Here is a 144,179-nt window from a genome sequence, read left to right as displayed (position 1 = left end):
TTCCTTCTTCTTCCCCCCGTGTATATGCTGAGCATGACGCCGTATGGTATGGAATATCCCTGTGGCCAGCCTAGGTCAGCTGTCCTGGCTGTGTCCCCTCCCAGCTCCCCGGGCACCCCCAGTTTCTCGCGGGCAGGGCAGAGCGTGAGAAGCTGGACTGTCCTTGACTGCTGAGCAACAACTCAAAACATCAGCACGTTATCAACAGTTTTTTCATCCCAAATGCAAAACACAGCCTCATACTAGTTTCTGTGAAGAAAATTAACTCTATCCCAGCTGAAACCAGGACAGTATCCATGGCATGCATCAGCTGTCTTCTCTATTGAACGGGGGTAACTGACGGGTTCGCAAGGGCTGTTCAAGGCTAACTTACGAAGTTAAGTTTGTAAAGTAATTAACTACTTTGGGAAAAAATATTTACTGCTGTGTCTTTAAGAGATGGGAATGTATTCTTTATCAGGGCCTTTATTCAAGGAGCAACACAGAAAAATACTGTGAAGATGTGTGTTCTACCTTTTTCAAGAAGTTGTATCTTATGTAATTACAGCAGATACTGTGAAGCAAGCCAGAAATTAGGTCACTCATGCTATTTTTCAAGTTAAATTCTACCAGAAATAAATTCAATTCTAACACTTTTAAGCACCTGGAACTTGATTGTTCATTGCCTTTCTCTTGAGTAAGGGTATTTTTTTGATATGCAGTTTGTACAAGTTAATGACCTTGCAAAATATGATCATGTAAAGAGTTCAGGTATTGCATCCTAAAGTTTTGAATCCGAAAGTCTCTTTATCTATAAGCAAATTTATGTCCCAGAAAATTCAGAGAGGGCATAAATAATATTAAACAGGCACTAGACAGAATAACTTACAGATAAAAATGGTACTGCTGATACTTGTTTGAGGAAAGAAAAAAAATATTGATGGAACGTATCAGTTGATGTTAGTTGCATCACCAAATTGAAGAGTATATCCTTACAACTGAAACTGTTAAAAACTTTGCTGGGATCCAGGAAAACATTAAACATCCTGGGACCTCGTTCTGTACAGAACTTCTTCATACTTCACTTGCCGAAAAATAGTTTCTGAAGAGAAACATCTAGACAGTGCGCCATTGTAAGCTGCAGATCCTCTGAAAAGGCATGGTGCACTGAATATTAACACCATTTCACACATTCCCAAGATGTATGCAATTACCTCAGGGAGAGGAGCTGGGAATGTGAGGTCTCAAGGGCTTAGATAATGACATAAAATAAATTGCAACGATTACCCATGTATTTTTCCAAGAGACATATTATTTAAAACCTGTCTAGGCTTTCGAGAATGAAAGACAGAGGAATGTCCACTTTATGAAATTGCTATTAATGTGTGACCTAGAGTTGAAGACAAGGTTAATTATGGGTTTTTAACAGAAGTATCATTCTGGTTTAATATCAGTACCTAGGCTTTAAATATTGAAGTAAGTCACATTTTTCAGGGACAATTGCCTTTGAATGAAGAATGGCGGGTCTCTGATCTTTGCTGACCCTACTGGCTCCCACTGTGTAATCCATAGCAACAGCGTTGCTACAGCAACCAGGGAACACGTCGTAAAATAGGATAAGACCATGAAATCTGATGTCATACTTCCATGAGATGCAAAATTGCAAATAGCTTCCCAAAGCAAATTTATTAAATAATTGATATATTGTATACAGATTACATGGGATCAATCTGAAACGAGCAGGGATCGTCATGCTGTGACACCATCAAAATAACTGGAAGCAAGGCAATCTTGCTGGGCACATTAATGTTCTGGTCAAATGTTCGGCGCTTAAGACAATTATCTTCAAATCGTGTGCATCTTTCCTTAATGTTTTTGTTCTCTCGAGATTTTTTCTCTCACCTGGACGTAGTAGGCAATCAGGTAAACTTGATCTAATCTCTTACAGTTATTTCTAAATTAAATGGAGAAGAAGATACAACCGTAATCAGTGCTGTGTGAACAAGAGGGAATTATTTAGGAAATTGTATACAGAGTTTCATTTTGCCAGTATACAAGCTGATTTTTCCTTGGGTTAGTGTACAGCCAGCCAGCCAGCATGTAATTTACACGGATGTTCACAGTACAACAGATAAACTGGTAACATTAAATTACTCTTTCTGACAAAGAAAAATTATTTTTAACCACAATATGCTTCAGAACAAAAGCAGAAATGGCATGTTATAACTTTTAACCATAAATATAAAAAAACCTAAGCAATAATATATAACATCGCAGAGGCTGAACTATCAGGCTATGTTTTATCAAGAGCACAACAAAACAACCTGAGAACAAAAGTCCTATTCATTAGAAAAAAGTTCTTGCCGCTCAACCCTCACCACATTTGTTAATTAATATAACTTTGCAGTAAGCCTGTCTCACTGAATGGATGGATTGTGCTATACATATTATAATAGGCTCAGTAGCTACATAGCACAATGCAGGAATTTTTTTTGAAGGATCAGAAGGACTTACACTAATCAATTTCATACTGTTTTTTTCCCTGTGTTTAACAATAGTCAGAGCTGGATATTTTACAAGACGCTGTAAAACCCTTACATTGTATGCAACCGTAAATTTCTATACCATAAAGCTAAATTTTTGCCAAAGCACAGATGGTGATCTACCTATTTCCCCAAGCACAAGGTTTGATGGCTCCTGTAATTTGATTCTCTTCTGTTAGTACAGCTACTCGATGGGGAGTGTCTTTCTCTGAAAGTTTTGCCTGTATCTTAATAGCTTGTGAGGCTATGCTCTACTGCACATATTATGCAGTAGACATTCTGCCTCCATAGGAGTTTTTAAAACTATGTTGGTCCAAAATATTAACCTTACTGACATCTGCATCTTTAAAGATGACTTTTTGATACAGAAAGTTCAAAGAGTTCTTGCAATGTCTCAGGGCATAAAAAGGTATGAGTTGATATATGCTCTTTGAATGCCTATGTAGATGGTCACTGCAAACCAAGAATATTATTTTTCAATTTTGTTTTTTGACATTTTAAGGTTGTTATGTGAAAAAATATTTCTTTTCTTTAAAATTATTCACTTTTTCACTAAACGTGAAAATCGATCATGAACTTCTAGAAGTATTTTTGCTTTTAATCAACTAATGTTCATATTTATGGATCCTAAAAAGAAAAAAAAAAGGTCTTTTCTTTTTCAATTAAAAGCTAAAAGCCCCCTAGTACTTTATTTGAAAAAATCATTTCTACTCAACCAACTCAAATATTCCTGTAGTTATCTGCCACAGAAGTTTTGTCGGAAACACATGATTATCTTTGTAAAGTAATTGAAATAAGTCAGGAAGAGAATTTTGTTTTATTTTATGGCTGAAAATCTAATGGTGACACCAGATTTAAACTGTTTGTGAAATCTGGCTGCAAATTCAGGGGCATAGAATTGAATTTTTTTTTTTTAATTATTATTAAAGGTGAGATATTCACAGCCTTGGTCTCCCAACTGAATTATACAATTATGTCCACCAGCCAGTAATATAGGAAAATCTTCTGGGAGATTTGTTTACAGAAAAAAAAAAATTCCATGTCCATTACCTGTAATCACAACAATACTTCTTTCAGTGGGGTCAGGTTCAGAGTTAAAATAGAAACTCCCTCAACAACCTCTTTCCTTCACTTTCAGTCTATATTTCTCTAGGGTCTGGAGCCCTTTTAGCCAGGTAAAAAACTGTATTAAACTGAAATTATGACATTATTGGAAAAGCAGGAAATTTCTTTTAGGTTTGCATTGGGGATGGGTGTGGGGTTTTTTTAATAGTGCATCATTTTTTAGTACCCCCTTCCATTTTGCAGTAGAAAGAACAGTGAGTGAGTCCTGTGTCTCATTTGTGAAGGACGTCACTGAAGAAAGTGTTGATGTGCCTAGCAGCCCGTAACAGCTGTTCTGGCCCTTGGGGCAGGTGTGATCTGAAGGGTGGTCCCTAATTCCAGGTGGCTACCAACCCCTGACTCCAGGACTGGCACTCTCCATGGTGCACCCTATAGAGAAGGTCCCCGACCACCCAAACTGGGGGACCTACTGGTGTGTGTGTGTGTCAGCACCTTCCCTGCTCACGTGCCTTAGTTCCTTCAAAGGGAAGGACACCTCTAACCAAAACAGCGATACAACCAGGGTGATTTAACCACTTGCCTAGATCCTTTCTTGTATGGATTTCCAGTTCAAGAAAGCATTTAGCTTTCTTGTTTCCTCAACTGAGATGATCTGAGATAGTCCTGAACAGCCTTCATTTCCCTATATAGCATATAAGATCAGGATTTCAGTCTTCCAAGCTCAGCCATCTGCCATTTATTTCAATTATCTCCCCATACTTCAGATTTTCCTGCCAGTCTGATGGGAATCACTCATTCATTTTGCTTTCCCATATCCCTGGACACACACACACGAACATGAATACTCAGGCAGGAGGTCAAGAACAGACTCTTGTACTGGGGATCTACAGGCAGCAGGAACACCTAAATTAAGAAATACATCCCACCTCTGCTCCTTTTCAATACAGGGCAGGGTCCAAAGATCTACTACGTCAGGCTGCTGATTCATACAGTCTGCAACCAGTAACTCATAAGCTTTATTTTCTTTACCTGAAATAAAATTACTCACAAAACGTCCCATGAGGGTCAAACTATTTTCAGTGGATATAGTTTATTTTATGGACTTTTTATCTATAGGAGTTCCTCCATTTTCACAGAGGTTCCCTTCCCTGTTATGCATAGTATGCTGTGTGAAAAGCAAGCAAAACTAATTGTTATGTCTGTTCTCCTTATGTTTCCTGCTCCACTGGCATCAAGAGGAACTTTGCCATTAAGCTCAGAGGATGTTGGATCCAGCCCCAAAGTGGCTCATGTACTGCAGTAACATCGTTTCCTCTTGTTTTCAATGGCATACCTTGTTCTTTCTATTAATGTCCATCCAACACATCAAAGACTGATTGAGTCAAGGCAGGTTATAGCTAAAAAGAACACAACCCCCACCAGCAAAGTTTAAGGCTGAGGCTATGACCTATTTTAGCTAATAAACAAAACGAGCTTCACAGGTGTCAGAATTCCACTGCAATCAACCACTAATCTTTGTTTTGCATGAGTGAAATAACAACAAAAGCAATTTATCTGTAAAATGACAAGTCAACTCTTGCCAGTTTTGTGTTAAAACAAGAGACTTCTGTAGGTATTTTTGAATAGATTTTTAATAATGAACTTTTAATTCTTCATATATGTAAGGTAGGGAGGGAATATTTATTTTATTTGATTGTTTTATCTACTTTCCAGGCTCAGTTATTTTATCAGCTGAAAAGCTGGAAAATATTCTTGTGACTACATAACTTCATGTTTATCATTAATTTTATTTTTTTTAGCCAGTCCCCGTGGTACCCTTCTAATTCTGATAATATTGATAGAAGGAGCTGGAAACATTTACATTAAGTTATCTAATAATTCTATTCATTCAAAGACATTGTCAAATATATAAACCACTTGCCAATAAACTGGCATGATAAATATACCTCATACTGCATAGTTCTTTTGCACAGATAGATCCTAATCTTTTTTTTTACATGTTTTATATTTTCATAGGTTTATATATAGCTTAGTTTTGTATGTAAGCATTGGTTCTGGGAAGAACAAATCATAAATAAATCAGATTCCTATTAAACTGTAAGATCTTTAGAGCTGACATTCTTGGTTTAATCTGTGAGGGAGGACATACAAGAACGCTAGTGCTGGTACACCCATAATAAATAATTATAATCTTCAGTTTCCTTGCATTTTCCCAGTTTTGTAACCTGTTGTTATCAAATAGGCTTACAGAATCAGAGTGTGTCTTTATCTTGCAGGCTATGTACTTTGATTTTTTGCACGCAATTTTTGTGGCAATTAAATTTTGATGGTCTGTCAAACATGTGTAGCCAGTAGCATAATTGGCCCCAATTTAAAAAAAGTCATTTTTGCTGTACAAGTAGCCAAAGAAAACAAAGAAAGGGGACAAAGGGTTAAAATCTGAGCCAACTGCCTTTCCTCAGGAAAAGCCTGTAGTTGAGACAAGGGGAAATCATATATGAGAATCATTCTCTCAGTCTATATATAAACAAAAAGAAACTTTATGGTGAAAATATTAGCCATGAGGTTGTTGCTGACAGATGCCCTTATATCTTGATTCCATCACAGTCCAATGTAATGTTTCTGAACCCTACCTCATTTCAATACCCTACCTCATTTCAATATATCTTTACTCAGAGAGAGGGGAGAACGAAAGCAAAATGTAATATTCAGAATTTTTATTATAATTTTAGAGTACAGAGTATACAGATGGCCATCACCCAAATCATTACCCAATAGTGCTGGGCAAGTAGCAATCACGAGATTTAATATGTGCACAAATGTTTCACATTAAAATCTGATAGACTGTATAGTACCTCCCAGTAAAAAGAAAAGGAGGGGAAAAGAATAATAAAAAGATGTGGAGGGAGCTCTAAATTGTTATGCCTTTGTTTGCTCTTGATTACCCCTTTATATTCATAAGAACTCTGTCCCTCTTCAAGAGGCTGCTATTTTTTGTGACAGTGTGTGGCAGAAGAGACGGTCACAGCTCCTACACAAGGCGACTGGATTTTTGTTCTTCCAGGTTTCTTTGTTCTGCGTTTATATGGTTTCACTTTAGGTTTAGCACCCTGAAACAGGAATAGGGAAGCATTTCTCTTCACAACATGTATGTACACAGTGTACACGAGCCCCTCTGCTCCTCAGCTTAGTGCCGCCCTTTGGACCTGGTTCCAGGTGAATGAGCTTTGATAGGTTTTAGTTATGCCCGTTGGAGTTTGCACTGAAAAATATGTGTTTCAATTAACACAGGTCAGCACGACTCCTAAAACATTTTACCACTTGCCTCACTTCAAAAAATCAAGAGCTCTCCACGTTTCCCTGTCACACGTGGGTCTCGGGGCAAGAGCTGGTTTGTGTCTCACAGCTGAAGCTCCTGCCTGTTCAGGAGACCCTCATCGGCTGTGGTCTGGGGCAGTGCTTCAACAGGAGCCGATGCTGCTGGCCTTTCTCATCTTCTCCATCTCTGCAACACCTTGGAGCCAAGATCAACAGCTACTGTGTGAAGAGGGTTTCGGAAATTTCCTACTGAAGTCTTACCTCCACCAAAAAGAAACCTCTCCACCCCACTACAGAGGGCCCAGAATTTACCTTTACCTTCTCAGGCTCCATAGGTTCAATGATTGCACTCTTCATCTTTTCATCTCTGCTGTTCCTTTAATAGCAGGATACAGATGAAAACCCTCAAATACGTGTTTTCAAAATAGTCTGAGCAGATCGTCCTCACAGCTTTTTTTTCTTTTTGTTTATTTTTAATGAAGCTAATAATACAACTGTAAGTGTGATGTTTAAAGGAGAAAAAATCCTGCTGTGAGGAAAAAGGAGGGGAAAAAAGTTAGAAGAGTATCCTATTGTTTGTTCCAGAAAGATCTCGTGGAGATGACCAACTTCATCTAACATTGGCAGAGTCAGGTTAATTATTTTTTTAAAAAGTAAAAAGTAAATCTGGTTCACAGTCAGCTCCATATGCTGTTTATGAAAATCCTGTCCCACTCATCAGAAACTCATTGTTTAAAAGCTGTGAAACAGAGCTTAAAGAAACATCACTGATCAATATGGTCCAGACTGATACAACAATCTCCATTTGCTTTAAGCATTCACTGATCATTATTTCACATATTCAATAGGGGTCTGGAAGAGACACAACGAAGAGGTGCTGAAGATCCAGATTTATAACTCTAGGGATTCCTTGGACACCCCATTAAGTTTTCTGAGATGCACAGAAAGGAAAAATAATTTTTTTCCCACCCTCCCAAGCACAATAATCAGAAGAGGATCTCATGACCAGAAGTTGAAAATGAAGTTACTATTGAGGTTTGGTTACCCAAAGGGACTTGCAAAACATCCAAGAAAATAGAAACGTTTTTGTCATCCTCACAATGAAGGAAGTCAGAAAAGCCACTGTTAATCAGGAGGCAATGTAATTCCAAACACGCCTTTTAGAATACTTAAACTACCACTGTGCTTAACAGTGATGTATGATTTTGATTGCCCTGACTTCGTGTAACCATCCTGAGTTTAAAAGGCTTGATTTTTAGAGGATGGAGCCAAGGCATTTGAAACCATTAATTCAAAAATCTCAATTTTCTGGCATATACAGCAATACCGTAAAAAAGTGAAGTTCTGCCATCAGTTAGCTGAGACTGCTTCCTAATTATCTCCCTGTTCCGAGGATATGGCTGCTCAGAAGTGAGTTCCCTGAAGCACAGAGCTATCTGGACTAACTTAACCTAGTTAGCTCAGACATCATTACCACTCCAGTGGCAGCAGTCCGAGCTAATTTCTCCTCCTCAGCACAGCAAATTGCTCTAACTTCGGCAGAGATAGTCTTAGAATAAGAAATTGTCAGTTTCTGTAGACATGGTGTGCAACGTCTTCTCAAAGTTAGCTTTTAATGTGGGCACAGTAAATCACCATTAGCATTTGTGTTAATATACTGGGGATTTTTCAAGTGGTGACAGATTTTCAGGTATGCAATAAAACTTCTTTTTGCCTGTGAAGGGATGAAATGGTGAAGCAAAACTGAACATTTACAACTGTTATCATTCACGGTACTGAAAGATCAAGTAGCAGAACTAAAGAGACAAGCAGATGCACTTAGAAAAAAATCAATGCATATGAGATATTTCTTTGATGACACATGCCTAGTTTTAAACTCCAAAGAGGTGATAGGAGAGGGAGGCCAGCTGCAGGGATGGAAAAGATGAGTGAAACAGAGATAAGACACAAGAGAAACAGGATAATATAAAAGATAATGATTGAGTAATTGTGAAGACAGATATTAAGAGAGGAAGGAAGCATGGCAAAAAGAGTGAGCACAGTAACAGTGTCTAATGTATCAAGTATTGGATATCATAAATGGTAAATCAGGAGTTTTAATACAGCACTTGAAAATAAATAAGAAAAGAACTGACAAAACAATGTAATCGACGCTGGAACATTTTTCTCTAGTGGCAAAATGAAAGCATAGAAGGGAACACTGAGAAAGAGAGGCATTTCAAAGAATAAAGAATATGGAAGCAAAAACATTGTGCATTTTTTCCTTTAATAAAAGTTCATCTTTATTCTTTTGTGTCAGTTTCTGCTTACTACTGAATTTTATTTTCTTTAGCATTAGTATTAGTATTAAGCTGTGTTCAGTTAATAGCTGCTTCTATTTTGCAGGCATGTTACTGCTCAGAAGCATTTCATAAATACTACTTTTGTTTGAGGTACCCTCAGTACCAAATTTATCCCTCAGCTATTGGCCTCCTGTAGCTGGGTAGGACTGCACAACCCCAGCGAGGCACAAGTCCAACCAGGTAATCACTCCACCATGTGACACACAATTCCCATCAAGACATGAGGACATTGGGCAGACCTTTATGGCAGATTTGTGCCACTGAAAGCGGAAGGAGAGGTACTCAAGAGGAGTAAGTAGAAGACAACGTCATGGAGGAGGGCCTGTTCCACAAAGCCATAGCCAGTGAACATGTCTTCTAGTGGGAATCCTTTTCACATGGAGCCTGATGAGAAAACACACTGCATCTGTATTTGCACCCAACATCACTGACCCTCAATGCCTCCCAAACGACAGCACAACTGCTGTGGTATTGCATCAGCTTCTAATTGCAGAGCGTGATTGAACAGTTTGCTCAAAACACGAGATGTGAAAGGTGTACTGACTTTTTTTTCTATTATACATCTTAGTGAACTTCCAAGAATAAAAAACAGTATGATCTTTATGGATGTGAATGGCCTCGCATTGCAAGGGAAGGAGGGTGGCCCACAAGAAAAGTTCTACTTCCAGCTTAAGGGCTAATACAAGACCTGGTCTCCAGCACAGATCCTGACTTTATCATTATGCAAAAAGCTGTAATTAAATGAATCAGAAACCATGGACCTCTAAACAGCATTAAATGAAAAGTATCATATCATCCATGAATCAATCTTATTGAATCTTTGACTAAGATATAGAACAGAAAATGCCAACATGTGCTATGAGAATGTTTGGTTTTCCAACAAAGTTATTGATGGTTGGTTGAAAGTAAAAAGAAATATTAGACTTATGTAAGTTTTTTGTCTTACCTTTTTCCCTTCCTCTCTAAAGTAAAACAAGGAACAAAATTTTAAAAATAAAAGTATTTTCTTGATCTGATTTAAACTAGATCTAGTATAGGACTATTAATCTACAAAAATAAGGCGGCAAGTAGTGAAATCAGCTCATTCTTTTTTATATCATTATTATAATTGCTTTCTCGGTAGCTGCTTCTCATAGTTAATTCTATGTAGAATAATAATACCAAGATGCAGGTGTCAGTTGATTTTTCTGAAATTTCTAAATGTTTTCATTGTATCTCTCATACTGAAACTACTGGATAATTTGGTCCCCCACACCATTCTGAAACTCTGTAACAGCCGTTGTTTGTCATCCATACAAAGGAAGCTTAAGCATCACATTACCATGGGCTTCACTCACTGCAAGTTGCGTTTATAGTAAAGGAGACTGAAAGTTTAAATTGTTTGAAAGTACAGACAAAGCTGCAAGTTCTTCTAGCTGAAGAGAACTTTATCTTAATAGTTAAAACTCACACCTGCTCAGAGGACCACACCAGGTCCTTAAAATGAATTTAAGTCCTCATAATATTGCAATAAATTTAAGCAACAACTTATCACACGAGCCTTAATCTGGCTCTAGACCCAGGAATGAATTTCACCTGTGGGGGGTGTTGTGTGAAGGGAAAAAAATGTATGAGAAAGATTCCACAGAACTAAGCAAGCTGATAAGTTAAACAAGAGGATTGGCAGAGAGCCTGCTATGATTGGTCATATTGGATAAACAATGTGAGAAAAGTGATCTGAGATACTTTGAAAGCCATTCTAAATCCTTACCTAGAAACAAAGGAGAGATATACTACACTTTCTTTGTGTTAGCCAAGAAGAAGGAGTGAGGATATCATTCTTCCATTCATGCCTTTGTTGCTGCTCTGAATTTTCAAACATACTGAATTAAAGCCGGAGGAAAATCTGAGCTCTAGAGATACAAAACAAACTGGTGATAAAGGAAAAGACTGTTCAATAGGATAATTATTAAATACTATTTTCCACCAATTAATATCATAACAGATACAGTTCTAATATGATTAGAAAAATATAGTTTGACATGGTATCCCTGTGATATAGAGCACAATAAACAAGGGCTATAGCTGAAGGAAACTGAAAATGTTGAGTTTTACGAGCCAACCAAATAGATTAATAACTATCAAAGCAACAAATATTTAATGCAGGCAGCAAAAATTTAGTGGCAGATATCTAAAACCAACCTTAAAAGTCTTCATTGATCTAGTATTCAAACGGCAAGGCTGCTATTTCACACCTTGTCTGGGCCGCCAACTTCTTCAGGGATTTATCTGCTTATATGACACAAGTACTTCACGTCTTCATGCGCCTGATCACACAAACTACACATCCAAATGCAAGTTGTACATTCATCTTCAAGCTTTTACATGTGATTTGGTGCCTGCAACAAACAAGTGGATTTGAAGTAAAGGTTAAACGAATTATCATATTTACCTGGGCCTCTGAGCTGCTACCAGGCCTTCCACAGGATAGCACTGCACTTAGAAACGCATATTTCAAAGTAAAAGGTTAAGGGTTTTATAGAGAAAGAAATAGTCAAGTAATCAACCAGTTCACTTGCTAAGTCAGGTGATAAAGACACTTTGTCCTTAAAAATCAGGGTAGAGCTAATGTGGTTTGTAAAATCCTTTATGAAACTCAGTAATGTTGCGGGTTTTCTTTAAAACTTCATCTTTCAGTGGGAAATGCAATTTAACTTAACAAGGTAATATATATGCTTTTGAATGACCTTCCTTTTGTTTTACAGTGACATCAGATGTTCTGACATAAGACTAGAGCCAAGCAGAATAGAAAGCAGACAGGAACTCTTGGTAGAAAATCAACAGATTTTGGAATTAGATTCACATTTGCAGGTACTCAAATATGGATTTCACTTCAGGATATACATACAGCAACAATTACAATATAACTGTCCAAACATTACTCCTGTATGGCAACTGTATTTCATTCCCCTATTATGCATGATTTCTGAAATTAGTTTCAAAGCTGTACTCTAGAAATGGCTTCATTCCAAGTCATTGTGTGTTGGATATTACTGAATATAATAAAGCCCAGTTATTGCTTAACATGAAATGTCTGTGATTCATGTATTTGCTGTGCTAGTGACAAACTTGCCCTAAATTTGTGGTTAACCAAAGCAAAACTCCCTGTGTGATGCAAGAATAACCTGAGCTAATTAATTTTCTAGGGCTTGTATACTATCAACAGTGATAATAAAATGCCTTTATTCACACTTAGAAAACCTCCATCTTATTGCTTACATTAAAAGCAGTATTTTGAGGGTGTAATTGTAGCAGTGTTCATTAGAGTCATCCTTCATCCTGCTGTACTTGAGCAAAGCTTGGAAAAATGAGCTCTAACTAGAAATAAAGTGTTGCAACCTGTCAGAGTCTAAGTGTACAGAACTTCTGCGGAGTGTGAATGCATAACATGAAAAAATTATAATAGGCTACCTGTTTTTACTTGTTTTTAAATATTCTGCATGCTTTTTATAAATGGCTATTGTTTTGAAAAGGAGCAGTTGTGACATAGTGTCCTCCTTTTTTTCCCCAAGTATTAATTTAATAAGTTTTAATTAAATAGAAGCATATGAAAATCACAGGAGCATGGACATGAAAGCACATACTGCTGCACATACATGTGTACTCATTATTTTTAGAAGAGGCTGTGAGTACACCTGCAAGTGAATGATAAGGTCTAATTTGAGGGTTCTAATTTCCATCTAATTTGAAGCTAAACCAATAAATAAATGAAACATAAGTAGAGGTAAAATTAAGTACACACTTCCTGGACCTAGCTGTCTTTTCCTCTCCAGCAAACCGTAATGCTCCACAGGGATAACAGTAGTTAACTATTTCAGCCATATGCAATGGATAAAAATGGCTGAACCAATATTTCTGAATGTTAGTGTTTAGCTTGATTTCACCATATGCCACAGGGGCTTATTTGATTTAGTTATGGCTTTGCATGAGAAAAATTAAAGATTTTAAATCTTCCAAGTAAAACTTTCCCGATTACTCGTAAGGGAATCCCATGGTCATTATTACTGGTTTTTGACAGGCCCACTGTGTGAAACAGACTTATCATTTCATTATTCCAGGACATTAAATTGCTCAGCAGAGTGAGTGCTTTCCCCTCTCAGTGTGTTGAGTCATGCAGCGTCTACGCAGGGTTTGCAAAATTCCTTTATCTCCAGCAACCTCTGTGACCCAGCCCCGTGACTGACTGGCACCTTCGCCGTGTGGGGTTAGGATACCTCCAAGCTTTCACTTGAAGGAGCTTTTGTAAACTGTTCTTTTAAAAGCTGAACAAGGCCTTCACAATTATGAAACAATCCAGGAACCTTTTCTGCCTTTCTAAATTCTTGCACAAGAGCCTAGTGTCTGTCAGTGAACCCATGTGCCTAAATGAGCTCTGTTACAAAAAGAGATAAAGATTACAGCTGTAGTGTTTAAGCTGACCTGTGATTATTTGAATTGCATCTGACACAGATACGCTCCCTGTTAAAAGTTGCAGTGGTCACTGACAGATTACTAAACCCTGGCAACCCAACAAACATTTTTCATTTTAATTGTATCAAAATGATGACCCAGTTCAAATCTTCCCTTTTCCATCATCTGGGTTGGAAACATCGGCTGATAATGTTGTCAGTAAAATCAGCTGTCCTAGCCACAAAACCGATAGCCCTGGGCAATGGTGGCTTCCTTCAATTAGTGCTTTGCCTCGCAAAGTTGGCCCATGCGTAAATTGGCACGAACGCTCTGAGCTAAATCAAATGAGACTGAGCAGCCAAACACGTTCGAAGAGATGGTATTTATCCTCACCAACCTGCAAAAAGAAACTGAAAAAAATGTTGGGTTTTTTTTTTAATAAAGCAGTAGTAGAACAATCTGCCTAATAATTCTGCCTCAGGGAATGGGTATATGCACAAAGGTGTGGACTTGATGAGCTTGGACTTGATTGTTTGAAATAAATGTTCAAATACAAACCTAAAGAGGCAAAAATGATATACCATCATCTAATTTTTGGCTACCCGTGAAAGATGCAAGTTTAAAGTATGAGACAAACATGAAGTTGCTTATTTTTCAATCCGTTCATTCACGTATATACTTCTGAAATTACACAATATTTTACAGTGTGAGCACACTTAACAAATGAAGAGGCAAAGGGAAGACAGTGGTTCTGTGCCTATCCGCAACAGTTGCATATTGCCTTAAGAAAAATAAGCGAGATTGCACAAAACAAATTAACGAAGAACAGCAGCCACAATCCTGCCGTAAGAGCAAGGTAGTGTAAGCCCACAGCCACAAAGAACTGAAGGGCTTCTGAATCACATGATTAGTCTTGTGGTAACGTATACGTGTTTCCCTGAAAAAAGGTGGCACTAATATATAGTACTGTGACATTTTTGGTACCAAAAAAAAGAAAATATTTTTGAAAAATATAGTAAGAGAAATGTAATGGAATAACAAGAAAATGAAATATTGATCTGTTCTATACCAGGTGTACATGCTGCTACAAAATGAGTAAGGAATTAAATACAGCCCATAGAATAGGACTACTTTCCACCTTGCCAGTGCCCTGGATCTTAGTGGTCAAAAGGTTCAGGATATTTCCGGTTAACCGAAACGAGGTATTAGTATCTCCGTGCCCCATCCTGTGAACAGCCACAAGCTGCTGCACCGGGAATAAGGACCTCAGAGGACATGAAGCGGATTTCTATAGAGCATTGCTCCCTGCCTACCAGCGTCCCCCTCTGCACTTGTCCTGCTGGATCTCACTTACCGAATCCACCCCACCCTGCACCCCAGTCTCCCTGCCCATCCTTCTCCAGGAATACCTCCCCTCTGCCCTCCCAGTTCTTCAAACTCCGAATCTCCCGACGGAGGTGTTCCTTGCCGCAGCTCTGCGCTATGATAACTGATGTTGAAACAGTTGTCAGGCGTGGCTGGTTTTTGGGATTCTGTTTCCTTTCCTGAGGCCAGCATTGGTGGAAAAATCACAGCGATTGTCATGACATTTCTTATTACCTCCAAATACAAATTTTTCAGGTCTAAGGTGAATGTAAATTTATATGATTTCACTGCAAAAGAGGATTTTTAGGTTTGGTGATTTTGTTGTGGTTTGGGGTCTTTTTCAAGTGGCCAGCAAAAGGGAACTTAGAACATGGACAACCTCCTTAGCTACTCAGTAGCATTTTGTGTTGGTATTTCCAAGATACATTTACACTTAAAATGGCACAGTGCTTCTCCTTATTTTGTTAGTCATTATACTCCTGGCATTTTCCTTCTGAACTTTCTTTTCTAAAAGTTTCCTCAAAGGCAGCCGAGAATGCAAGTCCCCTTTTAATTCTTAATTCCAAAAGGGAATGTGGTAAGTGCCTGCTCTGCTTTTTATTAATGCATAGTTTACAGTGGAGATAATCCACATGATCCAAGGAACAAAAACACCCACTTCATGCAGGTGTGTGGGCATGGCTGAGTTTCACTGCGCTGCCAGAAATCTAACACAGGCCTTGAGATTTATGGTCACTGGATAAATCCTTCAAATGATTTTTCATCCAATATATCACTAATTTATAAAAGTAAATAAATAAACAAAAAGCTGGCACTTGACACTTAGTACAATCTTTGAAAAGCCTTGGCACAATAATGATTTATCTTGCTTAACAAGGGAGAAATAATGCCTAGTACACAGTTGTTAGCACTTCTTACAAACCTCTAAAACAATCTTTTTTTGCTCAGTGACAGGAGAAGTCTTCACAGGTTTTTGCACAAAATCGCTAAGCAGCGAGCCAGGATCTGCAGGCTTTTTCCTCCAGCGTTCTTCCTCCTTCTGTTTGCTATTCTACTTGGCTCTGCTCTTATGTGTTAATATGAGGTGCTATTCTAAAACAAAAAGTTTAATCAAAAGCATATAAATTTGCTGATGAGACGTTATATCATACATAACGGCTGCTAGAGCAGGCGTTAACGAAAAGCCACAATATTCTGTAATACCTCAAGCATATACTGCACTGGAGGATGTGCATGCTTAGTTACTGCATCTCGGAAAAAAATTCTCCATAACTTGACATAACGAGAGAATAAAAATGGAAAAAAAAATTACAACCCATGAGTAATAATTGCTTGTTTCCTGATCCGACCTGGCTCCTGCATGTACTGTCTCCCCACCTACTCCTGGGCACCCACTGCGCTGGGTGCAGCGGTGCGTGAACACAAGGAACCAGCTCAGGCCACAGGGTACTGGGGCTTTTTTTCACCTGGATCTGTGATCTACCTAGTGAGCCCTCTTATAACGAGAAATAATACTAGAATTTAACCTGGGTAAAGGTTGTTCAGCTTTATTGTTTCTGGACAATGGCTCCGACTACTCATGCCACACGATACCTGATCTAAGTATGGCCAGATCTACGTTGCTTCTGTGGAGTCATACCTGGCTTTACATCACGGCTGTAGCCATGTTTGACTGTACCTCCTGAGGTCTCAAACCAAGGTTTCCTTTCGGCTCACCTCGTGTGTGCATGGCACATGGGAAGAAGGAGAGACTGTTGATTGCCAACACCCAGTATTGTTAATAGAAACCTTATCTCCTGATTCACAAAGCAGCATAGTAGGCTTTTGACACTGCTCATCTTCACATGAAAGTGTTGGAAAGACAACTTCTACCCGTGCATTTTAATACGTTTTAATCTGGTGCCTTACTTTGCCACATTTATTTAAACTTACTCCACAAGTCCTCCCATTGGTGTTATTAAAATGTCAGCATACAGTGATCAGGCTACTTTGAAGATCCTTCCTGAAAAAAGATGGAGCAATTTTATCTCTATAAATTTTATCATCTCCTACAGATAAAAAGCCTCTTCAAACAAATGCCCAACAGAACAGGCATCGTAAGAAAGTATGTGGGCAGATAATTATGTTAATAAATTATCACTATTGCCGTTTCCTATTTCTAAACTGTTGCCTATCGAGACAGACAAATAATTTCCCCTTTAACAATTCTCAAATAATCTTCTCGTTAATAGATTTCTAAAATAGAGGTTCTCACAAAAGAAGCAGCATTGCAAACGAGGCATGACTGCATGTTTGGGCTCACAACAGAAGTGAGCGTCCGGATGCCACAAGGAGCACCTGCGGAGCACGGAGCGATGTGTGGGGACACCCCGCACAACCGGGGAAAGGTTATTTACGTAAGGCATGTATGTAGCAGTATATAACTGCGTAATGGTTTTGGTAACTCTCCGCCATCTTCTGTTGTTTACAGTTTTCCATTGCTATATCACGTGTCTCCTCAGACCGCTATACTTCTGAGGCAGGGCTGGTGTCTCGCTGATCTGTCTCTAAGGTATCTAAGATACTCCAGGGGTGTCATAACTACATATTTTTAATCCTTTCTTCTCCCTAGTCACATTCTCATCGCTGTTTATTAACTGCCACTCTTTAGAAATCCTGGTCTTGAAGATTTGCCACTTCCCTGTTTCTCTGTGGTGTTATATGCTGCCTCCAATTCAAGCAACTAAATTAAGTCAATAGCACCCAGCTTCTCTCTCCAGGCTTTCACCTGCTGCTTCAAGGCAGAAAAAAGAGCAGTTCTCCCCAGTCTGCAGCTGTAGGCTAATTATCTCTGGTCTGTCAGCAGAAAATTTAAAGAAATACACACTTTTACTCTTTTTTTTTTTTTCCTTTTAAGTAAACCACGGGCCAAGTGTTCTCTGTTTAATTTTCAATTTAACCCCACTGACTTCAGAGCCTGTACATAATAGCTGAATTTAGTTGGGTAGATAATGATTCACCTAGTTCTTCTCCCCAGGCACTAGATGGGGAATTCATGCACCGCATTTGGGTCTCTGCATTCCACTACAGAAGTCACACACCTAAAATTTAGGTTTCAACATTGCCATGCCTACAGCTCGCTCTGTATCTGGGGCACGGAGACCTACCTCAGCTGTGCCTAAGGCTGCTTTTCCCTCCCACACCCCTTCAGACTGAGGTTTCCTGCCCCACCTTAGCAAATACACGGATGAAGGGCATTAAAGACACAGTCTCTCTCTCCCTCTTTCAGTTTATAAATGTTTTAGATGGTGCCTGTGATTTTAAGGGAAATTCAGCCTCATTTCTAGGGATACAGAGTTTTTCTAAAAACAGGAGTTTGATAAGTCTAGATGTATTAGAAACATAAGAAGTTTATTATTCCTCTTCACAGCAGCAGGAAGGAATTAAAAAAACAATTAGTTCAATAGATGACACATTCCTTTAACGGCCCAATTAAATACAAAATGATAAGGTGACCCAAAGTTTACACCTGTACTACTTGAACACCACTAAAAGAAGCATATGGAGCAATGCTGAATTCTCTGTTGATCTAGCAGTAATTTTATTCGTGTTACCATGGGGAATACACTGCTCATTAATTAGTTTACTCATACTTAATATTTTTTTGCATTAGCTTGTAAATAGACATTTCTAGGTTAAATCAATCATTTGTCAAGGATCTGATGGGTCGGCCATGTCCTTGTCAGAGAAAATGGTTAACACTGCATTAAGCAGAAAAAAATTGTCATCTCTGTTAATGGAAGAGAGATAGGAATCTGTCCAAATCTCATGGAACTAATTCTAAAATAACAAGACAAACCAGGGAGGCTTTCATACACTTCTTTTCACCTTCTAGTGGAGAACTGAAAGCAGCTGTAGACACCTAAGCAACTGAAGCCCATGGAAAAGACATATGGCTTAGGATACGTCATGTGATTGCCTGGATGCAAAATACTGAAGACAGCTGAAAATGTCATCTGTGAATCTTGACTGTTGGTGGGAACACCTCTCACCCAGAGCTAAGCTTTTTGAAGTGCAAGGCCTCAGCTGTTTCCTCGGCACTTCCCGCTGACATCCTTGTCTTTGATGCCAGCACCAGCTCTGCCTCTTTTAGGATAAAGTGTGTCTTTAACATGAGGATAGATTTTATTTATTGAACCTTAAATACTGTTTTCCTCTTGCTCTGTTTTTCTAACTGTTTGTAATGTCATTTGGTTTAATAAATTTGGGGTTGTGACTTATAAAATAAGTTCCCCATATGCTCCAGTGGGATGGTACTTTCTTCAGTTATTGTACACTTTGCAAAATTGTCCCTGCTGCCTGACCACTCAGTATAAGCCAGCTCATTCTGGCTCTTAGTGGTAGAAAATGCACAAGTAAGTTGAATTCATAAGGTACGTTAACAATAGTCTTTCTTGCTGAGAAAAAGGCGGCTATTGATTTCTTATTATTTATTTTCCACTGTTCTAATTTTAAACCCTTTGTATAGTTATGTGAACCTCAGGGGATCTAAAACCACAGTGATGAAGGGGTTAAGCAGGTTTTTAAGCAAAGAAAATATGTGTCACGGCTTGTTGAAGCTTCTAAAATGCCATCTAAAAATCAGTATACAGGAGTCAGCACCAGCTCGGCCACTGAACGTAGAGAGCAGTACTTTGAAAAGAGCGCTTTATTGTTCAAATACTCTAAAAGTGTATTTTTAAACATCTGGAGCTGGGAAAGCTGTATGGCTGAGACTGTTCATTACGGGAGGAGGCAGGGGATGGCAAACAGCCGTGGGACCGACGACGTAACGCCTGGTTTCAGAGCTAAAGTGACTAAGAAACGGAAGATCTCATCATTGGCAGCCACGGCTCCCCTGCAACATGATCTCTCTTCTGATATATTTGTCTAATGCTCTTTTTAGGCCTCCTGTAGGCTCTTGCTCCAGAAAACAATCCCTCTGAGTTCTTTCTTTCCTTGTAGAAACTGGCAGAGAGATGAGAAACAGAGTATGAAAGACGGCAAATGGATCTTGGCGGGGGGAGCCCCTTTCCCTTTACAATGACCAGCCAGCGTGCCTGTTGCTCCAAAGCAGAAATTCAAGTTTTGTCTTTAAAATCACCGGGTGTCTCCTAGACCTGATGGATTCCCCAATTTTTCCTCCATTTCCACATTACAGCATTCGTGCTTCCTGCTCCCGGGGTCTAACCGCATCAAATATTTCTCAGTCTGCCGGAAGGATTGGTTACAAGCACCTTACTTTTGTTTCAGTCCCACGCACTCCCGTACATTTTTTGGTGCAGATGTGTACAAAGTCAGTGGGAATTACGCCTGCGTACGCCAGAGCTGAATATGGCCCTAGATTTACTGTGTCATCCAGTATTTGTAACACAACAGCGTTTGTCAGTGCCAGTGTGAAGTGCAAGTGGATTTCAAACAGCTGTAGTGCTGCCATATGCTGCCCTTTAGTTAAGCCATGACTTTAAGTTCATCTTCCCATTTAGAGCAAAAATGGACAGATTTCATCTTTTTCGGATCTTCAGAAGCAGTCAGGCTCTTCACTGTGCCTTTTGTCATCTAAATCCTTCAGATGGGTGCTGCTGACACCCCCCCCCCCGACATTGGACCCAGTGGGTGCCTTGATTTCTGAAAAAAAAATACAACCTCCTGGTGGAGTTCACTGTCCACCATTAATGAAGTGTGTGGGATCTCAGCCCAAGCCAAAAGCTCAGAGGAGAGCTTACACATCGCCAGTAAGACCCGATCTCCCACTTTGGACACGAGCCGAATCAGGACAATGTAAGGGTCAGAGCCCTCGGACGAGATTTAGGCTGTGTAGAGGGGCTTGCAGCCTCTTCTGCAACATGAGCCATGCCTGCTGTATTAAAGGGGAATCCCCTAAATGTCAGGTTTTGGGATACCCTTGATCCGCACCTCTTATCGAACACCGGCAGGTTAATGCCACTGCACGTAGCTGGCGAGGCTGGACGAGCAGGGTTAGAGCCTGACTCCCTCGACCGCTGGCTCATGAATTTCAGTGCGTTAGAGGCTCTTCCGAGCAGTGGCTGTTCAGCTGCTAAAAGCGATAAGACTCCAACAGAAAAGAGCGACAGACTCAAAACACCTGGCAGGGCATTAACCTGAAATCGTACACCCATCGCCGTTGTGAGTCACGCTGGCCACGCGTTTAAACCCAGGACTCCTACACCCCTGGTGGGTGACCTAAGCTGGAAGGAAAAATCATGTTTTAAGAGGTGATGGAGATGGTGACCGCCTGGCTGCTAGGAGGGACCCTTAGTATGTGGGAAAGGACCCAGCCTTTTCTCCAAGTGTGGTCTGTCCACAAAGGATGGGTCGAGAAATAAGGCAAATTGTTAGTACCGGGGTGATTCATGTGGTTTGTGAGGAAAAAAATTGATTAAGAGGCCTATCTGAAAATGGACCAGGTTGGAAGATACAAAAACAGAGTATTCAGAGAAAGATTTCCTGTTAACGTATTACAAAGGAAACATCCTGATTTTGCTCTAGAGAAACATAGGTAGAAACCTCTTAAGCTTTGTGACTGCAGCCAAAAATATAATCCTCTCTTTCTGGATAGGATGCTTAAGAGCTGCTGAGCATTTTCAAATCCTACTACTATTAATGCAAGCTTAAAGTGCTTATCACCACCCAAGATGTTTCACAGGCACAGTTTCCCGCAACGCTGTGGACACAATAATTGGCCATGATGGCATCCAAACTGTTTCATATGCAGTTCCTCCTCAGCTCTTCTAAGATTACACTATGGGAAAAAGCCATGCAATCTCAACCAGCAAACTATATATATCCTCTCTCTCTTTGTTTTTAAAGGATAAAGCAGAACTAAGGGAGAGTTCAAAGTACAGTGAAAAAATGGGGCATGGAAAATTCACTAAATGGAAATAGACTGAGGAGCATGGGCACCGTCAGAATGAGAATGACAATAAGATGACTGATTTATTTTTTTGTAAAGGTAGAAATATGCTAAGAAGTGATAGAACTTAGGAGTTGATTTCTCTGTCTCAGAAGAAATGAAGAGAGAGAGTTTCAAAGGTGGAAAGCTAAAAATTGATCAAAGAAAACACTTTTATATTATGTGTGACTGAACTATAAAGCTCACCTCCACAGAAAGCCACTCAGGCCTAAAATTTAGGAAGATTAAAAAATCAGAATTTGAACATCGATTAAGAGTTCTCAGAATTCTGATTTTCACTGTTTTTAAAGAAAAAGAACTTGGTACATTCAACGGTTATATTCATCTTAAAATAGCTGGCAACGAGTAGGATTTTTGCAAGAGCCATGGAAATGTTGCAAGAGGCTTGGAAATGTTACTAAACGGCTTTTACATTTTACAGAGATTTAATTGCCACCTGATTCATGGCTGTCAGTTGGTTAGTAATCAAGGGCCAAATTCTTCAGGGCACTGAAATCAGTCAACTGCATCAACAAAAAACTCCATGTTTAAGAAGTCACCTTTGGGTCAAAAGCTGTTCTGGGAGCCGGCAGCAACGTTAAGTGGAGCCGCCACAAAATAAATAGGGAGTGTAAGCTTTCCCAGATCTCCTTCTGCGACCCAGAAACAGCCTCTCCTGCGAAGCCGGTGCCCACCTCCGGGTCTGCAGAAGATGCCGCTGTGATAGTTGCAGCTGTTTCTCCCGGCCCCCGGGATCCTCGCCACCCGCGCAGCTTCCGAGGGTTTAATGAAGCCAGACCCTCCTCATTGTTCCCTCTCTCAGAGCCCGCTGGCGGAGCGCTCGGCAGCGGTACAGCAGATGAGCTTCGGCGTGCCAAACGCCCTGGCTCAGCCCCCACGTGCCTTCCTTACGCGACCGGTCCACTTCCAAGACATCTTTCGATTCCCAAACGGCGGCTGCCACAGCCGCGTGCGGGGAGCCGGATGACCGAGCACATCGCCCGGCGCTTCGCCCCTGCCTTTATCACGCGCCCGGTGCCGCGGCGGGGGCCGTGCGAAACTCCCGTCCTGTGCGACACGGAGCAGCTCTTCCCTTTGAGAAGGAACGATCAAAGCGCCGGGGACGGAGGCTTCGCCGCCTCCTCCCGCCTCCCTGCAGCAGCCTGAACCGCCCAGAGTAATCCCTCACTGCCGGTGACTGAAGGAGAGAAAATAAAACCAGCGCCTGTAACTTTTGGGAGCAGGGGTGAGGCCTTTCTGGAGCGAGGTGTCCTGGTGTTTCGATCTGTCAGTAATGTGACACAACTAAAATGCGAGGGTAGGATATCTCTCAAAAAAAGGATGCAAAAATAAATCTCCCAGGTCTCATCTGGATGTTCGTAGGCACTGGTCTATTAAAGGTGTCTTGAGCGAGGAGATGCTGTGGAAACGTTGCAAGCAGCCAGCTACACAGGAAAAAAAATATTGTTGTGTAACTTGATAAATATAGTTCTGATGCTATCTTTGAAATATTTAGGCTGGGTGAAAAATCCAAAGGAAAGATGTCTGCTGTTTTAAAAAGCAGCACTAGACAGGGGTGGAGGGGAGCTGGCAAAAGGGATTTATGTTTCTTCTGTAGGAACAATGTCTTAGCATAAATCCCTTGTATTGTGTGTAATCACATAGGTTACACCTACCGGTGGCCAAAGCATCCAGACTTTAGTTTTATCACTACTAGTTGTAAGAGACCGGAAGGACAAAGCTACGTAAATAAGCCCCAAGCTGGCTGCCACTGGGCTGGTGCACCGACGGTAAAACCAACAGCACTTTCTGCTTCTCAGTATTGAGCTGACTTAAGGAAGCAAAACAAACCCAAATATTGGTTATTGCCAAAAGTCATTCTGTCTTTCAAATATGCTCACTTTATTTTGAGCTGCACACCAATCACTCTTTCTTAATTCTGCTCAAATGATGCCTTCCAAAGTGAACTGACTTACATTTTTCTGGAAAGAGATTTTAATAGATTTTTTTTTAAGTTACAAGAAACAAAACAAAATAATCTGAGATATTTTTAGCTTAATGTATTGATGAATGGAGATGTTAAACCAACCAGAGTGAAATGGGCTATATTTAAATTGCATTTAGGAATGTTACTGCATGCTGTTTTCCTTCAGATGCAATTGAATAAATACAAAAGGAAGAGATAAATCCACATAAAAATTCAAACTAAAGCTGATTGGAAAATAAGGAGTTTAGAAGAAAGCATACTCGGTACAAGGACTGTTCCTGTGTTCCATCAGAACATTTTTTTCTTCACAAAAAAGTTGTCACCAGCTGAAATCCAGAGCCAGCCATATAAAAGCAGAAAAGCCTAGGGCAGCATTTGAAAAGAAACTTTCAGGGTGAGAAACAAGAGCTTTGTCCAGAAGTGAAACTTTATCTGGGAGGGTAGGAAGCCCCGGACGGGGCTTTGGGACTGACAGGGCTGGCGCACCGAGCGGGTGATCAGGGCACGGCATCTGGGTATGTGATAAGCTGACGGGCTGAAGGAAAGCAGACACCATCTTCTCAATCGTGGAAATTCGAGAGAAGACCTACAGAACCAGCAGTATGAATCTTTACTGCTTGAACGCTGTTTTGAGGCCTGGAAAATTCGCGTGTGCTTTGCTGGTTGTGTACAGAAAGAAAACACGGCACATAAAGGAAAGAGTGTGAAGCAAAAGCAGCAAGTACAACTCTTTTTAACTCTTGCATCATCATTTGGGTTTCCCCTAATCTCAAGATTTTTCAGAGTGACACACAGAGTTCTTTTGCATCTTCTTCTGCCTTCTGGCCTCACATCCTCCAGCATTCCTTGTGGTGATGAAGGCTAAAATGCTATTGCTCTGAATAATTGCTAAATTGTTCACGTGATCATACACTTCCAACAGCTGAGTTTAAAGGAAGCCAACATTCGGTATTTTGATGGAATTATGAGGTTTGGAAGCACTGGGAACGTGGTGTGTGTGGATGAACAGACAATGCAATAACAGTGGACAGCTGACCTGCCAGTCATGCATATGGAATAGAGCTGAATGCAGGAGTAGGAAGGAATGAGTTCAAATATTAGAAGAGAGGACAAAAAGACACATTAAAATGTGAACATTTTTTATTATACATTTGCTAGTAATTCAACCAACTTCTAATGAACAGATAGAGCAAATTGCTGAAGACGTTCAATAAAATACAGATTACAATTTTTATGGCATTTAATAGCAGTCTCTTATAAAAGCATGTCATTGTTGGTATGTTTTTGAGTACAGTCTTTATATTATTCAGGCCAACACTCTTATACGGTACTTTCTCATAGCTAAGAGGTATAATAAAATCTGTATGAGTATTGCTTATGCATGTGCAGTTCTGAACTGTGATAAGTAGGATCAGCTATCGAACTGAGTCAGGCTAATTTATATCCACTGAAGGTCTGATCTAGAAGCAACCATTCCCCCACCCTCAATGGATTCCCCATATCATTAAATTAATTGCACTTCTTCAGCAGCCTGAGCACGAGGCTCTGCCAATCCGCTGACAAAAACACAATCCCTGTTCCAGCGGTTACGACAGCTAATGCACAAGGTTCTCTGCTCTTTGGACTTTTAATAGTTCCTACAGTTATTCAGCCCTTTCAGATCTTTGATCTCTTTTTCAGAAGATCCCAGCTTGCAGAAAACACCGAGTTCTGGTCTCAGTTCCCCATCCCATGTAGGCTCTTTCTCCTCCCAGTGTCTAGCAGAACAGCCTGGCCTGATCTCCTCACCTCTCGAAACAACAGCCAACACTTACCAAATGCTACGCTTATTTGCCTTGCATCTGTCAGCATTTTTCTCTGCTTGCTCTTACCTGTTTTCCACCGAAGCCTTTAACCAGAGCTGCAAAGACTCCGTCTCTCTACCTCCCTCCACAGCTGGGCCTCTCATCTTGGTCTGATTTCTCCCCAGAATTTTGTCATTACAGGTGTCCCCAAGCCTCCTCTTCCTTCCTTCCTTCCTTCCTTCCTTCCTTCCTTCCTTCCTTCCTTCCTTCCTTCCTTCCTTCCTTCCTTCCTTCCTTCCTTCCTTCCTTCCTTCCTTCCTTCCTTCCTTCCTTCCTTCCTTCCTTCCAAGCCTTGGGAAGTCACTGCCCTCTCAGACACCTTCCCTCTCCAGTCCTCCTCCCTCTGCTCCACGGGCCTTTCTCCAGGAGCAGCCTGGAGCTGCCCCTCCTCATCCTCACCACGCATGGGCAGGCTCTTGCCCCTGTTTTGCAAGAGTCGCCAGCCCCCGTTTGCCAGCACCTCACCCTTCGTCGGCAGATCCGGGCACAGGCAAAGATACCATCTGCATGCTCCTGCCAACAGGAACGCCAGTTCCACCATCAGCCCCAGGATTTTATCTGCAGGGTGACTCCTATGGGTTGCATTATGCCTTAATTAAGCATCAAAGTATTTCCGTGAGCCATGTGAAAGACAGATATTGTTTTATTTCATAGATGATAGCTCAGTCAGCTGAATCCAGCACCGTTCGGATTACGAACGGCACAAACATGAATACACTGTGGTACATCCTCCAACCCTCATCTTTTTCCAAAACAAATATTACCTGATTTCTGATCTGATGCTTCATGTAATGATGTGCCAACTGTATAATGAGTATGCCTGGTGGTTTTAAACCCTGGACTTTCTCCCCACCAAAATTTCTATTCTGTCTGTGAAGATGGAGAGTGACTCTTAGAAAGACTGAGTTTTCGTTTTCCTTTATTTTGCTATCCACTACACAATTTTAAGCTTTTCTGCAAAAAGAAAATTTACAGCGCCCACAGAATCAAAACGAGCATGCTGCTGACTGAGGGAGCATTTGATCAATGCATCACAGCAAAGCTAAAGAGAAAGGCTAAAGAAAGAGGTATAACGTTTTAAACCTAGGCAGTAATATTGTTAGCTTACTTTGTGAGGCACTGTTTCATGTAACAGATCCTTATTCCATTCTAGATGGATAACAACTGTGAATTATAATTTTATTTTCCACTTAGCAGAGCCTATTGATTTGGACTAGTTCTTGCCAGGGAACCAGTTCCGTAATAAAGGCAGTAAATTCTGATTTTGTGCTTGTTTGATAATTAATAGTGCAGTGTCAGCAGCAGTGCAAAATGCAAGTATGATCTTTTTTTTTTTCCTTTGCAAGTTATAAAAGACGGGTTGTAATCAACGACTTTATGCTGAGTGTCTAAGGCACATATCATCTACTAAAATGAGTTTAGCAGATTCAGTGGAGGTTCCGCTATGTTTGTGAAGGTATGCGTGCACGGCCCTCCCGTTAGCCCAGCATCCTTGTCCCCAAGTGTAACTGTACAGATACAGTTACATGGCAACCATTCCCCTCCCCACTGGAGACACCGTTTATAGCAACACCGCTTTTCCCTTATTGCTAAAACAATGACAAAAATAGGGGTGTGTGGGTGTCAGTATACATGCTAGTTATAACATATATAATTCTAGAATAAAATATTTTTATCATAGGTGGAAAAAAAAGGCACAGAAATTAAAATGCCATGTAAACTTGACACTCTTTAATTATTTTTCTGATTGCCATCTTCCAGCATTTACCAAGGCCTAAAATAAAAACAATAGCCTTAGCCTTAAATAAGCTAGAGTCACAGCTCTAACAGATGGTTGCACCAGACAAGCTTTTAGCGCAGATCAGACCCGAGCACCTCACAGCCCTCACGAGAACCAAGTTGAGCAAGTGAGATCCCCCGAGTCCAAGCACGAAGCAGGGAGTGAAGTCTCAATCCTTCCAAGCATGCGTGTGCCTCCGAGTACGCAGGACTACCTCCTTTGAAGTGGCTCACAGATGAAAATGCAAGATTAGGTCCAAGTGATTTACCTGAGAAGTCAGAGGATGCTCGCACGCTCCACCATGGGCACTTATGCCTTCTGCTGGACCAAGCAACTCTCCCAAGGACATCTGCAGCGGAGTCAGGAGGTGAACCTAAGTGCCACTGTGTGACTTTCCCTCTAAGGTCAACTTCCATGACAGATCCTGTAAACTGGACCTACAAAATGAGCTCTCAGCAAGAAGCCATGCTCGCCCAATCGTTCAACAGTCTCTAGGGCTTTCTCCAAGTCTGATTTCAGTATACTTGTGCCATTGCAACACATAATGCCTTTGCCATATAGTAATTTTTTCCCTTATTATTCAGAAAAAATAACCTGACGAATGGGAATTGCGTGACCAATGCTATGAATAACTAGCTGCCTTTCCGCAATGAAAACTCTATGACAAATTGGCATCTGTTGTTAAAGTGACAAATGCAACTTTCCCCTCTGTAGACCTTCCCACCTGTTACTCCATGGATGATGACACCATTTATGCGCTGCTAACAAACTGAAAGGTGCTTCGCTTTCAAGATGACTGGGCTTTGTTGAGAAATGTAGTATTTATAGAATGAGAGAATTGGTTATCCTAGTGAACATCAGAGCAACGGAAGCACAGATCCTGTAGGAAGGCTTGCGTCACCTGCACGTGTTGGACCCCATCTCCCTTAACTTAAGGCACAGTAAACGATGCATGGCCCCAGTGAAAGAACCACGCAGGTGTTTTAACATTGCAGCACTTCTAATCCTTCGCCATTCTCCCAACACCTTCCATCTCCTGCCACTCCTCGCTCAGCCCTGCCACCCCAGGCTTGCCTCTCCCCCTCCTCAGGAGCAGCAGCAACTGCGGTGCCCAGAGGGCTTCAGGTGTGGTTTTTTCCCTGGCTCTGCCCTCAGTATAAATGCACTCCACAATGTCTAGGAACTATTTGTGTGGTTGTCATCTCACCTCCCAGATCATCCAGGCAACCTGGCTGCTGCACCTGACGGATGCTCACTGACTTCCAAGGGCAGAAGACCCTCATGTGTTTTTTAAAATCTGCTGAGATACATAAGAGAAAGTCTGGGAAAGAAGTAGGTTAACAGAAGTCAGTGTGTTATAAAGAGCTTTCTTTCCCATAAACCACTAGCAATCAGGGTGGTGAGACGGGGGGAGGAGAGAGGGACAGAAAGGTGGGAGGGAGGGGCTGAAGGAGGCAGGCTTGGTGGCTTGCTTATTTATTTTCATCTTTTAAAAAAGAAAAAAAAGGCAAAACAAAAGAAGAAAATACTTAGAAGGCAAGGTTTCCATAGGAAAAAAATATTTTATTTTTTTAAGAACAAATTCAGTTTGAAACAGAGGTGGAATGTGATTTTTCATAATTTTCATTTTCTGGGAACTAATTGCAATGTGGAACTAAAGCATATTTCAAACTTATGACCGGCTAGTTTTAAAACAGAACAAAACAAACAAACAGAAAACAACAACAGAAAACAACCAAAAAAAAAAAAAAGGAAAGAAGAAATTATTTATAACTCAAGCATAATACTGTGTTACTTACAAACTGGACAAAGAAATTCTTAAATAAATATCCATGGTACACATTTCAGCACAAATATGCGGCAATTTGGCAACCTTTTATACCTTTTTTTTCCTCAATACAGTGCAAAGGGGAATGACACTGCCTTTAAACAAGCTGTAGCTAAATACATTGCAAAATTCAAATTTTATACAAAACATCTTGCTCGGACTTTATAAAAAACCAACATTGCTCTATATACACAATCTGGTTAAGAAAAGCCATTTTTGTCTTGTTTTCATATTTGTTTTTTTTATTATTTAAAAAGGTGAATAAGGCTACTGTAACACCCCAAATCCATATACAGTAAATCTGAACTTATTTACAGCATCTTCACTTAGACATGATGGTGCAAATTCCAAGTCGGGTGACTGGGGATGATCATACAAGCAAGGCATTTACAGTAACTTTTCAAAGCTGGACCAACGTCAAATAAAGGAACAGTTGGTAGATTGTCATAATTCTGCACCAGACACAAAACAGACGCACAGTACATTTTTTTTTTTCAATTGGTTGCAGGTTGCTCAAGAGCAATTCGTCTGATTTTTTTTTCACAGTTTAGTACATATCTAGAATGTAGCCAACTGATGAAGCATAGATTTGATTTAATAAAAATCGGTATCAGTAAACCCCTCTTTTCCCTTCCTCCCCCTCCCCCAAAATAAAATCTTAATGACTTACAAGAGAACCTTGTATGGATGGATTCACAGAAAGGAAGGGTTGTTGAAAAGAATTACATATGTACTGTAGTTAGTCACCATGGTAACCTTCCACAGAACCATGGGTTGAGATTTTTTTGTTTTGTTTCTCTCTTTTGGACCAACATCCCAACATCATTTTCAGGTTCAGGAAACAGAGAGAGTGATCATATCTGTGACAGTTTTTTCTTTTTTTTTTTTTTTTTTTCCTTGCAGGTGCTCACCAGAGGTCTGAGAACCCCAAAATGCTTTTGCTACATTTTCTTTCCAAATCAGAAAGCAAAGTGTTACCATAGTAACATGACTGTGTTAGAAACGTCTATTTGCATAGCACATATAAAAGTAGAGTTTTTTTATTTCCTCCCCACGGTGGGAGCTTTAGGGGAATAGCCATGCTAAAGAGAAAACTTTAACCTGAAAACCCCCCTCTACGAACCTCAATGAAATCTACAGAACACATCAGCCCATAAGGCAAGGGAAAACACAACACAGAAAATAAATGCCGGCACACCTTGTCATTGTTAAACACGTGAGGGCAGTAACATTGATTTCCTGATATTTTGGGCCTTTATTTCCTAGTTTTCTCTTATGAGATTATTTGGATTTTTTTTTTTTTTTAAATGCTCTCACTGTTATTTTTTGATGGATGATGTTTTTCCCAGAAACAGGGTTTTTTAATGTTTATATATATATGCATATATAAACATATATACGTGTGTATATACATATATACACACACATACATATATGTAAAACGATGACAAGTTAAGACTATTTAATTGTCGCAAATTAATTTCACATCTTCTGGTGTAGATTCTGTGCAATCTCAAAATATATATTAGTAAAAAAAGCAAACCAAAACAAAAAAGTAAGAAAGAACGAACGAAAGAAAAACTCTTACTTTATATCCCTTGTGTTCTATACACCTATTATAAATAAGACATAGCTTCCTTCTCCATCTCAGTGTCATAATTTATTTTATTCTTACGGACTGCAAGAGGTTTGCCATATGTGCTTTAGCTTTGCAACAGAGCACCAATGAACTGCTGTGTCAGTCACAGTACCGACACTCACTGTGCAGGGACAGCGCTACAATAAACCAAAGTGTCAAAAGGCTCAGTCAGAAAGAATTTCTGTCTTACTTTTAGAGATGAGAAACGGTGGTTTGGTTTGGGTTTTGGTTTTTTTTTTTTTCCACAACTTTACCAGTGATAGAATTACAGCTCATTTGACCCATCAGTTTATAATCATCTTGGTCAGATTTGGCTCTGCTATTTTCTTAAATGCTTTCCCTGTGTTTAGTAAAATGTGATAGTATAGCAGCTGCGTCTGCTTAAAAGTCACCCAAAGCAGACTACGTTTTTGCTACAGCTCCAAAGCTGTATATTTTATTGCCAGTACCACAACAGCCCTGCCCTAATACATCCTCAGCGGCCTGCTATTGTCTTGTCCTCTCCAAGCTTCTTCATTTACTAACAACACCCCTTTGTTCTATTGTATTGAAGGTACTATTTTTTTCTGCACACTGGTATTTGATAACCATGAATTCCTTCAAATGCAGCCCTTATCCACTGCAAGTGTTATTGTGTCTCCTACTTGCCTCTTAGAACTTAGCATACCAAAGTGCTGTGCTACCTAAATGTTTCTGGTTTTTTTTTTTCCTTTTTTCTTCCCAGCTTCTATTTTTGAGGCAGCAGTGTTCAATTGCAACTGCAGTCAGCCCTTCCCTCCACCACCCAGTCCTCCTCTTGACTTTGTTGACAGCCTAACTTTTTGGCTGGAAGGCTCCTTACTATCAAACACAATTTCTATAAATGCATTACCCATTCGAGTGAGGCTGCTGTAGCAGATGGATGGAGCGTGGATCTCCAAACATTAATGTTCCATTAGTGATTCAGGAGGTGGAGTGAAAGGAAATCTTATGTGAAGGATGGCAGAGCCCCGGATAACAGAAACAAATGGAACAGTGAACGGACTAAAAGCAAGAGAACTTTAACAAGTCTTACTTAGACACCAAGGTCTGTGTGACAAATCCAGTACGCACTGAGAGAGACACACAAAAGTCAGAAGATTGCATTTCAAGCTTGATATATCCTAGAGCACCTTCCCAGGATGCCTAGAGCTATTAACATCCATGGATCACTCCATCTTCCCTTGGCTTTTGTACATGCCTGAACGCCCACAGCACATGGCTTTGAGGATGATGAATGTAACAAGAGTACAGCAATCAGAATGGGCATCTTCTACACAAAAGTCTTCCAGCTTTTAGTGAATACTTATTCACCGAGATAGGAATTCTACAGACTAGGTAAGCTGTCCAGCTCGCGTTCGGCTCCTGGAGAAAGAGCTGTCGCCTTCTCCCCCCCGTGCTTGAGTCAATGCTAGTGCACCAGGCGTCATCACAAACCCCAACAGAAAGCATTTGACCAGTGAGTTTCCTCTATGACTCAACTGTACCACAGAGTTGGCTGTGTGTTTTCTCAGACCTTGTAATAAATGTTTGCTGGACTCTGAGGAGGCATCTCTTGAACTATGTACACTGGATGTCCATAGTCACCGCTGACCTTTTCATAGTGGGGGCAAAAGACACTGTCTGCAGTCCTTAGAGGAATGATAATGTCACTGGGCTCAGAACCATTGTTGTTGCCACTGCGCTTTGGGGTGGCTAACGTACTAAGTGAGAGCGTTGTCGTGTGTTGCGGGGAATGCTTCCTGTGTCTTCTCCGGTACTTCAACAAAAGAACCACCAAAGTGATGATGATGACGATGAAAATGATGCACCCTGATGCAATCCCTGCAAATAAGGCCACCTCTGAACCCAGTATACTGGAATGCCCAGCCTTACTGCCATCTGTGCTAGATCCTGGAAAGAACGGAAATACAACAGACAAAAGTTATTGCCATTCTGCAACCCGTTTACGCTGCTTAAAAATGTGTAGAGTAAGCAAGACTGGAAGAATTAACTGACAGCTAAACTTTGACAAACCGATTACCCTGTTAGATAGCTAAATGCAAACAGCCGAAGTCAGCAATCAATATTAAACAAGACTTTGTGTCTGTTGGTCTCACTTTTGTGCAGCTCCCAAACCACCCTGTTTCATACATCATCATCCATCAGCAGCGAGGACTGGCACTGACAAGGCAGCCTTTGATGCACACCGCATCTGTTAAGAGATGTCGGTCAGCCCCGGGCAGCGGAGAGGGGTGGGATAGGACTGCGAGGGGAAAATAACACAGGGAAACGACAATTCTCAGGACAACTGGTACTGTGCAGTGTCACACCATTCTGCTATTTTATCTTTCGCGCGTTGTTTTAAGCTAAGCTGCCCTTAGTGCTTCTTTATGTGGACTGCTCTTGCTTGCACATGAAACACAGGAGCCTGAGGCAGTGCAGGAGATAAGACAGGCAAAATGGCTGTGGCATGTATCTGTATTAACTTACATTTACTTAAAAGAAAACACCACCATGTATTTGGTAGTCAGGAAAAACTCACGTGCTGAACAGCCTGTTGAATATTTGCTGCCGCCACCACACTGTCATATTATTTGTTGCAAAAATTAAATGAGTGCTCACTTGACACTTTCTCACTTGAAAATTTGAACTGACTTTCCCTCTCTTGATGCTCACTCAGAGGTGCAAGAATGCTGCCGATGCTGTGTCCATGTAACTGTGAACTTTTCCTACTGGAACCTCTGTAGGAAACGGCTGAAGCCTGAGCAGCAACCGCCATATCGAAGATTCATTAGCCCAGTAACTAATGACAGAGCTAGCAAGGGAAACTTGCAGCCATTTCAGGAACCTCAGAATCAACTGTCAGCAAGTTTTGCTTTCTAGCATTCCCAGTTCGCAGAATTTTCTTCCAGAGATGTTGGGTCTTAAAAGTTGAGTTTTTTTTCTTGTTCACCTGATGTCTGAAACACATCCTGAAGATATTTGTTTGGAACCATCTGTTTATCTTGTTTAGATAATTATTAAAAAAAAAATCTCTAAATTTAGTGAAAGACAGCCATTCATGTGTAGACTTTAAATGGTCAGTTAAAAGATCAGGACATTAATTATAGATGCCTTGAAATAAACTTTATAAATGGCTGTCGAGAACCACTTGATAATGTATTATACGGGAAGAGAAAGACAGAAAGACTCGTTCATCTGCCAGAGTACTAAATGTAAGGCAGCATTTACCATCGTAAAGCTGCTTAGAGAATGTCCTATCCAAAAACTTTCCTGTAAAATGAGTGATATTCTCACAAGATGTAATTAACTTCTACTGCAAAATGGAAGAGGAGAGAGAGCATCCGTTGCCAAAACTTGCAGCTCCCAGACACTATCCGCCAGAGCATCAGAACTGGCTTTTGCTTCATCTCAGTACAAAAACATTTGTTTTTCTGGCACTTTAATGGTAAAATAAAATGCGTTAGGGACAAAGGAGGAGACTCCGACAGAGCCCCATCCCAGGCGTGAGCCCCGCTGCACCTACCTGAGTGGTCCTTCACAAAGGGGCTGGTGGTGGAACTCTTCCCGTTGGTGCCAGCTTCCTGCTCGGGGCGCTTGGTGGGATCTGTGTACCGGGGCAGCCCCGCCGAGTTGGGATCTGGGAGAGAGAAAGACAACTCATGCAGCTTTGGCGCTTGATGGTACGGAGCCATATAAGCCGGCTCTAGGTACCTCGTGAGACACGAAATGGCTTTGAACAGAAGAATCTTTATGCAAAGGTCTGGGAGATATAAGTACATAGTTTTCTTTTTAAACCAAAATGGTTATATTAGTTATTTCAGAGGTCTAAATTGTGAGACCATCTGCAGAAACTATGGGGACTCCTGTGAGAGGCAAGAAAAGCTTTGCAGATGACATTTCAGTTTGACTGAGGAAGTTGATTGACTACTAAACCAACTTCTGCTTAGAAGAATAATTCTTTCTTCCTGCACAATAGGTTATCTATATGTGAAAGGAGACAATGAACAAAAACCTCTCTGTAATCAGAATTTGTAATAAGCAAACTATAGAAATACTAGCTTCCCTCCTTTCATGTATTTTAAATAATTTTGAACAGCGGAGTTGTGGCTTTTGTTTTTAAAATAAAAATAAAAATGACTGAAACACACTACTCCCAGGTGACCTTTCCTTCTAGGGATCTCTCCAATGAAGAGATCTTATTACACTAACACTCCTCCTGTAGAAATCTGTCAGTAGCTGAAGAAGAGAAAATAGCCTTTGCTTTCAGAATACAAGGGAGGAATGACCACACTAGACTTGGCTGGCTCTCTGCTCTACGCTGCTAAAAGAAGGATGAAACCTAAAAGGACACTGAGACTAATCAAAGTGATTTCATGAAACAGCAGATGGTCTTTACCTTGTCCAACTTTCATGAGGATCTTCATGGTTTTTGTCTGGCACACCCCTCCCTCCTGGTTATCCAGGCCCTCCAAAGACCCATTTGATGTTGCTGATTAAAAATAACAGAAAAATAAAAGAAAAACAAAAACAAATAAAAATCAGGAAATCAACAGGCAAAGTGATGTGAACATGAGCGTCTGAAAGCAGAAATCCTTCCAACTACCAGGACCTGTTCTTGTTGCTGGGGCTGACCTATGGAAAGTTGTGAAATGTTGAAAGCCAAAGGAATGAATACATTGGTAAGGTGTACAAGATAGACAAATGGAGGAACGCAGTATCGAGGTTGCAGATTTACCCACAACCATTTCTTCTATGCACAATTGACTAACTGACTGACTTGGATGAAAACACAGCACCTTGCTAGAAGGTGATGGAGTCAGCTGAAAAGGAAGCCCTGGCAGGCTCAGCGGAGCAATGAAAATTCACCCTCCCCCCCTCCCCAACAATATCTTTATAATCACCACGTTACACCTGCTTCCTCTATTACAAATCTCCTGCTGGAAGAAGTGAACGCATACAAAAGACCCAGGTGAAAGCAGAGATTCTGCAGTGATTGGAAAACCATTTAATATTTTAAAGTACAATCTCACTTTTCTCAGCATTGAGGAGCCTCCGTGGGGGCAGGCGGCAGGGGGGAATATGTTCTATTCTCACGGAAACCTTTTAGCTCGTACAAACAACCGGCTGCTTTCCCCTGTGTTTATACGGTTCTCGCGTATCTAGGTGCCGGCTGGAACCGCGCGCGCCAGCGCAACCCCGCCGCAAGCTGACGCTGCGATGTGATTTGAGCGCAATGCACAACTCCCTTGGAGGATCCAAAACGTTGAGTCACGCTCTAGGGGTGCGCCACCGCTGCCGCCCGAGCCAGCTGTTGGTTGCAAACCCCCAACAGCTGCTGGAAAATTATTTGGCAGCTCCCCAGCTGCGGGCACCAGCGCCACGCCGCGCCAGGCACCGGCCGCGTCGGCGTGCGTGCTGGTGTCCCGGCCGCGGTGGCAAAGCAGGCACGTCCGTCGACGGGGAGTCTGGCTTCGCTATTTAGGGAGCGTGGGTTTTCCCACCCCGGTTGTCCCAGGGGTGGAAATTTCACCATCATTTCTTGGACCTGCTTCTCCGCGGCCCAAAAAGCATGTACGAGCGGGTGCATGCAGGCGCGCCGGCACCCGGCCACCAGCTGGAGAAAACAAACATCAAATCGGAGATAACGGAGCTCGCTGCTCGCCCCGATGGTGGTGAACTGCTTAAGCAGCACTTTCCTGCCTCTGCCCCTCTCCTTTCAGCTCGGGATCTAATTCAGCCAGGGCTTCACACTGTTCGGATCTTTGTTTTTAATTCTCGCTCCTTCTCTGTTGCCTTCCTTGGGGATTTTCTTTCAAATGCAGCCTATGTATATTTCCTTTTTCCTTCACAATGTCTTTTTAGCCCCATGGCAGTATTTTTCTTGCTCTAATCTTCTCTCTAGCCGTAAAGATATAAACCCCATACCGCTGAACCCTGCTTCCTAGCCTTTGATCTACGTCTTGGTTTTGTTCCACTTCTGCCTCTTTTGTGACTAACTCGAATTACAGCCACCATACCAACTTCCCAAATTGTCCTTTCTTTCCCTAAAATTCCCTTGTTCTCATGCGTGGTCCCTCTCAGTTCTTCCTCTTGTTCCCTCATCCCTGTAAAAACATGACAATGGCCGTACGTGCAACTACTTCTTTTTTTTCTAACTTGCAAAAAGACTTTTTAAAATATAGAAGAGCACAATGAGTAATTTAAGATAAAAGCCGATCTGAAATGTGCCACTGCATTGCCAGGCTCAGAAAATAATGGAGACATATAGTTTTGTTTTCTTTTGTTTTTTTTCCACAGGGAAAAAAAAATCAATACTAAGAACCCGTTCTCGACATAAATCAAATGTGTCTTTGCTGAAAGTGTTTTTTATGACCTGTTTGCCAATGTACCAGCAGAAGGACAAGGAAAAAAGAAGCAGTAAAACCGAAATACCAAAGCTGAGCATCAACTCAAAGTGCAACTAATAAACACTGATTTTGTCTTGTGTTTTTCTGCTGCTCTTCGTTTGTTTTTTAATCGAGGCAATAGGGGCTCACATCTCCTTAAACACCTTCTACTTGATTTTAATTGAATCGAGTGCTGCTGCTTCTGAACATCAATGCCTTTTTATACTTTAAAGGCCTATCCATTTAACCCACAGAGCAGGAGACCTCAATAAGATGCAGAGGATGCAGTTTGACCTCAGTACAGAATCAGAAAGTAAGACGGCAAAAAGAATGCAAAATTACTTCAAATACAGTCTCCAAATGGGAAGGCCCAGCTGTACAATGAGTCTGGTTGTGTGCCTATGCGAGCGCAATCTGCCTCGCTTGCTTGCTAAAAGAATGCTTTCATAGCTTTGATGTCAGATGAATGAATTTGCAGAAGTATTCACTTTTTCCACAGTTCTTCAAGGGGTTTTCGGAAAGCCTACGATATAGCTCAGAGTACGGGCTGCTACGTCCTGAGGAACGGGGAAATTTTCAAAGAGGAGCATTTCAGTGACAAAGCAAAGTTTCCATCTCGGCTTCTCCCTGTAATTAAACTGACAATTACCCAAGGCCACGGGAGGAAATTATTTTTCAAAATTCATTAAGACTATCGAAATATAACCTCACATATCCCTAGTGTACCAGGAAGAAAGTGGGTAGTTTTAAACACATCGTTTCAAGCTTTGAAAAGCTGCATGGAGAAAAAGAAGTAATCTGAGACATCAGAGAAAACAGTGTTTCATACAGCTAATGCCCCTTGACAGTTCAGCGTGCAGAAGTCAAACACGGGAGTGAGTACAAAATACTCCTCAAACACTTGCCGCTGCCTTTCTATATTGATCTCCAAATTAAAATTATACCTGCTATCATGTAAGCTCCACCATTGCACTCACACTTCTGGAGGCCAGTGACCCTGTGCCTGGAGCTCTGCCCACACTGAAAGGATGTTTCAAAAAAAAAAAAAAAAAAAAAAAGCATCTCTGATAGGAGCTTTGGGTATAAACATAGAAACATAACACAAGTTTCTTGTGTCTAAAATGGAAATGTTACTCTACGGTGTGCTTATACGATCAAGTTTTAGGCCTTCCAGACAGTTTATTTTTATACACATATATGTAAAAAAGAACAGGTTTGGGGTTTTTTTTATATTTAGGTCTAAATATGAATATTTTTTACAGGCAATTACTCACACATGAACTACCATACATGGCGCTGTGCTGAGAAGACTAGATAGTACTTAAATATTAATATTAATAAACATAATTGATGAATAATATAAAGTTTCTCATGAGTATTTAATGTTCCCAGGATCCCACACTTCCCTTTGTATTAATACAGCAACACACAGGAAACTAAAAGTAAGTACGATGTTGCCAAACAGGTAGCAAAATACTTTTAAATCTTTTGATGGGTAGGTACCTCTGATTTTCTGAGACCTGTCCTACTCCACTGGTGTCAATTGCAAAACTAATAATTGCAGTCAAAAGCGCACTAAATTGTTCAGTCAACAGTTTATCCACACCTACAAATAAACATGTATAACTGCCCTAAAATCTCTATTACTTCGAAGATTTTCTGACAAAATCATGGTAATTTATAGGCAATGTTTACAGCAGTCAGTCAAAAATGATGTTTGAGCGCTGTATACACACTGTGTGTCTGCATTGCTTGAATACAACAGCAGCTGCCATTTTATAAGGAATATAAGTTTGGGGTTTCAACTTTCAGAAAAAAAATGACTTGTTGTGAAATTATGGCTAGGAGTCTGCTGATACATACTTACTTTGGAGAAGCTGGTATACATTTCTTCTCCTATGCACAAGAGGAAATGAAATTATTCAGACCAAAGCATTTCCTTTCAGCTCTGCCTTCCCTTCGTCAAAATACATACATTATTTAAAAAAACTAAAAAAACAAACAAACAAACAAAAAAACCCCCCACCCCACCCCCCCCAAAAAAACCCTGTAACTCATGTAAATAAATGTATGATGTTTTGCATTTATTTGCTTTTAAAACCTCACAAGAGTTGTTTATTGTATGGAAGGCATTAGTCATAAATGCAGAGGCAGGGAATCAGTGAGCGAAACAGAGTCAGCTGACAAGAATAGTTCCTGGCTATGATTCTTATACAGTCCCCATGGAGAGGAAGTAATATTACATTTTAATATGTCTTCATTTGATTGTTATTACCCTGCCTCCCAGGAGGCTAAGCCACTGCATGGATCTTGGCTGTTTTCAACCTATCAGGTTGGTAACATTGCTCTAATCAGATGGAGAATTAAGCCGCTGGATTTGTGCCTGCCTATAGCTTTTCATTCACAAAGAGATTAGAAATGAAGGCACAGTCACAAAAACTCAACTTCCTTCACTCCTAAAAACACACATTACAAAATGAAAAAATGCCATCACAATTACTTAAAAGAAAACACCAGCAGACAAAAATCTCAGCCTCTTAATTCTGCCACAATTATTACCCATACTTTCATGTTTTAGGATTATGAAAAACATTACCTACTTGCAAATTAAATGTCATATCCTTTGAACCAACACAGCTTTGTAACACATTTCTTTCTAGAGCTTGAATATGAAATGGACTACATAGCTGAAGAGAGAAATTATGATCGTTGTACTTAATTTTCCAGTGAAAACTAAATGGACCTTAAACCACAGACTATAGGAATGAATGAGCAATGTCAACTGGTGGGTGAGGGCAAAAGTGGTTTTGTCTCCCTTTGGTGTGCTGGATGATACAAGCCATTTGGCAATGTATCAAAGGTACGTCATTGACACGGTCATCAAAAATTAATTGGTGCTGGTGTGGATCTGTTAATTGAAAAATGAAAATTGCAGCTTTCTTTGGGGTAGATCAGTACTGTCCAAGAGTAGTGTTTTTCACAATTTTTTTCTTAAATACTGCTTGAATTCAGCATCAGAAAATAGGTTTCTCAAAATCAGAGCTAAATAAAATCAAATAACGCTACTCATCTCTACTTCTCCCCAGCTGTGCTTAGAAATGGAATGGAAAAGCCTTAACAGCAGCAAAGATCCATGAAAACTTTAGACCCAACAGTAGTAAGAAGTTCTTCTTAAAGCAAAGCTGCACTTGATCTCTCATGCACTCACAGGATTACTAAGCGCATGTAAAGCTTTTGAGGGTTTTTTATTTTATTAAGTAATAGAACACTATTTTGGCCAGGCACCGTGTGTTTGTGCTCTGACTGCTTTCATCTGCTTTTGGTCCTTTTAATGACTCTCTTAGTAAAGCACCGAATAAATAATTCTTCTTTCCCATAAATTATCTAAATTTATGGGACAGGTTTAAGAACACCAGAAATCACACACTGTGAAACCACAAATCGCAGATCACACATGGAGGTTGTTTTTAGACCAGCCAGGGATGAAGAACAAGGCAGCTGAGGTAATAGAAAGAGTGTTTTAATTAAATGAAATTAAATTCTTTTCTTTTGTCTCCACTTAGTAGCAATGCCAGATCTGCATGGAGATCTGAAACAACCAAAAAAAACTGTTCAGGCCACTCACCAAAGAACAGGTAGCTTGGCAAACACTACATTGGGTGAGCTGCAGAAAAGTTCAGAGAGAATATACTAATTTCAACTACTAGCAACTAACGGTTTAACCTTGCTTGTAGTGACAAAAAATGACACTCACACTGAAACTTTCACTTTAAAAAAAAAATTAAATTGTCTTCCAAAAAGTAACTATCAGCGGTCCCAAACCTGGACCACAAGTGCTAAAACTTAAATGCATTATGAGTAGTTGCAAAAAGTACTGTCAACATGTTGTCTGTGTTTCTATCTACAGACTGGAGATCTCCTCTGTTTAACTCTTTGTGATTCGACAATAAAATCACATCCTAACTTTTCTACTGATCTTATAGAGACAAAGGAAGGATCTTTAATAAAGATAAAAAACTTGCTGAATTTGCTCAATTAATACAATATAAGACACCAAGACAGTAACAAAAAATGTACAAAAATGGTTTACCAATATTTTTGCATTTTTCTAACAACATGTCTGTTTTTTATTTGTCCTACTTGCAAAGTCGAAGTGGCAGCAGAATTTTGAGGAGTTTCTCAAGCTACAGACCATTCAGAAACTCTCATTCCCTCAATCTTATTCCACACATTTCTTCAAATTAATTTTTTTTTTCTTAAACTAAACACTACAGAGCATTTATAAATACTCTTGAAGCCAGCCTTTTTTCCCTCTATCCACACACAAGGTAAAACTTCTGTGTGAGGGAGAGAAACAGAATTCTCCCTTCTTCTTTTCCACTTCTCATCCTTCTTGTTTTTTTAATTAAGTCCTATGTTGTATGTCTCAGGATTTATATCTAAACAGGATCCACAAATTATATTCTGCACAGCAAGTAAGCAGCAATGCCCTCCCCAGTCAAGCTAAAACTAGAACAAAATGAAGTAAAATAAAAAACAGGCCTCTTCTTGCCTGGAAGAAGGCAAAGGCTCTGCAGTGAAACTTCGTGATTCACTTTTCTAACCACTGCTCTAACTAAAATGTATCTTGTCCAAATGTGAACGCCGTGACTTGTGGTACTTAGATGACACTCATGATATAGTGGTCTTTATGCAATTCCCCATGAAATTCTCCACTTGTTTTCATATGTCAAGAAAGTGACAGATTTTATTACTGTTTCTTTTTTTTCGGGGGGGTGCAATGTGGAGGACACAAGCAAGACAGGGCCAATCAGTTCTGTACTGCAATATACCTTGGTATATACCAAGTGTTTAATTCCAGGCGCACCTCTGGAAATCCGTACTCTCCTTCCTGCATCTCGTGTCATCCAACTGAGAAGGACCACCCAAGTATTACACACAAACTAGGAGGAGAGTTCTTGTAAAGTTTCCCCCTTTCCTATATTCAAAATGATTCTCTTAATTCCAGGGACACGTGGCATCATACAAGAATACAGGTGGTAAAAAAAAAAAAGCCCTTTATGTCAACAAAGGCTTTCTATAAAGGGAAAAAGAGACAGTGAGCAAGATAGAGTTGGAAAGTATCAAAAAAGCTGTGAGCCCCAACTGGCTTCTGCTACCTATCGTTTCAAAAACAGCACCACTTTATCTCTCGGTTAAGGAATGCCACAGCTGAAGTGCACTAAACAGTAAACTATTTGCCGAGTTATTATCCATTACAGAAGGTCACAGCATCTACCCACCCACAATAAAATCCTACTTGCTTCACTACTGTTAAGTGTGCCTTTTCAAAATCCTCTTGGAATGATTCAGAGATCATAAAAAAAAAAAATTAAAAAAGGCACCACAATACTGTATCACTATGAATGACAATTTAAGTCTTTCATTACAGTTAAGCATTTCTAAAAGTATTTCAGTTCTATATTTCACATACTTTGCTAAATGTTGTCAGATAATGATCTACTGCACACATGGTTGCTTCTAGTTTACATAAACAAATTATATATTTGTGAGCGTTGAAGTAACTGTGGCAGATGTAAGCCCACTAATTATGATGTATTCAGCGTCTATCAGAAAGTATGCATCTAAAACAGATTACTAGTTAGTTAACTTCACCAACCACAAACAAGTGTTTTACGTAAGTTCATCCTTCCTCCCGGCACACTACTGGCAAAAGCCTCTCACGGATGGGGACAAATATTTCGCCGCTACCACAGCAAGCTTTGCTTAACAGTTCAGCTGAACAGAACTAATAGAATTAGTTAGTGTTCAGGTTACACTGATTGCTGCTAATGACAAGCAGGCTTGCTGGAAACAAAAGCAGAAGATTTAACATTAAATGAGGACCTATTTTCAGTATCATACAAACTCAACACCACTCTTCAAGGATGTTCATCTGCCTTGAAAATCTGGTTTCTGTCTGTAGCACTTGGATAAGAAAGGGTTATAGTGAAAGTTCATATTAAATAAATAACAAACCTCTTACTCATTCCACTGTCACTAATTGCATGCAATGATATTAATGACCCAGTAATTGCTATACGACTAGCACTGAAGTGGAAAACATCATTTTGAGGAAGAGTTCATCTCTAGGTGGTAGGACTTCACCAGTGACTGAGTTAATGCTTAGTGACAGTTTAGAATATAACACTATAGATGAGAAAATGTGCCACTCTCATGGTTGTAACGGTTTGGATGGACATGACGTTATTCGCTTTGACCACACAGAGTCCAGGAGTAACCCCAATAAAATGCCACAGTCAGAGCTTGCCCTATAGATGAACCACATTCCTTTCGGGGGAGATGCTCTGTACTATAACAATCTAGAGCAATTTTCCACATGTTTGCTTCAATAAAAGAATACCTTCATCTCCCGCTTTTACATCAAGCACAACAAAAGTCTGCTTTATTGCAAAACACAAAAAGCTATTTACATCATCTAACTATCCTTCAGCAACACAGAGTTTGGCACCTTAGTACTGAGATCAATTATGATACTACTGGATGACTGTGCACTTGGCAAAGATGATCAGAAGTTAAGCACTGTTTTGATTGCAGTGTTGTATTTAGAACTTTAAAATACCCACGGAGTAAAACTTAACACGGGAACATTGCTGAAATAAAGCAATCTGAATTTCCAAAGTGCTACAGGACCTCTAGTTCAAATACTTGCCATAAGGAATTAAGGGGTTTAGCTTCTTTAGAAATTACCACATAGGCACATCTCAGTCCATTTTAAGAAACTCTGATGGGACGGGTATGTTAATCCTCCAGTGTCTGGAATTTTGAAAAGTCATAACTAGACAAGAGTACTGATACTTTCAATGATGACATTACATACAGTCTGTAATATTTCAATAGTGTTTTAATAGTAGAACATTATTAAGTTGTTTTGCTTTTTCTTTTGCAACACAAATTATTTAATTAATGCCTTGATTCTGCTACTAAATCTGCTGTGGCAGCCTCTGAACAGCAGGTGGAATGGAGCTTCAGCACAGGCTGAGGCCAAACACCTGGAAAGCAGCTTTGCAGAAATGGCACTGGGGGTCCTGGTGGACACCACGTTGACGATGAGCCAGCAACACACCTTTGCGCAAAGGCGGCCAACAGCCTCCTGGGCTGCATTTGTCAGGGCACTGTCAGCAGGCAGAGAGAGGTGATCCTTCTCCTCTACTCAGCCCTGGTGAGGCCACGGCTGGAGTGCTGGGTGCAGTCATGGGCTCCTTAACACAAGACACACATGGACTTACTTACAGGAGCAAGTCCAGTAAATGCTCATGGAGACGATGAAGGAACTGGAGCATCTGTGTCAGAGAAGTGGCTGAGGACCTGGGAAGAGAAGGTTCAGGGGGATCTTATCCATGTGTATGAATACTTGGGGCAGGGCAGGGGCTTGAGAGGGGACTAGACCACCTCCAGAGGTGCCATCCAAACTGAACCGTTCTGTGTTCTGCCATCAGCTGCACTGTTGTGGTCTAATGCATTTACGTGCTAACGTGAAATACTTGAAAAACAAATTAAGTCTCCAATTCCCTGGCAGGATTTGGATCAGACTTCTGTTTCTCTTAACAGCAGCTCACTCAGTGAGCGCATCAGGACAAGTCTGCTGCTGCAGTTTAGTTATTTTTGCCGTCTTCATCTACTGAACAGAAAACAGAAAAATCACGCTAACAAAGATCCGAACATGCTTTTTAAAACCAGCCTTATCAGCTAAATAGAGAATCTTCTCCGAGAACTGCTGAGGACTACCTTAAGCCTAATCCTGCTTTTACTCACAGAAATATTTGCATGATTTCCTTGAGACTGAAAAAAAGCAACTGGAAGACTGCCCATTAGAGCTTAGTTCTGTAGTCTGATTTATCAGAAATAAATCCTGAAATATTCTTCCTCCAAAGTTTCCAGGATGGACTAAAGTCAGGAAAGAAAGTCCAAACTGACATTTAACCCTGCTTTTCAACCATTTCAACCCTGTGTTTTAGCTAATGCAGTTCTCACACAAAAGTACATTTCCCTCCAGTCCAGATATGTAAAAACTTTAACAAGGCAAACAATTTCAAGTATTTAAAATCAATTTCATTAAAGCCTTTATAAAGGCTTATGCAGTTCCTGGGCTTTTATTTTAGGAGTTAAAATACTGTAATATGTAACAGATACAATACAAGCAACTGTATAAAATAAAGACTTACATCATCCCACTTGACGAGGTAAATGCTCATCACCAAACAGGTACAAAATAGAAGTTAAGTGTGTTTCAGCATCAGTTTAGACAGATACTTTCCTTATAGCGTGGCATGTCTCCTCAATACACAGCCCCTTGATTTAAACAGTTACTCATACCATATAAAGCATAAAATACACACTCAACCCAACCCTCTTCTGCATGTAGTTCTATTAAGGATGTATGTGTAAATCTAAGAAGATATACAACTTGTAGAAGATCAGGGTTTAAGCTGTTTTTTGCAAAGCACTTCAATTGTCCCTTATTGTTGATATGTATACTATATATATAAAGACTTCTAAGTGAGAATATTGTATCTTTCTTTGTGAATGTATCGTATTTCCAGTATTTACAAATTGTTTATGAGGAACTAAAAAAATGAGAAAAATAAATACTGACTAAAAATATTAAACAGCTTCCTTTGAAATTTTAAAACCAGTTTCATTCATGAGTATTTCCTGAATAATTCTTTCTTCCAGTCTGAATAATTATTCTTCATTTTCATCTGATTCCATACCGATTTCAAATACTTGGGGGGTGTGGGGGAGGATTTTTTCACAAGGTGCCATCAATTAACAAACTGAGCATTCCTATCTTTCATTTCCTTCCCTTAGGAATAGAGAAATAATAACATTTCCTGCTGAACTATCTCTGTCTACTTTAAAGGAGATAAACGGTCAGTATTGCCTAGGTAATGGCACCGAATATGAACAAAGTCCATCAATCTTAAAATCGCCTTATTCTCTTACAAGACCTGTGTGGTCTGGGACAAAACCCCAAAGGACCATGACTCCATTAATCCTGTAGGTCTTAGACTCTGTTAGAAATCTGAAGCTGCACAGACAGTCATTTTTTTCTCCAATAATATTTGTATGAGCTGTATTTACATTTAATTCAACAAGAGCTAAGTGGTATGCTGATATATCCCTTAAAAGACTCTCAGCAAAGTCAGAGACTGACCTCTGGATATCATTTTACACTAAGAAGAAATTATTTATCTAATTTTCTGAGGACGAAGGAGGAGAAAGGAAAGAAAAAAATGTCATCTTGGTACAACTGGAATCGGGGTGGCTATTATCACATAGGCTTTCATTGGCACCACCGCCACCGAAAAACAAGCAACAATAAATTCCTGGACCATAGAGTCTTTAACAGAAAGCATGGAAAAGGCTTTGTTGAAAAAAGAAAAAAACAAACAAACAAAATATTGAAATTCTGATACAGTTTTCGCCCCGGTTTTGGCTAGTTCAGAATCAACCTCCAACCAAAGGAAAACCTACTCTTTCCTTTCGGGTAGCTCTCGCTGGGCGTTTGGGAGGTTGCAGGGGACCGCAGACTGAAATCTGCCTCAGAGAGGTGTCAGAGTGCCCAGCCAGCCAGATTTGCCAGCACTCAAACTGTTTGGTCAGAATACTAACATAACATTTTAATGTAAATCTATGTGGCCACGCAAAGAGATTTATTCTTCCCAGCCGGGACGTATTTCAGGGCACAATCTATATTGCCCTTTAATGTGTTCTTCCTCAGACGGTTATTGCCCTTTAATTGTAACCGAATGACAAAGTGAAAACATAAAAGCCTTGTGATTTTTTCAAACCCAGCTAATGCTGAAGTTTCAGAATTACTGTTTCGATTTTAAAAGCCACAGTACTATTAAAGCAGTTATCCAAAATGTGGTGCTACTAGCCAGTATAAACCTTTAAATCAGTCAGGGATCAAATATATATATGTATGTTTTTTAATTTAAGCCAGAGGCCAATTATGTAAGTGGGTCACTTGAAAAAAGTTGACAAAAAACATTTAAGGAAGGCTGCGTATTCCATTTTGCCAATGTCAAAGCCAATGAGCATCATTGGCTTGGCAAGCTTGGCTAATGAGGTCGCAGGCAGAGCAAGCATTTTAGAGGAACTTTTTTCTAGGACCATTCTGTAGCCTCCCCCAAGTCTCAAGTATTTTTCACTGACAAAAAGCCATTCTTTTACAAATTTCAAACAGGTGAGGACTTCATTGCAGGTGGCTTATTTTTTAATGCTGATGATGCCAGCCCATAATCTTCATTTCACTTATGCAAAAGAAGAGGTGAAGCGAGCAGAGTACGTGCGTGCTTGGCCAAGCTATCTCAGGAGCGTGACGGCGGCCCGAAGGCAAGCAGCGCTGCTCCCTTCCCCCCGGCATAGCCTCCCACAGGCCTCCCCGGGGCGCTCCCTCAGCGCAAACCCAGGGAACCGCAGTGCTCTCCGTGCCCTCTGACTGAAGGCCAAGTTTGCTGGGAAGGGTTCAAGGCAACTCCTGTTCACCAAAAGTAAACATCTTTGTCATGTTATATACGCTCGTACTACGCTAACGTGTCTTCCTCCCATGCAAGCATCTGGGAGAAGCACTGAAGCAGCTACACCACAACCCAGGTACCTGCTGATCAGTCCCCTAATATTGAGAAGAGAGTCATTGCTCATTCTGAGCAATCCGCGACAGCATAAAATTATACTTTATTCCCTAAGCATGTGAAGACTTTTTCATGCAAACATCAGAGTTGCAAATCTGCACACCCTTGTTCTGCTTAACTTCGCCCTTTGCACAGGTATTTTTGTTGTTGGGCATGATGTATCTTCCTTCATGCATCTGATTAAGGATTTCCTTAGAGACTTACGATATGTTAGCTGAATGGTCACATATTTTAGGATAATCTAACATTAATACTTCTGAGATCTCAAGTACATTTGACCTTCTCTAGTTCTGCTGAAAAGAAATCAGGTAACTGTAGGAAAATTAATCTATTAATTTCCCAGGAAACAAAAATTGATGATAGCACAGAAGAAAAAAGCAAGGACATTCTGTTACATCATTTATTCACTTTCACAATACCATTCAGTATCATCTTTCCAAGTACTGCTGTTCACAGAATTAACTCTTGGGATCCTGATACTCATGTTGAGGAATATCTTGCCATGAAATGGATTATTTTTGGATTAGCATACCATTAAATGTGAAAAGAGGTATCAGAAACTCACGTACATTTTTACCTTTTTAAAAAATTGTGACTTGTGGAATGAAAAAAGTTGCATATGCTTAGACCTAGGGAAGTAGTGAGCAGAAAAGATCTCCTTCTGCTATAGCTATCATGAATACATCTGGATGATATAAAAACTATGGCTTGAAGAATTCCTGTACAATCACATTTCCCTAAAGGTACACAAGGGTTCAGGAAGCTGCTTCATCCTGTGTTAGAACTCCTCATCCCAAAATGACTAAGCCCCTAATCTGAATAGAGATTTTACTGTTTAATGCAGCTCCACAAACCACATATTATTACCTTAGAAAAACAAACTGTGTTTTCAAATAATGGCAAGATGATAAAGCTACATGACGACGCACAAAACATTTAAAGGGCTAACAACAGCCTGTCAGCATAAACAGCATGAGATCAAGCTGCAGACACAGCCGCGGCGAGCACTGCGAAGATGCTGGGCTCAGTGTACTCTCGTCTCAGGTTTGTTTGATGCCCCTTAGTCGAGGGCATACGAGATCCCAAAATATTTCAAAATCAAAAGCTGCCATGTAAGATGCATGGTTGCCTTCACTTCATAGCACTCCCGCCCCCCAAAATACCCCAACAAATCAAGATGAAACTCAAAACTCACAAAAAAATAGAAAAGAGAGGAAGGAAGGGAGGAAGAAAGGGTGAGAGGGGAAAAAGGGAAGGAGGGAGGGAGGGAGAGAGAAAGAGAGAGAAAGAGAGAAAAAGAGAGAGAGAGAGAAAGGTAAGAAAGAGAGAGAAAGAGAAAGTGAGAGGAAGAGAAAGAAAGACTGAGAGAAAGAGAGAGAGAGAAAGCAAGAGAAAGAGAGCGAGAAAGAGAGAAGGGGGGGGAGAGAACAAGAGAGAGTGAGAACGAGAGAACGAAAGAAAGAACAAAAGAAAGATCGAAAGAACGAAAGAAAGAGCAATCAGTACCAGAGTCAGTGGGAGACCCAGTGCATTGCCCTTTCAGGCCCAAGCACACCTGTTAAATTACAGGTCTGGGAACAGGGATGCACTACGCAAATGACTTACGGCCTGATCTGCATACATGATTAAGGTGTGTTAGTTTACTTACAAAAATGACAGTAAATGTCCTGACTACCAGAACTTGCATCTGACAAGGCTGTGTCAGATCAGGAGCTTTTGAACACAAACTGTTAAAATCCTATCTAGCTCCAGTATCTCTGTAAAATGGTGTCCTAGCTGAGCCCTGGCCTAGTTTTCTACCCCTCTTAGTGTTTCTGAGACCGACCTCCCTGAGTTCATTGTTTTCTCCCTGAATGATAGAAAAGCAAGAGTTTTAGCTTCAGGATGGCTGGGTTTTCAGGTTGTTGTGGGTTTTTTTTGTCCAACCTATTAAAATGTATGGGTACTGCTGCTGCAGCTTGGTTGGTATGCTAGCAATACAGTGATAAATTAGCCATTTGTTTATGCCAGAACGAGCAGGGAAAGTAATATCCTAAGGCACTCCAGTATTACTGCAAGGCTAGTGTGATTTTTGAGGCATTAGGCTGAACGCTGAGCGAGTTCTTTCAACCAAACTATACTCTAATCCTCCAGGAAATGTAACGTCTATTATGTCTTATTGCTATAATGAAATAATTATACAAAACTAATGAAAAGGAGACATACTTAATAATTCTCTGGGTAAATCCATGACATACATGTGACAGAACTGACAGGGTATCGGAAAGCTCCATTTGTGGCCATAATTTTCAAGTAGTAATTGTAAAAGTGCCATTTGTTCCACTACAGCTGGTCTGCTGTGGATGTTTTTAAAAGCAGCACTAAATACTGAACATATTTCATCATTAAAGCCAACTATTTGAGGATGGGCATTTTTATGCTACACATTTTCACTGGATTTACAGACAACTACCTCTCAAGATCTAATCTTGGCGCTTTTACCCTGGTACTGGGTTTCAGTGGGAAGTTTGTTAAAGTTAAATGCTGTGTAAGTGGGATCAGGTTTTTATATATCCCCTGAGTAAATACAGAAAGCACCTACATTAAGCTATCTTTTTGTCAAACCTTAAAAACCAATAAATGGTATTTTGTATCTCCCACAACTGTTATTTAATAAGTTATATATTTAATATTTAATACAGTGAATTCTTAACTCAGTTTCTGTGATATACAACCTGTTTTATACATAATGACAGCATGTACCATTATGGATATAACTGGGAAGTGAGCATAAATTTATATTAAAAGCATTTCCATTTCCATTTTAAAAATGCTTGCTTAGAGCACTTGTAAAATTACCAAATTTTTAACTAAGAAATTAAGAAATATTTAGAATGGCAGACATTACATGAAATAGATATCAGCCCTCCAATTTCAAGAAGGTGCAAGAAATAAGACACACAGGTATCTAACTCCCTTGTAACCGCAGAAAAGCCAATGCATAGAATTTGTCCATCTCCTACTAACTGGTGATCCTTGCTCAAGACTTAAAAAGTCCCCATGGGGCTAAATGAGATCTGCAGGCCATAGTATTACAATGACAAAACCTAAACTAATGTAAATTGTTGTACTGCTGAGGTCTCAGCTTATGCTAACTCCTGATTCACATCATTAACTTTACACATCATAAGTAATTTGAATCACTAAACACAGTGGTTACCTCCAGACTCGCTTTCAGCCATTAAGTCCCTGATCAGACTACAACTCATGCAAAGTTTACACTGTTGGACACAGGCCAGTGTCACGCACATTCTTTTGACAAGTCCAGGACCATGAAAAAGGAGCAAACTTGAGATCATGCTAGTCCAGGTTTTGCCCAAGAACCCTCCTAGCTACTGTATGGACACCATAGGTACGTATTACAGCTAGGCACGCTCAACTAGAGCCCATCAGTAACCCTGGTGGGGAAATGACACTGCCAAAGTTGGCACCAAAGTAGCCACAAGGTCACTGTGAGAATCCCTGGACCACTCGGAGCAACGGCCAGCCATCTCATGTAGGATGCCTCAGCTCAGAATGGCCGGACCACCCTACTCCCCACTCCCCACTCCTGGCGTAAGGACACCTGAGAGCAAGGCCAATAGCATGGCACATCAGCAGAGCTGTGAGCAGGAAACACGTCACGGTTTAGCTGCACACAACTTCCCTTGTGAATACAGGACATGACATTATGCACAAAAGGAGAAGCCTTTTACAGGCATACAAATAACCATCTAATTTGGTTTACACAAACCGAGGAGAAAAGAGACAGAGGCCCCATGGAAGTCAGGAATAATGTCAAAAATATGATGGCAAGAAAATATTGTCAGAGAAAAAAATACAAACCCCTTCCACATTCTTCTTAGATTTTCACATTTTCTTATAACGTACAAGACAACATACAAAAGAACGAACAATTATATTTAAAAGAATGAACAACTGATAGTTGGAACTTACATATGACGTAATAATCTTTGTTCTTCTGGAATTCCAGGCCCCAGAGATTAGGACTGAACTCTTGAAACTTGATGGTAAACTTAACGTCTTGATCTGGCTTGGCACAGTTGAGTAGAGGTGTATTGTCCTTTTTAATAGCACAGCTATCTGCTTGGTCTTTATCAACCATGTAGACCTTATAATATTCATACTGGCCAACAGTTTTAGAGTCCACCTTTGGGCATATAATGTCCAGTTTGTCTCCTATCTGTGGATATAGTACCAATCCTTGTCCAGGAAGGAATCTAAAAAAAGAAAGAAAGAAAAGAGGAGAGAAGGAGAAAGAAAAAAGGGAAAATGTGAGACACTTGATAAAATCTCATCCAGAAAAGTAGCAATTGCAATGGACAGAAAGGAACAAACACACAGTTTCCAAAACCAAAATGACAGACTGAGCAAACCAGATCTTAATAGTTTGGGCCTGACACAATTTAATATCAACAAGATGTTTATTTAGATCTTGGAAATTACAGATGGATTGAGTTTTATAGTCTTCATCCCAGTTTGGGGAACTCTAGAAGGTTTTACGTCTCTGGCAGGCACTGCCATTTCTTCCACATTTGGCCATTTACAGCAGCTAGTACAATGTCTGATGGGCCACAATCCTGTTTTTCAGCTTTGGTAACATTTCCACTATTCTTGTACATATTTTGCTAATTTTGGACATGGGAGAATCACAAGGATAAATCTTTCAAACCCCCTGAGCAGCCATGTGTGAAAGGAAACAGCTTAGACTTTAAGAGTTAACAACATATTAAGATGCTGATTGATGTTACTAGTATAACAGAAAGGAACATCAGTCACTCGCCAGGACCATGCTTACAGACCTGGAGAGGGCAGAGATCTACCTGACCCAAGGACCACGCATGCTTCTGATAAAACACTTTTCCAAGACAGTGTGACCGCTACACTACAGTGATTTCTTCTCTTCATAAACTCCACCATTACTGTCATTACTTTAGCTTTTTTTTTCTTGTGATACAAGTGAAACATGGGTGTGCTTTTTTTTTTTTCATTGAAGACTTCTTACACAAACTGGCAGTGATGTTTGGGGTTAGACTCGGTATTTTAGTTTTCCTACTTGTATTGATTAATAGGCAAACTTCACCATTTCTTCACAAAAGAAAAATATAAATAGTTACTTATAGTACTGATTCATCCACGAAACGAGGACCCTTATTCTCACAAGGACAAAAGCCACAGCGGGTTTGTTTGTTTCTTTCTCTGCAAGATGTATTTGTTCCAATTAAGGCAAAGTGCGTGTTTTAGAGCTACAGCCAACACCACAACATCCTCGAATGCACAGACCGAAAAGCCTGACTTTCTTTCCTCTTTCTCCTGCCTGCCAAGCTTTTCCACAGATCTTCCTTAATGGAGAATTGGCCTGAAAAACCAACTGAAACAACTGCCGCTTAATGAACACCCTTCTCCAAGTGCGAGCACTTAAACAGCAACACGTAGTGGATCTAGCTTATTCACAGGCAACCTTCCTGGAAACTTTAAATTCGAGTATTAAGGCCCAAGCAGAACAAAGCTCTAGGCATCGGTGACCTCCAGCCTCTGGCTTGGCTAAAGGAGCCCACCAGCACGTAGAGGTACCGGGGGAGCACTTACTACATTAGAGAAAAGGATGATGCGACACCCCAAAATTCGAATCCATCGTTTACAACCACTTGCTCCCACGCAATGCAAGTTTATGATCTCTGCTAACTGACTGGGATTATTTTCACTCACAAAGCCTGTGTAAGAATTGTATTTGTTGTGAAGCAAGCACGTAGCAGGACAAAGACATGTAATTACAGATTTAGGGGAAAAGAACAATGAAGTGTTATGGCAAGAAGAGCGACTGTTGACGTACAAATCACTGCGCTCTTTTGTGTCGTGCAGTCTAATGATCCCCAGACTACAGAAACTAGGCTTGGCCACGGCTGTTCCAACCGGAATGCACTGGGGACAGGGCGAAGCCGCGCTTCCCCCGCTGGTTTTCGGACATGCCGAAGGAATGCAGTGACTACCACCTCCCAAGAGCCAAAATGGTGAAAGAAATGGAAAGGAGGAAATGCATTCTCCTCGGAACCACTGGCGCGGTGCGGGACGACCGCGCGAGAGGCCCGCGCAGCAAGGGCGTCGGGGGAGCGGCGGGAGGAGGGAAGGGCCCACCCAGCGACCGTTCCCAGGGAGCAGCACGGGCCCTGGCTCAGGCTCTCCGCGGGGATCAACTCCGACCGGGCAAAAGCAGGAGCTCCTGAGGCGACCTCGGTCACCTGTGAGTGACTTTATCACTTTCTCTGGCCACAGCCCTGTTTTGCTTTGCTCCTGGGCAGCGGTGTCATACCAGAAAGATGAAAATTCCTCGTACTCCCCCGTTTGCACACCAGGACAAAGGCTGGTCACTGCACGATCCCGCCGCTGCAAATATTACTCCTTGCCAGTAACGCTTCCTCCCGTAACAGGAATGGGTAACATGGAACACGTGAGATCACTGAGGACTGGATCTTTGCTTTTACTTTAATCCATGTAGATTCCCAGGTTAGGAACACGCACCTATCCGGCATTATCAATAATATGACCTAACAGCCGCCCTGAACACCAAAAAACGCCGGCTCCAGCCTTAGGCTTTGCGTACATACACGTGTGCGTGATGAAGCAGCAGCGGTATACGTTCTCCACGCAAGCTCCGCGCGCAAACAGGACGGCTTGCGGGACGGCCTGCCAGGCAGCCCGCAGGAGCGGCTACCGTTGCGTGCGCGCGGCTCAGGGAGTTAATCAGCCAGGAATTGCCCCATAAAAGGTGGAGGACAGAACCACCCCCAACAGACAGCTAAAACACATTTTACAAGAGCTCTAAAACGATGCACTCGTTAGACTTTACGGCACGGACATATTCTTGCTATGGCTCTGAAGTCTGTGCAGGTTTGAGAACTAAACTTGGTAAATCTCCTTCCACTCGAGTTTCTGAACTTGCGGGATCTAATGCTGATGGGATTAGGAAAGAAAAAAGGCTGAAAATGAAAGGATTAATCTGAGAACTTGATTGTATTGAAATGTTTTCCACGGTTTGCAGTTTTGACCGTGACCTTTCGAGAAAGACATTTTTCCAATTTACTTTCCTTATTTTCGTACAACAATGAAGCACAAATATGGATGGAGAGAATAAAAAAAGTTTCACCTCATGCATTTCAGTTCGACCACAAAATTTACAGTGGCCTGTTAGTAGTAGGCATGATTATTATCCCTGCATTTGTGTAATACTTGTGCTACTGTACTTTCATAAAGGTTTTAAATAAATCACTTGCTGGCTACTAAGCATTTTCTGAAGCTATTTATTAAATGTCAGGAGGATTAAGACTACTGTTTTATGATCCTTTTCCTGAAAACCTTGTATCTGGGAAAAAAAAGGGACAATGTACATTCAGCCTTGGTAGAGGTTAGCAAAAAATCCTGAATCTTTATTTCTGAAAGTGCTGATGTAGCCTTAAGCATTCTGGGGTAGCATCAACGCTTATGAAATGCGTGCAGGAAGGCATCTGTAAAAATAAACGTTAATGAACTGGCTTTAAAAGTCTGAGCAGAATGTGCCTTAAACTAATTAAAAAAACTTTTTTCCTCCCCAAACAGCAATATAATATAAATGGAGGAAAAGGCTTCCAGAATCTTGTGACTGACCCCAAGGAGGCTGCGTTACTCCAACGGTTGCTTGGGACACTGACAGGCTCTTTGAGCAGTCGGGATAGCGGCAGCACTGGAACCATTGCTTTCTATAAAAAGCTAGCTTCCTAACTTTCTGCCTTTCAGCTCCAAATGTTCTTTACTGGGAAAGCTACGTACCAGTATAAGCCCCTGGACCCCAACAGAAACTTAGGAGAAAAGTTTAGCAAGTTTTACAACTCGTTTCTGTTAGCAAGATTCTTCGCATGCTCTAGTCTCACTTACCAAATAGCAGCAACATGCAGAGTTCCCAAACCTTTTTAAAAGTAAGTATTCTATTAGACCAAAAATTCACAAAATTTGCCTGACACATGAACAGGAAATAGCAACAGAGTAGTCCGTTCCCGACTCCCACCAAAGTTACAATAATTTTCCGTACCATGCTTATTTTAAGGGCCAGCAGTTCCTGGCACTAATGTACTCTTACTGGTCAAAGTCCTAGAGAAGTTAAATTCGATTTTGAAATTCTACAAAAAATAAAATTTATATTATGCACAGTTTCTTTGCAATAGTAAATTATCCAAAAAAGTCAGCAATCTTTTTGATTGAGAATATTCTACTACTCCTTACTACACAGACATACCTGAAACTCTAAAATTATCAACAGATAAAATTCTTAGAAAAATAAATTCTTAAAGAGATTTTGTTAATCCATATTGACTGATGTAACAAATGTGTTGTCATGCTTTTCCCAACTTGCAAAACTGTATATATACACACATAACATAAATATATGTATGCACACTTAGCTTTAAATATATCCTAGTAATTATAAAATAAATGCTATTTTAGAAAGCATCTTAGTACTTCTTGCGAGCCTTGTATATTTAGCCGGGGAAACAGTGCCAAATTTCTGTGCTTTAATACCTCACCTGAACTAATTGGTGTAGGCAGTTAGCTTTAAATTAATGTAACAAAAATAACCCTAAAAATGTGAACAATCAAGACATTTCTTAAAATGCAGCCTGAAACCTTCTGTTGGGGAATCCTACTCACTTAACTTTATGAAGTTTAACTACCATTCTGACTATAAAGTTATTCATTGAAAAGTTTTATTAAGGAAATGTCATGAATACTAATAACACAGTATGTTAGTCCGTTACTTGTACAAGTGCAAACTGAAACAGAATACAGAATAGCATTCTACGTACAAGTCCTTACTGTTTAAAAAGAATGGTTATTAAATAGCACATGTATTCATCATCTAGCTTTTGAGAAAATAACAACATTCATATTTTGAATATCATTTCGTCCACAGGAGAAATATTTAAACAAGCTAAAAGTCTAACCAGCTTGATGCAAAGCAAGTAAAAAGTTCCAGGAAAAGGTCCTAGGGATTTCAGGGAAGTAGCAGTGGGCTAATCACAGACTCCTGAATGACATGAAGCCCAGTTTACTGATTCCCAAAGACTCTGAACTGAATAACATCCAAAAACATAGACCAGAGCTCTCTGTAAGAGTGAGTCCTTTGCTCCATATAGAGCTTTCACATTAGTTTCTGTCATATTCAACATCCTGTACAAAGATAAGCCATGTGGGTATAAGGTATATACCCAGCCGTAAACCTGAATTCCTTTTTTTGCAGAAGCAGTTATTTTGTAGGACTGGTCTCACTCCAGTTTAAATGGATTAAGTGAACGTGAATTCAATGAGAAGAGGATTGGTAACTGCTCTGGAACAGACAGAAAAACAAGCTTCATCAAAAAAGATTAATGTGGCGTCTCCACCCCAAAATGGGTACAGAATTTGGTTAAAAAGAAAGGCACTACTCTTACGTGAAGTCTCTGCAAGAAAAATTACCATCATTTGACACAGCAAGACAACAGACTGGCTTTATACACAGACTAGCAAATGAAACTTTGAAAACAAAAGTAGTACGCATTTCATATTATTAAAATTCTTTTAAGTGACTTTTAGAAGCTACTTTTCTTTGCCAGTGCAGTATTATTAGATTATTTTAATACTATATCAAAGTTTTACAGAACATGCTAAATAGGCATGTTTTTGATTTAAAATAAAATTTAAGAAGTTTAATCTGCTGACCTTTATTTACGTGTAACATTTCTCCACGCAGTTAATGAAACTATTCATGCAAGCAATGGTTACTTGCATTAATAGGACTTGCAGGCTAGAAACTAAATGGAATTCAAACAAATAAATAAACAAATATATTCAGGCTCATCCCTTAAGATCTTTAATGGTAAGTAAGTACCACATTATTCAAAGCCAGATTATAAAATACCATAACACAAGTTTCTAAAGCTGCAGCTCTTGTATTTCTCACTTCCACTGGAAGGGATGAATCTCTTTTCGGGGCTTGGGCTCTCTGGTAGTAAAACCCACAGCAAGACCTTAACGGCTTTGAAACAGTCCCCTGAACCAGTAGCTCATCTCCATCCTGGGGTTTATGGTACCTCCTTGTCCTCCCCCTTCCTCAACTCCAAAGGAGCCCATCTTCTTTCCAACTACCTGGGGGAAAGGCTTGCAGCGCACCGAAAAAGGGAATGGTCCAGGGTTATTGTCCAGGGTCAAGGTGTGTCCACCACCCTGGACACAAAATGGTAGTGGTGCCACCATTTTGTGTGCCTCAAGTAGCCATGCAAATGGAAGCCATTCTTGGTGCCTCTTCCTGAACCTGCTCTTACTGAAACCAGGTGCAAAACTTCCACTGACTGCAGTAAGGCAAGACAATGCAGTATGTATGTTCACAGCTGAAATCTTTATAAATTACACAAGAATGATTCTGCAGCAGTATTAAGTTGTCTCAAAATTTTAAGGAGACAGGGAAAAAGGGGCGTGTATTAAATTTTAGCTGTTTTGTTTAGCAATTCAATACGTTACCTTTTGCAAAATACTAGAGGAAAGTGTTTAAAATACAACAAAGGATTGTTAATAGGTGTAAAGTAAGGATGGGCTGAGAGCGCATACTCTTCTCCCCAAAGAAAACATTTTTTTGCATGGACCTGCAGGATTTGACAGTCAAATTGTACCATCGCATAACAACCCTAAAGGCACAGAGCTTCCACTGTACCCACAGACACTATGCCTCTCCAAACATGTCAGAAAATGCCCTGACCGGTCTCCTAGAAAGATGTCTCATGAGTTTCCTGCACCAAATAACTTGTGTGACGATTGCTGCCGCAGAGATACTGACACTTCTTCGCTCCATTCAGCTTAGGACTGTCACAAGTCTAAAGGTGCCTCGCACGTGAGAGAGCGCAGGACCCGCCGCCGAGACGTGGTATTTGGCAAGAACCGTACCCCTTTTACCCTTTGTATATACAAAAGGAGGTCACCCACGAGCCGGCACCACGCACATCTTACTGGAGACACACTCTGTAAGAGAAAAACCCGGTTCCTTAAAAGCTGCGATGCACGAGGTTACGGATGTGATCTCATCCCATGGAAAAAGTAAGTAAAGCCACAGGAGGTGCCGCAGACCCTCCTCCAGGGCTACCCCAGTCCTGGGCTTGGGCAGAGGTAGCTGACTCTGCAATTCCCACCCAGGGGATCGTGGCAACCCGGGGTGACCCATGGACACAGGGGCGCCGGGAGCCCCCTCTCCCCAGCCCCATGGCACGCAGGCTTTGGGTGTAAGACGGCGTATCTGTTTGAAACGGACGCCATCTCCGCCTGCAAGAGATGGTTTAGTTTTGCTGGAAAGCTGCCCTTTCCCTCGCTTGGCTCTCACTCGCAGAGGAAAGGAAAAAACCCCACTTACATAACTAAAACCTTCAGACCAACTTGTGCTTACCCCTCCATCCCCAACATAAATCCAGGCTGCAAAAATGGATGCGCGGTTTTCCTCCCGTAAAAGGGAAGCAGGTTTTCCTCTGCCTTAAATAAAAACCCTCCGAGAGCAAGCACCTATCTGTTTGCTTTTTCCTCTACAATGGGAAACAAGATCTGGGCTTTTTGCACAAGAACATGCAGCCTGGCTTAGAACCCTACCATATGGGTAAGGCTTGAAATGCTGAAAAGATGTACAAATTGATTTTTTACCAAGGTTTACAAAGGAATTGTTTTTTAAATATAGATTTTATATTCAGTTTTCATACATGACCTCCACATAAAGTACTATTAATAGCAATTAACTTTTTGTATTATTGTGCAGAAAGCAATTACTGCTCTGCTGAAAGTACTTAAAGCACTAGAGAATTCTGATCCATTTACAAAATCAATTCTGGTTACCACAAAAGAACCGCTAATGTGCTTCAGGACAGTTCCTAACTAAGGCGGGGGGGAAAAAAGGTTGGATATGACCAATGTTCTATTTTAAAGTGTATTATATTAACATTTCATCAGTATTTACAGAAATATGAACCCTCATGACAGTGCTGGACTCACTCAGCTTCAGCAAATGGGGAGTCACTCCTCAAATCATTGCTTGCTCTCTCACGCACAAGCATGGAAACACACACAGGGACATTCTCCTTTTTATCGCATTTCAGCAGAAACATGCTTTCTACACAGAATTTAAAAACTGCAAGTGGCTGCAGTGGAGAGTAGCGGCCAATCTGTATAAATGGCCTATTCTGAGGAATTTCTGAAAGAGAAAACACTCAGTAGGTGCATTGTAGTTAGTTGCTCTTTCTAGTTACCTCTTAACAAATGATGCATGTGGGTCTGGAAGAGAGCCCAACTCTTGACCCATGCCACCACTACACACTTTAGTACTTCAAGCATAAACCCCTAGCCTCAGCATTCTCTTCATTTTGTTTTTCCAGAAACATGGTGCTGGTAATGCACAACATGAGAACCAGACATGATTAGCAAAGTTGGAATTCTTTCAGAAGTGCTTTGTATAGCTACATCCTAAATATATCTGAGAAAAGCTTCCTGCCTTCAATTCCTTCCAAATATGTAGCATGTTTCAGGGCTGGGTTAAAGGACAGAACATGGAAATACACACAGCAAACGTTCCCACAATGCTTAACGATATGCTTTGGTGACATCTGTAAGCCTTTCAAACAGAAGATATTCATGTGATCATTGTTTTAAATAAGGGAGATTATAAGCCTATTGTGAAATGCAACTTTTGCCACAAAAAATACCCTTAAAACCCAACCATTTTTTGGATAGCACTTTACTGCCCCCTTTTGCACTTTTAACATTAGAACAGGTTCCAACACGAACATATGTCTGAGAAACACCGTGAAGATACGGGGTAAGAAGACAGAGCACCATGTTTACACACTAGTAGACTACCAGGCACTGCTTTGGGGACATCTTCCATTTGCCTGCACTGTAAACAAATGAGACATCTAGCTTTCATTGCCCCTAATCTTCCATGGAAGAGATCAGTAATGGATGGTTTAAATTACCATTTCCCATTTTAATCTGCATGTACATGGGCAGCTGGGAAAGAAGGGGATATTGCTCACTAATGCTAGTTGTCTCTCTAGCACAATCTTCTAAAGCAAAGATCATCTGCAACTTGAGTTTGGTTTTATTCATCAGGAAGAAAAGAATGACAAAGGGCTTTCCAGTCTGAGGCCATGCATGTGTTAGCAATCCCTTAACTGAAAGGATGGGTGTATCCTTCAGAAGAAAACTTCACAAACTGGCAGGCAAGAGTATTTTCTTGAAAGGTGAAGACAAGAAGCCTAGACATTCAAATACCCTGCGAGCCTACAGGCACAAACCCGTTCTGCAACTCAGCACTGCAATTACAGTCAGTACAGAATCCATGTATGTCTCCGTGTGTCCACATATATCTACAAAAGGTAATAAATCTATAGTCTAGTGGCCAGTTATTTACAAAATACTAATTCATTATGACAGAGCCAGAAGGGGACCTGTCCTGCCCCAACCCTCAGCTTCCATTTGACGAAGTCCATGTGCTGCTGTGTACACTTGTATTTAAACTTAATCCATTTTCCTCTGTCATCCTACAATTACAATACAAGTCACAATAATATTAAATTTCACTGCCTACAGCATTGCACAATTGAACCATTACTGTAATGAAAACTGACTCCCTTTGATATTAACACTGGTGTTTTCTCTCATTTGCTAGCCATGAAATACAGGAAGAGACCAATGCTGTTTTAATTAAAGAATTGTTGTTCAAAATATGCTACTGGGAATATTAAAGTAGTTCTTTGCTCTCACAGCAAAGATAATCAGGTATTTATATGGTTTGGATTTTTGAAGAAAATAAAAAAAAAATCTGTGCAATGCACTCAGCGTAACACAAAACCACTGCTCTACTTGACTTGTGCTCATAGAGACAGGGTGTGCCAAACCCAAGAAAGATGCCGCTTTCTTGAAAAGATGCAGAGCAGTAGTCAGCATGGAACAGAAAGTCAAACCAAACCATGTGTGCTTCTTACACAAGTCACTAAAGTCTCTGCTTTTAGAAAGCTAACAGAGAGCAGCTGGCATTTGCCAAAGAACTACTTTTCAACAAGGGCACTATAAATCACAAGAAAGAAACAGTAAAACCAGATTGTTCCATTACCATGCTATTCTGTGTTCTTCTCCACTGTTCCTAATACAGAAACAAATCTTATGTCAGCCACAATACAAGGATACCAACTGAAGTTTGCAGTCTTCCTTCTCCTAACTACAATTTGTTCGCACCTGTACAGTCTTGTTCCAAGACATGCTCCAAGCAAAGTCTATAAAAGAGGGCGGGGACTGTCTTGTTACTTGATGAGACATTAATAATCGGTGATTGTATCTCAAACTCAAAGAAAAAATTTCAGCTGCTTTGCAGTTGTTAGAAAATACATTATTGCATACCATTTGCCTGCATAAGTAAACACTGGAAGTAGAACAAGTTAACTCACAACTTTCAGGAAAAGTTATGCCAAATCAGTAACAGCATTGTATGACAAACCAAACCTATTCTGGCAAATCATCGTTATGCAAAAGATTTTCAGAATCCAGTTACAACTCTCTATCACTCCTATACCGCATCCTTCTTCTCTTTATACTAAAAAGAGGGTTCTCAGGTGGGAGAAAATGACATAGAGCAAAAATCCAAATGGGAGATCTACAGTCAGTCTGCACTTGCATCTCACATTAACCCCAAGATTCAGACACTCGCAAGAGTGGAGCTCCTGCATTCTTATATTAAATACAAACTTTTCCAAAGTTCGACTGACTTTCAGAAGCAGAATACAACCGAGCGGCCACTGCCAGCTCCAAGGCACTAGTAATATCTGACCTACCACGAACCAGATTTTGGCCCGCTGAAGGTCTGAGCCTCTCAAATTAAGCTAAACTGACAATGGAGCAGTTTAAAAACTCCTGTAAAGGTCCAGAAGTGCATTCATCACTAGATCGGACATCCCTGCCCCAGGTGGAAGAGTCCATCGGAGGGGTTCAGCAGATGGCCGGGGACAGCGGGAGCTCCAGCCACTCCATTTTAAGTCGCTGACTACTGGCAAGCTACACAGAAATTAAGACTCATTCCAAGTGCAGGCAGGGCTGTAGCTCCTGACATAATTTTCTGATATCAAAAAAAAAAAAAAAAAAGTAACAAAGCATCAGAGAGATCTGTATTTGTCCAACCCCCAAAAAACTTTTCACTCTGGCCTTGGTTCAAGACAGCTCATGCTCAAATTCGTCCCGCTTCAGCAAAAATATTCAGCATTCAGTGCATGCTTAACATGAGCTTTTCTGAACAAGGCTGGTTTCCCGAGTCAGGCCCTAAGAGCACAGAGCAATCTTGCTCACCTTTGCTGTCACACACCACTCCACAGAACAGAAAAGACTACAATAAGCAATAAATTATGGCGGTTTGGCTTTTGTTTTTCTTCAAAATGTGTCTGAAAACGGGCTGATAAAAAGTAGAAGCAGCAATGACTACTACTAAAAATTGTCTCTTTTAAAATATTTATCACACAGGCTAGTAATCTTGCCTGCCAACATGACCTTCCCTGTTTAGCTAATCTATAGAGCTCGGAAGTACCTTGGAAAAAGAAAACCCAAAAAAACCCTAAAGGTCAAGTGTTGTGCAGTGATTAAGCGAGACTGTTTCTGAACTAAACTGAAATTAATTAAACATGAAGAAAGCAACTGAAGTGCGGACCGTGAATGCTATGGGATTGCAAATCCTCAAAAGGAGTCAAGATGTTCCCAGCTCCGAATTTACACTTTTATCCAGTCAGGTATAGAAACCAACTGCTGCTCAGGCAGTAGGTAAGCAGATGGCAAGCACCAGCAAAAATGCAAACGCGAAAGGATGCACCACTTGAGGAGTCAGAAGCGCGGTTATGTGTGCTTTCACCAGTGCTCACTGCATAGGTTCCTTAAACAAACTGCTTCAAACTTGCAGAACATCAAAAGCCAGATGGGCCTTCCTGAATGAATCCACAGGCAAGGAGCCAGGATTCCCGTTTGCTGCAGAAATAGGCCTGGACTTGATTTGAGTCTTCTCAGCTCTGACAGGCTGGAGTCTGGCAGAACTCCCAATCCAAAATAAAACAGCGTCCAATTGCGACTGGGCCTTAACTAATAATAATAAAAAATTTTAAATCCCACTTACTAGCTTTAACATGCACTTCCCTTCGCAGTGCATTGTTCACCTTTCCCACCGCTGTTGTTTGGTTTGGGTACCTAAGTAGATGCACTACTCAAACAAAAGCTGCAAGTGGGCAGCAACTTGCACCATCACAGATTTTTCAGTGTAACATTATCGTTCCACCATCTAACCTATCCTCCCGTGTAAGATGAGCTGAATAGTTTCTCATTTTCTGTTGGCACGTGTAAAACTTGATCACGCTTTAAAGTGTGCACAGCTTTGAATCCTACTAAATAAAGTTTTGCAAATCCTATTTTAGCCATTAACCATGAGATGTTCAAAAAGAACACTATCGGTAGAAAACCCATCGTACAGTTATGTATATGCCATACATCAGGAATGATTCACCTAGAAACACAATCCTCTACCAGCCTTCATCTTTTCTGGCTTGGAACCTACATTTAAAACCAGAAGAAAGCATAGACTATTACATCAAAGTTTAAATCAGCTGCATTATAATTACCATGCTGATACCGCAATAAACATGGGGTGTTGGCTGGCCAGGATTGCCAAAAAAGATAGAGGTTCTGCCCTTATTCGCTGTCTTTGACAATGCATATAATCACATCAAAGGAAACTTCTCTGCATCACAGTTAACAGGAAAAAAAAATAACATCTGGATGTTCTTTCTCCTCAAGTTAAATGATAGATTTTGTTCATTACAAGAAAATTAAAATTTTGCCTTTAATGAAAAAACAATTATAATGTAAAGCCCTTGCAGGCTAATGTAATATTGAAATCACTGGAGGTATTGTCATGGAGTTGAACAGGAGCTAGACAGAAGCCTTAAACATGTTTATCTACTTGCAACTGGAAAGTGGCAGACTGGAAATACTAAAGGAGATTTTTGAATATGGAACTTAAAATTTTCTATTGTAATTCTGCATTTAAGACTGCTCAAAGACTTTTGAAACTCAGGCGAAGATCAAACATGAATTTACAAGCACAAAAAAACAACAACAAAAAATTCAAAATGACACTGAAGACACTTCGAGTTTAAGGAACTTGCCTGTGTATGCTTTACAGCTCCAGTTTTGAAGATCTACCCGTCCTTGAGGGCGCAGGAGCAAGGACAAAAACTGTTGGTTTTGGTTGGCAAAATGGCAAAACCCTTTTTTCTTCTGCCATTTTGTTTTCCCACTTGGCTTTCAGAAACCCGCCAAGTGCAATACGCCTGTTTTCTCAAAGCCTCTCCACCATCTTCCGTCTGGGTTTGGGGTTTTGGTGTTGTTTGGGTTTTTTTCCCCCCCAATTAGGGAACAGAAGTGCAAACTGCAAAACGTCTGTGTTTTAAGCACAGCTTCGAGTTAATGTTATGTCAGTGAAAACTTACTGCAGGAGAGGGGAACCTGCAGGGCTCTGTAGGGGAACTGGTAGACCTGGCGTGCGCTGCCCAGGGTGCGCGCCATGAAGGATCGCCCACTCCTTCCGTGCCCTGCCAAACCCACCCAGCCTTATCTGGGACATTTCTGAAATGGGGCATGACAGGCAGGTTCGAAAGCTAAATGTTGGATAATGGTGGGCAAACAAAGGACATCGGTTTTTGCATTATTTCTTTAATTACTTTAACCCTTGTTCGAACAGAAAGCGTAAGGCCACAGTAATTCAGCTTCTCTCTTTGTCATTTGCCTGCCATAAATATGCACCAGTCTGCATTTGAAAAGCTGAAGGAGGCCGCAAGCTTGCTGGACATTTATCATGCTCTGTTCCCTGTTAACAAGCAAATACTTTAGTTGAATGGCCCATTAGCAATCATTGTCAAATGCAGAATGCAAGGTGCTTGGATGTGACTGGCCTGTAAATTAGACGAGGGTGCCCCCGCGCTTTGGAGAATTTCAGCAAATGAATTGGATCTTTTGATATAGGTTTGTGAAGGTTAAGCTGCAAGAGAGGAAAGGTATCCGAGCCCTTCAGGCCGCCTATATTCTGCCAATCTGTTCAGCTCCCTACATGCACTTGTTTATTTTTCATTTGTTAAACCACATCAGCATCAGCAGCTTGACAGTTTTGGTTCTTGAGTTCCCTTTTCAGTCAGGATTGTGAAGCTTTCCAGCTTACTATGGGATAAGAATGATAAATTCAAGCATGTCATTAACATCTTTATAAAAAAATCCAGCAAATGGGAAAAAAAACCACAAACAAAAACCAAAACCCAAAAACCTTAAAAAGTGTCCGAGCCACTGCCAAATAAACAGCATGAATTCCATTTTGCCAAGCTCATCCCAGGCTCATTCCCACTAAAGACACAACTGTTATTGTAGGCTTCAGTGTTTTTTTCCCCTTATGTCTAGACTCTGCCTAACAAATGCAGAGTGCTTTCTTCCCCCCCTTAGCGGACAAATGAGCAGGCAATAAAGTAAATATTTCTCGTTTGAATCGTACCCCTGATTTGCAATGTAATGCCGGCTTTAAGTTGTGGGTGTTTACGGTTGTCAGTTGGGCAGAAAAGCACGTCTTAACTATTTAGAAGGCTCTTTAAGAGAAAAGGCAAGAAGAAAAAAATCCAAGTAGCTGCACCAGGAGAGATATTTTACTACCTCTACAGCTGCAGATCGCTTTAAATAAGTGACAAAACAATGGCTAAATTGTCTGCCGGCTGAACTCAAGGGGCTGACAGCAAGCTCATCCCAGTGATTCTAAGTTGGGGCGGAGGCAGGGGGGATAGGCAGGTGCTTATCTCATCCATCTCTAGATTTCCGCCTGCCTTTCGGAAATAAATACCGCCTAGAGACCAAGCTAGATCAATTTGGTTATCTATCTGCAGCTTTACTGGCAAATAGGAATGGATGCTGGCTGGTTTGTTTTTAGTTTAGTTTTGTTTTGTTTTTTTTTCTATTTTTGCAGGACGGGAAACACAAGAGGTGCTGAAGCATCACCTGGCCAAGGCACGGGCAACGCAGCACCTTTCTCTCTGCTGTGCCCATGGCGTGCGTAGACGGAGGCCACATCTGTAACCAAAAGGTCTCCGTCTCCTTCCCAGATAACCCCCGTTCTGCCCGCCCGCTCCGCCCGGCCAGCAGGCCCCTGCCCGCGGCCCACGCAGACTGAGGCCGCAGGCCCCGAGCGCAGCTCGCTCTTCAGGCCGGCTGCTGCTCAGGCGGGAGTTGCAAAGGAAAGCCTTCCACGCCGAACGATCGCAGCCATCCCGAGTTTTAATCGGTCCCCATCTGGGCAGAACGCAGCAAATGAAATGTGCCTTCACCGTATTATACGCCACCAGCGAGGAAGAACTGAGCAGCTTTTCTTCACTGCTTCAACCACCCCAAGCCACAAGCAGGCCTTTCATACTTCCTAATCCCGGCCCCCAAGTTTTGTGCGGTTCTCACATAATACCTTACAGCCCGGAGCAAGGCCCTTAGTTACTAACACCCCTTTTCAGAGACATGTCATTTCTAACATCAAGCTAATCTATATGTTGCCATGGCATCACCCTTTATCTGCCTTTACATCTTATGAACTGCATGGATTTACCACATTATTTTTACCTGAAAGACAGAAAATGGTGGTTTTATTGCCATACAATCAGATTACTGCTGCTAGTTTCTCTATGCCTTTTTACCATACTTCAATCAAAAGGGATCAGTTTCTTTATACTCTGCCCTTGATTTACATTACATCTGTAAAGACCTAGTCTGGGTTGTAATCCCCTTATTAACTATGACCAGGGTTGATTTGCCTAAAAATAAAAGCAAATTGTGTCAGACCTTTTCACTTTGTTTTTGATTCGGAACTACAAAATGGATTACTAAAGAAATCTTCAGAGTTCACACGGCTGGTATAGTACTGAATTTAAAATGAGAATTAAACAAGTTAAACATGGGAGCTGTGTCAACGGTTTACATTTTCCATCATGGGAGAAAGGCTGAACTGCGTTTGTCTTTGTGTTCTCTGGCTTTAAAGAGACAATGAAGCCACAGGAGTTTTTCCAAGCTCTTCTAACACTGTCCATTTGCCATCCTCCCTTCCTCTGTCTTTCATGCAACTCCCCCCCCAAAACTCTTCTCCCTTGCTGCTCCCCACCCTTGCCCGCCCCCCCGTGCCCCCCCCCAAGAAAAATCCAAACAACCCTTCCCCTCACTCAAGACAACACTGTTCTGGTTAAAAGTCTATGTTCTGTGGCACTGCATATTTTAATCAAAATATTTCAGGCAGTTTAACATTCCGATTTAAGTTTCCACAACGCCTCACAAAGAATGAGCTCATAAGCAAATCCATGTAGATGTATGATAAATGACCAGAAAAACAGGTTTCTTTATGTCAGCAGCCAAGGCAGGCAGACATTAGGCACACATGAATAACATTTTAATCACTATTTTTTTTCTCAGAAGAACACTTTCTTCTCATTTGCAACATGCAATTTCAAGTACTGCAGGTTGCATGACACATGAAGACCAGATCCTCAAAAAAAAAACCACCAAACTAAAACCACCAAACCAGAAAACAAAAGCCCCAAAAGCAACCCTGGCTCTGGCTGCTGCGCCCATCACCACTGCAGTCACCTCGGGTCCTTGGGTGATTTCTCACTACAGGGAACCTTGGCCGAATTTGAGACGATCCCGAGTGTGTCACACCTAAAGCAATGTGATTGCCTTATAATAAAACAAGGAAGGGAGGGGAAAAAAAAAGGGGGGGGGAAAAGAGAGGGAGGCATTCCTGTGTGTGGGAAGAGGGAGAACTTAAGTGATTTTAGCTTGACTTTTAGTCACTGCCTTTCTAAAGGCAATTACTCCATTAAACAAAGTGAAATAACGTAGCACAGCTTACAGATAACATGCTTTAAGGTAATTACTATAAATAATATAGCAATTATACGCCACGTAGAAGAGGCGGGGGAAAATAACCAGCTGAAGAATTCGGCCTTCAGTTTGTTCTGAATTCATGTTGCTAATTCACTTGTGCTTCGGAGACCTGGCTACGCGTGCCAGAAACACCAAACGGACTGGGAGCCACCACGTATTAGCGTGCCAAGTGTCCGCAGCTATGTTTTGGGTACGATTTAGGAGCATGTGTTTAAATCATTTTAACCTTCCACTCCCTGTTTCTTCAGCTTGGAGCTGTAATGGCTGAGGTTAGACAGTGCGGTCCCACGACACAGGGCTCCCAAATAAATTCCCATCTTGCGGAGAGGGCTCCCAAACACGTTGTGCGATATCGGTTTAGCAAGCTCTTTGTGCTCCGGCTGGCTCGCCTGTCCTGTGAAACAACGGCTGTCCATTACCTACAGTTTATCATCCTGACAAAACGTGAGGAATGTGGATGTGAAAGCACTAACAATTCCACCCCTGGTGCTTTCTCCTTTTTTCCTCTCTATATTAAAACCGACAAGATTAACCCAAATGCAAACTGCAGAGCATAGTTCAAGGGGCTATTCAATCAGTAGTGAATGTGCATTTGTTTACCTACAAAAATAAGAATTTCAGATACAATGAAAAGCAGGCTAGGCTATGTGCTACTGAATAGACCATTTAACAGGGTCATCAATTGTAGTTTATTTTATCAGTTTCTGACATGTTAGCGTTCCTTCAGAGACGGACTATGAAATATTCCATATACAACCGGTTATCTGAGGCAGAGAGAAAAAAAAAAACCACAAAACAGCTATATAATCTAATTCAATCAGCGTCAACCGCCCCGCTTGCGAGGGTAACCTTCCACATGTCACCAAGGGGAATGAGCCGGTTTGCCCACCGGCCTATATAGCACGCAGGGACTAGCGACACTTTCAGACATAAGCAGTGGGGGTTTTTTTGGCTATTTCTCTGCCCTTTGATGAAAAGGTGCCCCATCACACTACGTGCTGTCCTGCGTGTCAAAGGCAGCGCTGAGCCCTTCTGAGGTGAAACTGAGGTGACCCATGCTATCTATACATGTTGTTTGCCTTGGCAGAAACAACACAGGCAGCAAGTCCCCCATTAAAAAGTGTCAACAGGAGTTAAGTCTACACAGTAATTTTTCTCTGTGTTTTCAAGATCATGAGGTTCTTCAGATGAGAAGTCTGTAAAGTCTACCAAAACCATCTGCAACCATGACGTTTAACCTCTCAAGCAATAAAGTCTCAGGTATAATTATTTTCCATATGTCACTTAAAACACACCTCTTGCATTTGGTCGAGGCAATAAAAGCAGATCTCTAACAAGGGAGAGAGGGGTGAGCAGGGGAGGGAGCTGTGTCTTCAAACAGCTACTGCATGTGCTCCATCCCAGCCACCTGCTAGAAATTATAACCTCTAAACTTCGGCACAAAACCAATTCAGTTTATGCACTCACCTTAACCTAAAATTTATTATTTCATACTTTGTATTAACTTGACTAACAACTTCTCCCAGCATTTAATTGCCTACCTGTGCGGCTGATTTATGTCTTGAGGCTTTCAATAGAGTTAAATGCACAGCTTCCCTGAATAAATTAACTGGCACCGAAGATAATAGCTATTATTTCAAACCTAAAAAGGAGCTTTATTATTATTATACTATGCCAAGATCCATTCAGCAGTTTACTTCTCGGGCTTGAATTCATCTTGAATCCAGAGCGAGGACAACCTCGTCTAAGGAGAAATTATTCCGTATCCTTCAGGGCAAACAGTTGTGACAAGAATTAGTAAGAAATCCTGCTCGGAGAAGTGGAGCTGTCTCACCGGCAGCAATATCGGTAATGCATTTGCAAGCTTCCTCAAACTACGGGCCTGCAAGTGGCCTATAAATCACTAGCCCCAGCAATTGAAGAGACTAATTTTAATAGTGTACTTCTTCACTGTGGTGATTAAGCCTCAATGAATCACTCAAGAAAACTCAATTACATCAACAGCACAGCCTATTTTTAAGCGTGCCTTTAAGTTGAAAAAGTAATTAGATATTATCATTAGATCTACCATTAACAACATTGAAACCTTTTTTTTTTTTTGTAGTCAAAGAGTTTAGAATTAGCCAAATGGAAACACAACTTGTATTTGATAAAGGAAGCCTATCCCCAGGCACTGTTAGGTGGGTGGAATTCAGCTGCTCGGATACTTTCATTTCACCGATGGCTCATAAAAGCTATCAAGGTAAGTTAAAAAGAAAGCGAAGGCAGGTCGGAGCCGGCAGAGGAGCGGCCAAAGCAGAGGGCTGCTTCTGCATTGGAAGAGTGACCTCTGTAGGCATAAACCCACCGAGAAGCCTTCCCCTTCCCTCCAAGGCTGGCCCGAGCCCCTTTTCCACCAGCCCAGCAGGCCCACTACAGGCAGTGCAAGCCCGGCTGGTAGCCGTTGGCTTTCGAGAACGCCGAGAGCATGCTAAAGCCCGCTTTATAACCGGGCAGGTCGTCGTATTCTCAGATGTCATGCCGTACCTCTCAAGCCAAAGAAAAGCTTTAGCTACGCAGTATCGTAAAAGCGCAGAGCCAGAGACTGGAGCTAAACTTCCTTTTTTTTTTTTTAACTGGTCTCCCACCTGGTGCATATATAAAATGATCATTTGTCACGCAATGCTAAGGATAAAACCACGGAACTGAGCAGCTTGCAGCATTAACTGTCCGTTTCCTCTTTTTTTTTTTTGTTCTTAAGAAAGATCAGAAAACTTCTCTGTAAAGAAATCTTGCAGAGATACAGCAAATATGTCCATTATTGAAAAATACTGCCAGAAATCTGCAGCGAGTTTCACCTTCAGTGGGAACAACAGTAGGTAATGACGACTGTAATGCAAGACTACTTGATAAACCTGAGCTGCTACTCCTAATTAAAACTTTGAAATCTTCACCAAAGTCCTGGAGATCCTGCCACCTACGCAAAATTAATCCCCGATCGAGGAAATACTCCATTCTTGTCTCATCACCACCTAACATTTCCTCTAAAAAGTCCCCCGGGAAAACAAGACGTGTACTTACTGGACTTAATGGGAAATTCTAAATTCAATTAACACGATGCATATGGTTTGCTTTTAAATGTACATAACTGAATATGTAGGATGAGTTAAAAAAAAAAATTAACCCATTTCTGGTGTAAAACTTCAATTCATGACAGACTGTTTCTTCCTATGGTGACTTCTGTTTTCTAAAAATAGGTGGTTTTAATCACCAAAGTTCAAGGGATTTCACAACTGAACAAAGCCAACTTATTTTGCACGTTCAAAAATGAAAGGGCACAAAAAAAGAGAAGAAACAGTTTTTCACCACCGACTCAAATTTCTTTAGAAAGACGGCCCACTTCCCAAACAGTTCCCCTCCCCAATAAGCGATAATTTCGTATGTTTAAGTAAAGACGGTTTTTAAAGGATAAACTTCTATTTTAAGAGTGTGCTTTGATAGTGAAGCCCTGGGAACGCATGTGCTTTTTTGCCTGGGTTTGTTAATGAAGAATGACACTAAATGGTTGTGTGATGGGTAATGCTTAGTTCATTACTCACTGACATGTGCCTCGATACCATCAACTCCACAACCAAATTTAGCCCTGTTATAAGCAGATGTAACTTCGCTGGACTCAATGGGATGAGTTTGCATCTGCAGACGGAGAAGTTGAAGAGTATCACCCCCGCCTGGCAGCGCGGCGCGGCCCGGCGCCCTCCGCCGCTGCTCCCGCCCCGGGGAGGCGGCGGCTCCGCGGCAGCGGAGCCCGGACCCCGCCCGCAGGTTTCAGCCTGGTGCCACAGCCCCGCTCCCGCTCCGTCCCGTCCCGCCTCGGCCCTCTCCCCCCCCCGCCCCCGCCTCTCCCAGGACCCTGCCGCCGGCGGCGGCTCCGCCGTGAGACGGACACCCGCCCCGGGGGGAGGGCCGGCTCTTGCTGCCAGCCCGGGCTGAAGTCCCCGGCAGCCGCCGCCCGCAGTGCCCGTCCCGCCCCGCCCCGCCCCGTCCCGTCCCGTCCCGTCCCCTTGGCTCCCGGCGGCCGCGGCACCACCGTCCCCCCGCGCAACCGCCACGGAGGGCAGCGCCGGCCCCCCCGGGGGAGGCGGCGGGCGGGAGCGGGATAGAAACTTACTTGGGGTTGGAGGAATTCCAATATATGGGGTCTAAAACGATGGACCTGGCCAGGGCAGTTCTGCATAAAACCATCGCGACTCCCCAGCAGTACTTCCAGGCGGAGGCGTCTCGCCTCCGCGCTGCCATGGTCGCAGGCGGCACCGAGTCCCTCCCCGGAGCCTCGCAAACTCCGCCGCACCTGGGCAGCGGCGACAGCAGGGTAGGTGCCCGATATCCCAACAGCCGGGGCGAGCGGTAGGGAAGGCAGAATTTAAAAAAAAAAAAAAAAAAAAATCACACGCGAAGGGTCGACGATGCACTTGGTGAGAGCTGCAAGCAGATCTACTGAGTCATGTATGCCACTCGCACGTAGGAAATTCTCCTGCGAGGTAAGATCCAAGCTACCTCCGAAGTAACAACAGTAATAAACAAAAAAAAAAAAGGCGAACGCCTCAGTCCTTCCTCTTACTGGGGGTCTCCCGGCTGCCTTCGAAGATGCCACTCAAACTGCCAACTCCCATTTGGATCCAGTGCGCCATACACGTTCACAGTGCCTAAGGTTCGCGTGAAAAGGAGTTAAAAAAAAAAAAGGTAAAATAAAAGAAATGGTGGTGGGAGAGATAAAAGGGTTGGGGGAAAGGGACACAGCCTCGGCGGGAGGCTCCTCCTGTGTGTCTCTCACTGCTCCCTGCAGTTCGCAATCCGCGCAAGCACCAGCCCGGGCTGTTTCGGGCAGCTCGGAAGCAACCGCGAGTCAGTAAATCCACTCCGAGAGTCAGCTCCCCCGGTCCCGAGGAGGCGCATCCGCAGGGCTCCGGCTTCCCCGGGGGGCACTGCTGTCCTTGTCGCCGGCAGAGCAGCACAAGAAAGGGGGGGGAGATTTAAATAAAATAAAAAATAACAGGAGGGGGGGTCGCAGCGTCAAAACGTCCCTCTCTCTCCCCTGGCGAGATCCGCAGTGCGCGCCGCGGCGGCCACTGGAAAGCCGGGCGTGGGACTTGCGCGGCCGCACAGCCCAGCGCGGAGGAGAAGGATGGAGAAGAGAGGCCAGCCGCGGCCGTTCCCACCGCGGTGCCTTCAACCCGCGGCGATGATGATGATGATGATGATGGTAGTGGTGGTGACGATGATACCGCGGCCGCCGCTCCGCTGTTCCTGCTGCTGCCACCGCCGCGGCGAGTCCCCGGCGCAGGAGCGCGGCCGGCGGCAGCGCGCCGCCGTAGCCATATAAGCGCGGCCCCGCCGCCCCGCCGCCGCCGCTCATAGGGCCGCCGCCGGGCCGCCGCGCTGGTTGGGCGCCGCGCGTGTCACTTACCGCCGTCGCCGCCGCGGCGGGCGGGGCCGCGCTGAGCCCGGCCGAGCAGGGCCGGCAGGTAACACCCCCCGGGCCCGGCCGCGCCGCGCTGCCGCCGGCCGCCGGGGCGAGGGGAGAGCCCTCTCGCTCTTAGTCACGCCGGGTCTGGGCGAGAGGCGGGCTGGCTCACGCGGGGCGAAATCGGGGGAAAGAAATAAAATTAAATAAAATACCCCCCCCAATGTATTTCCTAAAACTGAGCGTTTTTTTCAAGTAGGCTGCTGTTTAAAGAGTGGCGAGGAGCGGCAGGGCCGGGGCGCGCGGGGCTCTCCCGCACCCTCCCCGCTGCCTGCCGCGGAGCTCAGCGCCCACGGGGAGCAGGGCTGTCGGCGCCCCGCGGCAGCGGCTGTCTCCGCGGAAGGGCCGGGGCCGGGTCTCCGCTGGCGCGGAGCTCCCCGCGCAACTTTCTGAGGGTGCCCCGCCGGGACAGGGGGTGCAGGAGGCTCTCCCACGCCCGACCCTGGTCTGGCCCTTCCCACGGCGTCTCTTGAGTTTCCAAAGTTTACTTTGTCACGCGACAATTAGCCACGGACCGTCCCGAAATGAACAGGGTTTGGATCCGCGGAGCCCCCGCAAAGGGGTGCGGGGCGACGGGTGCTGAGGGGCGCCGAGGGGGGGTCCCCTCGCCCGGCCCCGGCGATGGGTCAGCGCCTCTTCCCCTCCCGCGCTTTAGGCGCGAGGGCGGGGGGGGGCGGAATTTTTCGGATCCAGTTCTTTTTCCGTCCCCGCGTGTCTCGCCGGCACTCGGTCCTTTTACTGCATTTTATTTTATTTAATAATTTCTGACCAGTGGGAGCTACCTGCGGGCAGCGCAGCCCGGGAGTGCCCCGGGGGGGTGCGGAGGGCGCCGGGAGAGGGGTCGCCGCGGCCCCCGCGGGTGCGCCCGCCGCCGCGCTCGAGGCCCGGCGCGCCGCCGCTCCCACGGCAGTTCCACAGGGCCACAGCTCCCACTAGCGGCCAGCGCCAGCCCTCCGCGGGGCGCGGGGTGGGGTGGTGGAGATGGGGAGAGCGGTTCCCCTCGGCTTGTCCCCCGTCCGCCGCTCCCTCGCGTCGTGTCCCGCCCGGCGCCCACGCGATTCCCACGCGAAAGAAGCCGGCCGGTACCGCTGCCCCGGGTGGTGGGACCGGGCGGGAGCGGCGGCACAGGCGGACGGTCCGTGCCAAGAGCTGTGCCGTGGCTAAATGCTGGTTGTGTCACGTCATAGTCGTTTCTGTGGAACGAAGAGAGTTACCGAATTTCTTCCAGTCGGGATTTCTTGCCAAAGTAGTATCTGCAGAAGGGATTAAAAGTCAAATCCCAGGAAATCACTGCGCTCTTTCTGTCATTTCCCTACCTTTTAGTTAAGGCATGCAAAGAACATGCTACAAAAGACCGTAATAAAGAGCCAATTTAGCTTAATTTTATTCCCAAAGAAATATGGGCATTTACTTAAAAATCGGGTTAGTGCTGGTGCTCGTTCGGCTTTTAGCCTAACGCGAAGAAGCCCTTATAAGGAAAACGACTGTAATTTAGTTCCCTGATCAATTTGGAATAAAATGATCGTTTACCGCCCCCCCGCTCCCCTTTTTTAACTAAACTGGTTTTTCAGCCCTCGCCGCCCTGCCTGGCAGAGCGCGCTCCCCTCGAAGGAAAAGGAGATTTGGGGCACGCTCGATGCCCCACAGATCTTGTGTTAATTGTGTTTGGTAGTTCTCTAATGAAATCTACCACTCAAGGAAACAAGGAAATCAGTTTGCTTTTTCACACAAAACATCGAATACATTTTAAGTAAACTGCTTAATTAAATTTAAATTGCAGTGAGGAAGGAATTGCAGATCCGGCGACGCAATTTGGTGGAAAAGGCTCCGATTCCCGGGACGGAAACTTAGCGCTCGAGTGGGAGACAGAGATTGGGTATCTATGCACATCGAGGGGCATCAAAGGAGAGCTTCGCCAGCGAGGGGAGGAAAGTACTTAATTATTAAACTTTTAAACAAATGTGTGGTGTGTATCCAGTCGTGAGCCAATGTAAACACTGAGCCTGATAACTGCTTCTAGCAACAGAGACGTGTAAAATAGGTTTACCTCAATTTCGTGAAGCTGCTGCTGCTTCTGTTTGTTTTGAAGCAAAAGGTTACGAGCAGTGTTTTGTAAAAGCTGTGAGTAAACTGTGACCTCTAGCTCTCCGTATCCTTGTTTTAAGTAAACTAGAGGAAATGAAGAGCCCTGGTATTGTCTGAAAATATCCTCCTGGAGCTAAATATATCATTCGGCTTCTATTGTCCAGCGGCTAATCATTTTGCGTAAATACAGCTGTTTTACTCTACTCTCCAGCATCATCCTATTGATGTACGATGTAGGGCTATAAAAATCCACGTTAATAAAAACACTTTTAAATAAGAACCTAGAGAAGTCCGGGAACTTTATTTCCGAGGTAACCCACGCAGCGGAGGTTAAAGACATCCAAAGACGCGCGGGCTCGGGGCTTACTCCGCTCAGGTCCCCCTTTTGCCCGAGGGCCTGATCCTTCTGCCCGTGGGGCTGGGGTCGAGGGCGGGGGGGGACATTTTCTGCGCCTCCGAGCGGGGCCGGGCCGGGAGGCGGGGACCGGGCTGGGCCGGGTTCCGGGGCCGGGCGGGAGCGCGACGGGCGGCGGGGCCGGGGAGACCCTCGGGCAGCCGCGGTGCGGCCGCGCTCCCTCCCCGTCCCCCCGCTGCATCGGCTTCCAACTTCCCCGTCTGGCTTCCGAGGAGCAGCAGGAATCGCCTCGGACACGGAGGAAACGTGAGAGTACGGGGTGGGGGGGGGGGGGGGGCAGTTAAAAGCCAAAAAGAAAAAAACCCACAAACATCAGGAACTTGGCAAAATCGGCTTCGGCCGCAGCACCGGCTTCTCTGGGGGCGGTTTCAGCAGGAGGTGCCGGCGGGTATTTCGGGTTTCGCGGGGAACGCGGTTTCCTGGCAGACAAACCGGCAGGGGACAGGTTTCTGGGGGGAGGAAATCCTGCCGCGGCCGTGGGAGCGGCACCGCGGTCCCCCCGCGCCCGCGCGGCCCGGCGGGCGGTGGAGGGTGCGTGGAGGATGGGTGGACGGGTGGATGGATGAGCGGGGTCAGCGAGCAGGTGAGACCTGCCTTTCCCTCCACCCTCAGGGAAAAACCGTGTCTCTGCCATTCGCACCACTTACACCTTTATTTCCCGTACCCCAGCCGGCCTTACAGCGAAAATCGCTGTAATAACCACTTTCGGCTTCTTTCCGACAGCAATATGGGCAGTAATTACATAGATATTGGCTCCGATCCTACGCAATCTGTAACAAAAAAGGCAGCTAATCTTAACGAGATCAGGATTGGGCCCACAATCCCTGATCCTCTCTTAAACATCAGTCTAAACATCGTCCATAAGAATACATGGGGCATGAATTTTTTTTTTATTAAGTGGGAAAGCACACTATCATTCATCATGACTTGAAAATTCACCCATTTTAACAGTCAAAAAGAGGTAACTCAATAAATACAATTACTGCTAAATTTCATAAAGACAAATGATCCCGTGACTGACGCTTACTGATTTAAATAACTGTTTATCGTTTGTACAAAAGGCCAAGTGTACCAGATACTTGAAACTGCTCCTAAAGTACCATTCACACCATAACAATGCATTTTCTGCACTTATGGTAGAGTGAGTATATAACTAGATGTTAATTTGTCTTTATGTCCATTTTATAACCGCAATTTTGGTTAACCATAGCTTCTTAGAAAATGAGGTCCTCTCCTCTGAAATACACTCATAAATTCAAGCAGCCTTGTAATAAAAATCAGAAAAGAAGTTGGTACGTCCTAACCATGCATTTTAATTCTCCGTTTGACTTATTTTTATACCGATTCTCCGTATCGCTCTGTGAAAACAAAAATTCTTACATTATTTTGCGGCCTGCCACCAGATGCCTGGGGTGGAAAACAAGACCAGAGATTGAACTTCTGCTACACGACCAGCCTTTTACAAGGGTTTACATCCCCTTGTGCAGAGCTGACCACTCTGACCACTCGCTGAGCCAGCGTAACCCTTGGCTCTACGCGTCAGTCTAGGAAAGATGATGGGAAGTATTAGACTGTTCTGTATGGAAACATAAGGCTCGGCACGCTTCAGTTGGCTAACGAAAGAGTGGGATGGGGAGAAGGGGATAACTCTGAAACACACGTTGGGTGGTACGAGCATGAAATCGGAAGGGAGATGCGTGGAAGTCATCGTTCAGCTCCAGCTGGACTGGCCTGTTGGTCTGAAATTTTACCAGCCTGGGCACTTCCACCATATCCTCCCACCTTGGAATGAGCCTTAGGCACATAGGCAGTTTCGCAGCTCTCTCCTGACATAAATCACCTCTGCAATGGCAAACTGAAAAGCGTTTATCAACTTGAAATTCACCTGAACTTGCTCTGAGTTGAGGCCCTACGGTAACAAGAGCTAATAATTTTCCTCCTGCTTGCCAAAGGAACATCACATCCCCAAATATTCTGAAAATGTTTAATTAGTCACTTCATGCAGTTAAGAGTGAATCACAACCACCATCTTGGTATTTTGGTGTACATGCAGACAAATGGCACAGAAACTCAAAAAATTGCTAAGAGTGCACACTGATAACATCAGAAAGCAGGGTTTATGATCTTCAAGTCGGCAAGGGCAAGAGAAAGGGTGAGGTGTATGAGGTGGCACAACACTTGAGAAGAGGAGATGCAATGAAGATAGAGCCTTCTTCTTCCAAGACAAGATAGGAGCAGATGAAGTATTGATACTTTAGTAAGAGAATACTGACATATCTGTCTATATGTAGGTATGCAGTTGCTTGGCAGCTTAGAGGTCTCGCCAACTTAATTGTCTCTGCTTCGTGAAGCTTCAAGGACACCAGCTCTCCCATACATTTCACAGCAGTCAGCTTCCCGCTTGCGCTTGGAAAAATGACGATAATGAACAGGGGAAGTTCAAAGTGCAGCTTAACAGATCTCCAAAGTAACAGTACACTGCTAGGATACTGCTGTAATGCCCTCCACTCTCTCCTGCCTCTGCCAGATAGATGCATTGTTCAGTATTAAAATAATTCTCCAGGTCATTTATGAACAGGGGTTGGGAAAACTAAGATCTCTTCTGTCATCATATAAGGGAAATGAATACTGCTCAGTCTAAGTGGCAACAAAAAATGAACAAAAAATGCCTCCTGGGGGTGTGTGTGTGGCACACACAGAAAAACAGAATCAGAAATTGTCTAACCAAAATTTGAAGTTGAAATTTCAAACTGTAATGAAATAAAAATTAAACACCCAACACAATTTCTAACAGCAATTTCTCTAGGCAGGTTAAAAACCTCACATAGACACCACCCCCCTCCCCCCGCTCCGGCACGCTCAGTTTAATCACTACATAAGTGTCCATCTATGTTCTAACCTCCTTTGCATTAGAAGGGTATCAAGTTTTAAGGCAATGTAAGAACATCTTGAGTTCTCATTGTCAAATGTCAACTTACGCCCCTCCCAAACTGTGCACACCTCTATTTTCCTAGAAATCAATGTCTCTGAAGTCCTACAGTAATTTTAGAAAAGGAAGAAAACCCCAGAATAATGCAAGTGTGACATCCACCCATACCAGGTCTACAAAAAGCAACCTAAGAAATACAGAATGCTTTAGGACAGTAAAGAGACAGTGGTTTTTACGAACTGAACTTCTGTCCCAACAAAAAAAGAAATATGCAACTGCTTTTCTTTTTTTGAGGGCAGGGGGAAGGAAACACAGACAAGGAGGTCTGAAATGGCACAACGGGTGATCTAATCGTGATTGGACATCCAGTAGTCCCAAAGGTGTGATTGAAAATAACCTCTCAAAGTCTAAGCCTACACAATGTTAAGTGTAGAGAACAAATGCCATTTAGCAGCAGATCGGTGATGTAGGACAAAATGCTTGACCACAGCTGCATGTATGAGAACTTAGCTTCTTGCTTTTAGAGGAGGAGAGGAAACAAAAATGCATAGGTCTGTTTTGAGTATTGACTTTTAATAGCTTGTTTCTCATAAGGGAACAGGGGATGTTTTCTGTTTTAGAAATACAGGTATGTGTTGAGCTTTAAATACAGCCTGCTCCTGCCAACAGGTCATGTACATGATTTATTTAGCTCCAGTTTTTGTTTTTACGCATTAAGCAACCTTCAACCTTCTTTTGTAATACAATATATAGACAAATTTAAGTACAGTAATAGTGTAGGTATTTTACTGTCTTCACATTTTTCTTGACATACTGGACAAAGCAATACACATCAGTCTGCCCCCAAGCCCAGGTTTCATACAAAGCACGTTGAGTACTGCTTTCAGAGGCACACTCAACTTGCACCCACATTTAATTTGTCAAATCTACAGAATCTGGCAAATTAATATCCTTTGGGAATATCAGGAATTATTTCCAACTTTGTCCAGTGACATTCAAATGCTCAGGCAACTACTTATAACCTCCGTTTTATGCCTCCTACAGATGTTGCATACCGACAGGAAAAAGAAAGTTTTAGAACTGGACAAGCTATAGTAATCCAGGTTTTGTTAGAAGAATTATATACAAAAAGGGGACTTTAGATATATAGTTTTCAATCTGTAGTTTCATTTTCCAAAATAAAACCTGTATATATAAATGGATAACATTCAAGATCTGTATATGACTAACAGTTGCTTTCTGACTAGAACAATATATTTAGACAGAATCTCACTTTCTGTTTTTCACTTCAAGTATGCTAGCCGGTCCAGTCCTTTGGGAAAAAAATTTCCATTTTTCAATCCTTTAGGATCCATCAGATTCATTATATGGTAATGACCTTAACTTATACAATATACTATATTATGAGGTAAACTGAAGGGGATTAGATATGGAAGTATTGGTCTGAGTGCAGTAAGCCAAACAGCTGTTTAAACATGATACTACAGCTGAAATAAGTCTCTGTCAAAATAAAAACCAACATTCATGAAAACAGCAGCAGCCATCAAAAACATTCACAACTGCAGGGATTTTTTACTGTGTGTAATTTTGCATTATAAGTAGGAGAAGCCACAATAGTTTAAAGCAAAATTAAAAAAAAAATACCACTATAGTCTTGAATTTAATAATGTGAATTGTCACTCTTATAGCTGTTTTATAGAAGTGTACTAAAAAAATTTACTTAAACATATGAATTTAAGACTTTCACTTTATTCAGCAAATTGGTTTATTTACACAATGGGGAACGCTGGTTGAATGCTGTCAATGTAATAAAAACAAATCTAACAGAGACAATACTGAACTCTCTCTATGTATTCATAGCAGAAATGACAAACTATTTCCTTACCTGTATCAGGAACATCAAGCGCAACAATGGGACAGTATCACAGGACACTGATTTAACAATAAACCACAGAGGTCCAGTAATACTATGGCAATTTACTCATGTATTTACTGACTTTAAAAAAAAAAAAATTTAAAAGTCAGCAATACCCAGTATAAAGTTCTGTCAATTATCAGAGTGAAACTCTGATGAGTAGGTCAGTAAAACCTTATCAGATTATCCACAATTCATGAAGTGACCTGATCTGCGTCAGACCACCAATACAGAAACAAAATTGATGAGAACAGATTACCCTCTAAAAGGCAACAATGATCTGATAAGGGTTTAACTTAATGGAAGTTTAAAAAAAAAATTAGGAATTGCAGAGCACAGCCCCTATTAGAACAAGCTAACTTTCCAGACTTTCAAAAAAGACCAAAAAAAAAAAAAAAAAAAATTGAGAAAAAAAACCACTTCAACATGAAGCTACCATACAAAGTTTTTTTTGTTTTTCTCTTATGTTGTTAATTTTTTGTTTGTTTCTTTTTTTTTTTTTTCCTTTAAGAGTTCAGAGTTGCAATTTAATCCTGGCTTTTTAGTGAGAAGGACAGTTTTGGCCTAGACTTTCCTTTGCCCAGGATAATTTTTTGCTCTTCCTTTTGCTGACGTTGTCTCTCTTGTTCTAGTTTCATCCTCTCCTCGTGAATCTTTCTTTGTTCTTCAACAATTTTCAATTGTTCTTCAGCCTATATATGAAAATGGTAGAATTTAGGCCAGCATATTTTGTAGTCATAAAAGCAATTTACAAGTCCATATTAACTTCCAAACAGGTCCAATCCTGCACAGGTATGCAAGCACTTCTACCTGAGCTAGATGCCATAGTAGGTTTCAGTGAAACTACTTATAAAATGGTTATTTGAACTGAGTTTAGAAGAAACACTGAAAACTTTCTACAGTTAATGTACTGAAATCTTGAGTGCTTACATGCAGCATTTTTCAGTATTACTTTGCAAACACCACATAACATTTTAATTAAGGAAGTCACTGTCTATATAGATAAATTCCCCTGACACCTGTCATGTGTCAGATATACACATAATATAATGAATACATACAATATAATGAAGTAACAGACCTTCACACAGGTGTTCCAACTCCAAAACTCATCTAAAACCCCCTCCTAATTCAAAATCATCTTTACTTGATTTATAACAAGTCAATCCTTAGGCTGACTTAGAGTTCTTACAGCTCTTCCAGTGGTCTTCTAACGGCGCTTGTTTTGTTCATTACATCAGTTAATACTTTAAATCTTTTATTTGTCACATTTCCACCATATTTACACGAAAGGGTAAAACAGAAAGAGATCTAAAGCAGATGTAGTTCAAGCACACAGTTTTAAGAAGCGTCATCTTAACCTGGAAAAGGTGTAATTACTCCAGTAATTGAAACCGACAGAGTTCAATGAGGATTCAGAAGCACCTAGTTTGGCTTATTAATTGATTAGAATCAGCTAAATCATATTGAATGTTCTCACAAGGCAGGCACCTGCTTAAGTAGGCTTGGAGACCAACATAAGCTAGACTTTCATAACTTAGACATCTTAAGCTTATGCTGAAAGTCCCTTTCAGCACTTGTACATCACCATTATACTAGTCTCAAATCCAGTTCATACTTGTCCTTCTCAACAAATTAGTCACTTTTGCTCTAGAAACCAAACATGTTTGCAAACTTACTTCAACCTTCCCTGTGAGATATAGTTAAAAATGTACTTTTTAAATTCTGAAAGCAGCTATCTTCCTCTAAATTAACTGCACCTGAACTATTTTTTCAGACTAGCGTTACTGCTAAGGATCTGGTCTCTTACGCTCAAGTGAAGGAGAGCAATGCTACTGACATAACCGGCAACAGACAAGTTAAACTCTAGAAAGGGTCAATTTGTTTATTTTAATTGTGTTGCAAATCAGGCAGAGGGACCTGTATTCCCTTACAGAACGGTTAACTACATCTTCACGTACCAGTTTAGCTTGTGCTTCTGCAATTTTTCGATTATTCTCTTCTAGTATTCGCTCTAGTTCCTCACGCTTTGCACGCTCTTCTTCCTAAAGGGGAGGACAGGGCAAGATGTTAGTAAAGTAAAATATTCATTTCTGCATGTTCACTAATCTTTCTCAGAATTCTTTTGTGAACTGACTTAAAGTGGCAGCTTTACAGCCACCTATTTTGTCTCACAACGGTAAATTGTGCAGCCACTAAAACTGGTTTCTAGTACTCAATTTAAATCATCCCGCCCAGTCCAAACAGCAACCAACTAAACCCTCCCTAATCATAGAATCCTGACAATTTATTACTAGAATTTTAATATCACACAAATCAACAAGGACAACTACAAAAACTGGATAGTATTTACCAAATTAAAAAGTAATATAGAAAATATAAATAAAGTGAATAGTTTGTCTCACCAATTAAGTATACCTACGTATTCTTTACCTATACTCCTTTAATCAGCATTAAAAGTTGAATATTTACTGTCTTGTCCAGTGTCCTGCAGAGTGTGCTCCTCGGCTGCCATACGCGCCAGCTTCCTCTTTAAAATGATTTGTACTGTTAGCTTGGCAATACCTGCATCAGCAGCTCAACCATTTATAAAGAAACAACATACAAGGAAGGCTGAGCTGAGGAATGCAGATGTTTATGATAAGAAGGAACAAAAATATGTAAATCATTCCTAAGGCAAACAATTAATAAGAAAAATACATTTACTGTTAGTGAAAAATACAAATGGTAATCCATACTTCATGGAGCTATGGGCTTCTTTCATGGGGAGAATGGACTTAACATTCAATATTTTGACAATTTTAAGACAGGTGAAACTGTCATTTGCAGTCTGAACTTGGAATTCAGGAGTCCAGGGAAGGCAAGATCAGGACATAAAGCCTTGTAATTGTTGTTTTCTTGGTGAATTTTATGGAACTCTGTTATGCAACTCAAATATGAAGACTGCGTGATAGTTTTTGAGGAGTTTCAGTTCACGCAATATATATCCGAATTATTTTAATATTTGGAAGATTTAAAGTTAGCCAGAGGTTTGTGTCTGTGTAAGAAAAAAAAGTTAACACGAACAAAGCAAGCATATGAAGAGAAAACTTCTTACTATGACTAGTAATCAGCTACTAGCTAGCACACTTCACTCCAGGCATGGAAGTTTATTTTAAGTTATTAAGAACTGATGGGACTTCTCCACATCATATTGACAACAGCAAAAAATACTTTAAAAAAAAAAAAAAGTCATCCATCTGATCAAACAAAAACCTCTATATATGAAGCATTTACTGACTACAGACATCTAAACTCAACTTAAATTCTTTCATAGTAAGGTCTGAATTTGCAAAACAAGTGTAATTTAATATTCTTAATATTTGTTGTAACTCAGTGTTACTTTTTTTTTGTTTTTAATTTAAAGATATTATGTGACAGACAAGTCACATTTAGTATGAAGGGGAAAGCTTCATTACTACTGTCTTTCCTTTTGTAAGCCAATCAAAATATTAATTTAAAATAAACTGTGTAGGAGGTACAGACTGAAAAAGGCATTTGAGACTTACGACTATTTGGCACAAATTCCATTTACAGTTTTAAGTTTGCCTTGAAATTTCTGGATCCTGGAATGATTGGTGCAGGCAGGCATCAAAGCCTTTAGTAGCAAATTACTGTCTCACAGAAAGACATTTTCAGCTTCTGCTCCAGCTGCTGATTAAAAAAAAACAAAAAACCCCAAAAAAACCAAAAACCCAAGTCACATGTTCAGCTTGACTTCAGACAAGGGCAACCTGCTCTTTTATAACTTCTAGGGAAAAAAAAAGTTGTTAGTAGTTATTAAAAATGGATATAATGATTTGGACATAGATCCTTCGTGAAGACGTGGATGGGCTTATGCTCGAAGTCCCAGAATTAGTCCAATGTATGCTCAAAGAAAATGTTCATTTTAAATGAAGAGTAAGAAACCTATTTGTTAAAGACAGGTACTGCAGCTCACTGCTGGACCCTGCTTTTTGCCTGACTGAAGGCAAAAGCCTCTTACAGTCTAAGTAAACAAAATGAAACAAATGAAGAATACATAATTACAGATTTTCAATACCCTTCCCCAAAAATGAAAGGACCGCTGATAAATCCTGCAGCCATGGCAAAAGTTTCAAACAATTCTGAAATATGTAGGTCAGTTCCATTAAAAATCAAGTATCCTTGTTCAGTTTTTAGGAGAATAACTGTTTAAGTATCAGTGAGCTCCTCTGAATAGGCTAGAAATTAAGTTTCGCAGCAATGCAAGTTTATACGAGAAGGGAATTAGATTTGCTGTATTCCATCTCTTTCTGAACCGAACAGGAGGCACAAACCGACACTGAAAGTTTTGCCATGGACTGTCTCTACTTTCCAAACGACCGAGCGTTACCTCTCTGGCTTTTTGTGCTGCAAGTTCAGCTTGTCGCTGTCGCTCGAGTTCTTCGAGCAACTGTTTTTCCATGATGCGCTTAGCCTCCTCCACCCTGCGGAGAACCTCTCGCTCAATCTCATCCTTCCTTTTCTCCAACTCTTCTTCTACGCGTTTAGCCACAAGCTCTTCCACTCTTCGAGCAGTTTCTTCCTCTATGAGTTTCTCTTCAATTTCTTGTTGACGACTACAAAACGCAAACACAAAGATTACCTTTTTAATCAACAAAGAATGGCTGCACTGAAACAAACTTTTTCAAATACACAGCATTAGCCACACTACTGAAACAGTGTTATACCTTATACACACAGATATCATGTATTTAAACAATTTTTTGTCCTACATTTAGGGAAAGTGATTATTCAGGCAATCAGTGTTGCTACCACAGGGAACCCATTCGGACCATAGCAGATTTGGCATCTCTCTGTATCTCAGGACACTAAGATTAGGACGACAGCTTATCATACTACTACTTGATCATTTGAGGGAGGGGGAAATAAGAAAAAAAAAAGACCCCACCCAGCTGCGTCCATCCTTCACTCTTCAGAAATGTAAATGGTCTTAATTTTAAGCTACATGTAGCAATAATGTCTTGTAAAATCGTCACTTAAAGCCACCATCTCAGAGGCACCAAACTAATCTCTAATAACTAAAATAGAAGACAGAAGTAATAAAATTTGTAATTTGAGTATTTTAACAAGCATTCCAGGTGTTCTATCTGTAATCTAGTTATCCAATCATTTACCTTATCAAATGTCAAATACCTCAGCTCTCTGTAACTTCTTTATTGCAGCACTCTGATTCTACAGTAATTATCCAAAAATAAATATACCAATGCCAAGCGCTAAATAAATCCTTGCATTCTTTATGGTTTTCCATGTTCTGAATTTTGGAAGGACTTTAAAATGTCTTCTTGTCTTTATTTTTGTTTAGCAGCAACATTAGCACTTAGCCTGATCACTGTTTTAAGTTTTTATTAAAAAGGATACAATAAGATTAGGTCAATTTCAGGTTTATTACCAAATGAAGGAAAAAAAAAAAATCTTCCAGGTAGCAACCACTAATACAATACGGCAATTAGATATCCAAAACCCAACAAAAGTTAACACTGTATAGCTATGTTTCATATGGTACTATTTACTTAGAATTATTATGGGCTCTGGGAAGAAGGTTGTTCTTTTTAACCTTAAAATTGAACTTTCATTTTAAGTATTCTGTGAAGTACGGAACAATCTTGTAAACTTATCTTCTGGCCTGTCAGCACCAGAAATCCATGATTTAGAATAACAACTACTGTTGTAATATCCTAATATCCTGTCATTTGCTTAACACTTGCATTTTCTTACTAATATTGAGAGATAAATCTTATTTATATTGAGAGACATAAAAAAACACTTAAAAAAAAGTTACAGTATTAACTAACTTTTAGATTTCCCAGGGTACAATTTGCAAATATGCAATTGGAGATAATAAGGTATTGACTACCCATCTAGATAAACATGTGAAATACCAAGGTGAAAGGCTCCCAAATTCCCCATTGATGTATCTTCTTTTCAAAAGTGTATTGCAACAAATGGAGAGTCTATCTCCTGATTCAGTAAAAAGTTTTGCAAGCCTCAACTTCAACATTCAGCCCCAGAAGACAAATTTTATTCTTATGTCCTCAAGAGATAGCAAATCTATCCATCGACACATTAAGTCAGCATTCATTTTTCCTAAAGCAACACAAAATATCTTGAAGTAATTTTTTTCAGAAAAACCAAGACAGACAACCATCACCATCCAGAAAAACACATCAACCCTATTCTGTTAGTGTGTCGCTGACAAGCCACTACTACCCACGATCCTTTCTGGATGAAAGGTAGGGGAGAGGTCAAAAGTTTAAAAACCAAATTTTTAAACTTTTATATACTACACACCCTTTCAGTTTTAAAGGTTTTTCTTCCCTCTTATAGGTATTTATTTAGCAGCGAGTACTCTCACTGTGCTTAGCACATGTTCTACAGAAACCTTTTTTTCAGAAAGCTCATATTGATGTGTTTTATTCAACTATTTTAGCTTTATGTTTAACATCAGGGAAATCTAGAATAAAAGTTAGCTAACTGAATAAAGGTTAGTACATAGTTACAAAAAAAAAAACCAACCCTGACACTGAAGTCTGAAATAAGTTTTCAAATATCCTCAGTAATTAATGATGTAATCAAATTAAGAACTGTGCCTGCACACACTTCATTCTTCTCACCCCAACAAATTCCATTCAAATTTAATTAAACCAAGCAAATATATCTTTTCACATTCTTAAGCAATGACAATATTACAAATATATAACTGTTCAGTGTAAGCAACCACATTTCTTGAAACACTAGAAATAGAAAGAAGTGAAATAAAACAAAATAAAAATTTATTCTCAAAGTTCATTTACAAGACCATCTTGTGCCTAGGGATGAAGGTAATATACTCAATGGCTTTTAGTTTATCAAGAAAATAAAATTATAATCACAGATATAAATCTCAATGATTTATTCTGTAGTTTATACCAACTATTCCTTGGTTTTTTTTTTAATCACATGAATTTACAGTATTTTATATACAACTGTAAGCTTATCATCCTGACCTACTGAGCCACAAGTCCAGGGAAACTGATAAGTCGTTAATGTAAAATTTTTTTTAGTATGCTCCATTTACTAGTTAATTTTAGAAAATATGCAGAAAAGAAATGGCTTATATTTCACCAGATATCTGAGGACAAAAAATGTCATATTTGCAAGGCCTTTATAGGAAACTAGCATTACCAGAAAAAGCAGAAGTTAGGCTATGCTATGTATTAAGATTTCAGCAGACATGAAAAGAAGAAAGTCACTTTCAATACATGAACTGTCCACTAGTTAATTCAGTCAGCAAGACTTTCTTCCCTTCACTAAAATGAGTATATACTAACATACACGTAACATCTATAACACAATTTATAGATGATTTGCTCAAATACCATAGTTTTCTACTGTTAAGTTTTATCGCTTTTTCTTTTTGAAATCTAAAGCATATTCTAGAAGCATCAAAATTCTATATCCAATCTTTTCCAACAGTTTCTCCCTCAAAGTTTAGTATTGTTGCCACTATCACTCAATGTCATATTCCTTGTATATGGAATATACAGATTTCATGAGTGTTTTAAAATTTCAAAGCTAACTTATATAGAAAGCTTACTGTGGAAAACAGACTTGAAATATATGTTGCTACATCTAATATTATTGAATGAACTACAGTTCATTGTTTCAATTTAAGCACTCCACAGCAAAAGAGCAAGCAAGTATTTTAGTTGTATAATTCAAAGATTATAAACACTTCATTTTCCACAGGCACGTGAACAGAGTCTCTCTTTCAACTTTTAAAGCCTAGACACAGACTAAGCATAAAATTCTCCACTAAGACTAACCTCATTTAATATTTTATGTTAGATAATATTTATTTTGTTATTTGTAAAATGTTCTCTCTTCAATCTTTAAATCCATTCACATAATACTTAAAATAATAAATATGAATGGAAATATCTCCGGAATACTAAGATAAACTATTCACTGTATTATCAAATTGTTAAGCACATTCCAATCCTTATTCCCAGGTATGCAGGGAATATTTTTATTATTTTAGGTACTGCATAAAACTGTAAGCCACAAAATTCGGTCAATAACTCAAAAAGCCTTCAGCATTTTCACGTGTGTTTGTGTTAGTATGCAAGTTTTTGATGACATCGCTGACAAATTCTGAAGCTGGCAAAGGAAATGATCGACAAACAAAAATGAAAGTGACAACTCAGGGTAATCAAGCCTTCTGAACTACAGTTAGTATCTCATTAGAACAATATCACTGAAATAAAACTCAAAGCTCCACCTGAGAATTAACAGAACTCGTTGGCTTCACACGTACAAACAAGTGCTGTTTCTGGAGTCAGTGCTCCAATAAGCAAGGGTAACATTCAAAGAACAAGAATCACTTTATCAGAACTGTTAAAATCGTTGTTAAAATCGTTGTTAATTCCGCTGCATAGAGGCCTCTTTCATAACTCAACAATATTTCTAGGCATCTTAACGCACATCCAACGTTCATTAAAATGGAATTTACCTCCGTAGACTTTATAAACAACTACATTCCCCACAACGAAAACTGAAGGAGGTTTCAAATTAAAAGTCACCGGATCTCACTGTCCCATTTAGCAAGAAAATAATCACAATAGAAACCCCAACCTCACTGTTAATATAATCGTTGCATAGTATTTCTTAAAACCCTAAGTCGAGCAACTCCAGATGCCTCCACGGGACGCATAATAAGCTCCAGGCAGAAGAGGGGAGGGGCAGGCAGTGTGGCAGTGCCGCACAAAGCCTCCGGGGCGCGGAGGCCGCCGCCGCAGAGAGTTTAGAAGAGCAGGAGGGCAGCGGCAGATCGGAAGCGAGCAGAGCCGGCTGACGGGAAGGCAGCGTGCGGGAGGCTCTCGCCCGGAGTGGGCGGCTTCTAGGGGACCCGAGGGAGCGAGGCTTTAGGGAAAGGAAGGATGGCGGGAAAACAAGCAGAAGTTAGGCCTCAGCCAGTTAGGCCTAAACGCCTCTACCCCGCTCCCAGCCGGCCCCAGTCCGGAGGAGGAAGGCGCGGAGAGAAAGGCAGCGGGGCACAGAGCACCTCCTTTCCGCCCCCTTCCCACCCCCCAACCCCCGGCGCTCCCCGAACCCGCCAGCCCAGGCCCGGCGCTCACATTTTCCGCTGCCGCTCGAACTCCGCTTTTTTCTCCTCCTCCTCCCGTTTCTGCTTCTCGTCCAGGCTGCTGCGCTTGCTCACCGTGCGCCCAAAGATGTCGATGCGGTCGGGCGGGGAGGAGGCGCGATCGCGCTCCCGCTCCCGGTCGCGGCGGGAGGAGGGGGCCGTGTTGGAGCGGGAGCGGGAGCGTGACTCCCGGCGCCGGTTCCGCTTGCTCTCCCGAGACTTGGAGCGCTTCCGTGCCCGCTCCTTCTCCCGGGAGCGGGACCGCGATCGGCTACGGTTCTTCTTGTTGTGCTTGGAGCTCTTGGTGTGCTTGGAGCGGGACGAGCTCCGGCTGCGGGACCGACCCATCCCGGCAGAAGAGATGAGAGGAGAGGCCGCGCCGGCGACCGCCCGACCACCCCCACCCCCTTCGCTAGCGGCGCCCGAGAGAGGTGTGAGGAGGCTCTGCACGCATCAGCACCGCCCGGGCGGGCCCCTCGTCCTCTCCCTTTCCACCGCTTTGCGCTGCGAGGAGAAGGAGCAGGCCCCAAAAGCGGGAGCAAGTCCAGACGCAGGCAAGATGGCGGCCCTAGCACAGCGGTGACTCTCCTCTTCCGCCCCACAATGCACTGCGCCGCGTTGAGGACGTTTGCTCCCCCTTCCCCCACCCCCGCCTTCAGCGTCGCGCCGGAGGAGCACGAAAGCACTCGGAAATGTTCGACAACCAATGGCGAGCGTCGCTCGAAGACGAAACCCCGTCAGGCAGCGCTTCTACTCCGCGCATGCGCGCACCCGGCGCACGGTGCGCAGCAGTCGACGGAAGGCGTTTTGGGGAAGTTGTTTGTGGCCGGCGCGGTTAAGGGCACCGGGGATAGGCTTTCGGGGGTCAGCCGGTGGTTTGGGAGCTGCCCTGCTCGCCGGTGTGCTCAGCCATGGCGCTGTACCTGTCGCGCCGTAGGCCCTCTTGCCGTTGGTGCAGTGGGGGCCGGTCGTGCTTCGGCCCGGCCGAGGTGAGGGCAGCCTCCTAAAGAGCCGGGGGGGAGGGGCTTAGGAGGGAAAAGTGAGGTGGGCTTCTGGTATTTGGAGGTCCATCCAGCCCGGGAGGCCGCCTCGGGAAGCCGTCAAGAACGAGAAGCGTGTAAGGGCCAGGCCAGTGCGCGCAGTGCCGCCAGTGGGAGTTTCCCGGTCTCCCTGCATTTACAGCGCAAGTGTGCTCCACAGAGGAGGAATTGCCATCTTTTGACATTTTTTTCAAGCTTTGATTTTTTTGGTTTTTTTTTAGGTGGTTGTTTTTTGTTTTGACATAAGGACTCAGGGGATCTATCACTGCAGGTTAAGGAAGTTGTGAAAAACAATTACAGCCCCCAAATAAATTGTGAAAAATTACTTCACTCAACAGAGTCTTCTGTTGAACCATGTACTCACTGGGATCTATTTCATTGTAGCTAATTTCTAATGTGACACAGTGAATGGCTGTTTTGACTGTATCTAGGGTGAGTTTACCTGTATGCATTATTGCCCTTAGCAACACTTAGGTAGGCAAAGGAAGCAGCTTCAAGTCAGGCAGAAGGCATGAGCTGGTGGTTCAGTAGGCATCTCTGTACGAGTTTTTTATCCCAGTTCTGCCATGTAATCATTAGTCTTTTCAGCCATAACAAAATTTGCAACTGATGTTGTTATTGATTTCAGGTAAACTGGTGAAAGCTATAGATAGTTAAGTCTGCTCTTTACTTTCAGTGGAAACTAGCTCCTTGATGTCTTTCATAATTTGTTGGGGTTTTTTTTAATTGGTCTACATTTTTAGTAATTTTAAGTACGTTTTGTGAAACATTCCTTTAGTCGCTGGACAAAATCCAATATTATCTAAAGGTCTTTTCATCTAATTCTTTTATCCTACTGACTTGTCTTATTTTTCTTGAAGGAGGACTTTGTTTTTTTGAAATTTAGACTTGCTCTAATTAGTGCAAAAAAAAAGTTGAAACATCTGTCTGACAGATGACTTTGCAAGTGACAGCAGAGTAATGGACATTGTGAAACCTGCATGGCAGGAATTCTAGAGTCATAGGCCCTGGGCGCACGTTTGTCTCTAGCCCTGGGGAAGTTCATGCGACCGGTAACTAAGGAAATTGACAGTAAGACCTTTTAGCTCCAGACCAGGTAGGTGAGTTTCCAACTGGCATAATTTCTACAGGAACTTGGCTGCAATTGAGTATTGGAGCTTTAAAATTCATATGATGCAACAAGTTCTGCTTAAAAGTTCTATCATAATTTTGTTAGTACTACATTTCATATTGGATGTACCGAACATGGCCTGGGATGTAGAAAGAAAAGAAAGGGACATCACTAATTGTTGTACAGTCACTTACAAGTATAAATGAGTTTTAAAAATATTCACCATAAGCTGAGCTTTCTTCTTGATAAGTCACTATTAAACAAACCTATATTTAGCACCTTGGTTGTTTGAAGAAACCTTAATTTGGACATAAGAATTCTATTCCTATTTAGTAATAATATTGATTATCAGACCTATCAAATGCAATATACAATATTTTATGATAACAGTTCCTGATGATAGATTGTGTGGAATTAAGAAATGATATACTATGGTGTCCTGGTTTCAGCCAGGATAGAGCTGGTTTTCTTCACAGAAGCTAGTGTGAGACTGTGTTTTGGATTTGGGATGAGAAACTGTTGATAATGTGCTGGTGTTTTGGGTTGTTGCTGAGCCATCAAGGACAGTCCAGCTTCTTGTGCTGGCCTACTAGCGAGCAGGCTGGGGGTGCACGGGAAGCTGGGGGGGGACACAGCCGGGACAGCTGACCCAGACTGGCCAAAGAGATATTCCCTACCATACGACGTCATGCCCAGTACATAAACTGGAGTTGGCCGGGGGGCGGAAATCGCTGCTCGGGGACGGGCTGTTGATCACTGGGTGGTGAGCAATTGCTGTATTGGGCATCACTTGTTCTTGTACATTCCTTTGTTGGTATTATCATTGTTGTTTCCTTCTTTCTTTCTGTCCTATTAAACCATGTTTATCTCAACCCACGAGGTTTTTTTTTCCTAATTCTCTCCCCTGTCCCACTGCGGGAGGGGGAGTGAGTGAGCGGCTGCATGGTGCTTAGTTGCCGGCTGGGGCTAAACCACGACAAATGGTATAATGAAATAATTTTCCCCAATCCATTTTTATATTGCTCCATCTCAACTTTTTTAAAACTCCTGAATTAATAAGAGCACGAGTTTTTTAATACCTGCACTAGGTTAAGGTCTTTAGTCCATTTACTGAACTAATTTACCATAGAATCAGAATCATTGGGTTGGAAGGGACCTTTAAAGGTTATCTAGTCCAACCCCCCTGCAGTGAGCAGGAACATCTTCAACTAGATCAGGTTGCTCAGGGTCCCCTCCAACCTGACCTGGAATGTTTCCAGGGATGGGGCATCTACCACCTCTCTGGGCAACCTGTGCCAGTGCTTCACCATCCTCATTGTAAAAATTGTCTTCCTCATATCTAGTGGGAATCTGCCCTCTTTTAGTTTAAAGCCATTACCCTTTGTCCTATTGCAACAGGCCCTGCTAAGAAGTCTGTCCCCATCTTTCTTATAGTCCCCCTTTAAGTACTGAAAGGCTACAATAAGGTCTCCCCGGAGCCTTCTCCAGGCTGAACAACTGCAACTCTCTCAGCCTGTCCTCACAGCAGAGGTGTTGCAGCTCTCTGATCATTTTGGTGGCCCTCCTCTGGGCCTGCTCCAGCAGGTCCATGTCTTTCCTGTGCTGAGGGCTCCAGAGCTGGTTGCAGTACTGCAGATGGGGTCTCATCAGAGTGGAGTTAGAGGGGCAGAATCCCTTCCCTCGACCTGCTGGCCACGCTTCTTTGGATGCAGCCCAAGATACAGTTGGCCGCCTGCGCTGTGGGTGCACATTCCTGGCTCGTGTCCAGCTTTTCATCCACCAGTGCCCCCAAGTCCTTCTTGGCAGGGCTGCTTTCAATCCCTTCACCCCTCAGCCTGTACTGATACCGGGGCTGGCTCTGACCCAGGTGCAGGACCCTGTATTTGGCCTTGTTGAACCTCATAAAGTCCATCTGGACATTGAACCACTCGCCACTACCCTCTGAATATGACCATCCAACCAATTCCTCATCTACCCTAATTTAGAGAGAAGGATGTTGTGGGGGACCGTGTCCAAGGCCTTACAGAAGTCCAGATGAGACAACATTGGTAGCTCTTCCCTTGTCCACTGATGTGGTCACTCATCACACATCACACAAGCTACTAGGTGGGTCAGGCAGGACCTGTCCTTGGTGAAGCCATGCTGGCTATCTCAAATCACCTCCTTGCCCTCCATGTGCCTTAGCATAGCTTCTAGGAGGATCTGTTCCATGATCTTTGCAGGCACAGAGGTGAGGCTGACAGGTCAGTACTCCCCAGGGTCCTCCTTGCTACCTTTTTTAAAAATGGATGCAATGTTTCCCTTTTTCCAGTCTCCAGGGACTTTGCAGCTGAGTGCCATGACTTTTCAAACGTCATGGAAAGTGACTTGGCAACTACATCAGCCAATTCCCTCAGGACTCTGGGATGCATCTTGTCAGGTCCCATAGACTTGTGCATGTTCAGGTTCCTCAGGTGGTCTTGAACCTGAACTTTGCTTACAGTGAGAGGGATTTTGCTCTTCCAGTCCTCATCTTGCAGTCCATCCTCTCAAGAGGTGTGGGAAGAGACACTGCCAGTGAAGACTGAGGCAAAGGAATCGTTCAGTACCTCAGCCTTCTCCTCATCCGTTGTTGCCAGTCTGCCAGTCTTGCTCATCAAGGGGGGTACACTTTCTGTGACCTTCCTTTTCTGGCTGGCATACCTGTAGAAGCCCTTCTTATTATTCTTTGCATTCCTTGCCAAGTTCAGCTCCAGCTGGGCCTTGGCCCTCCTGACCTCATCCCTACACAACTGGGCAGTGTCCCTGTACTCTTCCCAGGATACCTGTCCCTGCTTCCACTGCCTGTGCATTTCCTTCTTGCCCTTGAGTTTGCCCATCAGGTTTCCAGTCAGCCATGCTGGTCTCTTGCCTTCCTTTCCTGGTTTCTTACACCTGGGGATCATGAGATCTTGCGCTCTATGGAAAGCGTCCTTGAAGATCTGCCAGATCTGTTCTGCTGCCTTGTCCTTGAGGGCAGTTTCCCAGAGGGTCCTATTGACTAACTCCTTGTTTAAATCCCATTTACCATTAAATTCCGGTACTGCTGGGAAAAGCTCCTTTTCCTCTTAAAAAATACATTCCTGGGAGCTGAAAAACTGGTAGAAGCACATTCCTATCTATGATTTCTTTTTTACTTTAAAGTTTAGTAGGGTTTTTTTAACCCTATCGCCTTATTTTTCCCATCTTAATAGTGATAAAATATTAATATTTAGGGTTTTTTCCTCCCCCAGGTGTAATTACAATTGATACGGAATTACAGAACCAAAAGGAAGTTTTAATAAATTCTAAATTTAAGAACCTTGGTTCATTAAATAATTTTATTTCTTGTTTTCATTTAATTGAAAAATAAGATGGTCATTTCCCATGTCAGTTCCCTTTCAGAATTTTCAATATTTGATTAAACTCATGTAATTTTTTTCCTGGATTAAATAATATTAGAATTTTTGAGTTTTTAATCACACTTAAATCTGTGTATTATTCATGGTTTGGTAGCTGTACTTAATTTCTATGCGCTCTTGTGGTTTTGCATTATTTTTCTCCATTTTAATGTATCTCGGTATATTAAAATGCATAATTTGCTTCTTAACATGGTTGCCTTGTAAAGCAGCTTATTTGACAGCCAAATGGTGGCATAATTAAAGCACCTCACCCTTCTTTACCTTGGCTACTATCATCATATGAAATCTCTCAACCCATAGGCATCTGGGGGTAGCCCTGATAATTTCCAGATCATACCTGCTGTCACACCATCACTTTTGTCATTAGCTGGGTCAAGAGGAATCTTGGGAGATTAAAGGTAGATTACTTCGGTTTGTGTTAGTGTGGCACAGCTGGAGGTAAGATCTTTGTAAGAGGTCTAAATAGAAATGCTCTGGAGGGTAAGCAAGAGAAAGAAAGCAAGGGCATAATAGCATAAGGTGTTTGGTATATAATTTCCTGTCATCTGGTGTAGTCTGATTCACAATAGTAAGAGGGCAGGAGTAGCAGAAAAGAGCTAAGTTCTTGCAAGGAAAAAAAATGGTTTAAATATATGTTGGTTCTTTCTAAGTAACTATTTCAGCCTGAGTTTATTAGAAGGTCAGAAAGTAGGTATACAGGGTTTGAGTTTTTTGTTGTTTTGAGTCAGTGCTGTGATTCATGTCACATAGATCACAGAAGCTATGCAGGTGTAGAAGTCGTATTAATCACTCTTTTTTTTACAGCTAATGCCAAACTTGCTTGTTTTGCTTGTGCGTTTTCTGTCAGCCATTTGTTTCTCTTTTAGCAGCACTATGGAGTTCTGAGCTGCAAAGCCTGATGAGAGGTAGGGAGATGAAGCATCTGGGAGACTGTCAGAACAACTGTGAGGAAGGCATGGCAGGAGCATGGAATAGTTGGCAGAAAGGGAAGTATCTTTTCTAAAACTGGAGAGAATAAGTCATTAAAACTGCTGCTGCAAAGGACTAATTTGAAAAGGGGAAAAAAATGTTTAATTGAAATAATGGAGAGGAAACCCTGTACAATGAGAATTAAATAAATGGAAAGGGTTTTCACATTGTACCTGTACAGCAGGGCTGGGTAGATTGTATACATAAGTATAGTTATTAGCTAAAATACTCCTCTTTTCCATATGTTCAGGTGATAATCACATCCTTGGAAAATGAACAATACTGTACAGAATGCTGTTGAAAGTCTTTTGTAATTTGGATATGAAAAAGGCATAGCTTGAGTAATCAGGACTAGCGTGTGGGTATATGATAATCAAATTAATTTAAAACAATATCTATTTTTATTCCTGTGTGCATTTAGTTTTAGAAAATAAATAAAATTGCCAAATCATGATCAACATGGGAATTTTAAAATTACATTAATTATCAATGTCAGAGGACGTTTTACAATTTTTACTTTATGTAAATCCACTTACCACTTTTTTAATGTTGGAACTAGTTTCTTCCTTCTACATGGAAGAATGGAAAAGGAACATTTATTCACTTGCTTTGTTCATGTTGCCTAGTCCATTTAGGTCCTAAACAAAAGCTCTTGAGTACTGTGAAGTGGTGAATATAAGTTTTGATCACAACTTGAGACACTGATCTGCAGGCTGTATATCCATAGTGATACGCTTTTTTCTCATAGTGATTATTTTTTTTTTTAAACCATTGATACTATACGGAGTATGCAGATTTAATATCACATATAAATATTTATATCTGGACCTAGACTTGGTTCATTGAAGACTGACAGTAATAAAAATCCAGTCAACCTTCTTCAGCAGCTGCATAATCATGGAGCTACTTTAACTCTGTAGGCATATTCTTATTTTTCCAAAAGACTTCATAGGAGTTGTAGTGTTTCATATGTGTAACTAGCAACTTAAGCCAATCAGAAAAGAGTTGAGGTGTCATCTAAGCCTCGTGAAGGACTGATCCAATGTGAATACTTGGATAATTCCTTTAAAAAAAACAAAACCAAAACAAACCAGAGTAGCAACACACTGTTATTCAAAACCAGGTTGCTCATGATCCAGTGGTTAGCATACTGGTTAGACTAGTTGGACAAGCAAGAAAATTAGATTCAGGTGTGTCCTCATTCATATCAATGCCTCTTCCTTCCCATGACAGTATGTTAATCACCAGGCCAGTGTCTAGGCTGGAGGAAAGTGGGGAGTTAGAGGCAAAGTCCCCTTCTGCTTCCTCAGTTGAAACCAAGTGGATTTCACAAAACACAAAATAGACATGTTCAGATGCAGGAGGCAACACAGTTGTAACCAAATGACTGTGGTACTCTGGAAGGGGGCAGAGGTTTGCCCTGGATTTAAGTCTCTATTCAAAAGCTTAGTTTTGAATTTTATTAAATAATCATGAGAAAAGAAACAGGGCTAATCTAGAGAGCTAGAGCACAAGACTTGACAGGTGCTGTAACTGCCCGGGTGTTGCAAAACATGCCCCTTCCCACAGCAGCTGTGTTTCAAAAGGGGTGAGCCATGCTCAGTTCTTCAAAGGCTACTGTAGGCACTGCCCTCAGGACAGGACTCCAATTTTTGGCTCCTAAACAGATGAAGATGCCACCCTTGTGGTGCTGACTTGGAGACCTTGGCTTTAAGGGGGTGACAACCACACTGCCCCATACAGCATTTCCGTTTGGGTTTGTGACTCCTAGTTAGCATGTGTATTTTATGAATTCCTAATTCTCGTTTAATTTTGAAAAGCTATTTGGGTGAAATACCAGCTGTGGAAATTTTATATCCAGAATATTTTGCATATTTTATTTGTAACCATAATTTTTCCTGTTTTTTTCCCCCGGTTTCTTTAAACACACTAATGTGTCTAGCAGTACCACTTTTTCTGTATGACTATGAAAATGACTGGGAGTGATTACTTTTTTTTTTTGTAAAAATAGTCAAGAAGCAACTTGTTTATGATAAAAATAGGGTTGCAGGTATGGGAAAAGCATCCTACCTACACTTAAAAATTAAATCAATGCTACAACGATTAATGGGAATTGGCCCTGAAGCATTTTTGAATGTTAACAGCTATTCTGTTAAAATTTGATCAAAAATAGGTCAGATGAAACCTTTTTCTTTTTTTTTTTCCTTACCACCATGCAAATTGATGAACTTTAATTTTAAAGTTTGCACACATTAATGAGCAGAAAATGGCAGTTACTACTTTCCTAAAATGTTTTGTTAAAAAGTATAGGGCAAATATGCTGTCTATATAGGTAAGCCAGTTTAGCAGGAAGTCTTCTGAGTGCCAGATTCTGCCTCCTGTATTCACAAAAGTTGCGCTACAATTTGCAAGTTGATTCATTAATTCATTTCCCTGACTAGCTAGGTTAAAGGCTGAAGGAATAAAGCATTTGGGCATGATGCAATTTTATTTTTAACAGACGCTTTTAAACTTCTTTTAATGTTTTTGTGAAAAATCTAATTAAAATGGCAAAAGCTGAGACACTGTACTTGTAGAGGTCTTTCCTAATGATCTGAAGAAAAAGAAAATACTAGAGAGAAAGTAGACATTTTGAAGTCCACCCTTCTGGGAGTTTTCATTAGAATGTCTCTTCTCTCCACTCTTTTTGGAAGACATCAAAAGTATTATGGCATGTGTTGTTTGACTCTGTTATTGTTCATGTCCTTTATCCCTAAATTATATCAGTAGTACTTGTCTGCAGATGGTTTGATAATTTTCAAACTGCAGTGATAGCAATTGTGCAGGTCAGACTGAATTGTATTTTTCATGAGTGATCGGGCAGACTTTGTTGTCCCAGTTGATGATCTGCCACAGAGCTGTAACCATAACTATGACTTCAGCAATACGAGAACAGGGCTGTCTTGATGATCACAAAGCTATGAACACTGTGCTCTCTCAGCATGTGTAGCCTCTAAGCCACTGCTTACGTAGTATAGTGTCGTGCCATGCTGTAGAGTCTGTGCACAGCATGTTTCACCTGCCATCAGCCCTGCTGTGCATTGATTTTGAAATGGGCTTGGGGCCTGGTTCCTTTGAGTCTGTGTCTGAGATGGTGATGTGTTAGAGTAGGACAGGCTTCCAAATGCATGGAATATCTAATGCCTACATGTACTTTTCTAGAGATATGGCTGAGATCAATGTGTATGTGGTTACTGGTCATTGATAGTGTTTTGTGCTGGCATACAAGTTTGATAAAGTTGTTTTCAGGTTTCTATCACAGATGCTAATTGCAGCTTTATGAATTCTTGGGTTATAATCTTGGTAATGTGGGAAATGAAGTAAATGTGGAAGGGAATGCACCAGTCTTTCTCCTTTATCTCTTATTTGCCTTATTACCAAGTTTTGAATGGATGAAGCATACCCTTCTATGGTTTAAACCATTCCAATGCATGGTATGGTGGTATACTTGTGTTTAGACAGTTCTCTCTATTTTACTTTGTGTCCTGTTTTTGGAGACAGGGAAGCAGCTAAAGAACAAAAAAACTCCTGCCCATACCATGCTAAAAATTTTAAATAAAGACTATATTTAACACCACTTTTTAAAGTCAGGTACTGCTGATTGTGAATAAGAGTGGCAGAACATGGTTGTAGTAGAGGAATCAGTGAATGAATCTATGGTAGCATTTCAGCTAGGATAAAGGGTTGTGTTTTTGCTGTTGAAGTGAATCACTTGAACATCAATTTGATTGCACTGTAGTGGTCTCAGACTGGGTAAACCGGATTCTTTTTGGGTAAGACTAAGTCTAAAATAAAACCTGAACTGTGGTAGGTTCTGTTTGAACATAAAGAAACACTTTTTTTACTGTGAGGGTCACCCAGCACTGGTACAGTTTATCCAGAGAAGTTGTGGAGTGTCCATCCTTGGAGATACTCTGGACATGGTCATGGGCAACCAGCTCTAGCTGGCCCCGCTTCAGCAGGGCAGGTTGGACAAGATGACTTCCAGGGGTCCCTTCCAGTCCGAACCATTCTGTGTTTCTGTGAAATTGGATGATGTGTTCTAGGACTACTCCATCTGTGTCATGGTTTAGCTCCGCGCAGCCACTTGCTCACTCCGCCATGGTGGGATGGGGGAGAGAATCGGAAGAGTAAAAGTGAGGGAATTCCTAGTCTGAGATAAAGACAGTTTAACAGGTAAAGCAAAAGCCGCACACGCAAGCAGAGCAAAACAAGGAATTCATTCACCACTCCCATGGGCAGGCAGGTGTTCAGCCATCTCCAGGGAAGCAGGGCTCCATCACGCGTAATGGTTTCTTGGGAAGACAGATGCCATAACTCTGAACGTCCCTCCACTCCTTCCTTCCTCTTCGTCCCAACTTTATATACTGAGCATGACATTGTATGGTATGGAATATCTCTTTGGTCAGCCTGGGTCAGCTGTCCCCTCCCAGTTTCCCGTGCACCCTCAGCCTTCTTGTTAGCAGGCCAGCACGAGAAACTGGACTGTCCTTGACTACTTATCAACAACTAAAAACATCAGCACATTATCAACATTTTCTCATCCCAAATCCAAAACAGCCTCACACTAGCTTCTCTGAAGAAAATTAATTCTACCCTGGTTGAAACCAGGACAATCTGCTATTGAGGTTTCAGTCTGCTGAAAGACTGGTCTACAGCTACTGGAAAGTAAAGCACTTCCCAAAAGCATGTATTGTGGGCATCCAGTTCTCAGAAGCCTCTGTCTTAGGTCACAGACTTTCTATTGCAAAGCGCTACTTGCTAATGCAGACGTAGCTGCTAACGTCACATAGAGCTAAGTTAGCGAGTCCTTTGGTGTTGGCTTCTTTGCTCAGGAGCAAATAGAAATTGCAGAAAGTTCAGGCCAGAAATTGATACAATTACTTTGTATATTAGATCTATACAGACATAGTCCCTTAAACCATTTTTCTTCAGGCTAGAAGACTCGTATTTGGCTGCCAGCACCTGATAGATAAGCACCAGGCCAATCTGAATATATATAGCACTGGAATATCTGTCCAATCTGAATTTGTAGACTTTCCTGCTAGTTGGTTGATGAGTTAGCACACCCTAGACTCCCTTCATTTAGCTCCTCATTGGACAATTTTATATTCTTTCTGGCTTGCAAAAGGTAAGTAGAAGAAACGAGTGGAGGAAGGTAATGCTGAGATTGAATGACACAGGAGGCATGGGAAGAGATGAAAGTATTTCACTAGATGGTGAGGGAAGATGTATGTAGCTCAGGTTGGTATGATGGAGGTTTGTCTGCACACTCAAGTACAGAGCTCCTGCTGTGTATATTAGGCAATGAAATAATGCACTGACATGCTCTGACTGCTCAAAACAGGACTCCCAGGGCAAAATGCCATCCATGCTTACTCACCCCGCTGGATAGCATTGTCTGCAGTTTTTCTCAAGCTGTTTCTATAGGTATTCAGTCTTGGTGGTGCAGAGGGACCTGGAATTCTCTAAGAAGCTGTACTTCAGGAAAGGGTGACTTTGCTGCATTTGTATAAAAGTGCTGCTGCAAAGAGCAAACATGAAAAAAGTCTGGAGCTTCCCTCAGGCTTGGAGCCAAGAGCAGGCTTGCAGCTGATTGTGAGACATCTGTCATCAGCAGGAGTTGCCAGTAGTGGAGCTGGGGGATACAAATGAGAGTGACAGAAGTACATGATGACCTAGTGAAAGAAAAGGATTTTCTAGGACAAAGGGTAGTAGTTCAGGATAAGAAGGCAAAATGAACTATGTATCTGAAAGAGGATGATCAGGTAGAGGGGGTGGAGGGGTAACTAAAGAGGACAAAGCCACACCAAGAAGTATGCTGTGAGTGAGTAAGATTGGGGACAGAGAGTAACATCTTGGTGAGAAAGGAAGGAGCATGGTGAGAAAACAAGTAGGAAGTAAAGAGCAAAAAAGCAAAGAAATGAAGAATGCAAAACCTCAGAAAACACTCACTGCATTAAGGAAAGAAAAAAACCCACAAAAATGTATTTTCGATACTACTTTTCTATACGGTCTGTTGCTAATGTTGCCAGAATGAATGTTAAACAGTTTAAATGGAATGGTGTCTGAGATGAATTCTGTTCAGCTGTACGTCTCCTAGGCAAATGTGTGAGAACTGCTGATCTGTTCATCTCGTTCAGATCACATGAATGTGAACACGGCAGAGATTTGACTTGGTGTCCCCATCTACAAATACAGAAGGGAAAAAAATGGAAAGAGAAAGCCTCCCCTGAGAAGAAAGGGAGTGATCCCATTATAAATGAGAGTCATACAACATCCCTTCTGGAGGCGTGTTGAAATTTCCCATGGGAGGAAGAAGAATAAACAAAGGTCGGTATTACTAATAAAAGAAAAATAGTTGGCAACCAAGGAAACAATAATTATTTGATTGCAGTGTCCTGAAAAGCTAGCAACAGAAACAATACCAGTTAAAAGCGACAGGCCAAACGCAGCTCACTTGCAACCCTACCTGTCATTACACCAAGGATATGTTTTCCTTACTGCTCTGAGAGTGGTGCTTTGCCCGCAAAATAAATATGCCCTGACTTTTTGCCTTTGCTGCTTTACTATTCTTATGACCACAGGGTTCCTGAGGGTTTAATGTGTTTAACTTCACAACACTATTGTGAAGCAAGTAAGGAGTTGCTATTATCTCTCCTTCACAAATGAGGAACAGAGCCTGCAGGAGAGCTGTGCTTACAGCTGCCCAGCTTATGGTAGACAAGGGAGTTTCCCAGTCACAGGCCAGTAACGTTCTTCGCTCGCTTTCTGCAGTGGCAGAAACAGTAATGGAATATTTATACTGGGAGGGCATGTATAATGTTTTTTCTTGAACAGTTTTACCTACCAAGAAATAAATGAGCGAAGCTTGCTGTTGCAAAAAAGATATCCCCAAATCATGACTTCAGCAATTTCAAGAAGAGATCCATATAGTCTTGAAAAATACATTAATAATGAAATATTTGTGTTTGTACAGCAGCAAGACCCTATTTAAAACCAGTACAGTTTCATTTTAAGTTCAAACTGGCAAAGCCTGTTAAGGCCAAATTGTAACAGGCGTTATTATTTCTTAGTGGAGAGGTATGTGCTGAGCTAGGCAGAAGGAAGCTGTGCAGTGCTCTGGTCATGTTTCCAGTCTGCCTGAGGATGCAGTTGCAGTCCTAACTGTGCTTCCTCAGAGGTAATCTCGTGGAATGGCACCATCTAGTTTAGCTTTGTCACAGTGCAAACAGTTGTTCCGCATTCCCAGTGATCTTATCTTTACTAGCAGCATATAGCTGAGTTGTGGGATAGTTTGTTCCTAGTTCACTGGGGGTTGCATGGAAAGCATTGTGCTATGGCAAGTATCACTTTCTCAAGCCTGAGTGCATGCTGGAACTGACAGAGGCAGTACCCTGATAAGAGCTCAAGCTAATGCTGTTGTGAAGGGTTAGATTGTGTAACATAAGCTCAGTCCTCTTGGCAAGAGAATGAAAGGGTGTCGGATGTTCCCAACACACCAATTACTGTGCTTCTGTACGGACTGTAGCACACTGCTTTTCATCTGCAGGCAGACAAAGCCATTTGGCTAGATCTTCTTTCCTGATTAGTTTTTTTTCTTTGTTTCAGCAATGTCCATTTCTTACATTAGCTATTAACATTAGGCTACATCTTCAAGAGCTTCAAGGTCTTCTCCTTTTTTTTTTACTGTATCTTTTAAGTTTTTCTTCTATCTCCTTTGCATCTACACTGGGCATCACTACCCTCTAAATGAGATTGGTCTTTTAGGATTGTTATTTCCCATTAGAGTAGTTACCTTGGAGAACAGAAGATAAAGAAAAACATCACTTTGGATTCCTGAGCTTTTTTGTTACAAAAACAGATTGTAAAACCGTGGTTACAAGCAGAATCATCTTTTAGAACTTAGTCGCATCATAGGAGCGAAAAACACAGACCATGCAAACTGTTGTTTCTAATAATACTATTTTTTATTATGTCTGTAGCTTTTTAGGTATTTTAGTATTAAATATATTTCCCTTATTGAAAGAAAGCCGAGCCTGAAACTAAGTCGATAGCTGAAGACTGATGGTGGTCATTGTGCAGGGACCCTTTTATATGGCTGTGTATGAAACTGACTGTGCTCCATTTTGCAGTGTTAATTTATGACAGGAATTTATACTACGAGTGAAGGTAACTGTTCTTCTCTGTGAAGTTAGATATCAGCAGTATTTTCCAAAGAGGTTGTAAATTTAGCTTTCATTAGACATTTGCATGCAGCTATTTAAAAATGTCAACCTCCTGAATTAGTATGAAAGCAATCAGTTCAAATACGCTGTTTTAAACAGTGATCTGAGAAACAACATGTAGAAGTGAGAATTCCTGAAATATTTTCTTTCCCTTTTCAGTGACTGCCTTGCTTGTAAGAAAAACCAGCCACATTTTATTTTCCTCTTTTGGTTTTCCTCTGTGGAAAATTATGATGATAATGCTTCTCAGTCTCTGTACAATTCTTGGAGATGCATGTAAGGAAAATGCAAGCAAATAATTCAAATATTTTATAATAGTGCTATACGCAGTTTATTTTCCTTTGTCCATAAAGTATGCTTTAAAATCTGTTTTCTTCTTGCCTGTTTCAAGGTGAGATAAAGAGTTTTCCCTATAACTACATACTTTGGTTAACACTTTCGAATTGAAAAGACCATTTTAAGAGCTCCAGGTAGACTCACGGAGGTTGGCAAAAGGATTTGCACTCATGCTTGTGGATGTTGGATGGGGGTCTAACTGTGTGCATTAAAGATGAATGCCAACATGATTGTATAAATATTACATTAGCATGTCCTTCTAAAAACAGCCTGCAAGACACCCTTGGATTGCCCTACTCTAGAATTCATAAGCAAGTATGACTAAAATAGGAATAGCCTAAATAAGTATGAATTTGCATGTGTGCTCAGAGCTGTCACGTGAGTACTTTGTTCAGGAGGAGATGCTTGAACAGGGGGTTAATGGTTTCGGTGCCAGTAGATGGCACTTGGGAGCACATTCCCCAGTTCTGCAGGTCCACTCTTGTAGAATCGATAACTGCAGTGTGGTTGTTGCGACCGATTTCTGCCTGAAGTTCTTTGCATGGTGTTCTTAATGAAAGTTAAGCCTATTTTAAGCCCACTGCTAAAACGGGGCCTAGAGAACTTGCATTTAAAAACTGTTACCCTGTGAATGTGAATTTTTTTTCATGTTCTTTTCTACTGAAGTTCACCAGCTTCGTTCCAGTTCTCAACACTTGTTTTGCTTGTGCAATTTTTTCAAAGCATAGGCAATTTTAAATGAATGTGTCCGTTTGAATATATAAAAGGCTGCAATGAGAAGAATTGGAATGGTACAATTAGAGGAACCCTGCTTCCCATTCTGAACAAAAGCAGCGTCGACAAAAGTCTACAGGAGCAGGTCAACCTTTGTTGAACAACATTCCATTTCCTGTTCTATGAGCACTACACTAAACGCAGTCCCTTGCCTTTGGTGGAAATCAACACAGTATTTGTCAGTCTTGTGGAAGCAGAATTCTTGAATGAGCCTAAGGTTCCCTTTAGTAAGAAAGCAAGTAAGAACGAACAATCCTCGGTGACTAGTCTGACGCTTGTTATTACTGGTTTATCAAAGGCTCCACTCATTCCATGTGGATAATGGACTCATTCTATCCTTAACATAATTATTAGTCTAGACTGGAGACATGTCAGGTTAGTGTTTCCACAGAGAAGAGTTTTCCCCTTTAAAACCAGAGGGTGGCTTGAATCATGGGACTAAATCTGGAACGTGCTCCTGAAAAGACCACAATTTGGTCCCATTGGCAAAGATTACTATACTGGGAACTACTCCCAGAAAAAGAAAAAAAACATGAATCAGAAATAGCTGTTTGATTCCCTAGGGAAAAGGATCTAGTGAAAAAGTCTTAAGAACAGCATAGGCTAAAGGTATCTTACATTAACCATGAGTTTAATTTCATACTTGGCCTTGACCTACTGCTGTACAGAAATTACTGTACCCAAATATCTGATTAATTTCTGGGAGTGTCAGATAGTACTTTTTGCTAAACTGTAATGAAAACCATGCATGATTTGATTAGATTGCTATTTTTCCAGCTTGTATCACATAGATAATCTGAAACAAATGCCTTCAATTTGCCCCGAAAGAGAAAAAACTTTGCAATGATATTTTGGCCATGTCAACCTCTTCAAAGAATGGTTCCTTAACAAACAAAATGAAGAGTGGAAGTAATGTCTCATTAGCACTTTTTATAATACATCTTCACTCATGACTTACAATAATTCCTGCTTCAAAGCTATTCTGGGAAGTCAGGAAATTTGCAAGATAGGGATTTCTGTGCTTATGTCTGTACTGAGCTGAAAAGCTGGGAAAGGTGGTCATTCATTTTTGGTTACGGAAGCAGAGGTTATCAAAGAAAGCTTCAGATTCTTACAGAGTGTCTGTGAGCATTTATGTGTCTAGCTAGCACTGGTGAAGTAAAGAATTGGTCAGCATTTCCATTATGAACCTTCATTTTCAGTGTTTTGTAATAGTAACAGTCCCTAAAATTTCTTTCCAAGTGGAAACTTGGCATGTAAATTCTCAGTCCAATTATTTTTGTATAAATTTTGAGACAAATCAGTTTGTCCATTTTTAAGTTTTATGGGAGATCATAATTTTTTTTATGGGTTCAGATGCTTTGCTACATTCCTGTAACAATGCAGAGATTCATTAAAATGAGTTCTTCATTAAAAGGAAAGTTTTCAGTACATACTGTCAACCTGCCATTTTTGTATTTTTTGGTTTTTTTAAACTAGAAAGTAGCTACTGTGCACCTTGTCTTATTTAGCATATAATATTATTTCACAGAAACAGATTGTCTTATTATGGGCTGCGTAGCACTCTCCTGTCAGTGATCTGTAAATAAAAGACTATACTAACTGTTAAGTGTGTAAGAATAAGTCTTCAATTAGGCCTATGTTAGGAAATGCCTTTGTAAGTAGGCTAAGCTCAGGTAACACATTGCCGTGTTATCTAATTTAGACCTTTTTCCAAGCTAAAATCCAGGATATCTTCCCCCCATCCTTGATTTACCTACCTGGCATCCATTCTTAGTGCCCATCAAAATTAAACTTGCCTAGTTAAGCTAAGTTAAAGAGTATTAACCCACACCTTCATGAGGGGAAAAAAGAGAGGTTATCTCATATGTGGACCAACTCACAGCAAGTCTTGAATAATTTTCTTAATCTAGATAAACCCTTTCTTGTAATAAACAGTAATAGAATGTAATAGGAATTGCTTTAGTATCTCTAGATTTCTTTAAAACTCTATTTCAAGAGAAGTAGTTTATATTTTTAAGTGTGCTTTCTGTCACCGAACACTGGTGCAAGATCAGATCCTCATAAATAAAAAATACCATAATTCTATCTGCTTGAGTATGCCAGCTTTATACTTGCTGGTAGTTGGATACAAAATATTTTAAGGCATTAACAAGGTAAAAAATATAAAAACTTGTATTCCATATAAAGCCTAGAAATTGACAAGTAAAATGGAGTATAATCCTCCTTGCTGGCCATGGTTCTTCGTATGATAAAACCCTTCTTAAGCAATACCTCCACAGCATTAATGTTAGAGCGGAACCACCGGGAAGTTAACAATTCACAGAAATAAGCACTTTTCCCTTTATTGTCCACACACTTGAATCCACAATTCTCTGAAAAGCATATTAACTTCCTTGATGAAGAAATAACTTCATCATTGGGTTAAAGTAATGTTTATTTATAGAAACAAAGTGTATTCGTAATGGCAGGTAGGTCTGCAGATACAACAGCATATTTAAAGTCTGTAGACTTTTTCCTGATCGGAGTGTTTTCTTTGCCCATCTGATTTCTGTGATTCATCTTAATAATGAGTGATAATGGTACCAGCAATAACAATGGAAATAATAATGGATCTTAATAGAAATACAATGTCTCACTTCACAAAAACGTTTGAAAGCAAGTATATTAAGTGAACGAATGCAGTCTGGTACTCTGTTTCATAGTACATGTCTCTTAAATACACCCGAATCCTTGTGAAATTGGGGAACTTCAACATAGGATGGGTCTCAGAAAGACAGGTATGATGACTGGCTGGGTGCTTGTCTTTGTAGCTGATGTTAATAGGCTCTGTAGGTACAAAGACCCATGAAAAAAGCGTTTTGAATGCCACTACTGAGCAGATTCTTGCAGAAACCAAAGTTTGCCATCAATCCAAGGTGATTCTGCTCTGGTCTAATGTCAGGGAAACACTTGTGGTAAGCTTAATGACGACTCCACCATTACTACTTAAGATGCTGTATTTGACCATTCCAAAATACGTTATTCCTATTATCATTGTCATCATTACGAAGAGTTCAAAATCAGGCCTCAGACTAAGTAATCCTGTACAGTTCCAGGGAAGATCTTGCAGGTGAACGTCTGTCTTGTCATTCTGTGGCTGTGGTAATCAATGTTTCCTCTTCTGCTCCTCCAGCCATCCTCTTTTTCCTTTTATATGCACTTAGGTTAGGCTGCCATAGTAGAAAATGAAGGCAGCTAAATGAAGGTTTAGGAAAGGCAGAGGCTGTGTTCACTAATTCAGACCCAGAGAATATATTTTGCATAGCAGCAGAGGGGGTATAGACCATTCATCCTAGAACCCTAGAACTTTCTCCTTGATCTTTTACAAAGTTTAGTAAAATTTTCCCTTAAGTGAAATGTTAGGGTTTGTAGTACATTGTCTCAGTAGCGTCATTGTAACATCATTTAAGCCCTAAATGAGCAGGACCTCTTCTGGCTGTGTGTGAACTGCATTCCTGAACCTTCCCGTGGCCATTGCAGCCTTATTGCAAATGAAAGAGTGAAAGAATCTTCACTGTGATTGACATCAAGAAGGGATCATCTCCCTGGGGCAGTGACTGTGGGTGACTCACTGTTATCCTTCACTGCTGGACTTCAAATATGTATAATAATAGAGCTCTGTGAGGGGAGAGACTTACTGGCAGTGTGTTACTTGTGTCAAGCCACGGGGGGTTTGGATTTTCTTGGGTAACCTTACAGTATTATCTCTGAACTAGCAAACCCTGGTGGAAGCAGAATTATTCCAGTGAATCGATTCCCTCGTTTGCAAAAAAATGTTAGAAGAATACAATGTGACTGAAGAGGTTCAATATTTTATGTAATGATTTCCTTTAATAACAATTGTAATGTAAAGCATGTAACTTTTAAAAAATCTGTATTAGAGTCATACCGATTTCTTGTGAAGTCATGTAAGAACAGGAGCATACGAAACATAACAGAGTAGGCAAGTTCATTACACAGAACTTGGATCTTGACAGTCGCCTCAATTAAGGGAGTTTGTTGTTTCTGCCATTTTAGGGATGTTCATTGCAATATGATAACCTGCACAAGAAGTGAAACCTTTCTGTGACTCGGCTGTTGTAGCTACTGTTGGACTGCTGGTGGTAAAAAGATGATGAAGCATTTTCACTGAAATAATTTTGGTTTTGTAATAATACAAAATTATAATGATTTCATAGCCCTGCTTTAGAATCAAAGATTAATTAATTGCTTTTAATTGGGATATGTCCTAATGCCTGTATCCTGTGTGAGTAATGCATTATAATGTAACTTTATAATTCAAACATTTCTGAACAATTTTTTGTTTCTTTTTGTACATTTTGTTTAATATTAGTTAATTGATGGCTTGGGAGATTTGTAGTTAGATCTTGGAGTGGAAGAATTCTCATCTAACTTTAGGTGTCAGTTAAATCCCCTAAATAGCTGATGAGAAGAGATGGACACCTATCCTAGGAAATGTATGGCAGTGTAAGTGGGAACCGTTATCCCTGGCAGCTGCCTGTCTGTCTTTTGCCTGGGAGGGGGGTGAGGGGTTGGTGTCCACACAACTGCCATGAGCAACATCTTAAGTTGAGGCTTGAATCCCTCTTCATATGTACAGAAATCACGGGACCAGTTTAAAAAGTGCAGATTTAAAAAATAAATATTTGGCTTTGTTTTTTTGTTGTTTGGGGTTGATTTTTTTCCTCTGAATGCATAGAGTTTAAATGTTTCTTAGAAGTTTCATAGGATAGAAAGTTTTTGAAATTAAACCTGAGGGGTGTAGTATCATCACAAACACTGGGGGATAAGTTTTTAAGAAAAAGACATTAAATATCCCATGAATCATGATGAATACTGTCTGTACTGGTAGGCAGAGACGGCTTTTTTATTGACCATATAACTGTGACATGTTGGTTTTGTCCTCATTGCTATCATTCTTACTGATACTAGTGGTGTTCTCATTGCTAGTAGTAACGCATCACTGCAGACCTTATTAAGTTCAAGGGCAGTTGGACTTCTCTTTTTTTGTGACTGATTCTGCAAGAAAAGATCTCTTCTTGTGAAAAAAATGCCCTTTATATGATAAGGTTTTTGTTTGTTTCTTGGTTGATTGGGTAATTCTTTTTTTTCTTGGTTAAGTCTTGTGTCAAGCCCAGAAAGCATCTGTTTTGCAACATTTAAAAGCTCAGTAGAGCTGTAATGTTACAAGTTAAGTGTATTTAAGGTTTTTTTGTCAGGCTTGCTGTATAAAAAATGTTGCCTCTTGTTCATTCATAGCAGAATCTAAAGGAAATTAGGCAATAAATAAATACATTAAATACATTTGTAGGATGTTATGCAAAACAGTTGAACCAACTGATATACAGCTTGAAAGCCTGGCTGAAAAGATTACTAAAACATCTCTGAATTACAAAAGTATTGTACGTAGATATTCAGTACTACTGCTGAGAAATTATATCACTGTTACTGAACTGTATATTGCACAATTAATTTATACTTTATGACATACCATTATTTTTAAGTGCACGTCTTGGAAAAGCTAACTCTTTAAAACAAAACCAAAGAAATGCAGTAAAAGTTCACATCCAGTGTTGTCACCAGAGCTGAAGGTCTAGTCTAGGTTAACTTCAACTCATAGGAAACAGTCTGCAGGGAATAGAGCTTTATCTCGATGTCCTTACCAGTATGGTTTTTTACTGTTTCCTCTTTGTTTGTGGAAAGCTATGATTCAAACTACCTGACTGGGTCAGTTTTGACTTTCATTTTATGATCAGAATTGGTAGAGGAAATATCCTGTGTCCTTGTTCTGGATCTATGCAACTGCAGGTGATATTGAATTTGTCATTGCTTTATTCCTGTGGTGGATGGTTCATACTCCCGTCCAGAGCGGGAATGCCGTGCTGCGCAATTTCATTTGAGTTGTACCTTGAGGAAGCCACCAAAGTTAGAACAGATGTGGGACTGCTCTGTGGGATTTTCCTCAAAATTACGTCTCTCCAGAGGCAGGGCTTTGAAAGAAAATGTTCACACAGGACCTATAATAAATCTTGTCCCATACATTTTATGAGGGGAAAGGACAATCCAAGTCCAAATGTGGTATATCTCTGCTTGCCCCCCCCCCCAAATAACCCTGGTGACTGAAGACTTGAACTATGAAAAGAGAGTTGGCAAGCAAAATAAAGTCAAACAATGTCATGGTTCTGGAAAAAAAAAAAGGAGGACAAATTACTTTTCTTTGTATACTTTTCCTGTCCTTACTCAGAAGGAAAAGTGGCTTTTGCCAAGAAATATTTGGTAATTGGGAGGGGATATTGGAAGGCTATTTGGTTATCCCTTTTTATAGTTCTTTATGGAAGGTTTGAATGGCTCATTTGGTAGTGGTTGTGCTATGCTAATTTTTGTTTATTTCTGGAGATGGAGGCAAGATAGCTCATTTCTTTAATACTGCTATGGCCGTCTGTCTTGCTGTGCTAACCTTTACATCTTTATTCCCTTGTGGCACTGTATGAGGTCCATGAAGTTCATGACTTAATATGCTTCCATATCCTCTTTTTTTTGCCATTGCACTCAGAAACAAATAAAAATAATGTTTTTTACTGTTTCATATTTAATTTTCTTGTAGATTTACATTGGCAGAATTTTGCAGAGGGTTTCTTTACTTCCAGGGTTGAAATTTGCTGTTCCCCTGAATGAAAATGAAATTGTTTTCGTTCATCTGCTTGCGGAGAACAAATAAAGAGGGGGGTATTAAATATGAACACACACAATTTCCACTCTTATTTATTAACTTTAAGACATGAGTGCATGGCCCGCTTTACATCGTAATGGAGTTAATTAAGAATTTGACTATTAAATGTAAATCATTTTTTCCCATTAGTTGTTTGTAATTTCTTTTCATTTGTACAAAGTCTCTACAGCATTGTAAACAACTGAAAAGGAATAATAAAAAAAGAGCTTTTAAAATAATGATATCCTACTTTGGTAGAGTAATTCTTCTCAATAAATAATAAATAAAATAAACAAATTTTCAGTTGTTAGGAGCGTGCGTCACAGCTGAGGAGCTACATAAATATAGTTTCAAGCCACTTTTCCACCCTTTATGTAATGAAATTGTTCTGGACAAGCCAGTTCCTTAGGAGAAAGCTGCAGAATAAGGAGCTGCACAACCCGGCACTATTGGCGTGGAATAGACTGGCAGTGTCAGGAGCACTTTGTACCACCACAGATCTTCTTGTGCGGTGAGGACCTGCTCGGGAGCCAGTTGGCCGTATTCACAGCACCTTTACAACTGCCTTTTTCTAGGAAGATGTTTGGTCTCAGCCATTCGGAGTGCTGCGGTTGCTTCATCGGCGGTGGCTGGCTGGCTGCTCGGTCGGCAGCGTGCCACGGTAGGAGATGGAAGTGAAGAACGCGTCTTCTGGCCGAGGCTGGGAGCTGTCGATCCTCTGGCCGAGATGGTGTGGAAGCTTCTCTGCCACTGAACTCGGGGATAGAATTAATTAATTCCAATTAAGGTTGGAAAAGACCTTTAAGATCATCATGGTAGCACAGCAGAGGCCAGCACTGCTTATTTTTTTGGTATGGATGCTATGGGAGAGTCACCAGTGCTCAGGAAGTTGGTCTGAAAACAGGGTTTAGTCTTACCATGGGACAGTCTGGTGGGCTGTGCTGTGCCGTTCTGAATCAGAAAGATGAGTGCTACTAATTCCATGCCTTTCCTATGGCACAGGCATTAAATAAAATGTATCTGTTTGTTTCCTTATATGCTCTGTTTATGTCCAATGTATGCTATCGTCCAAGTTGTAGCATAACCTGGTGCTACCTGATGTATGATATTTAAGAAAAGCTTACTTTGTGTTGCTAGCTGTAGATTGCTCTTTGGTAGAAGTTCTTTTTGATTTTTTTCCCCCCCGGTAGTATATTTTCACCATGCATTTCAAACAGTGATGAACAATAGCTCCGATTACTCCACGGAGGCTGTGTCCCTTCAGAATGTATTATCTCAACAGGGACTGAGTGAAAAGAAAGCTATTTCCTTGTTTTCTAGCAATAAGTCAATGGACTCTTAAGAGGACAAGCTTTGCCACAGATGCAGCTCTTAGGCTATGAGCAAGCAGAAGATAAAAGAGATCAAAAGCTTCAAATTCTGGTGAGGGGGAAAGAGCTGCTGTTAGTAAGGGGCCAAAAGCTATAGCAACACAACTATTCTCTAAGAAGTGAAAACTTAAAAGGAACTTTTAAAACGTGTATCAAACAAAATCTAGTGTATGTTCTCCGTGGACAAAGGAGCATATGCAGGCTCACCACTTTCTATCTCTCAGTGAAAGGTAAACAAAAATCTTGTTTGATTGGTCTCTTTTGTATTCGCCTAGTTACATAGAAGATAGTGGGGGAAGGAGCAGCTTAGAAGCTGGAAGGACCGTGCTCAGCAAAACTGGTTTTATTGTTCAGGGAGCTGAGTTTTAACTGCTGGGTTGAATTAGTATGTAAAATATAGCTTTACAACAACTTATGTTTTATTAGAGAGTTATATTGCATTTGATCACAGTTCTCTTTTTAAGGATTCACAACTTTAGCTGACCTAAACAGCAACTGAAGCTGAGGGAGACCACTAAATTATCCCTGCTACTGAAGCAGCATTCAGGCTGTCATTTGAAGTATCTCATATTTCTTTCTTGCTGTACATAAAAGCATTTACTGCAGAGGACTTTGAGGTTTGTTACATTAACAAACACATTAAGTTCTGAAGATGAAATCTATCTTCCTAAAAACATAAAAGTAATTATGTAATTCATTTACATTTGGATATGCAATCATATATAATTTGTGAGTCCTTATAATCGTCTGTGCCTTTTGTACAAAAGCAGGTTGTTGTTACATACACCCAGGAGATGCAGTTCTCATCAGTGGAATATATGCTGGAATTCAGAGATACCACTTCTCACGCTGTTCTTGTAGGCAGCATTCGGAATAAAATCTTTTAGTGCAACGATGACACAGAAGAATTGTATGGTTGTGACATTTTGTTCTCCCAAATCTTAGTTACAGTCTTGTTTTCTCGGGGACCAGTGTTGCCAGGTCATTTTCCATTTAGATCTCTTTCTCAGACCACAATGTATTTTGTTGGTCAGAGGTTCAGCATTAATAGAATGATAGAATGAGAATGACATCCCTAAATAGTTTTTTGTTTTGATTTTTTTTTTCTTTATTTCATTCCACTCAAATGGCACTGGACAAATTAGACTGCTGCTTGAGGGCCTTTTTTGTTACTTCAGATTTGGCATACTTTACATTGTATTACCACAATCCCAAACTGTGCCCTAAGCCTTCATAAACATAGCCAGACCTTTTGTAAATCCTTAACAAAGAGTCTCACATCATCAGCAGGGTAAGTGATTTTTTTTTTCCTTGTTCTGATATCTGTTTGCCTTCTACAGCAGTAATCCCGTAATTTAATAAAGATTAAAATGCAGTGGCTTGATTAAGTAATAGAGGATATAACAGCATTCCTGGTTTATCTGTCTGTTTAGCCTTACTGATCTAATTACAGATTAATTATCCATGTGGGTGCACTGGTCTTCTATACAGTATGTAGATCCATTTAAATCTGTGTTCCTTTAAAATCTTTGCAGGACAAAAAATGCTCATGAGTCAAATGTCTCATTGGTATTCATGGTCCAGAAATTCTTAAGTTCATTAGTTACCTTGGCTGAGCATCCTGTGTGGAGCAATTTCATTATGGTGATCAGCAAACAGTGCCCTTTATTAATCTTGCATTAGCCAAATGAACTAACTTGGGAATCGGAGTCTTAGACTTTCCAACCCGTATCTTAAGCTTCAGAGTGTACAATATCCAAGATTAAGTTGTTCGACTTGCAGTGTCCTTCACTAGGTTTCATATTACTTTAACATCGTCTGGATAAATACAGACCCTGGAGCCTTCCTTACCTAGGAGTGCGGGAGAAAGTCTGCTTTATTTTAATTGGCCCAATATTTGTTTCAGTCTCCCTAGTATTTTGGGCTGTCTCCATCCATTAATAATTAACAATTTGGTCACAACCCTACATTTCTCTATATCATGTCCTTTTAACTGTCTCACTAAAAGGTCTTAATAATATCATCATGAGGCTTGGTTATTCTTTTAATTTTAGTCCATTTTGCTTTAATTGGAAGAATATATCCTGTGGCTTTAATTAGGATTTAAGATGGTTTTATGTAGTACAACACCATTCAACAGCACTTTCTTTTGAGACTCTTCAGTACTTACTAACTTGCTACATACATTCAGTACGTACCTGCCCATTGTCGAATGGCCTTCAAATCAGAAGTTTTTTCCCCTCATGTCGTTTTGAGTCAGGTTCTTCAAATTTGGCTATGACAAAAAGCTACAGTATTAAAATTTCCATTTTGAAATAATGTTTGCTGTATTGATTTTTCTTTCTTTTTGATGGCAGAAAGAATTTACTTAAATTCTGACATACTTTTCTCAACTTTTTCACCTCTATTTTACTTTTGTGAGTTGTCACTGGAGTCAGCTATCCTCTGAGTAGCACTACATATGGTTTTGGGGTATGGTACTGGAGGTGATTGGTTGGAGCAGCTCAAAACAGAGCCAGGGACTGAAATAACAGTTAAGCAGCATAGATGATCAGGTCTAATGCCTTGGCTCCCTCCCTAGCTCTCCTTTATTTAGCACTATACCTCTGTCCCTTGAAATGTTTACAGTATGATGGCTGACTTTGTAGAAGATCTCTTACAGATGAAGTTATGAATTTGCAGAAAAGATAGCTGTTAAGAAACTTCATAATAATTTATGCATGAAATCAGTCTAAATAAATGCTGTGGTCCTTCCTAGCTTTAATATGTGTGTGTATGTGTAATGACTGAGTTGTCAGCAAAGCATTTTCAATAATAAGGATACTTTATATTTCTCTCTGAAAGAGTACAATTCATATATTTCACAGATATTTTTGTCTACTTGGAATAAAAAAAAAAAACAACTGTTCTGCTGTCTTCCATATAGCTATAGCATTAGTGTTTTGCCTATGGGGTTATAAAATTGCATATGATTATCCTTGGCTTCTGTACACTTTCCTGCTGGGCTGTACTACCTCCTAGATGCATTCAATTTTAACTTAACTGTTGTGGGGATATAGACTGCAGCTAAAGAAACAGGGATATTTGTCCTGTGTTTCCTCCAGTAGTTCAGTATTGCAGATGTTCTTTTCATGCTTTTTGTTCAAGTCTTCAATTCACTACTGTTTTCATCAGCTGTGTGGTTTGTTAGACTATTCTATGTCTTATCTTTAATGTCCAAAGGCATTGTTTAACTTTTAGTACAGTTCCTGCATTGTTACAATGCTACTGTTTGTATTTTTCAGGCTGGAGAGTTTCGTATCTGTGGCTTAAATCATGTAATGACTTATACATGCCTTTTATACAGTGGAAATTCTTGCATTTTCAGTGGGAACAGTCACAGGGTACTAATTTTATGGAGTGAAAAAATGTTGGTAAAAGTTTGCCAATAAACAGCATTTTTGATAAGGAGACAATATATTTCTGGAGAGGTGTAGCTTCAAATGCTAGAGGCACTTCTACTGTGTTTTTTTTTCTCTTTATCTGCAGTTGTATATTTTTAATCCAATATATGAGTACTCCTCTGAGTGGCTATTGTTTTTGAAACGCTGCAGTCGGTTTCTGATGAGACAGATGGGTGGTAAGCATAACCAGATGGAGAAGACCATAGTTGTGCCACTGACTTCAGGATGGCCAGGACCAAGCCCCTGAACTTTAGTGGCTCAATGCAATGCTGCTGCATATGCCTGCCCTTTGCTATTTATCTACTACATTACCGTCTTGTTCTGTGAACTGGGTGAGTACCCAGGGTATGGGTAAGGGGCCAATGTAATCGTTGCCAAGAAAACTGGAAGTCCCAATCCTTTCTCCTTACTCTTTTGTACCCCTATGCCAATTTTTAGCCAAATGGTTCCAACCCCTTCCCTTGTGTCAGCTTTTGCAGTAAGACAATTTGTCTTACTAGTCTGGCAGGAAGCTAGTCAGGTTTTCTTCTGCTGTGTTTTTCTGCCAGATTAGTAAAATGCATTGGCTTGCCAAGGGATCTGATGACAGCTTACTTTCCATACTGACAACTGTCTGAGAAAAGAGCTCTGCAGACAAACTGTACACCATCCCTGAAGCAAGCTTCCCCACACCCTCTTCTCCCCAAGAGCCCATGAGCTCAATTTTGGGGAACACATGCTGGATATAAGTAGAGGCCAAACACTGGTCTGCAAGATGCTTAGTTTGAGAGAGCTATCTTCCCACTGGATTTTCCTTTGTGGAGTGAAATCTCTTACTTTGAGCAGTTGGATAATCAGAAAAAGAGGTCTCATTCATCTTGATTTGAATTTCAGCCCTGTGGGACACCTGTTGTGTCTTTCTGTAGTGCGGTTCTGTGCTGCTTAGAACCAAGAGCTGTAAGTGCTACAACGTGATTAATTTCGGGAATGTCTTTGGAGGGTCTTTACAGAAGAAGCTTTTTGCAATGTTGCCTTTCTTTCCTGGAATCTGGTGTAGTGCAAAGCAACTTAGGCCTGAGTCTATGTGGGACTAATTTTAGAGTAGAGGTTGCTTGGAGGAAGAGACTGTCCTGTCTACTGCTATTGAATGATTTCAAGATTACTAAGGACATTGAGGATATACTTTGGGGGCTGGCAGTGAATGCCTGTTCTTCAGCGGTGACAAGAATAAGCAGAGCAGTGTATTTGCTCCAGAAAAAACCCCAAACAATAGGATTTTAAAATTTAATTATTGAAGGGAATAACTTATATCATTTTTTATTTGTCTTCTAATAGACACACAGAGAACTGGGATTCTCCACCATGAACTCAATTTTCTGTCCCCAGCATACACACATACAGTCCTATCCTTTATTCCCTCTGCACTAAAGAGCTATATTTCTGCATGCTGCTGTGATCTATTCGTACTGATCCAGTGGCCGGTCTGCTAGGTGTGGGGCATCTGTGTCCTTAGACACGTGCATGAGAAATTATTAGAGAAGTCACACTGTGTAGGACTTCAGGCGGTCTTTAGGCAAGCTGAATTTGCAAGTGGGAGAAGACTGAGCCTGTAGGGTGCCTTCTTGCTGCCCGCTCCTGTGTTGACACGTGAGCAAATATGCCTTATGAACAAGGAGCCCAGACCATGGCTGAAATGTCCTCCTTTTGTTGAGAAGTGCTGGCAGTTATTGATACGACTCAGACAGGGAATTTCGTGTAGATCATGGATATGCCACATTGCTGGCACACAGATGGTGGCATGAAGATGGGACCAGCCTAGGAAAATCTTGCTGGGTGAGGACTAGTGGATAAGCATTGTCTCTCAGGGTGTACCGACCTAGGTACGCTCTGCCCATGGTGGTCTGAAGACACTCCAGGAGCCTGAAGTGGAAATAGTCTACTCCTTTGTAGTGCTATAACTGAGACTCTTTTCAGGAATAAATCTGCTGTGGAAACGGCCAAAGAGACCAAAAAGTACATTCCTGAAACAGAAATTTTCTGGCTGTGGAGGAAAGTGTTTCTTAGAAACTTTCCTATGAGACATCTTGTAACACTCCGCAGACTATGTGGACTGAGTGAGGGCTGCTGCCCAGTGGAGAAGTTTCAGGCAACCAAATTCCAGAGTTTCAAAATATTTCACCTGTCTGGTCATCAAGCTGACAGCCCAAGTCCGATTCCTGCAAAATGAGTCTTTTAACGGAAACATTTATTTTGCCTTTTGTGAGATGAGTTTTTACTAAATGCTGAAAGTAGTATTCTGTTTTCCTGGTCTTGGTGGAATCAAACACCTTTAGAATAAAACTAATAGAGTTTTCATTTGAAGATGATGTCATGAGTACCTTGAAACTTCAGATAAACATCTTGCTTCACATCTTACTTGTAATCCAAAAAGATCACCATATCTCATCAGAGTGAGGTTGCCGTTTTTCTAATTTTAGGTGACATCAGCTTTTGGAACAGAACTAATTTATCCAGAAAAAAAATTGATTTATTGTTTTACAGCAATACGGCCTTTATATTTTCTTTTGTTAATTTATCAGCAAAGCTCCCATTGTTTTTTTGTGGATGATAAATTACACTTCTTTATGGAGTGCCGAGTCATAGTAATTTCCTTGTTCCAATTTCATTAACTTCCTGGTAGTATTGTCTGGAGCAACCAGATGCTGATGTGTAATCCAACTGTTTCCCTAGTATGTGGGAAGCAGTAAACTTTTTGTTTATCTCATAAACTGTTCTGGCTATATATCTTTGGCTGTTTCTTTCCCATGGCCAGATGAAGATTGGCATAAACTGTATTCTCATTGGCACCGTGTAGCGCCTAGAAACAGGGACAAAAACATCCTAGACCTATGTCATTAATCCGGTTCACAAAAGCTGAGTGGTTTTGTTTTTAAATCTGGCTGGGTTATGTTATTTTTATGAATAATCTATACATGAACAGTCTCTGAGAAGCTGGGACTTTACAGTTGATCGTAAAATTAAATATATTTTTCTAGAACATTACCTAAAATCTTCTGCAAAAAGGGAATATTAACATTTAAAACTGATGAAAAAATATTAAACAAGATATAGAAGAGAGACATTTTCTCAATTCTCACAAAGTATAGCAATTGCCAAGCCAAAAATAACAGGTTAATTCTAAGTGAGTGCTGTAAGAAATAGTCAGGCATTTTGCATCTATCACAAATATTCACTGTTAAAAAAGTGATTTTTCTAAGCATCAACCCGTATTTGGGTACATGTATGGATTTTGTATCAAATCTACAAAATTCTACTGCAGATTAACACTTTTAGTTTTGAACATCTCTTTCAATAAACTTTCGTAAGGGTTTTTGGGCTAGTCTCAAAAGGGTTTGAAGTCCTGAATTACTGTTTTTATTGGTGTGACCAGTAATATCAGGGCCATAATCAAGCACCTATGCATCATATTTGTAAATTGCTTGAATATTTTGGGATGAAATATCTTTATTTTCCTTCGAACTAAATACAGCAGCATCTTACATTCTGTCCAAGTTATTCTGTCCAAGACGGATATTTTTAGCAACAGCAAATATGAGTAATTATGAGGAACTATTGCAATGTGTTTTCATTTTCTAAGTGTTGAAAGGGTTACTTCAAAGAAAGGTGGGAAAAAATCAATGCATCGTTCCTGGTTTGGAATTTCTTTGCTTTATGTACTTTGAGACAGGTTTTATGAAAGACCATGCTGATGGAAGTTTGACAGTGACACATTCATCGAGGTACACTTGCTTGAACATTCCTGACCAGAGTTACAATTTGAAATATTTATTTCTGAGACTTGCTAGTAACGATTTTTGGAACTTAGATGAGAACAATTTGAATTTAAACTCATTAATTATATTTGCAGGACTGGCATTATCTTATTCTGTAATTGTGGAGCACCCCTTTGCTTTATTTTATCTGGCTTGGAAATAAGCACTCTTATCTTTGGTTACATGACCAGTTTGAGATTGACATTCAGGCTGATTTTTACAGAGTGTGGCACATTTATAGTGTTTCTTTTAGATGCAACAAGATTGTGAAGCTGGCTGCAACTATATATAATTATGTATGTAATATAACCACTTGCAGGTCTACATTCAGTATTGAGACATATATACATTAGGCACTGAAACTCTTCCATTTTGGGTGCCCAGATATGTGGTGGACCAGAACTGGACACCTAGTATGCCTATACAACATGCACGGAGATCCAAGTGCCTTAGGAAGATAACTGTTCTTATGCAGCAAGGTTTCCACCACTGGCAACTAGGAAATGGGAGCAGGAGGGAATGGGAAGAAGCATCATTTAGATGAAAGGCCACCTTGGAGAATGCAAGTGGACTTTGGAGCTTGGGAATTCTTCTCAATTTAGTTGGTTTAGACATAGCCTCTGAGAGTCTGCATGGCTTTGCAGAGGGCTTCCAGAGTTACTAATTAGAAAATAGTGATTACAGTGATATGTTTAAAAATGTTTCTCCTCTATTGCCTGTTTCTGGGCTGTGGGCAGGCACCTCCATCAACTTTGGATCCAAAGTTCAGAAGCCACTGCTAAGAGATGCTGTCCACATATGACTACTGGAAACAGCAGATAGGAATTTTCACCATATTTGCTTAAGTTTGAAGGTTTCTAATGTGTTTTCGTGTTGTAGCCAGTACTACAGGATTCCTTGAAGACTCCCTGAAGCAGTGACTGAGCAGCAGAACTCTCCTCTCCCGCCCGCCTGCTTTCACTTTCAGGTTATAGGTCCATCCTTCTTGTCTCTCTTTCTGATACGCTGAAATTCAGGATTTTTGCTACAAAATAGGCTGAGAACCTTGAGAGTTCTCTTTCTTGCCCAGATAAGTTTAAATACCCTGACAGTTAGGTGGCAGCTCAATATGAAATTGCTATTTTGTACCCAGGCCTTTGCATTGGCCCTTATTTTGCTTTAGATGCGTGCATCCTCACTTTGACCTCAATCTTAGTTTTGTTCACAAAGTGCAGTAAATTGGCCTACAGAAATCCTGGAACTGGTTTCTCTGAAAGATAAGTTAGTCTGACTGGAGTATCTCCATAACACAATTACACTAACTCAGCTAATTTGGACAGTTTTTTTAGAGTTAGGTATCTTTAGATGGGACTGAGCCATAAAGTGTAGAAGTATTGCAGAAGTATTCTGCTCTATCCAGAAATTTTGATATCGGAAGCAACTGCAATTCTACCAGGGCAACTAGAGGGAGCAATGCCAACATGAACTTACATATTATGTAACTTCAAAATTTATTGCTTGCAAAGCAGTTATTAGTTTGGTTCATAAACTGTCTGCCAGATTGGGCATAGCCAATGGAAATTTTTACTATTGTTTCTTTTTGCTCCAACAATGCATAATAACCAAAGACATTAGATTTAAAGTTTTAATAATGCTCTGGGTTGAATTTTTAATTTAAAACATTTATTTGTAGGTTAAAAAATGCTTCTGTGTCTCATAACACTAGTAGTGATGAACCACCAGAGTTACATGAACCAATGTTTTTATTCCAACTATTTTTATCAATGTTATTTATACACTTACTTGCACTGCATTTGGTGAAAAACATAAAGTATTGCTTAAAAGTAACAGTAATAGGGATGAAAATACTTTAATTCTGATAGTAAACATTTTACTGGAATAAAAATGCACATTACTTGTATCAAAAATAATTACTATATTAGGTGCAGATCTTTCAGTTTTAGTACTGGAAGGTAAAATTAGGAGACTCACATACTGTCATTTCTAATCTGTTGTTATTTTTCCACAAATTTGATTATTATTTGAATCAGACCTTGTTCTTCTAATTAGATTAATGTAGCAGGTATTTTTAAAATTTCTAATGGCGGGAGAGCTGATATTCACTTCTCATCTATTTTTTAAAGAATAACTAAAAATCGTAAATATTTACTTTGTTCAAATCTTCATACAGTACTGCTTTACAGTCCAGTCCTGTAGGAATTTATTTAAAAATGTATAGTCTTCATTTAAAGGTGCTCCACAAAATGGATCTGATTAAAGCCAATGGAACTGCAAATCTGAGCGTTTCTGGAATGTTTGTGTGTACAAAACCTCCTGCCTATAGGAAAATTGTCACACTGACTGTAAGAAATTCCGGCTTCAACAAAAGAAACAAGTTCAGTGTATGGAGTAAATGAGACATCTCTTAGTTATCTTTTTTGCTAAACACCTAAGTAGGGCTTAATTCAGGTGTGTTAGTTTGAAAATGTTTACGTAATCTCTCATTTTCTCTCAATATCATAATACTCTTGTACACATCGGGTTGTGTGCTACTGTCTCAGCTGATGTGGTGGTGAAGCTTAACATCTCTTCCAACGTGAGCACAGAGGGAAATAAGGTGGTTGGAGCTTCGTCTTTGTGAGGGATCAAAGGGTATGGGGGAGCTCAAAGGGAAGGTGGGGGCAGTACCGGATTGAATGCATAAATCTGCAGAAAGTTTTGAGTGCACACAATATAAAGGCTTTTTTTTTTTTTTTTCCTTCTGTTGGCTGGTCATACCAGAATAGAATAAAAAAATGAAGTCCACTGGAGCCACCTTGCATTTCCCTGTCAGTTGCCTTTTTTTAAAAAAAAAAAAAAAGTTTGCAATATAGAAAGCTGTTTTGCAAACAGAAGGGGATCAGATTAGAAGGTTATAATAGAACTGAGGAAAGGAACTCAGAAAATGCCCCTTGCCCAAGAGCAGCATTTTTAATTGCCTCTCCTGCTATAAAATTCTGGTGTCTGAGGAAAGCTGGAAGAGCTACAAGTAGTGTTTTAATCTGTCTTCAAGCAGTGGGTGCCAGCAAGGATAGAAGACAGCCAGCAGTATGTTTTTTGTTTTTAGACTTTTTTTCCTGACACCAGCTGGCACTGAAGCACTTGATGTGTTTAACAGGCAGGAAGGATGGCTATGAAATGGTTTAAAATAAGTTTGAGGAGGACTGAAATTGTGTAAAAACTAAACATATGAAAGATGTTTCTATATTTGATAGGAACTGTAGATGAAAAGCTGAGCATTTGTGACTGTTTAGAGGTTGAACATCCTCAATGTTGAGACGCTGCATCCCTGGTGATAGGCCAGATTTAACTGCAATCTGGAACAAAAATCTCCAGAAAATGTGCTGTTGAGAAGTCCAGAATTAACCCTTGGCAAAGCTAGCACAGTTATATTCCTCATTTGTTTGAGGACATGGTTATGACTTACAGGTGTGCTTTGCTTGTTTTTTGTTAATCCTTGTTCACTGCCCTGATACAAATGTGAAGTTTATTAATTGCATTTGTGGGTAAGATTTATCCTTGCTTTGTTTTGATGTATTCAAATGCTGTGGATTGTCTGTGCAAATTGACACATAGAGAAGGACTGTTTTGTTTAACAGTTTTTTGGGACTTGAATGCTTTGCTGTTACTCTGCACTGTCTAACCTTTCAATTTTGGAAAATGAGTATGAGAAGGTAAGTTCTCTAAATCCAAATAAAAATTGTCTCAAGTGAATAGCCCATCTTGGACATATTCTAGTCTGGCTTTTAGATTTCATCTGGCGTTGAGGTTATGTGTGTCTCTAACAGTTACCTAAAAATTTTACCCTTGTACATATGCTAGATCTCTCAGCTGCTGATATGAGGGAAAATTCAATTTTTCCTTTGAGTGATTTTCATATGTACATTTGACTGTAAGTGTGCAGGAGACTTACAAGACTGAGCTTGAAGATATTTTCTTTGGCAGTAGCATGTAGCATGCATACATATAAACTGAGGTTTACATTTGTGCCAAAAAAAGACATGCCCATAGTTCATATCAGAGGTAGTTCCAGATTTCCATCCAAACTAACAGATTCACTTCATATTTTTCTGAAAACCCCATCATCAAGTGTACAACTGTCTCTCCACTTTTTGGACAAAATACAAACACAATAAATCTTTATGGCGTCTGTCACCATAATAAAGAGAATCACATGTAAAACTTGTCAGATGAGACGTGAAAAGTGTAGAGATTTGATGGTGGGCTGGACTGAGAAAGCACTCCAACAGATTTAAGCAACACTGGCAGCTTAACTGAAAAGATTAATGTTTAACTGATTTTTTGTTTTGCGGTAGCTGGAAGCAGCATATGCAACATGCTGAATTGTATAGGCAGTATGTATGAAAGAACATCAGCAGGTGCACAGGTAAGTAGCTTTTTACTGTATATGGAGGGAAAGTTATTTGGTAGTGATGGGTAATTCTGTACTGTCAGCTGATCAGCAGGAGATTTGAAGTGTCATCCCACCTCTCACAAAATTAAAAATAAGCATCCACAAACTAAGGAACAGCTGAACAATTTTACGATTATGTAAAATAAACTATTTAAAAAGTTAATAAGGGCAATTAAGACAATCAATCATCAGAATTTATGAGCATCAGTTTTCAAAAGGAAAAACTAATGGGATATAGTAGTAACAAATGTATTTTTTAAATGCTTATGTTGATACTTCGTTGTTTTTTCTGATGATTCTTCTAACTGTGACCTGATTGAAGTTGCAGAAGAGACTTTCAGGCAAAAGGCATATTTCAGGAATGAGTTATTCTCCCCCATTACTTTCAGCTATTCAGTAATAATAATATTCGGAACAAATAAGTGGCTACTATAAGCTATGCCCACAGAACTGTGGATATATCACTGATTTTATGTGCTGGTGAGCACACATGGTAAATACCTGGCTAAGAATATTCCTCTCCCTTTGGACTATTGACTGGTAAATATAAGTGATCTGAAAACTAACTGATAAATAGTGGAGATTTTTTTTTTTTTTACGCATCCTTAACTAATGTAGGTTTTGAAGGCTTCTGTTTTTTTCATATTAAGTATTGACTGTTTTTCTGATGTTACTGCAGGTATGAGAAAGGGGAAGACCTGATGTTTCAACCTGTCTGCTTTAACTTCTATTGCATGTTTATTTGCAGTGTTTTATGAGATTATAGTCATCTTAGTCTCCTTTGGCAGTATCACTATGGTGTCCTGTAAAAATCTATAACTGGTTTAGGAAGAAGAATGTTGAAGAGAGAGTGTGTTTCAAGGGAGTTGAAACAATACGTTCGTTAATGGAGGGAAAGCAAGAGAATATGCTGGGCATTTACCTCTATGCAAATGCACATAGTGTGGGGAATAAGCAAGAGGAGTTAGAGACAGACGCACGCCTGCAGGGCTATGAACTTGTTGGCATCACAGAGACGTGGTGGGATGGCTCCTATGACTGGAGCATTGGAATGGAACGATATAGGCTCTCTAGGAAGGACAGGCAGGGGAGACAAGGAGGGGGTGTTGCCCTCTATGTCAATGACCATCTGGAGTGCATGGAGCTCTGCTTGGGGATGGATGAGGAGCTGATCAAAAACTTATGCGTCAGGATTAAAGGGAGGGCAGGGACAAGTGACATTATAGTGGGGATCTGCTACAGGCCACCCAACTAGGAAGACCGAGGAAATGAGGCCTTCTATAGACAGATAGCAGCAGCCTCATGTTCACAAGCCCTAGTCCTCATGGGGGACTTCAACCACCACGATATCTGTTGGAGGGGCAACACAGCAGGCCATAAGCAATCCAGGAGGTTCCTGGAATGCCTTGATGATAACTTCTTTCTCCAAGTGATAGAAGAGCCAACAAGGAAAGCTGCTATGCTGGACCTTGTTCTCACCAACAAGGAGGGTCTGGTAGGAAATGTGAAGCTCAAGGGCAGCCTTGGCTGCAGTGACCATGAAATGAACAAGCGGTGAGGGGGGCGCACAGCAAGCTCACTACCCTGGACTTCAGGAGAGCAGACTTTGGCCTCTTCAGGAATCTGCTTGGTAGAGTACCATGGGATAAAGCCCTGGAGGGAAGAAGGGGCCGAGAAAGCTGGTTAATATTTGGGGATCACCTCCTCCAAGCTGAGGAGCCATGCAGCCCGGCAAAGAGGAAGTCAGGTAAAAATGCCAGGAGACCTGCATGGATGAACAAGGAGCTCCTGGACAAACTCAAACACAGAAAGGAGCGTGGAAGCAAGGACAGGTAGCCTGTGAGGAATACAGAGAAATTATATAAGCAGCCAGGAATCGGGTTAGGAAAGCTAAAGCCCTCACAGAATTCAATCTGGCCAGGGATGTCAAGGGCAACAAGAAAAGCTTCTATAGGTACATCGGTGATAAAAGGAAGACTAGGAAAATGTGGGCCCTCTCTGGAAGGAAACAGGAGACCTGGTTACCTGGAATATGGAGAAGGCTGAGGTACTCAATGACTTTTTTCCTCAGACTTCACCGGCTACTGCTCAAACACACCGCCCAAGTCACAGAAGGCAAAGGCAGGGACTGGGAGAATGAAGAACCACTCACTGTAGGAAAATGTCAGGTTTGAGAACATCTAAGGAGCCTGAAGGTGCACAAGTCCATGGGACCTGATGAGATGTGTCCATGGGTCCTGAGGGAACTGGTGGAGGAAGTTGCTAAGCCACTATCCATCATATTTGAGAAGTTGTGACAGTCTGGTGACATTGCCACTGACTGGAAAAGGGGAAACATAACCACCATTTTTAAAAAGGGAAAAAAGGAAGACCTGGGGAACTACAGGCCAGTCAGTCTCACCTCTGTGCCCAACAAGATTATGCAGCAGATCTTCCTGGAAACTGTGCTAAGGCAACATGGAAAATTAGGAGGTAATTGGTGACAGCCAACATGGCTTCACAAAGGGAAAATCATGCCTGACAAATTTGGTGGCCTTCTACAATGGGGTTACAGCATTGGTGGTTAAGGGAAGAGCAACTGATATCATCTACCTGGACTTGTGCAAAGCATTTGACACTGTCCCAGATGACATCCTTGCCTCTAAATTGGAGACACATGGATTAGATGCACGGACCAGTTGGTGGGTAAGGAATTGGCTGGATAGTTGCACTTAAAGAGTTGCAGTCAACAGCTCCTTAACATCTTTGTAGATGACATGGACACTGGAATTGAGTGCACACTCAGCAAGTTTGCCGATGACACCAAGCTGTGTGGTGCAGTCAACTGGAAGGAAGGGATGCCATCCAGAGGGACCTTGACAGGCTTGAGAGGTGGGCCTGTGCAAACCTCATGAAGTTCAACAAGGCCAAGTGCAAGGTCCTGCACCTGGGTAAGGGAAATCCTAAACACAAGTACAGGCTGGGCAGAGAATGGATTGAGAGCAGCCCTGAGGAGAAGGACTTGGGTGCGTTGGTTGATGAGAAGCTCAGCGTGACCCAGCAATGTGAGCTTGCAGTCCAGAAAGCCAACTGTATCCTCGGCTGCAACAAAAGAAGCATGGCCAGCAGGTGGAGGGAAGTGACTCTGCCCCTCTACACCACTCTGGTGAGACCTGACCTGGAGTACTGCGTTCAGCTCTGGGGCCCTTAACATAAGAAGGACATGGACCTGTTGGAGAGGGTCCAGAGGAGGGCCACAAAATGATCAAGACCACCTCTCCTGTGAAGACAGGCTGAGAGAGTTGGGGTTGTTCAGCCTGGAGAAGAAAAGGCTCCAGGGAGACCTTATTGCAGCCTTTCAGTATTTAAACAGGGCTTCAAAGAAAGATGGGGACAGGCTTTTTAGCAGGGCCTGTTGTGATAGGACAAGGGGTAATGGTTTTAAACTAAAAGAGGGTAGAAACAAACTAGATATAAGAAAGAAATTCTTCACTGTGAGGGTGGTGAGGCACTGGAACAGGTTGCCCAGAGAAGTTGTGGATGCCCCATCCCTGGAAGTGTTCAAGGCCCAGATGGATGGGGCTTTGAGCAACCTGATCTAGTGGAAGGTGTCCCTGCCCATGGCAGGGGGGTTGGAACTAGATGATCTTTAAGGTCCCTTCCAACCCAAACCATTCTATGCTATGCTGCGCTATGCTATGCATTCTGTAAAAACATGAAAATAGCAAACTTGGCAAACGATATAAGGCATTTATATGAAGTTTTAAGTAATGGCATTTGGCACAATAGTTTTCAGAACTTCAGATGAAACACTTACAAAAAGAGATGATTATCACTTTTTGACAAGGAGGGGAATTTGGACTTTGAATTAACAGTGAACTAAAGGAGGATAATAGGTGTGAATTGAAACTAATTGGTGTTTCAGATCATTGAGCTGCTTGAAAATAACATGTGTGGTAAGAACTGTAGAAGTTAAGTCTCTCTCAAATGCCTAATTAAGCACAGTTCTGTCCTGCAGAGGAGAGAAAAAATGTTATGTCACTTGCTGCTTTGTACTCAACTGACTGATTTAAATGGACAGTCAGTTAAAAGATTTAGCTTCTGTGTGGTAAAGTTCTCCTTCTGCTTAGGCAGATCTGCTGGTCCAAGGAGGGGTGATGCCCTGAAGCATACAGGTATAGGCATAAAGATGGGCATGAGTATAATCAAAGTTGTCCAGCAAATACTGTGTAAATCAGAACAAGCAGGTGGTTGGCGCAACTGATAAGCATTTTCAAGTGCGTGATTAATGTGGGTGCAGAGAACCTGTAGCTGCGTGTCTAAATTTACTCACACCCTGTGGCCTGATTTAAGCACACACATATGTGAGTTAGGATATGACAAAGATATTAAAAATTATCTTTTTACTGGAGAAATAGCCATTAAAAAGCATGGAAGAACCTCCCTTCTACTCCTTTGGAAAAGGGCTGACAGTTGATTAAGCTTATGTAATATAAATTGGACAATTTGACATGTAAGATCCTTTGCTTTCCAACAAACTATTGAGTTCCCCGGTCATGATCCAACAGAGGAAAAAAAATGTGCAGAACAAACACTGTCTATAGCAGGTGGAGGTAATGCCTTATAATACACAAACGCTGTTTTGTATTGTGTAACCTGGGGACAATTTAGCAGACAATTTTGTACTTAGAAAAATCATGTTTTATGCAGAAAAGGAGAACCACGGAAAATGAATTGTCTACATCTGAAAATACCACACTAGATCTGAAACACATGTCCTACCACATTGTCTTATGATTTCAAAAGCAGAGGAAGGAAGAGAGATTATTAAATTTAATTTCACTCCCTCATATCACTTTAAAACAGATGTTTAAAACCAAAAACTTATTCTTTCTTTCCAGTGTTTATTCTTAAATATTTTAGTACCGATGTTTTGCCACTCAAGACCAAACATACAAACAGTGGTCCTTATTCATCATGCAACTCAGAAAGAACTATTGTAATTTTGTTCATGCAAGCCTCAGTTTAACTGTAAAAACAAACCAAACCAAACTAAACTAAACTGAACTGAACTAAACTAAACTAAAATACAAACAAAACACAACTCTGCTGTGAGAAGCATGGGTTGTATGTGTGTACGTGTATGTGTGCAGGTGTGGCTGGCTGGCTCCAAGGGAAGCTGATCCCTGAGACTTCCCTTCCCCAATAGTTTTTTACCCTTAATTCCACACAATTAAGTACCGGTATTTTCAAGGGAATTTGGGCTAGGTGAGGTGTTATACATTTAAGAAGGTAGGAGTCATGTGTTGTATTTTTTCAAGACCGAAGCATACAGAGTTATTTCTTGGGCAGTTTAGGTGGTTGTGAGCAAAAAGGAAACTTATTAAAGTTTTCATACTGCTGACATTTTGTGCAAATGAGTCAGTTGTCTTCACATTCCTACAAAACTGGAAAGGCAAAATTATGTGCATACTCAGGCAGGAGTATGCAGTCCAACAGACTTGACTGGAGTACTAGAGCCTACATCACCACATCACCAATAGGTTACTGCAGTTCTGTGTTTCCAACTTTGAGATGTAAAGGAAGAGGAAACAACTGGTTTCCCATGCAACATATTTTGCTGATTTAATCCAATTTCATAATTATCAGCAATAGCACTTTTTCTTCAAAGTGATTTATAAATACTGACTAATATGTTCTCACAGTTGTCACAACAATCTGGATTTTACTCTCTCAGACTAAAAAATATCACTGAAGACAAGGAAACAGAGTCAGTCAAATATTAATCAAAGGGTTCATTTCCTCTGTGAAGTCTGCCTCAAAATGGCATTACATCTCATCTGGGCAGTCCTTATTTCCAGTCTAGATGTAGTCACTAGGCACTTGTTCACTTGCTCATTTTCTGTGAAGCTGGTTTCTCTGGAACCTTATTACCAGAGGAGAGGAAATTAAAAGAAAGAAAGAAAAAGAAAAAAGAGGCTTTCCATTGTTAATGCAGCTGATTTTGTAAGTTTACTTCAGCTGCTTTCTCATCCTTTTCAATTAATGTTTTGCTCTGCATATATTTAGGTGGAAATGTTTATAGAAATCATCTTTTCTTAAGATTTATGGTTATCTTCTCAAGTGTGGCATGTGTAAGTGCTATCCAGAACTTTCCATTCAGGCACGTGCAAAATAGTTGCTCTTCTGTTCTCTGTGGCATCACAGAAAAGAAAGATGAAGGGAATGAATGAGATGACAGAGCCATGCTCAGCCCAAGCCCTTAATGCTCATCAGAAGATCTTGCAAAAGGTGTCCATGGTTTCTTGTTCTCCTCCGCAGGCGGGGAGGCCTGGGCTGCACTTCTCGGAGGCAGAGGTTTCCCCACTGCTCTCTCCCTCCTGCAACGGCACGACTGTACCGTCGCCCGCTCCGGTGAGGGCTGCCGGTCACAACTGAGCCTGCTGGCTGGGGTGGGACTGCTCATGGAGAAGATCCTCTTTGTAAACGTGGCTGATAACAGTGGACATGAAACGTGGTAGTGTTCCTCAAAGACCTTACCCCTTGGTACCAGCTCAGCCTAATCCTCTTTGGTTGGTAAATCCTCATGGAAACGTAACACAGTGTACGATGATGATGATATTGAAAGTCTCAGAGCAGTTTTTGCTCTGAGTGGTGTGGTGGAACCCCATGAAATACTTTTTTCCTACGTTGCACGTGGCATGAATTAATTCCATGAGCAGAGTTTCAAACAAGAATAAGCATTTAAAAGCTTTTTTCTTGGCAAATGTTTTACAAAATGTAACATTGCCTGTTACAGGCATATTCACGTGAATGCAATGCGATGTTTAGCAATCCAATTTCCATTTTGCTTTAATGCTCATTTAATAATCACAAGGGCTTTACTTTTTAAACATTTGCTTAAATTTAAATATTAAATATTAGTGAGATTTTAATCTGAAAATAGTGTAAGAGCAGTTCTACTTTAATTTTACTCCAGACCTGTGTTCAGCTTGCAACTATCGCATAGCAAAGCCTGAAACCTTATTAGTAGCTATGATTTGGGACAAGCTTATCTCTGAAAAACATTACGTGAAGTCCAAAAATGTGACTTCCTATTGTCCACAGGCAAAGACTTATATCCATTCACTGGGACGAGGGATGAGGATGGCTATTAAATAGCAATGTTTCAATGTTTTATAAAGCTACCGTAAAAGATTCAAAGCAGCTAAAATTTTTAATGTTTATAGAATTTGTTCAGGACTTTAAAATGGAAGGTGAAATTTAATCGATGACATACTAATACAAATTAGCAGTTTTCAGCCCTTCTCCCTGAAAAATGAGATATTCTTCAATAATTGACTGAATTCTCCAGCACCCGCCACCTCTGAGACATTGTAGGTTATTGTCAAAAGATGACCGGAATACAGAGCCACTAAATATTTCATCTTAATGATAATGTATGCTGCAAAAGGTTTGAACTTTATATCGAGCTTTGAATTGACTTTTGATAAAAGACATACTGGATTCTCTCTCTTTTTTTTTTTGCACATTAACTTTGTGCCAGGAGCAGGGGTCAAAGCTGACATTTAAATTCAGACTTTTCTGTATTTATTGCTAGTAAAATGGGGATATCAGGGGAGTTATTTATTGTAATTTTTAAAAGTTGTCTGGATCAAGTTCAACTAATTAGGTGTGTTTTTAAAGAGATGGATGGGATAAATGTCAAAAGTGTTGCGAGTCAATTATTTAAGTTAAGTATGTCCCTATCCCACTGAAGTCAAAGGTAATTTTACCATCCCTAACACTTTGAAAGTTTTGTGCTGTACTCAGCCATGCACCCAGCTGTGTCCTACCCAGCTACGTGCATTTATTAGTCAGAGAATCAGCATTAAACACTGGTGACATAAGAGCCAAATGTCTGTCATAGTCATATGGGCTGTATTTCAAGACAGTTCAAAATCTATTTCCTAATTTTCATGATTGACTACCACACAAAACCAGGTATTTCCTGCATGTCTAGAGTCGTTTCTTCTTTTCTTTAGTTTTTAAAGGAATTTCATAAAAAAGTTGTTCAAGCTTAACATGGACAAGTCTCACCAAGTTCTCTTTCAAGAGCATTTTAAATTCATAGTCCCACTGTCCAAAGTTGCTTCTGTATATGAAGCAGCAATTCATTAAAAAGAAAGTGCATTAAAAAGAAAGTGAAGGTACTCCTTAGGTCTATCAGTTTTTTTTCCTGATATATATTGCTTTTTTCTGCTTTCTACTTATTGTATGCTTTTTACTGTTGAATTTAAGCCTTACAAATACACAGTGCTATGCATGCTTTGATACTTCTTTTTTTTCAGTTTATAAACCTTTTAAAAAAAGGTCCCATAATTGATTGCAACATATCAATAATAACTTACCACACATACAGTTCTCTCTTTTGGGAGAATTTCCAGGAAAATGACCATGATCTCTACCATTTCTAAATATGAGTATTTGCTCTTAAACATTGTTTTAGGGAATTAGGCCCTGCATTTGCCCCAGATAGGATGGTTATTAATGAGTGTTCTAAAAAATATCTATCTTCAGGCACTTACCCACTGACTGACTTATAACTTAGCAGAATGGAAAAATTATACAGGTTTGTTATATTATTGCAAGGTCTAAGTGTCAGTAACGATTTTTTCCACCTTGAACTGGCTGTTTGAAATCTTCTCTTAAGACTGGTTTTGCTCGAAACAGAAAAATGAGTTCAGAGTTTGAAAAAAAAGGCAGTCTAACCATTTGTATGCTCCGTGTCATATACCTGCATTTTTTCAGAAACCAAAATACGCTTTACTGCTGCTTCCTTCAGTTACTCGCATTGGTTTTGCACCAGCAAAACAGGATGTGCATGTTCTAGGGCTTTTTGTGCCTTAACTACAGAAATGTGGACCACAATGCAGTCACACTCAAGCATCAATGAGAGGAAAGTGCATTCAACATCTCATAGGCTTGAGCCTTGTGAAACAAATAAAATTTGGGCTTTAATCCCACCTTCATTAAAGCTGATGTCAAATTTTTTCTGTCTGGAGTGGTACAGGATGGCCCAGAAAGAGGAACTCTGGGACTGAAGGATGGTGCCAAAGGTCTATAGGAGGTAAACAGGAAGCCTCAATCATGGAAAGAGAGGAGAAATGGAAAAAAACCTCAGAAAGCACAAAATGTTGTTTGCTTTGCAATACTTAACTGAATGAAGCTTGTAAGCTACAAATTTGCTTGATCAAGGCAGAAAAAAAAGAATGGAGAGGATGTCAAAACACATAAACTGCAGCAGATCAGTGGATGTGCAGCTGCTGCAATTAAGCTCTTTAAAGGGCATGTGTTAAGTTGTAAAAGTCTGAAGTCAGAAATGTTTATTTAGCACAGTTATTCATTGTGCTGGGCAATGAGCACTTACAGCACTATGCAAACAAGTGCATTTTCTCCGTTGGTCCCAAACATCGACATGAGTGATGTGGGTGGGGAATGCCTGCATTGCCTGGGGTCTGTGGGAAGAGGGAGTGGGGGTCCTGCCTGTTCTCTGAGCAGTGGAAATGGAGTATTTCTTGGTGTCACCAGCACAGTGACAGACTGGGTTCTTCTCCGCATGCCTTAAGAGAAGACAATTCTTACCTCTCTTTTCTGTCTGTGCTATATACTATGCCAAATTGCAGAGCAAAGCATGGTGCTGTAATAACGTTTATCATAGTATATTAGTAGCGTGTACACATATTACATTCAAATTACCTTAATAACTTTGATAAGTCAGTAATTAATGTTAAGCGTTAAAGAATGCATTTAAAGCATTACTGTATGGTTTTTGTTCAAGTGTAAGCGGTAGAAAGGAGATTGAGGAGGAAGGTAGCATCAAGGTTAAATTCAAAGCTTGTTCACTAAGTGAACAACTGCTGATTTTCCAAATATTCCTCAGATGTTTCATTATAACTGTTGACAGTAGTCCCATTGCTTTTCTTGGGGTCATTTATGAATTTGAAAGTACAGCAAGGAAGCATAGAGCATCAGAATGAAAAACAGGAGACGGAAAAATAGTGACCCCTTCTTTCAGCCCTCTGGCAAATACATATTTGCTGTTGGATATACTGAGTGCAGCACAAAAAGTCTCTCATGAGAACTTTGTGCGAGGAAATGCACCGTGTCTGTCACTAAAAGAAAAAAAGAAACATGTCATCGCTCCAAGTGGTATTGATTAAAACAATAAGGATTTCCTGGTGCCAACAGTTGAAACAACTGTGTGAAAAGTAGTGAAGAGGTATTACCGTATTGTTGCAGCTTTCTCAGGAAAATTCCAAATAAACTGAAGGATTCCTGTCAATATTTGTACAAGGAAACATGCTGCTGCCTGATTCGGAGGCACTTCAGACACATACACGCACACACAAGCCCCCCTGCATCCAAAATTCTTGAGAAACTTTATTACAGCCACACAGAAAAAAAGGACGCACTCAGAGTTTGGTGCACTCTTTCTCATGCTAATATTTACAACATCGATCTCTTACTGTCGGTATTTGATCTACATTTCTCCCAGCTCTGGTCAATGGAAGGCGCAGCTGCTGAAACCCCGTATTGTGCAGGCAGCGTGCCTTTGTCTTCTGCAGCTGGGGAGTTCTCATGCCCACAATAGCAAGCCTGAGCACACTAAATTAGGAAAGATTATTGTTTCATTTATTGACTACACAAGTTTAAAACAGCAAGTATATAGTTTGTTTCATGTTTTATTTGTTAGGGTCATTTTCACCAAAAGCTGGGCACATGGACACAAATACAGGGCAGCTGTACTTCCAGCCACCCCAGTAGGAAGAAAATTACAAACATTATTGAAATGAAATTGGATGGTTGGTTGCTTTCATGAGGCACAGCCTCCCACCTGCCTTCTTCCAGCCACCCATTTGTGAAGACTTGCTGCAGGGTTTTTTTTTGTCTTTTTGCATCCAAGTTCCTTCCTGATAAAGTGTTTATCCTACTGTACAATTCATTTGAAACGAAGCTGGTTTTACGGTGGAAGGGAAGACAAGGAAGTTGAATTTTTGAGCTCAGTTCTCCACACGTTTCTTTCATGGAATGGTCTATAGAAAAAGGAAGGCTGCAATTTCAGCTGGAAGCAAATATCACTTCGGAGTAACAAAAAAAGGGAGGGAGAAAAGAGAGAAAAATCTATTTAACACTTTAGGATATAATGGTATTCAAATAATATATTTTTCTGCCATTTATTCAGTTGTGAAGGAACTCAGTGAATAATAATAGCTGCTGTCAAAGATATTTATATTTAAGAGGGTCTTTATGTAAAATTATTTTTTTTATCAGGAGTGATTTTTCTCTGGGAGAAGTCTGCCATCTCCTAGCAACCGATACGGCTATCTTTTTTAACAGACGCTGCAATAACAATGGGTGCCTAACCTTTATGTGGAAGCATTTGCACATGTACAATCAGAACGCTTACGAATTCAAACCGAGTTGTTAAAGTGCTCCAAGGGAGACACCGGTTACAACTTTATCTACTCTGCATCTCATCTACCCAAGATTTTAGAATGGCAGCCATTTTAGCTGTAGCTGAGTACCTCCCAACGAGCTCCAAAACTAAATCTGCAAATGACCTTAACTTCCCTCTCTCTCCTCTCACAGGAAATGAGGGGACTAATTTCGCTCTTTAGGTTTTATTTCCTTCCCTCTCTTTCTGGTTGTGTCACTCCACTTGCAGAGCAGTAACATCCCTTGGACTTGCTAGTGAAGAATTCTTTAGATTCATAAGTGTAAACAATAGAGCACAAAGACTTGTATCTGCAAATGGATAACTAATTTTAAAGGTACATGACTGTAAATTAAGCATCTCTGACTACAGGTAGGCTCCTCCACTTTCTCCACTTGGCTGCCTTTAGGCCATGCAGATTCAGAAGATTTGAACAAGGGGAAAATCTGGCTAACTGTAGCCTTCCCATGCTCATTCCAGCGACTCACACCTGCATGCCTGAAGTTTAGTCTGGATCGTGAACACCACATAATGCCAGGAACGAGCTCTGTGGAAAAAAAGCAGAGTAGCCATGCGAAAAACATGTATGTGGTACCCCAGGAAACATGAGTTCTAGCTTCCAGGAGCTCAGAGTTCTCCAGGATGTCTCAGCTACTGCCCAAAGGCTGTTCTGTAACATGTTTCAGTCAGGAGCCTTCCAAATTTCTGCTGCTTTGCAGAAGTAGAAACAACCGTTGGCTTGGAAAGAGGGAGCAGCAGACTGAATGAACCTTCAGGACATGTACCTGGTACATGGCCTCTGTTCCTGCTCCTAGGGCTGTTAATACCTTCTTAATGTCTTGAACCATCCTTGAACAAAATACAGGGACAGTGTTGGCAGCAAGCATGTTGCTGGTGATAGGAGTAAATGAAACAAAAAGCCATGTCATTGTCATCAACAGCATGACTAAACCGGTGATTTCGTACCTGCGTGCCACAATGAGTAAAGCAGATCCAAATCAGAAAGATAATGAGGCGCAATTACAAGTGAGTAAAATAAAACTTTCCCTTGAAAGTTATTCTATCAATTATTCTATCAATTAAGTACAGCTAAACTCCAACACCCCCACCTCCAAACCTGTAACTCAATCCCCTATTTAGCAAATTCAGAGGAAGCTATGACAAATCCCCAGGTATGATGACAAACAAACGCTTCATTACGCTTCTGCATTCTCCTCTGATCCCAGTTTATCCTGCTCCATTCTGCTATCAATTCCATTCAAAAGTGATGCATCAGATTCATAGACTGAAAGTAAGTACTTTTTTTTTTTTTTTGCATTTGTGGTTGACACAAAATTTGGTTGAAAACAAAACCATCTTACGTATGCATTTTTTGGTCAAAATATTTGGAAGCTGGGGAAGAAAATGGAATTCATCTGTTGTGGAAGAGATTTTGCTTTCTTGTATTACTAACAGCATTCTGTTTTTCCAGCTCAAATCTGAAATTTTTACAATCAATCTGCTTTGTAATACCTTTGCCTTTTCTCTAATTTTCAGCCAACTGCAAATTCTTTTTGCATACATTTGGATATTCTTTGTTGGGTTGTTAAGCATTTTTCAAAGCAACCTTCTAAATCCTTCCTTTACATCAGAATATAGAGCTTCTGTTTCTCATTTTTTATATCTGTTTGCAGTTGTTTCCAAGTTGGTTTAGTGTAGTCTCTGCTTTTGCCACAACATTTAATGTGTTCCATTATTGATGCTCACTCCTTCATTTCCACTGATAAATAAGACTATTGTGTTTGTTTATCTGCAACTTTGACATCCAACTTAGACATTTTCCTATAACTTTATCTATCTATCTATCTATCTATCTATCTATCTATCTATCTATCTATCTATCTATCTATCGGTCGGTCTGTCTGTCTGTCTGTCTGTCTATCTTTCATCATATATACAGAGCTTTCATCAGAGAGGCTGGGTGCTAGGTCAGTGGAGTTCCTTGAGAATGCATCAAAACACACAGGTTTTGAACCCAGCAGTTCTTACTTCTGAAGTACATTTTAATTTTAGAAGTTTTTACATAAATCCTTGCTGGAAAATATGTGTCCCAAAAAACCAAAAAAACCCCACTGAATCCTGATGTCAGGGAAGTAATAATAGCCAGCGTCCTTTGAGAATCTGATGTGTGTCATTTGAGTGCTTAACCACAAATCTTTAATTTAGTCCTACTAAGAGAATTTATTAATATTAGATGACTTTCATTCACTATATTAGTTATAGAATGATAAAACCAGTGAATAATTTGCATTGGATAATTTACTTCAAAAGCACATTTGACAAATTTTTCTGTTTGTGGAATACCAGCCAGTGCTGAGAGGCCTCTGTTTCATTAAGATGTGAGATAAGTAAAGGACATCCTGTCTAATGGGGAGAAGCTATGGCCTCCTGTGTAACAACTCTCTGCTGTTGCTGGTAATGACGTGCTGGCAGCGCGACAGCTATGACGTAGTTGCCATCACAGAAACATGGTGGGATGCTTCTCATGACTGGAGTGCTGCAATGGATGGCTATAAGCTCTTCCGAAGGGATAGGCAGGGAAGGAGAGGAGGTGGGGTGGCTCTGTATGTTAGGGAGTGTTTTGATTGCATAGAAATCGAAGATTGTGAAGACCAAGTAGAGTGCTTGTGGGTAAGGATGAGGGGGAAGGCCAATGAGGCAGATATCCTGCTGGGAGTCTGTTACAGGCCACCCAACCAGGATGAAGAGACAGATGAGACATTCTATAAGCAACTGGCGGAGGTCTCGCATTCGCTGGCCCTTGTTCTTGTGGGGGACTTCAACCTACCGGACATCTGCTGGAAGTATAACACGGCAGAGAGGAAACAGTCTAGGAGGTTCCTGGAGTGTGTGGAGGATAACTTCCTGATGCAGCTCGTGAGTGAGCCCACCAGGGGAGGTGCCTTGCTGGACCTGCTGTTTACAAACAGAGAAGGACTGGTGAGAGATGTGGTGGTCGGAGGCCGTCTTGGGCTTAGCGACCACGACATGATAGAATTCTCGGTTGTGAGGGAAGTAAGGAGAGGGGTCAGCAAAACTGCTATCATGGACTTCCGGAGGGCAAACTTTGGCCTGTTCAGGTCACTGGTTGAGAGAGTCCCTTGGGAGACAGTCCTGAAGGACAAAGGGGTCCAGGAAGGCTGGACAGTCTTCAAGAAGGAAATCTTAAAGGCGCAGGAGCAGGCGGTCCCCATGTGCCCTAAGAAGAGCTGGCGGGGAAGGCGACCGGCCTGGCTGAACAGGGAGATTTTGCTGGGACTCAGGGCAAAGAGGAGAGTTTATCACCTCTGGAAGAAGGGCCAGGCAACTCACGAAGAGTACAAGGATCTCGTTAGGTCAAGCAGGGACAAAATTAGAAAGGCAAAAGCCCAGCTAGAGCTCAGTCTGGCCACAGTCATAAAGGATAATAAAAAATGTTTTTACAAATATATATTAACAACAAAAAGAGAGGCAAGGAGAATCTCCATCCCCTACTGGATATGGCGGGGAACATTGTCTCCAAGGACGAGGACAAGGCTGAGGTACGTAATGCCTTCTTCGCCTCAGTCTTTAATAGCCAGTCCAGGTATCCACAGGGTATTCAGCCCCCTGAGCTGGAAGACGGGGATGGAGAGCACAATGTACTCCTCATAATCCAGGAGGAAGCAGTCAAGGACATGCTAAGCCACCTGGACACCCACAAGTCTATGGGGCCTGATGAGATCCACCCGAGAGTACTGAGAGAGCTGGTGGAGGAGCTTGCCAAGCCACTCTCCATCATTTATCAGCAGTCCTGGTTAACAGGGGAGGTCCCAGAAGACTGGAGGCTTGCCAATGTGACGCCCGTCTACAAGAAAGGCCGGAAGGAGGATCCTGGGAACTACAGGCCTGTCAGCCTGACCTCTGTACCAGGGAAGATTATGGAGCGGTTGGTCTTGAGAGTGCTCACAGGGCACCTGCAGGACAACCAAAGGATCAGGCCCAGCCAGCATGGGTTCATGAAAGGCAGGTCCTGCTTGACCAACCGGATCTCCTTCTATGACCAGGTGACCCGCCTAGTGCATGAGGGAAAGGCTGTGGACGTTGTCTACCTGGACTTTAGTAAAGCCTTTGACAGCGTCTCCCACAGCATTCTCCTGGAGAAACTGGCGGCTTGTGGCTTAGACGGGTTTACTCTTCGCTGGGTGAGGAACTGGCTGGATGGCCGAGCCCAGAGAGTTGTGATGAACGGCATTAAATCCGGCTGGTGGCCGGTCACAAGCGGTGTTCCCCAGGGCTCAGTTCTGGGGCCAGTCTTATTCAATATCTTTATTGATGATCTGGATGAGGGAATTGAGTGCTCCCTCAGTAAGTTTGCAGATGACACCAAGTTGAGTGGGAGTGTTGATCTGCTGGAGGGTAGGAGGGCTCTGCAGAGGGATCTGGACAGGCTGGATCGATGGGCAGAGGCCAACTGTATGAGGTTTAATAAGGCCAAGTGCAGGGTCCTGCACTTTGGCCACAACAACCCCATGCAATGCTACAGGCTTGGGGAGGAGTTGCTGGAGAGCAGCCCGGCGGAAAGGGACCTGGGGGTGCTGGTTGACAGACGGCTGAACATGAGCCGGCAGTGTGCCCAGGTGGCCAAGAAGGCCAACAGCGTCCTGGCCTGTATCAGGAATAGTGTGGCCAGCAGGAGTAGGGAAGTGATTGTGCCCCTGTACTCAGCACTGGTGAGGCCGCACCTTGAATACTGTGTTCAGTTTTGGGCCCCTCACTACAAGAAGGAAGCTGAGGGGCTGGAGCGTGTCCAGAGAAGGGCAACGAAGCTGGTGAGGGGTCTGGAGCACAAGTCTTATGAGGAGCGGCTGAGGGAACTGGGGTTGTTTAGTCTGGAGAAGAGGAGGCTGAGGGGAGACCTTATCGCTCTCTACAACTACCTGAAAGGGGGTTGCGGCGACGAGGGTGTTGGTCTCTTCTCCCAAGTAACTAGTGATAGGACAAGAGGAAATGGCCTCAAGTTGCGCCAGGGGAGGTTTAGATTGGATATTAGGAAAAATTTCTTCACTGAGAGGGTGGTCAGGCATTGGAACAGGCTGCCCAGGGAGGTGGTGGAGTCGCCATCTCTGGAAGTGTTCAAAAAACATGTGGATGTGACGCTTCAGGACATGGTTTAGGGGACATGGTGGTGCTGGATTAATGGTTGGACTTGATGATCTTAAAGGTCCTTTCCAACCTAGTGATTCTGTGATTCTGTGATCATGTAATTTCTTTTAGAAACTTAGCCAGTTTGATGTTAAAAGTAGTTAAGCTGCTATCTTACTTCTCTGGCAATTAGAAAACTTCTTCTGATTTTCCAGTCTAATCTTACCCAAGACTATTTTTTTTCTTTTGATCATTCTTGGATGAACTTTGATTTTTCAGCTTTACTAGCTCTTTGTCTTCTCTAGTGTATACTCATTTCTCAGCATCTGGTTTGCTAAATTAAGCAAGCTTCATCTAAATCTTCTTTCTATTCCCTGGACCATCCTAGAAACTCTTTTTTCCATCTATTCAGATTTCTTACTTCTATTATCATTTGACTTAATTCAGCTGTCTTTTCTATCTTCAGAGACCAATCATGAGCAGTTGGTAAGTATTTAATAATCAACATACAGTGTTGATTGGTCTCAAGTATTGTTTTTATTCTTAATCTTTCTCTTAGCATTTCTTTTTCTTGTAGCTTACCTACAATCTATTGATTTTACAGTGTTCAGTGGGCTGGATCCAACTCATAATAAAAGGATAGAAAATGTCCCATTGTT

The 144,179-nt window shown here is 41.1% G+C and overlaps 2 protein-coding genes across 4 annotated transcripts; both read right to left on the bottom strand.

Annotated features, from left to right (window-relative positions):
• Positions 1-32,577: 32,577 nt before the first annotated feature.
• EFNB2 (ephrin B2) lies at positions 32,578-74,507 on the bottom strand (the record flags this gene model as incomplete). 3 transcript variants are annotated; one of them, XM_082013837.1, is made up of 5 exons in its annotated part: positions 73,340-74,507; positions 52,114-52,397; positions 35,449-35,541; positions 34,576-34,689; positions 32,578-32,960 (listed from the first exon to the last, which is right to left on the bottom strand). In XM_082013837.1, the coding sequence occupies exons 1-5, from the start codon at positions 73,465-73,467 to the stop codon at positions 32,578-32,580; spliced, it is 1,002 nt and encodes a 333-aa protein (XP_081869963.1). In that variant the 5' UTR covers positions 73,468-74,507. The 3 variants fall into 3 exon arrangements, with proteins under 3 accessions (XP_081869963.1, XP_081869965.1, XP_081869964.1); XM_082013839.1 differs by lacking the exon at positions 34,576-34,689; XM_082013838.1 differs by lacking the exon at positions 35,449-35,541.
• A 7,343-nt stretch (positions 74,508-81,850) lies between these two features.
• Positions 81,851-91,568, bottom strand: ARGLU1 (arginine and glutamate rich 1; the record flags this gene model as incomplete). Its single annotated transcript, XM_082000177.1, has 4 exons — positions 81,851-82,728; positions 83,998-84,081; positions 86,430-86,655; positions 91,213-91,568. 4 exons carry the CDS (start codon positions 91,566-91,568, stop codon positions 82,564-82,566), a joined length of 831 nt encoding a protein of 276 aa, XP_081856303.1. The 3' UTR covers positions 81,851-82,563.
• Positions 91,569-144,179: the final 52,611 nt, after the last annotated feature.

The sequence above is a fragment of the Phaethon aethereus genome (genome assembly GCF_964289735.1).
Source record: "Phaethon aethereus genome assembly, chromosome: 1".
In the NCBI taxonomy this organism is placed as follows: domain Eukaryota; kingdom Metazoa; phylum Chordata; class Aves; order Phaethontiformes; family Phaethontidae; genus Phaethon; species Phaethon aethereus.
This window is presented reverse-complemented; position numbering and strand designations above follow the sequence as displayed.